Raw genomic sequence first — 132,037 nt, forward strand, 5'->3', positions numbered from 1 at the left:
GCAGTGAGTTGAGATGGCACCATTGCACTCTAGCCTGGGCAGCAGAGAGACTGTGTCTCTCAAAAAAAAAAAAAAAAAAAAAGAGACAGACAGACATATATGTCTTTGCCAATGCTACGTCCTAAAATGATGGCATCACATTAACTGGCTTTCTTGCATTACTAAAAGGATGAACTTTTAAAATAATTTTGTTATTTAAAAACCTTGTTTATTTTTATTTGTTGAGATGGAGTCCTGCTCTGTTCCCCAGGCTGGAGTGCAGTGGTGCGATCTTGGCTCACCACAACCTCCACCTCCCAGGTTGAAGCAATTTTCCTGCCTCAGCCTCCCAAGTAGCTGGGACTACAGGCACGCACCACCATGCCCAGCTAGTTTTTGTATTTTTAGTAGAGGCAGGGTTTCACCATGTTGGCCAGGCTGGTCTTGAACTCCCGACGTCGTAATCCGCCTGCCTCAGCCTACCGAAGTGCTGGGATTATAGATGTGAGCCACCGTACCCAGCCAGAAACAACTTGGTTTTTTATTTTTCTTTTGAGACGGAGTCTGGCTCTGTTGCCCAGACTGGAGTGCAATAGTGCGATCTCGGCTCACCGCAACCTCCGCCTCCCGGGTTCAAGCGATTCTCTCCTGCCTGAGCCTCCTGAGGAGCTTGGGACTACAGGCACACGCCACCACGCCCAGCTAATTTTTGTATTCTTAGTAGAGACGGGGTTTCACCATTTAGGCCAGGATGGTTTTGATCTCTTGACCTTGTGATCCCCCCGCCTCAGCCTCCCAAAGTGCTGGGATTACAGGCGTGAGCCCCTACACCCGGCCGAAACAACTTTTTAAGATAGAATCTATGTTGTTCAGGCTGGATTCAAGTTCCTGGGCTCAAGTGATCCTCCTACCTCAGCCTCCCAAGCAGCTGGGATAGGCATGTACCACTTCGTCCAGCTTCCGGCTTTTTCCATGGTTGTAAACTGCCTATTCATGTTCTTGGTGGTAAATGTTTCCCAAGGTTGTTTGTCTTGAATTTGTGAGATTGTCTGATTTACAGAAGTTTTTGTTTGAGAGTCTTGCTCTGTCACCCAGGCAGTACAGTGGCACAATCTTGGCTCAGTGCATCCTCCACCTCTGGAGCTCAAGGGATCCTCCCACCTCATCCTCCCGAGTAGTTGGGACCACAGGTGGCACCATCATGCCCAGTTAATTTTTTTCTTTTTCTTTATGTTACAGCAATGAGTCTGGGTACTTTTTGCATTTTTAAAATTTTTTTTGTAGAGATGGGTTTTGCCATGTTGCCCAGGTTGGTGACTTACAGAAGTTTCTTTTTTTTCCTTTTCTTTTTTTTTTTTTTTTTTGAGACGGAGTCTCGCTGTCGCCCAGGCTGGAGGGCAGTGGCCGGATCTCAGCTCACTGCAAGCTCTGCCTCCTCGGTTTACACCATTCTCCTGCCTCAGCCTCCCGAGCAGCTGGGACTACAGGTACCCACCACCACACCCAGCTAATTTTTTGTATTTTTAGTAGAGACGGGGTTTCACCATGTTAGCCAGGATGATCTCGATCTCCTGACCTTGTGATCTGCCCGCCTCGGCCTCCCAAAGTGCCGGGATTACTGGCATGAGCCACCGCGCCCGGCCTACAGAAGTTTTAAAAAGTCCTTACTGTCCTGCAAAGATAGGGACTCTTTTTTACCTAACAATACCATGAACACACCCACCAAAACTGACAATGCTTTCTGACATCTAATAGTCTCTGCTCAATTTTCCCCAAGTCTCTTCTTGCAATTGTGTCCCCACATCAGGATCTGGACAGAGGCCGCGCTGTGCCCTGGGATGCCCACTGCCTCTATTTCCTCTTCTGCGCTTGGTGCCACCCAGGCGTCCAGGAGCCAGTGTGTTTTGCTGACAATGTCCTGTGTTCTGGATTTGCTGGGCTGAACCCTCCAGGTGTCCTGTGAACCCTCTCCCATCCTCTGCACTTCTTAGGCAGGATAAGCCCAGTTCGAGTTTCAGAGGTGGTGCTGGGGGCCTCCTGCTGCTTCACGTCATTGGACTTGTCTTCTGGTCCTACCTGTAGTGAGGTATGGTTGGTTCTGGGAAGCTGGGCTGGTCCACCCATTATCAGTGGCCTCCTCAACTGTCATCTTCAATTTTCACTGTTTCTCACATGCATCATTTTATTGGACACTTCAAAGTGGCGATTTTCTAATTTTGGGTTTTTTTTTTTTTTTTTTTTTTTTTTTTTTGAGAGAGTCTTGCTCTTTTGCCCAGGCTGGAGTGCAGTGGCGCACTCTCGGCTCACTGCAACCTCCACCTCCTGAGTTCAAGTGATTCTCATGCCTCGGCCTCCCAAAGTGCTGGAGTTACAGGCGTGAGCCACCGTGCCTGGCCTGATTTTCTAATTATTTCTGTATTTCTTAGCTGGAATTATTTCTTTTTTTTTTTTTTTTAAAGGACCCCGTCATCAATTGTTGCCCCAAAATTATAGAGTTCATACAGAAAAGACAAATTAAATGCCCGATTCTTTCCTTTTATTTGCCAATTTTTATGAGTCAGTGCCTTACAACTTCCAAAGGTAAACATGAGGCTTCTTTCCTTAAGCATCATCATGAACTCTTAGATGTTGATTTATTCAACACAAACTAAAAAAGGAATGTTAAGTCTTAAGATATCATTAATACTAACTTGCACTACTTGTTTATGAAGGATTTATATACTAAATAGAATATATGCTCACATTTTTATATGTAGATATTAATTTACAAGTAATTAACATGCTAAAACATTTTATAATTCGCTTCAATAACGTGTATAGATAACACAAAAATTAACTCTGGCCTACCTTAGGCTACATGATCACAGACAAGCTGATGTAATTAAAATGAGAAGATTTATTTCTTGGTACTTTCATGGCTTTATTTTTACATTAAAGTCTTTTATGATGTATTATTTATTGCTATCTTCCACCAAATGCTTGGCCAGTCAATCCCAGGGTGATCTTAATAATAACTAATACATGTAAACCATAAACATTTATGAAAATTATATATCCTCATATAAATTTCATAATAACATATGTAAGTTACAAAAGAAAGAAAAAGTCAACGAGGATATGGGGGAAGCCAAAAGGAATACAGACTAACAAATGCACCTCACTATGTACAAATTATGCAAATCACATAATTTGTAGGAGGAGGTGGAAAGAAAGAAAAGAACTCATCTAGGCAACTTTTGAAACCAGTACTTAGATGCTACAGGTCAAACACAAAAACAACAGTACACGATTAAGGAAGTAAGGTGCCTACATAGTGACTGCGCCTCCCGGGGGCACAGGTTGAACAGTTCACCTACAGCACTGACATGGCCTAAGCGAATGTCCTGTCAATCTGAGAGCCAGGTTTCTCCCTGTCACAGGAAGAAACTACACATAAGGAAGGGGGCAGGTGAGACAGGAACAGCAGGAACTAGACAGCTACAGAAACCAACAGGGCGGGTAAATGCACAAGCACGTGTCATAGATCCACTTCCCAGCTCTGTCCCAGGAGGGCCCAGAAGCAACAAGCACAGCCAGTGCCCAGGTCTTGGTTGCTAAATCCCAGTCTCCAGTGAGGGAGGGCTCCCTGGAGAAGCAGCTGGGTGCAGAGCTGGGACAAGGAAAACTGAAGACATCCCAAAATAAACAAGTGCTTAAATAAGGATAGGGCACAGGAGACAATCTCCAGGAGCTCCCAATGGCCAAAGCGTGGAAACAGTATCAGATTATGACTCACAGAATCCAACAAACAGCCCTTGCGTTCATACTGACATATAAAGAAAGAAATCGTAGGTCAGGCGCAGTGGCTCATGCCTTTTGGGAGGCCAAGGCGGGCGGATCACTTGAGCTCGAAAATTTGAGACCAGCCTGAGCAACATGGGGAAACCCCATCTCTACAAAAAATACAAAAAGTCAGCTGGGCATGGTGGTGAGCACCTGTGGTTCTGGTTACTCAGGAGGCTGAGATGGGAGATCACGTGAGTCCGGGAGGTCGAGGCTGCAGTGAGCCGTGATCGAGCCACTGCACTGCAGCCTGAGCCGCAGAACAAGACCCTGTCTCAAAAAAAAAAAAAAAAAGGGAAAAAAGCTGAAGGGACTGCTCTTTCTTAGAGATGAATTCCAATTAATAAACGTCAAAGGAATGAGGAAAATGCAAAAATCACCTTTGAAAACTAAGTTAATAATTACTGCATTGCAAGACCCACCAGTGGATGCTGAAATTAATTAGTGGGTAGGCCGGGCACGGTGGCTCACGCCTGTAATCCTAGCACCTTGGGAGGCTGAGGCAGGTGGACTGCCTGAGCTCAGGAGTTGGAGACCAGCCTGGGCAACACGGTGAAACCCCGTCTCTACTAAAAATAAAAAAAATTACCTGGGCATGGTGGCGCGTGCCTGTAATCCCAGCTACTTGGGAGGCTGAGATGGGGGAATTGCTTGAACCTGGGAGGCGGAGGTTGCAGTGAGCTGAGATGGCGCCATTGCACTACAGCCTCGGCAAGAGTGAGACTCCATCTCAAAAAAAAAAAAAAAAAGTGGGTAAAACTTGGAAGTGAAACAGACATTCACTTAGTCTGGAAGTATCTCCCCAAGGTATTTATGGATGACAAAGGGAAAACAGTAACTATGTAGGGGAAAAGCCCCGGCAGCCGCTGCCACCACCTGAACTAACAGGACCAGGAGTTGGACAGACTGACATTGCATATCTCCACTATGCATTGAGAAGATGACATCCCAGCTGTGGTATTCATGCCAAAAAATAAAATAAACCAGCAGGGCGTGGTGGCTCAGGCCTGTAATCCCAGCACTTTTGGGAGGCCAAGGCGGATGGATTATGAGGTCAGGAGTTCAAGACCAGCCTGGCCAGCATGGTGAAACCTTGTCTCTACTAAAAATACAAAAATTAGCCGGGCGTGGTGGTGGGTGCCTATAATCCCAGCTACTCAGGAGGCTGAGGAAGGAGAATCTCTTGAACCTGGGAGGCAGAGATTGCAGTGAGCTGAGATTACACCACCGCACTCCAGCTTAGGAGACAGAGAAAGACTCCGTCTCAAAAAAAAACAAAAAACAAAAAACAAAACCTTGTCCAGTCATAAGGTCAGAGTCCCCAGTGTGAGGGACATTCTACAAAATAGCTGAGAGTACCCTTTAAAAGTGTCAAGGTCATAAAAGACAAAAGCTTCTATAAATCTGAATATAAAAATAACACTTCAGAAAATTCATAAATAGAGAAATAGGCTGACATTAATAGGCTATGTTCGGTGTGGTGGCTCAGGCCTGTAATTCCAACACTTTGGGAGACCAAGGCAGGAGGATCCCTGGAGCGCAAGAGTTCGAGACCAACCTGGGCAACATAGTGAGACCCCATCTATACAAAGTTTTAAAAATCAGCCAGGCGCGGTGGTGGGTGTCTATAGTCCCAGCTACTAAGGAGGCTGAGGTGGGAGATCCCTTGATCCCGGGAGTTCCAGGATGCAGTGACCTGTGTTTGCGCCACTGCACTGTAGCCTGGACATCAGAGGGAGACCTTGTCTCAAAACACAATTTTTCAAAAATTTAGTTTTTTTAAAAAAGATATTGAGATGCTACAATGTCCATTTCAGGAAGAATATCATAGCACTTTTGAGACAAGTTTTTCTTTTTTTTTTTTGAGACACAGTCTCGCTGTCACCCAGGCTGGAGTGCAGTGGTGCAATCTTGGCTCACTGCAAGCTCTGCCTCCTGGGTTCACGCCATTTTCCTGCCTCAGCCTCCCCAGTAGCTGTGACTACAGGTGCCCGCCACCACGCCTGGCTAATTTTTTGTATTTATAGTAGAGACGGGGTTTCACCATGTTAGCCAGGATGGTCTCGATCTCCTGACTTTGTGATCTGCCTGCCTCAGCCTCTCAATGTGCCGGGATTACAGGCATGAGCCACTGCGCCCAGCCTGAGACAAGTTTTTCTACAAAATGTAATGACATTAAGGTAATATGAAGAGACATGATCCTCATCTTTATGTAACTGGAGTTCAGGTATTCATTACGCTCAACAATATCAACCTTTTATGATGCTATTTTGTTGAATGTGATAAATGCCACTGATAATAGGACATTTAATTCCATTTAGAATATCTGTATTTCCAAGTAAAGTCCTAAATCTGCCAGGGTGGAGATTTATCCATGGTAAAGTCTATTCAATCCAGATATAAAAAAGATAGAGATTGAGGGCCAGGCGCGGTGGCTCACACCTGTAATCCCAGCACTTTGGGAGGCCGAGGTGGGCGGATCACAAGGTCAGGAGATCAAGACCAGCTTGGCCATGGTGAGACCCTGTCTCTACTAAAAATACAAAAATTAGCTGGGCATGGCGGCACGTGCCTGTAATCCCAGTCACTTGGGAGGCTGAGGCAGGAGAATTGCTTGAACGGGGACCCGGGAGGCAGAGGCTGTTGTGAGCTGAGATTGCACCACTGCACTCCAGCCTGGGCTACAGAGCGAGACTCTGTCTCAAAAAAAAAAAAAAAAAAGAGAGAGATTAAAGACATTTAAGAAAAAGATTACAAAGAAGAAACTGCAAAGCAAAATCACAACAAGATATTACTTCACACCCAGTAGGATGACTAAACTAAAAAAGGTAAGTGTTGGTGAGAATGTGGAGAAACTGGAACCCTCATACATTGCTGGTAGAAATATAAAATGCTGCAGCTGCTTTGGAAAAGTCTGGCAGTTCCTCAAAAAATTAAACAGTTACCTCATGACCCGGCAATTCTACTCGAGAATTGAAAAGATGTTAATATAAAATGTACACAAAAATGTTCACAGCAGCATTATTCTTATAAAGCCACGGAGTGGAGACAACCCAAATGTCCATGAACAGATGGACAAAAAAAAAAATATGCGGTATATCCATGTCAGTAGTCGGCCATAAAAAGGAACAGTCTTAGACATGGTACAACACAGATGCACCTTAAAAATGCTGGCTGGGGACAGGCGCAGTGGCTCACACCTGTAATCCCAGCACTTTGGGAGGCTGAGGCGGGCAGATCACGAGGTCAGGAGATAGAGACCATCCTGGCTAACAAGGTGGAACCCCATCTCTACTAAAAATACAAAAAACTAGCTGGGCATGGTGGCTGCTGCCTGTAGTCCCAGCTACTCAGGAGGCTGAGGCAGGAGATTGGCATGAATCCAGGAGGTGGAGCTTGCAGTGAGCCGAGATCGCGCCACTGCACTCCATCCTGGGCAACAGAGCAAGACTCCGCTTCAAAAAAAAAAAAGTAAGAAAGAAAAAGAAAAAAAAATAACCGGGCAAGGTGGCAGGTACCTGTAATCCCAGCTACTTGGGAGACTGAGGCAGGAGAATTGCTTGAACCCAGGAGGCGGAGGTTGCAGTGAGCCGAGATTACGCCATGGCACTCCAGCCCAAGTGACAAGAGTGAAACTCCATCTCAAAAAAAAAAAAAAGAAAAGAAAAAAACTTGCTGGGCGTGGTGGCATGTGCCTGTGGTCCCAGCTACTTGGGAGGCTGAGGTGGGAAGATTGCTTGAGCCCAGGAGTTTGCATTTACAGTAAGCTATGATTGAGCTACCACACTCCAGCCTACAGAGGGAGACCCTGTCTCTTGAAAAAAGAAACCTGGTCGGGCGCGGTGGCTCACGCCTGTAATCCCAGCACTTTGGGAGGCCGAGGGGGGCGGATCACAAGGTCAGGAGGTCGAGACCATCCTGGTGACCACGGTGAAACCCCGTCTCTACTAAAAATACAAAAAATTAAGCCGGGCGTGGTGGCGGGCACCTGTAGTCCCAGCTACTCGGGAGGCTGAGGCAGGAGAATGGCGTGAACCTGGGAGGCGGAGCTTGCAGTGAGTGGAGATTGCGCCACTGCACTCCAGCCTGTGTGACAGAGGAAGACTCCGTCTCAAAAAAACAAAAACAAAAAAAACCATAGGCTGGGCGCAGTGGCTCACGCCTGTAATCCCAGCACTTTGGGAGGCCCAGCTGGGCGGATCATGAGGTCAGGAGCTCGAGACCATCCTGGCTAACCCAGTGAAACCCCATCTCTACTAAAAATACGAAAAACTAGCTGGGCATGGTGGCGGGTGCCTGTAGTCCCAGCTACTCAGGAGGCTGAGGCAGGAGAATCGATTCAACCCGGGAGGCGGAGGTTGCAGTGAGGTGAAATCATGCCACCACACACGTCTGGGAAACAGGAACGAAACTCCATCTCAAAAGAAAAAAACAAAAAACAAAAAAACAACCTCTAAAATGAAAGACTGTATCCCTAGATTGCTGAGAGGTAAATGAAATGTATGTAGAACATCCAGCAGAGGTGCAGCCTCAGACACTGGCTGACCATTTGTGCAACCTGAGAGAGGCGTGCTCTTGCAGCTTGAGTTCCAACCATGCCCCACACTCCACTCCCATTAGGCTACACTGCAACCTATCACTTGTATGTTTCCTATATTAGACCATCAGTTCACTGCATGTTAAGAACCAAAAGTTACCATTTACATGACAACTCTGTTGCCAGGTACAGACATAGCCATCTCACGAGATCTAAAAGGATGTCTGAGAGCAACATTGTAGCCCTTTAACCCACCTGAGGCTGAACAGGATTCAATCAGCTGCCCAGTGTAGACTGCTCCTTAGATCTCCATGCACACCAGCCAGAAGCCAGAGCACTGTGGGAGCGTGTGCACACTCACACCCGAGACCCTCTCCAGGGACCTCAGGCTGAAGACGGAGCTGGGCAGACCATGAGCCACCCTGGAAGAGCTCCAAGTCCCACAGGAATGCTGCCTGTCCTGCCCGGGGCTGGCCAGTTCCTACTCTCAGCCCATGCCGGCCAGGGAAAGGGACCGGGAAGAACAGGGCTTCCCTTTTCTCCCCACCCTGAGTGTAATTTCGCTTGGCGACACTTAAGTCATGTGTCCAACCTGGGCCAATCCCTGTGCTTTCTTTTTTTGCCCCGAGACGGAATTGTGCTCTTTTTCACCCAGGCTGGAGTGCGATGGCGCAATCTCGGCTCACTGCAACCTCCACCTCCTGGGTTCAAGCGATTCTCCTGCCTCAGCCTCCGGAGTAGCTGGGATTACAGGTGCATGGCACCATGGGACCACAGGACAGCCAGAGGCAGAGGGGGTTCCCCAAGTGCCCATGGGGCACAGGCTGCCGGTTCAGTTTGTCAGCCATAGCTCGCTGTCTGAGCAAAGCATCACTCAGTCACCATGTGGGGGGCAGCAGGGCACTGGGCAGTGTGGAGTGTCCGCCCTGCAAGGCCCTGTGCCCGGAGGACTGGCAGCACCCTTCAAGAGGGGACCAGACAGCCCAGCTGGCCAAGGCCTCATGTCTACTTGCTGTCTGTGCAGTCAGTGGAAGAGCCCCGCTCTTCTTTCTCTCACAAGCACCCTGATGGGACAATAAATTAAATAGTCCTCTGGCCTTGGAAGTAAAATAAGGTTTTGTGTTTTATGAATAAGGAAATGAAGATTGGGTATGATGAGGCTCGGCCCAGCTACCTGACCTGCTGCCCACCAGAAGCCCCGGTGGCTTCCAGACCCAGCCTCTACCCTAGTTATAAATGGCCAGCCCCACCTCCACCACAGGCACAGAATCAGGTCATTCTCCTTTGACCACTCGGCAGCACCTGCCTCAATGACCCCACCACTGGCCCCCCAGCAAATACCAGCTGTTGCTTCTATGACATCATTCTCTCTACTTCCTTTACCTCCAACCCTCCCAAGACCATGCCACATATGGACACTACTTCGACGTGTCCACGTGCTATCAGCTGACAAACTGGAGAGGTCCGGCTCTAGGCAACGCTCTCCTGCGGGCCAGCTGGTGCCTCTGCCCAGCCTGTCCAATGCTGACGCCCCTCAGCTGGCTCCTTCCTGGGGCCTTCTCTCCAATGACACCTACCCACCCAGTTCCCCAAGGCCTCATAATACTTCATTCCCATGCCCCTCACTCCCGAGAATGCCAGGAAGTCCCAAATCCTGGTCATTCCTCCCTCCAAATGCCTGTTACACCACTACTGCACAACCAAAGCAATGCTGTTTGTCAGTCCTGTCATTTGTCACACCCTGCAGGGGCTGACCACACCAGTCCATCAGGTGCCCTCTCCACTTCCTAAGCAGCAGGGAGCCAGTCCTAGCACAGCCCCAGAGAGCAGACCCCCTGCCTGGTATGGGCCTGCTCAGGCCTTGCTCCAACACCGAGGCCCAGGCCAAGGGCACCTGCTTGGGGATAACCTGACTCTCACTGCACTGATGACATTTTCTGTCACATTCACAGCGACTACAGCTGGGGACTTAGTAATCCTTTCTCCTGCTAGACTGGGCTTCTGGAAGGGCCAAGATTAGTCATCCTGTTCATCTGGGTTCCTAGACTGTGGCCCTGGCTGGCATGGGGCAAGCTGCTTAGATGGCAGCTGCTGATCTGTAGTGACATCTGTGACCGACAGCGAAAGAACCACCTTTAGTCACACTCCCTTGCCCATGACTCAGCCAGGCCCATCCCAGCGTGGAAGCAAGCTTAGCCTGGGATGTGTGCCCGCAGGAGCCGCTGGTGCAGGGAAAGGTTTCTGCAGACAGGCATGCATTCCTGTCTGTCTCTCCACTACCACTGCCCACTGCCCTGGTCTTCCTTACATCCCAGCTGTGGGACAGTGGGGTCAGGCAGAACTCTGGAGCTCCCTTGTCCCCCTTCCCATCTCATTCTCAAAGTGCTGTCACCAACCCAACATCAGGGGGCACAAGGCTCTCTCTCCACTCTCCAGCTTGGAGTGCAGTGGCGTGATAATGGCTCACAGCAGCCTCAACCTCCAGGGCTCAAGCGATCCTCCCACCTCAGCCTTTAGAATAGCTGAGACCACAGGAGCACGCCACCACACTCAGCTAACTTTTGTATTTTTAGTAGAGATAGGGTTTTGCCATGTTGCCTAGGCTGGTCTCGAACTTCTGGGCTCAAGAGATCCTTCTGCCCTGACCTCCCAAAGTGCTGGGATTACAGGTATCAGGCGTTGCCCTACTCCTTTTTGAGACGGAGTTCACTCTTGTTGTCCAGACTGGAGTGCAATGGCACAATCTCGGCTCACTGCAACCTCCACCTCCCTGGTTCAGGCGATTCTCCAGCCTCAGCCTCCCAAGTAGCTGGGATTACAGGCATGCACCACCACACCCAGCTAATTTTGTATTTTTAGTAGAGACGGCGTTTCGCCATGTTGGCCAGGCTGGTCTTGAACTCCTGACCTCAGGTGATCCGCCTGCCCCAGCTTCCCAAAGTGCTGGGATTACAGGCGTGAGCCACCGCGCCCAGCCGCCCCACTCTTAAATGGACGGATTGTCACAGCTTCCACCAGCCACTTCATCAAATATACAACTAAGAGAGGATCCTCATGCCTTGCTCCGTGGCAAGGTTAAAAACAACAACAACAAAAAAACAAACAGAAAAAGGAATTACACTACAAAGTCAAAACTGCTGAATCCACGTTTCTCTGAAAACCAGAGTACAAGAAGGAAAGGAACAGCCCAGAGATGTTCTGGCTGTGGGAAGCCTGTGGACGGCACACAGGGCAGCCATCCCACCCCAACCTCCCCTCACCTGGAGGCACAGGCACAAGGGTCAACAGGTGGCTCCCGGGCAAAGGTGTCCTCCCACCTGGTGAGTTAGAGAGGAAGGTGTTAGGTGTGAGGCAGGAAAGAAGATAAGAAAGGAGGCAGGCAGCTTTGGCCCTCCAGGAGCGGGGACCCCCCCGCCACCCCCACAACCCATGCCAGCTTCAGGTGTCCAACACCAGATGGGGCTGCTCCCTCCATCCCCAACTCAGGTTCTCCCACCCCCTCCCAGCTGGACAGACACCAAAATCCTGGCCCAGGCCTGGACTCCAACAGTGGGACGAATCAAACAGTTCCAGTTCTACACACATTTCTATTTTATTATGGAAAAGGTGGAAACGCCACCTTCTCCACAACAGCAACCAGTAAAATTTATCCCAAAAATAACTCGGTACAAAACAGGTCTGTTTCAGAATTAAAAAAAAAAAAAAAGAAAAAAAAAAACCTTTACATGAGTTTTTAAATCCTATTTTAAAACATAAAAGAAACAAATCCATCATTGGCCGCACAGCCCCAGCCACCGCCCCCCAACCAGGGAGCAAGAGGAGACGCCTGGGTCCTGTTCCGCACACGGATTTGCTGGTCTGTTTAACTGGTGTCCATCTGAAACACAGAGGAGAAAGAGGCTCGCATTCACAGGAGGCCTGCTCCCCACTGTGGCTTTGACCAGGCCCCCAGCTGGCTCCCCCGGGACTCACTCTCGCATTATAGGCGTCCAGCTGGGCATCCAGCTCCTCTGCCGAAAGCTGCTGCTTTGAATTCCTGCCGGCACCTCTGCCTCTTCCACGGGCGCCTCCACGGGTGCCTCTCCGGGTGCCTCCACCACCACCAAAACCTCCAGCGCCACGGTTTCTAGTCATGCCACCTCTGTTTACGCTAGCAAGGAAAACGAAACTGTTCACATACCTGGAAGGACCCCAAAAGCGATGCAGCCACACCCTCGGCCAATACCCTTCCCCAGAGGCCCCGGAAGTCACCTCTGTGCAGGTCTCCGCTGTGTGTCAATCTGTGATGTGACAAGCTGAATGTTCATGGGGCGGCCTGCGGCAAAGAATACAAGAAGGCACGTTCTATTGAGAGGCTCTGAAACCAACCCAGCTGGCACCACACCCTGGTCTCCATGCAAACACTGGAAAGGGCCTCTGTGCGTCTCAAATGCCCCCGACAAGGGAAATGGCCTGGAGATACTGGTGGGAGAACGAAACGGCAAGGAAGCAACCCCACCAACACCTCCTCACTCCTTCTCAGTCCAGACTAGGTGGGCTGCTTGCTGAGGTATCGGGGTGCTCGTGGGTGGAGAGGTGTGGGTGACCTGACGAAGAAGAACCGGTACCTTTGTCTTTACGACTACAGCCCCGCACTCAGAGGTGTACTATGGCGGTTCTGAGAAGGCTTCACAGAAGTGAATCTTCCGGAAGGAGCTGAAGGAGGGGAGGGATGTAGCTTGCTGGATGGGGGTTCACAAGAGGTTGGTCCAGATGTGTGGGGCAGCATGAGAGGTGGCAGATGGAAGAGAGAGACAAAGGGGCAAATGCAAAGTGTCCTCAGCCACAGGGGTACCCCATATTCCTACCTGGACAGGTGCCAGCCCCAAACTCCACAAGCCCCACAGTCAGCGTGGGTCCACCCCCAGACTCACCATCCAGAGGGACGCCGTTGTACTGCTTCATGGCCTTCAGGGCATCTGCCTTCCGCTCAAAGTGCACGTCTGCTGTTCCTAAGCTGCGACCAGAGCGATCATAGTGTACAGCCGCCTTTTTCAGCGTTCCAAATTCAGCAAAGAGTTCCTGGGAGTTGCAGAGAGCAGTTGTCAGAAAAGCAACAAAACTGCGCTCCCTGGAAGCGTGAGTTGCTTTGGGGGTGGTTCTCTGGGAGGCAGGACAGTGGTTAACGGGAAATGAGGGAAGGGCGGGGCAGGAGGGACAGCAACTTCCAAGAGCACCTGGGTCTGAGGGCTCCTGCCATTGTGGGGACCTGACACGTGTACCACGATGCAGGTAGAGGCAGCTGCAAAGCCCACTAGCAACGGGCACAAAATTAAGCCACTATCCTCTTCAACAAAGGAAAATTTACAACACACCCAAGGGCTGTTCCAAGAAACGGTAAAGGCCAAGATCAAGAGCAAGGGAAGCAGTCCGATATCAGACCAGCTTGAAGGGCCTGTAGATTCGGGAGCCCTGACCCCAGCCCCTCCCCCAAAGGCAGATTCTGGCTCACCTTTCCCTCTCCTCCTACTCAAGCCTGCGGCAAAGTCTGAAGTCAAGCGCTGCCATGGAAACTGCCCTGACCTCAGGCAGGCTGGGAGTTGGAGAGGGAACCCAGAGTGTGGGGATACTCCGGCCGCAGGCACACAGCGGGAACTGGAGTTCACCAAAAGCGGTTTCCAGTGGATGCTAGAAACCACCTTAAAAAAAGTGTTGAGACACTGTGAGTGCTCACTGGCCCTACTCTGTCCTCCCAAGGCAAATGGCTGGGCTGTGGGCAACTGAACCCTGCCCAGCCATCTCCAAAACTGATTCCCAAAAAGTCATTTCTTAACCAGAAAACAAGTTGAAATGCCATTGGGATTCAATTTTTCTTTTTTTAAAAAAGAAAAGCTTCAACCAAAGATGGATTTGAGAGTCATGTCACTGACGGGACACGGCGGTGGGGAGTGATAAAACCACAGCGTATAAGGTCTTTATAAGACAGTACTCAAGGCAAACAGAGCCAGAAAAACAGACTCCCTGTGCTTCACAAGATACATAAAGAAGATTCTTTTTCTCACATTAACCCACTAAGACAGGCACAAAATTTAAAAAGCAACTGGGCTGGGTCTAACAGCCAAAAACCACTCACATTTGGTCAGTCTTTGTCCCTGTTAGAAACTGGAAGCCCTGGCAGGGGATTTTCACTCACAGAACCCATCTTCAGACTAACAGCAGCAGTTCCTCAGGCTCAGCTAGGCTCGCACCTGCCTGCGCTCTGACCCCAGCTTTACTACCACTAGGTCTGTCCTGCAGCCCTTCAGAGCTGGGAGGGCTCCCTTCGCTAAGGCGGGAAGGGGACTCAGGGCCACATCCCCAAAATCACGATCCGTCCTGTGCAGGGCGAACGGCTCACCGAGAAGCCCTCGTCTCTTACCTGAATATCGGCGTCTGAGACTCCAAAATCCAGATTGGACACCAGCAGTTTCCCACCTGTCTCCACGCCGGCACCACCCCCGAAGCCACTGTCGAAAAGATCGTGCTGCCACTTGTCGGGAAGTTGTTTTGGCTGAAGAAAAAAACCGCAACAAGAGCAGATCTGTGAGTCTCAGTCCAGGGCTTTCCTGACCCTCACAGCTACTCCGGACCCTTCCTCTTCCCGGCCTGAGAGGATCCGGCCGAGACGGGGCCGCCAGCGCTCCCTCCGGCGCTGCAGCTGCCCCAGCCCGAGGCCGCACGGTCCCACCGCGACCGCACAACTTCAGTTCCCTTAGACTAACTTCCCGCCGCCTGTGCCGCGCCCAGCGTCCCCTCCTCTCCTGCCACGAGGCCCCAGCGTTCGGAACAGACAAAGAGCTGGGAAGGGTCTCAGCCTCCGGGACCAGACCCCGAAAGAACGACCTCGCTCCCGCCCACCACCCCCTCCGCGCCCACACGCACCCTCCGGACCTCCGGGCGGCCGCTCCACCAGCCTTATCCACCCGCCGGCCCGGGTCCCCGCCGCGAGCGGCCCCGGCCCCAGCCCCGGCTGGCCCCCTCCCACTCTCCGGCGCGGCCGGCCTCCGCACTCACCCTGCTGTAGGGCGCCGGTCGGTTCCTGCCGCCTCCGCCGGCCGCGCCGCGGGCGATGGCCGGCCGGTTCCGGATGGGCCCGCCGCCTCGATTCACTCGCGCGGCGGCCTGCGCCCCACCGCCGCGGCCGCCCTGGGAGCCGGCCCGGCCGCGGCCCCGGCCCCCGCCCCGGCCGCCTCGCTGGCTCCGGTTCAGTTTAATGATGTCGTCCAGAGACATGTCCATTTTGTCGGCCATGGCGGGCGCGGAATCGGGCATCGGCTCGAGCCCGCGCGTCAGCACGCCGGCACGTCACTTCCGGCGCCGCGTGAGGCCTTCCGGTGCCACGGCCTCGGAGCGGCTGCTGATTGGCCGCCGGCGGACGGCTGCGCGCGCGGGACGGGGTGAGCCGGCGAGGCGCGTGCGCACTGGCGTGCGAGACTCGGCGGGCGCTGTTGAGGGAGTCGGGCCGCGACTGTGGTCGTTTTTATACCTTCCCGCGCGGACGCCGGCGCTGCCAACGGAAGGGCGGGTAGGGCGGTGCGTGATTAGGTTGGCGAAGGTGCGAGGGCGCAGGGGGTGGGGCGGCGGCCGTTGGAGGCGGAGCCTACGCGCCCCTCCCTCCCCGCACGCTCCGCCCGATCGGCCAGGGCTGGGGGCGCTGGGGGCGCTACGGGCGCGGCGGGTGCCTGGGAGCTGCTGGGAGTCCTTGTTTCCGCTCCCGCCCAGGACTGTGCGCTCGGCTCGCGGTGGGGTCCGGCGGGCGCGGCTTCGGCGGGCGGCAGCCGCTGCAGACGAGCTGCGGGTTGGTTTTTTGGTCTCCACCTGCAGCCCCCCCAAGTCTGCACTGTCACATTTTGCCAGTCATATCCTTTACAAATTTTCTTGCGGGCCGGGCGCGGGCCTCACGCCTGTAATCCCAGCACTTTGGGAGGCCGAGGCAAGAGGTTCGCTTCAGCCCAGGAGTTTGAGACCAGCCGGGGCAACATCGTGAGACCCCCATCTCTAAAAAAAAAAAATGAGCTGGGCATGGTGGTGCACTTCTGTACTACCAGCTACTTGGGAGGCCGAGGTGGGAGGATTGCTTGAGCCCAGGAGGTCGAGGCTGCAGTGAGCCGTGGTGGCACCACTGCACTCCAGCCTGGGTGACAGAGCCAGACCCTGTCTCCAAAAAAAAATTATTTTTGCAACTTATTAATGAAAACCAGTGTGCCATTTCATTGATTTTTTTTTTTTTTTTTTTTGAGACAGTCTCATTCTGTCGCCCAGGCTGGAGTGCAGTGGGGCGATCTCGGCTCACTGCAACCTCTGCCTCCTGGGTTCAAGCGAGTCTCCAGCGGCAGCCTCCCGAGTAGCTGGGACTACAGGCACGTGCCACCATACCTGGCTAATGTTTGTATTTTTAATAGAGACAGGGTTTCGCCATGTTGGCCAGGGTGGTCTTGAACTCCTGACCTCAGATGATCCGCCCGCCTTGGCCTCCCAAAGTGCTGGGATTACAGGCGTGAGCCACCACACCCAGCCCATTTCATGGATTTTAAGTTGTTTTGAGATACTTGCTTTTGTTTTTGTTTTTTGAGTCAGGGTCTCCTTCTGTCACCCAGAGTGGAGTGCAGTGGTGTGATCTTGGCTCACTGCAGCCTCAAACTCCTGGGCTCGAGCTATCCTCCCACGTCAGCCTCTCAGGCAGCTGGTGCACGCCACCACAGCTGGCTTTTTTTTTTTTTTGAGACAGTCCCACTATGTTGCCCAGGCTGGAGTGCAGTGGTGCGATCTCGGCTCACTGCAATCGCTGCCTCCCAGGTCCAAGTGATTCCTGTGGCTCAGCTTCCCGAATAGAGCTGGGAGCTGGCGTGATCTCAGCTCGCTGCAACCTCCGCCTCCCAGGTTCAAGTGATTCTCCTGCCTCACCCTCCCGAGTAGCTGGGATTACAGGTGCCCACCACCACACCTGGCTAATTTTTTGTATTTTTAGTAGAGACAGGGTTTCAGTATGTTGGCCAGGCTGGTCTTGAACTCCTGACCTTGTGATCTGCCCGCCTCAGCCTCCCAAAGTGCTGGGATTACAGGCGTGAGCCACTGCGCCTGGCCTCTAATTTTTGTTTTTTTGGTAGAGATGGGGTTTCACCATGTTGGCCAGGTTGGTCTCGAACTCCTGACCTCAAGTGATCCACCCTCCTCGGCCTCCCGAAGTGCTGGGATTACAAGCATGAGCCACCACCTGCGGCTAATGTTTTTGTATTTTTTGTAGAGACGGAGTTTCGTCATGTTGGCCAGGCCCATTTGAGATCTTTGAAGATATCCTCAACGTGAGGTAAAACCAAACTCCTGACTGTCCTGTGCTCCCAAATGTGATCTCCTTGTCCGTAAGGAGCTGAGTCCCTTCCCTTGGAGAGAAGAGTGTGCCCTTTCTCTAGATGGCTAAAGAAACCTCACAGATCATTCTTTTTTTTCCTTTTTGGTAGAGACTCAGTCTCACTGTGTTACACAGGCTGGTCTCAAACTCCTGAGCTCAGGCGATCCTCCCGCCTTGGCCTCCCAGAGTGCTGGGATTACAGGTGTGAGCCACAAAGCGGATTGCTGCTGGGGCTTGCTGTTCTCCAGTAGCTCCCCTGTAGCCCTGACCCTCTGGGCCCAGAGCCCTTTACTTGTTATTTGTTTTAATAGAAACGGGGCTCATAGCAGGGCACAGTGGTTCACGCCTGTAATCCCAGCACTTTGGGAGGCCGCGGTGGCAGATCGCTTGAGGCCAGGAGTTCAAGACCAGCCTGGCCTACATGGTGAAACCTCGACTACTAAAAATACAAAAATTAGTCGGGTGTGGAGTTGCGTGCCTATAGCCTCAGCTACTCAGGAGGCTGAAGCACAAGAAATGAGCTGAGATCATGCCACTGCACTCCAGCCTGGGTGACAGAGTGAGACTCTGTCTCAAAAAAAAAAAAATTAATAAAAATAAAAGTAAAATAAAATAGAAACAGGGCTCACGATGTTTCCCAGGCTGGGTTCGGACTCCTGGGCTGGTATGATCTTCCTGCCTTGGCCCCCTGAGTAGCTGGGACTACACCGTGGCAGGCTTATACCTATTTTGGTGCCTAAATGTTCTAGCTCTGCAGACTCAATTTAGCCAGTCGTCCTGTTCCCCTCCACCGCAGGCTTTGCTGCCATGAAGGTGAAGATTAAGTGCTGGAACGGCGTGGCCACTTGGCTCTGGGTGGCCAACGATGAGAACTGTGGCATCTGCAGGATGGCATTTAACGGCTGCTGCCCTGACTGTGAGTGTCCCCTCCATGCTGTCTGAGCGGCTCCGACTGTGAGTGTCCCCTCTGTGCTGTCTGCTGCCTGCTGGACTAGCCTCAGTAGCTCCTGTTAAATACCTGCACGAAATACCCAGTTTCATTTTCTTTTTTTTTTTTTTTTTTTTGAGACCGAGTTTCGATCTTGTTTCCCAGGCTGGAGTGCAATGGCACGATCTCGGCTTGCCGCAACCTCTGCCTCCCGGGTTCAAACGGTTCTCCTGCCTCAGCCTTCCAAGCAGCTGGGATTACAGGCATGTGCCACCATGCTGGGCTAATTTTTTTATTTTTAGTAGAGACGGGGTTTTGCTTTGTTGGCTAGGCTGGCCTTGAACTCCTGACCTCAGGTGACCTGCCCACTTCAGCCTTCCAAAGTGCTGGGATTACAGGTGTGAGCCACTTTGCCTGGCCCACATTTTCATTTTCTTTTCTTTCTTTTCTTTTCTTTTCTTTTTTTTTTTTCTGAGATGGAGTTTCACTCTTGTTGCCCAGGCTGGAGTGCAATGGCGCGATCTCGGCTCACTGCAACGTCCGCCTCCTGGGCTCAAGCGATTCTCCTGCCTCAGCCTTCCGAGTACCTGGGATCACAGGCATGTGCCACTACACCCGGCTAATTTTGTATTTTTTAGTAGAGACAGGCTTTCTCCATGTTAGGCTGGTCTCGAACTGTCAACCTCAGGTGATCCACCCGCCTCAGCCTCCCAAAGGGATGGGATTACAGGCGCGAACCACTGTGCCCCCACCCAACATTTTCATTTTCATCTCATGAAGAAAAGTTGATAGAAAAAAAGCCAGGTGGTTGGTACCCATGTTTATATAAAGATCCTGTCACAGACTCCATAGGATGAAACTCAGCTGTGAAATACGTGGGATTAAAAAGAGATTAGAGTCTGGGCGGGAGGATCACAAGGTCAAGAGATGGAGGCCGGCATGGTGGCCCACGCCTGTTATTCCAGCACTGTGGGAGGCCGAGGCGGGCGGATCACAAGGTCAAGAGATGGAGGCCGGCACGGTGGCTCACACCTGTCATCCTAGCACTGTGGGAGGCCAAGGTAGGCAGATCACAGGGTCAAGAGATCAAGGCAGGGTATGGTGGCCCACACTTGTCATCCCAGCACTGTGGGAGGCTGAAGTGGATGGATCTCAAGGTCAGGAGATTGAGACCATCCTGGCCAACGTAGTGAAACGCCATCTCTACTAAAAATACAAAAATTAGCTGGGTGTGTGGTGTGTGCCTGTAATCCCAGCTACTGGGGAGGCTGAGGCAGGAGAATCTCTTGAGCCTGGGAGACGGGGGTTGCAGTGAGCCAAGAGCAAGACTCCATCTCAAAAAACAAACAAACAAAAGATTAGTTTAAACTTTTTATTTGAAAATTCTCAAAATTGAATGGCATAGGCCAGGCGCAGTGGCTCACACCTGTAATCCCACCACTTTGGGAGGCCAAGGCAGGCGGATTGCTTCAGGCCAGGTGTTCGAGACCAGCCTGGCCAACATGGCAAAACCCCGACTCTACTAAAAATCAAAAAAAATTAGCCGGGCATGGTGGCAGGTGCCTGTAATCCCAGCACTTTGGGAGGCCGAGGCGGACAGATCACCTAAGGTCAGGAGTTTGAGACCAGCCTGGCCAACATGGTAAAATCCTGTCTCTACTAAAAATACAAAAAAGTAGCCGGGCATGGTGGTGCATGCCTGTAATCCCAGCTACTCAGGAGGCTGAGGCAAAAGAATCGCTTGAACCTGGGAGGCAGATGTTGTGGTGAGCCAAGATCGCACCATTGCACTCCAGCCTGGGCAACAAGAGTGAAACTCCATCTCAAAAAAAAAGAAAAAAAGTGGAAATGTTTGATTATGTTTAGGTTGAAAGCAGAGTTTTCCATCAGCGAAATGGTTTTTCATGAGACCAAAATGAGCGTAAAGCAGAAGCAAGGGTCAAGGTTTTGCCCAGGGAGGACAAGAAGAACTCCCCAGAGGACAGTGGGGAATGGAGAGGACAGTGGGGAATGGGGAGGACCGAGAAGCTACTCACTACCCCAAGTAACCAGGCGTATTTTTGTAGGGCCAGGTGCATGCCCATATTGATTGACAGGGTCTCACTGTGTTGCCCAAGCTGGACGTGAACTCCTGGGCTCCAGCCATCCTACTGTCTCAGCCTCCCAAGTAGCATACCACCACACTCATCTGCCTCCTTTGCTTTTTTTTTTTTTTTTTTTTTTTTTTTTTTTGAGATAGAGTCTTGCCCTGTTGCTCAGGCTGGAGTGCAGTGGCACTATCTCAGCTCACCGCAACCCCCACCCTTCTGAGTTCAAAGGATTCTCCGGCCTCAGCCTCCCAAGTAGCTGGGATTACAGGCATGCACCACCACAGCCAGCTAATTTGTTGTATTTTTATTTTTATTTATTTATTTATTTTCGAGACAGAGTCTGACTCTGTCACCAGGGCTGGAGTGCAGTGGCACGATCTTGGCTCACTGCAACCTCCGCCTCCCTAGTTCAAGTGATTCTCCTGCCTCAGCTTTCCGAATAGCTGGGACTACAGGCACTCGCCACCATGCCCAGCTAATTCTTGTAGTTTTAACAGAAATGGGGTTTCACCATGTTGGCCAGGATGGTCTCGATCTCTTGACCTCGTGATCTGCCCACCTCAGCCTCCCAAAGTGCTGGGATTACAGGCATGAGCCACTGCGCCCAGCCCTTGTTGTATTTTTAGCAGAGACAGGGTTTCACCATGTTGGCCAGGCTGGTCTTAAAACTCCTGACCTCAGGTGATCCGTCCACCTCGGCCTCCCAAAGTACCGGGATTACAGGTGTGACCCACTGCACCCGCCCCTGTCTTTGCTTCTTAAGGTGAAATTGAGATGACTGAATCTTAGTACAATTTTTTTTTTTTTTGAGACAGGGTCTTGCTGTCACCCAGGCGGCAGTGCAGTGGCAAAATCATAGCTCACTGTAGCCTTCAATTCCTCAGCTCAAGTGATCCTCCCACCTCCACCTCTCAAGTAGCTGGGACCACAGGCATGCTCCACAATGCCTGGCTAATTTTTTATTTTTTTATTTTTTGTAGAGACAGGGTTTTGCTATGTTGCCAAAGCTAGTCTTGAACTCCTGGGCTCAAGGGATCTGCCTGCCTTGGCATACCAAAGTGCCGGGATTACAGACGTGAGCCACCATGCCTGAACAAAACTACATAAATTTTTAATTTTTTTTGTGGAAATGGAGTCTCACTATGTTTCCCAGGCTGGTCTCAAACTCTTGGCTCTGTCCTGCCACAGCCTCCCAAAGTGCTGGGATTATAGGTGTGGTGCCTGGCCAGTACAAATACTTTTTATTCTAGGCTTAACTTTTACATTGGCCCTAGCTAAATAGAAATCTCATCACTCAGGAATTAATCCTCATTTAATCAAACGGGTAGGGTGTAATCTTAGGAAATTATTGATTGACTCTACCTGATTGGATTTGTAGTTAATAGCTAATTAGGTTAATAACTAAATTCACAAGGCACAGTTTTATTTGATCTCTTTTAAATTGCTCTTAAGGATGTAACAAAGAGTGCGTGGGATGCCCTGAGGGCAGGCATTCGACTTCTGGAGCAGCAGCTTAACTTCTGAAATTCCTCCGAACCATGTGTCCACACCTCGTCTGGCTGGATCCGTGGGCCAGATGTGGGTGGTGAATCCTGTGGATTAGAGGTGGTGCTAGGTAGCCCCCAAGTGACTGCAGTGGTGGGTCCACAGGCAGCCTGCAGAGCCCGGCCTGCAGCATGCCAGCTGGGCCTGTGATGGGGCATCCAGAGGGTGTTGCTCTGAACACTCAGCATGTCTCCGCTGACACAGTGTGCTCAGGCTTTGTTAACATGGGGCCTGTTGGCTGCAGAGACTCAGGAGTTGAGAGTCTAATTTTTGGACCTGCTGATGGTTAAGTCATAGTGAGTCAGTGTTAACGCGCAAAGCGTTTGACGAGTCCAATGTGCTTCCATGCTAAGCAGCACCAGGTTTCTTTTGCTAAAATTGAACTCCTGTGAAAAATTCAGAGTGACTAAGTTCATTCAACAAAGACTGTGGGAGCCCGAGGCTGGTAAACAATGAGTCCATCCCGCATCCCAGGGGACTCTGGTGGCAGTGCAGTTTTGCCGAGAGGAGTTTTAATTTAAAAAAATGCAATCAGGAGACCAGCAGGTCCTGGAATGAGTCACCCTCAGTGCATCTGCGGACTCATCAGACACCCCAGGCCGGCTTCGGGTGGGGAATGCACTAGAACGAAGTGGCACCTTTGACTAAACGAGGCCTCCCCCGAGTACTCAGAGTGGCCCAGACCCCTCTCCTCAGGGGGCTAGCAGGCTTCAGCTCTCATTTGAAAGGGCCGATATCAAGCAGAGTTGTGCTGAGGCCAGAAACCCCCACGGGCAGGTCCTCCCAGGGCTGGGAGTGGGCATGCCGTGGGGCCGGCGCCGCCAGGACAGGAGGGTGGCCACGAGCTCCAGCTCCACAATGCCAGGCCGACCCTGCCGTGGGGCTGGGGCTGGGACTTGCTGTGCTCTGCTGGCAGCAGCTGTTCCTCGGGGGTTTCCAGGCTCTTGGAGATCAGGGACACTCATTTCTCTTGATCATGGCTGATATAAGCATCCCTCTCTGTGTCAGGCCCTCTCCATGGAGAAAGCATTTCTAGGTGTTTGGGCTGGTGCCCGCAGCCTGTGCCTGTCCTGGGAGGCAGGGCCCATGCACAGGTGCCCATCAACACAGCGTCCCCAACACCTGGGCAGCACACCGGATCCCTGATGTCTAGGGAAGAGTCTTCTAGGTCCCCAGACCCCACCCCTCCTGCCCTTGATCAAGAGACCAGTTCACTACTCAGATGCACGTCTCCTTGGTGCCTTGACCATTCATGTGACCTTTTTGGCATCACAGATCAAGTGTCTGCAGATGGGCCCAGGGCCTGTAGGTCAGACATTGCTCTTTTTCCCCAGCCTCAAGCACAGGGGACACAAGGTGGGCTAGGCCAGAGCGCCACCTCCTCAGGCCCCTGGGCTCCCCACTGAGCATGATGAGCCTGGGTGAGGGGAGGCGCCTGCTGCGGTTGCCCCAGGTGGAGGCCGCATGTCCGGTGTGCCTTGGTCATTGCTGGTCTTCGCCTGGGGGCGGGCTGGTCAGGAGACCGATTGGGTAACACGCCTGATTTCGGCTTCTCTGCAACATGAGAGGCTGCAGTGCTGGAGCCACTGCCCAGGGTCCCTACCTGCACCCCTGCCTGGCTTGTCACATGCTCTGTGTCCAGCCTGGTCATGCCTGTCCTTTTCCCCACCTCCCCTCCGTAGGCAAGGTGCCCGGCGACGACTGCCCGCTGGTGTGGGGCCAGTGCTCCCACTGCTTCCACATGCATTGCATCCTCAAGTGGCTGCACGCGCAGCAGGTGCAGCAGCACTGCCCCATGTGCCGCCAGGAATGGAAGTTCAAGGAGTGAGGCCCGACCTGGCTCTTGCTGGAGGGGCATCCTGAGACCCCTTCCTCATGCTGGCGCCGATGGCTGCTGGGGACAGCGCCCCTGAGCTGCAACAAGGTGGAAACAAGGGCTGGAGCTGCGTTTGTTTTGCCATCACTATGTTGACACTTTTATCCAATAAGTGAAAACTCATTAAACTACTCAAATCTTGCTGGAGGCCTCTGGGTGCCTGTGTTCTCGGCATATTGATGTGGTCTCGGTGTGTTTTGATATGAAAACTCTCATGAATAAACATCTCCGTGAAACGCCAAGGCCCTCGTCAAACCCTGAGTCACGACTGGGAGGAGAAGGAGCAGGATCAGACGGTAGAGCCTGGGGCGTGCTCTTCAGGCATGCTCTTGCCTGCTGGATTGCCGGCGGCGGCCCTGGGACCCTCCCTCAGACTGGCTCTGAGGGACCCTGGCTGTGCAAAGCTGGCGGCCACTGCTTGTGGCGCCTCCAGACTGAAGGCCATCTCTGAGTGGGCGTCCATTGTTCTCACTGGGACTGTCTGCAGCGGGGCTGGGCTTCCCACAGTGTAGGGATCAGTGTCCTGACACTGGGAAGTGTGTCCACACGTCTGAGGCTTCCCTTCCTAGGGAAAGGTGGCCCTGGGAGGCTCCTTTGTGTGCCTCTGCTCCCCACAATCGTGGTGGGAAGGGGCCGCTGGGGGAGTGGCAGCCCCGGCGTCTCAGGCTGCTTCTGGACAGAGCACAGGCTGTGTCTCCAGTAACCTAGGGAGCCCTTGGCATTCATGGGGCCAGTGACCCGTGCCCAGTATCTCTTGACCCTTCCTCACAGCAACCTGAGGAGTAGACCAGGCCTCACCTGAAATCTGTGTCAGGGTTCTCTAGAGAGACAGGACTCTATATGAAGAGTATATATGAAGAGTTTATTGGGAGTATTGACTCACGTGATCACAAGGTGAAGTCCCACAATAAGCCATGTGCAAGGTGAGGAGCAAGGAAGCCAGTCTGAGTCCCAAAACAAAAGTAGAGAAGCCGACAGTGCAGCCTTCATCCTGTGGCCAAAGGCTGCAGAGCCCCTGGCAAGTCACTGGTGTAGGTCCGAGAGTCCAAAAGCTGAAGAACCTGGAGGCCGACGTGCGAGGGCAGGAAGCATCCAGCATGGGAGAAAGATGGAGGCCAGATTCAGCCAGTCTAGTCTTTCCACGTTCCTCTGCCTGCTTGTATCCTGGCTGTGCTGGCAGCGGATTAGGTGGTGCCCACCTGGATTGAGGGTGGGTCTGCGTCTCCCGGCCCACTGACTCAAATGGGAATCTCCTCTGGCAACACCCTCACAGACACACCCAGTGACAATACTTTGCATCCTTCAATCCAGTCAAGCTGACACTCAGCATTCACCATCACACCTGGGAAGCATGGAACCCAGAAACAAGTGCCAGGGCACCAGTGCCAGTGCCTGTCCTGGGAAGATACCCAAGAGAAGACATGACCAGGACCTTGGGGGAGCATGAAATGGTGAGGGCACAGTGAGCTTGAAGGCTGATGTCACCTGTCAGGAGAGCGGCTGGCAGTCCTGCCTGGTGCCCCCCAAGGGGCAGAGCTGGCAGAGAGGGGCCTCCAATCGAAGGCCAGGAGTCGTGGAGCTCCAGTGCCTTGGTGTGGCTGGCCTTGCCCCCCTCCCAGAGGACCCCGCCAGTAACAGCCCTGCTGGTGGAACCTTCCCCAGTGGGCATGAAAGAAATGAGGGCCCCACAAGCCACATGGACTCTGACGCCTGGAGCCAAGAATACCCCTTAGGGTGGTAGAAACCGCCCCCGGGGCACTGTGCAGTGTGGCTGGCTCTCCAGCATTAGGAGTACTGGGGACTGCCTGGGGGACGACTCCTAGGGCTGGGCGCCCGTGGGCCCTCCCCTGCTGCCACTGAGGCCCACGCAAGCCGGGCCTGAACGGCGCGAGCGGCATGGGTGGGGAGCTTGAGGGGGCGTTGGGCTCCCACCAAGCGCCAGATCCTTGCGCGCCTCCAGCGCTCGCCCGCGCGGCTGGTTCCTTTGGGATGCGGAGGTGCGACGGCTCCTCCGCGCGCGCCCGCCCGCTGCACCCCCAGCCCGCCCGCCGCCCCTCCCGGCCCTCCGCAGCCTCGGCCCGCCCTCGCCGCAGATATAAGGCGGCCCAGGCGGTGGCTGCTCCGAGCCCCGACGCCGCCGCCCACCAGTCAGCCGGCGTCCCCATGGCCCGGTCCGCGACACTGGCGGCCGCCGCCCTGGCGCTGTGCCTGCTGCTGGCGCCGCCTGGCCTCGCGTGGTACAAGCCGGCGGCGGGGCACAGCTCCTACTCAGTGGGCCGCGCCGCGGGGCTGCTGTCCGGCTTCCGCAGGTCCCCGTACGCGCGGCGCTCCCAGCCCTACAGAGGGGCGGAACCCCCGGGCGGGGCCGGCGCCTCCCCGGAGCTGCAACTGCACCCCAGGCTGCGGAGCCTCGTGAGTCCGGCGTGCCGGGGGTTGATGGGGGGCGGCGGCAGGACGTGGGTGGGGGGGCGGCGGCCCCTCAGCCTTTGCTTGCCTGCCCCCAGGCTGTGTGCGTCCAGGACGTCGCCCCAAACCTGCAGAGGTGCGAGCGGCTCCCCGACGGCCGCGGGACCTACCAGTGCAAGGCGGACGTCTTCCTGTCCCTGCGCGCAGCCGACTGCCTCGCCGCCTGAGCCCGGACCTCTCCTGGCACCGCTGGGGGCCCCCCGCCCCCACCGTCCCACTCGGTGACCCCAGGCCCCTCCGGCGCGGGATGGCGCCCCAGGTCTCCCCTACTCCGCTCACCCCGCAGTTAATGGCAAACGAATAAATAAATGAGGCGGCCTCGGAGTGAGGGGTGCTGGAGGACTGGCAGCCAGGCCACGAGGGGAACGGGACCTGGAAATCCCCAAGCCTGGGTATGAGAAGGCAGCCGAGTGTGCGGCGGCAGGGCAAGGTTGGCCTGGGCCGCCCAGAGGTCTTCAGACCCAGGGGCGAAGCTGGCCACGACCCAGCCCCGCGGTGAAGCCGCGCCTAGCCTTGGTGCTCCCTGGGGGAAGTGCAGGGCCACCACTGGCCCGGTTCCCAGTGTCCTCCCCCAGCCCTTCGCTTCCCAACTCGAGAGCCAAATCTGTGAGGGCGTGGGCTGGAGCCCCTGGCTGCCTTCCTCTTGCCCCCATCCCTTCTGGCCAGGCCAAGTCCGAGGGTGCAGGGGCAAGGAGGAGAGTTGGGGGCCTGAGCCCTGGCTCCAGAGGCCCAGAGCATGCCTCCCCAGAGCTGAAGGTGGGAGATGGGTAGGTTCTCCCTCCGCTGTTGGGTGTGACTCCGGAACTGGCTTGGGCTCTGGCCTCCAATGCTGCTAAGGGGCCAGGCCCACCTCCGGGCCCAGGCAGCAGCACTGCAGGGCCTTTCTACCCTCCCCAAGCCTGGGGCCCAGGCAGCCCCTGTCCAGCACCAATCTGTCTATGGGGAACTGGCTGGTCCCTCTGCTCAGGGGACCCCGCAGTCCAGGGTTCTGAGTGGGAGCATTGGCACCACCCCACTCCTGAAAGCGGGGGCCTGGCAGGATGAGGATGGCCTGTGCCCCCCACACCTTGGCCCCTGGCTCGGAGAGCAGGGTGAGAGGCTGCCTTCCTGGGCTGTGGAGAGCCTCGCGTGCACCTCGCCTCCAGCTCCTGTGCTGGGTCGTGAGGTCGACCTCACAACAGCAGAGGACAGGCCCATGGGGTGCCACATGGGCCAGGTGCTGTAGGGCAGAGGCCATTCTGGAGAGGAATGTGGGGCTGAAAAAAGTACTGATCATAAGCCTCATTTTGAATGCGGCGAGACCAGGCAATCTATGGCCTCCCTAGACACCTCCCGGAGGCTGCAGTAAGAACCTCTTCGGCCTCTGGGCTGCTCCAGGCGGGCCCTGACAGGGGTGTGGGAGACAGAGATCCCATGGCCCCTGGAGGGGCCAAGGGGCAAGGAGCCTCAGCTCTGGCTCTCTTCCTTATTCTAGCATCGCCTGCTACAGGGGGTGGCCCCAGGCTTTGGAGGGCTGGAGGCCTGGGTTTCACTCACTGCCAGGCTGCCCGCTGCACTCCCGGCTGCTGGGTGCATGGTGGGGGCAGGGCCAAGAGGGTCTCCTTGCTGAGTGGTTCCCTGGTCCTTCCCAGCAGGGCTGGGAGCCCCACACAGCGCTGCCACCAGGCTTTATTCGGTTGTACCAAAGAGATTTACGTCAGCCATGTACAAACAGAACAGAGTCCATAAGGAGAGTGGCAAAGCTGCCGGGAAGGAAGGCAAGCGTGTTTTCCTGGAGCCAGGCGCTGGGTGGCAGGACACCGTGTTGGGGGGTGCCCAGTGGGAGGTGGTGTGGTCTACACCCAGAGAACTAAAGAGGTGACCGCAGTCACTGCTCCCTAAAGCCCTCTGCTCTGCACCTCCTGCCACAGCTGGGTGGGCAGTCAGTGTGGTCTCTGTCCAGGTGGTGGGGGCATCCGGGGAGCAGGTGGGGGCGCACGCAGGAGCGGTGCGTTTCAGGCTGCAGGTGCCATCTGCCCGTCTCACTTCCGGCCTCTCCACTGTGCTGGACACCCTCTCTGAGCAGCTTTGCTGGAAAGAGCGGAGAGCCTGCTGCAAACCAGGCACCTTGTAGGCAGGCAAGGAGGCAGAGTCCTCAGCAGCCCTTCCAGAGCCAGGCCAGTTAGAGAGGGCGGCCCTGCAGAGTCCTATGTCCAAACGCAGAAGGCGCAGAAGCAGAGCAGGGGGAGGGCCGGCCGGGGCCTCTGCCGAGTTAGAAGTCGCCATCGCGCTCCCCCAGGGGCTGTGCCGCCTGCTGCCTGGCAGCCTCCAGGAAGGCCAGCTCCTTGGCTTCCTTCTTCTGGTTTCGCGCCTCATACTCCAACCTGGGAGGGCAGGGTAAGTCTAGCGGAGAGCGCCCATGAGGCGGCTCCGAGGGGGAGGGCAGGGTGAGTCTAGCGGAGAGCGCCCATGGGGCGGCTCCGAGGGGGAGGGCAGGGTGAGTCTAGCGGAGAGCGCCCATGGGGCGCCTCCGAGGGGGAGGGCAGGGTGAGTCTAGCGGAGAGCGCCCATGGGGCGGCTCCGAGGTGCCCCCACCCAGCTGCACCTGTTGGTGATGATCCGCTGGACGATGAGGTCTGTGGTGAGGTTGCTGCCACTGTCAATCTGACGGAAGATGCCCCTTCTCTTGGGCTCCTGGGGGTCCAGAGAGGAGGAGCGGGATGAAGGTCCCTGCTGACCTCCCCAAGACCCATCTGATGCCCTGCCCCAGAGGGAGACCAGCGCCCAGGGTCCCGTGGGAGTGGTGCAGTCGGAGCAGCTGCGGCCACCATGCCCGTTTCCCAGGCAGGCACAGTGAGACATTAAATGGCTGGGAGTGCCAATGGCAACCCCTGTGCCCAGCAAGGGCCAGCATGACCCACCTGGTATGGGTCGGAGCCATCCCTGTCAGGGATAATTTCTGTCTTGCCGTGACACACCAGGTCCACCTGGAGAAGGAGTGGGGTCAGGAGCCCTCCCCGGGGAGGCAGCGGCCGTCGCCACCCACAGCCCAGCACAGGCCCCGGGGGTTGGGAGAGCTGACCCTGCCCTTTCCTCAGCCCAGGTACCTCCTGGGCCCCGCCTAGGAGCCCACAGCCAGCCTGCATTCCCAGCCCATGCAGGAACAGAGGTGAACAGAGGGAACGAGGTGAGCCCATGCAGAGCCTCACCTTGAAGTGACTTAGGAGCTCTGCTGTGACCGCGTACGGGGCTCCAATCACCACTTCTGACACGTACTGTGGGGACAGTGGGGGCAGAAAGACTTGCTCGGTCCCTGCTACTGGTAAGCCAGGGCCACAGGGTGGTGAGAGACGGCTCAGACATGGGGCGGGGCTGCCAGTGAGTAGCAGGGATGGGCTGGGCAGGCTGGGGACCCCTGGGGCTCCTCCATGAGACAAGAAGGAACAGCATCTGGAGACCTGACCACCCCTCCTCATGCCTCAACAAACAGGTATGGGCAGGTGCCACAGAACTCGGGGTGCTGGGTGCAGCTCTGCCAGTGACCCAAGCCCCCCTGCCCTGGCTCAGGGAGGCCCTTAGTAGGGGGGATGTTGTGGGAATGTCTCCCCATCCTTGGGCTGGCTCCTGGCCCCCACTCACCCGGCAGGCCAGCACGCTCAGGGTCCGCTCATGCAGATTCATGATGGGGTAGTTCTTCCCCTTGTAGTGATTGACCTCCTGTGGCCAGAGTGAGGCTAGCTCAGCCCGGAGACTTTTTGGGGGGACAGGGTGTGCCCCTCCCGGCTGTCCCTCATGGGAAGAAGTTGGGGAGGTTGCTCGCCCTTGTGGGGATGCCCCAGACAGGACAGCCCTGGACCCCAGAAGCCTACGATCACCCCCCAGGGTCTCCTCTGACTTCACCTGGGGCCCCTTCCCAGAGACCACCTGCACCTAACACCAACCCTTAGGGCCCCTCGAGGGCCCATCAGCTGCCCAGGGGCCCAGGGAGCAAGAAGGCAGTGACCTGGTCAAAGTGTAAGCCTGCGATGATGTAGGGCCTCTCTGCCAGCCTGTGCACCTTCTCCAGGAAGTCCACATGCCCGATGTCTGTGCCCAGGTTAAGAAGCAGTCGGGATGGGGATGACAGGGAGCAGCTCCCTGACAGCTCATGCCCAAGGGCCTCCCCGCCATCCTCCCTGCTGACAGCTGCTCCCCTGCAAACCAGCCAGCCCAGTCTGGGGGCCCCAAGGAGTCAAGTGAGGCCCCCAGGTCCCACCCCATGTGGCACATGTCGGGGAGCAGCAGAGGTCCAGAGGATACGGAACAGGTCGAAGGCACCAGCCACATAGATGACTGTCTCCCCTGGCTGGGGCTCCTTCCCAGAAGCAAACTGGATGATCTTCTGAGATGTCTGCAGGAACTGGGATACCCCGGTCCAGGGGTTCCGCCCACCAGGGCACTGCAAGCCAAGAGAGGGAGCAGGTTGGCGGGGGAGGCCTCCCAGGTGCTGCCCTCACCAGGTCACCAAACCCTCAGCTGTCACCTGCCAGCAATCCCATTTCCAGCCAGTCACCTCGGGCAGGGGACACACTGCCAGGCCAGGTGGCAGGTGGGACTGTGGCGCCACCCCACAACCACAGCAGGCACGGCAGCAGACACCACTTCAGCCCAGCCAGCAACCACCAGGAGGAGGCAAGGAGCCCTGCGGCAGGTGCACACAGCCCTTGGGAGGGACCTGGCACCCTGAGACCACTGTCTGGTCACCTGGGAGCAGCCTTCTGAGGAAAGTATGTCCCCGGCGGGTATCGGGTGAGGGGGCTACAATGGGAGAGAGGGCCAGGCCACTTGGTTAGAGGCCACCTGTCCACAGGCAAATCCTTGCTCCTCCTCCAAGCAGTGGCTGCCGTGACCGGCCAGCCGGTGCCACCACCCGCCTGCCCTCCCTCCCAGCATCCACCAGTCAGCCAAACCTGGCAGTCAGTGCCTGGTCAGTGCCAGGGACAGAGGGAGGAGGGTGAGGCTCTGGGCTGGCCTTTCCCCAAGGGATGGCCGGGACAGGTGGCCGGGGGAGCCCCCTGCAGCTGCGTGCTCAGCTCTCCCTGCACAGCCGCACTCACCTTGCCAAAACTGTCTGCATACTCCCGGTACTCAGAGGACATCTCCTGCACAGAAGGTCAGAGCAGGGCTGAGGGGCCTGCCCTCCAGGCGTGGCCACCCCAGGACCGGCTGGGGATGGGGAGCAGTGGGCAGGAGGACCCTGAGAGGGCAGGGAGGTGCCCCTCCTTTCCCCTGGAGACCTCGACCCAGGGGCCTCGGGGATTCCGCCGCCGACTCACCTGGCTGCTGTGATGGGCTTTGGTTACCAGCAGCATGCGGCCCACGAGGTCTGTGGTGGACACCCCTTGCGTGCGCTTGCATTCTCTGGGGGACACAGTGGGAGTGGGGTCTCATCCTGGGACACTCGCAAGGCTCTGCCTCCTGCTACCACCACTAGGGACACTAGCAGCCCTGCTGTGGCAGAACCCACGGCTGCCCCAAAGACTGAGGGTCCCCTCCCTGTGCAAGGCCATAACAGAAAACCTGGGTTGGGAACGTGGGGAAGGCCTCCACGCTTTTATTGACTGAAGGGAGTGGCAGGAGCACGGAAAAGGACCCTCGCTGGGGCCCAGGTGTGCAATGCCAGGGAGAGGATGGGCACTGGGGTAGCAGCTCTGCTTCCTGCCTCCCTCACACCCACGTCCTGCCCGCTGAGCATCTGCAGCCGAGTGAATTCTCAGCTGCAGCATCTCGTGCGGGAGCCACTGGCCTCATGTCCCTGACGTCTGGTAATTCAGATACAGTGCCAGCTCCCCAGCAGTGCCAGCCACGTCCCCCGAGCTCAACAGCTGCCACCTCACAAAGCTGTGCCTTTGGAGCCCTGGGGCCATGGGTCTGCAGCACCAAATGGCAAGGGCCTCCAGGCCACCCCACAATGGCACCTCCATCCCTCGAGTTCCCAGTCCTGGGCGTGAGGAACATGGCCCAGGGCCTGGACGCTCCCCTCACGGGCTCCCGGTAAATAGCAAAGCACGAGCCAGGAGGGAGCCCCGTGTCCAGCTCCCTGGATGGCCGGGCCCGCGGTGGAGACTCACCTGTACCTCCCAGCCTGCTTTACTTCCTCATAGGTGTCCCGGCCATCTACAGTCAGGGTGATGTCATCTAAGCAGTGACACACAAGGACAAAGATCCTTAACCCAAAGCCACCAGAACCTTCAGAGCCCAGGACCCTCTCGGCCCCTGGCCTGCCCTAGTGTCCACGTGCCCATTTCTAGGTGGGGGCCCGGAAATGTCTCAGATCCTCGAAGGGCGGAGGCCCCCTGTTCCCGGATGTCCCACCAGCAGATCTGATCCTGAGCCACCTGATGTCCCCAGGCCCCCAGGTCCCAGCCCCGCCACTCACTGCCGTGAACACAGAAGTCACAGTTGTATTTGTCCAGGGTCTCTAGTGTAGTGACGTAGGGAGCCGCTGGCACCACCTCGTCCACCCATTTGATGGCCTGCACCATCTTGTATCTCTCCTCCTGAGTGAACACCGGGGGCCCCTTGTGCTTGGCGATCTCCTCTAGGAAAAGGACAACGGGGAGACTGGGGACCCCAGCCCACCCGGCCCCTCGAGTAGGAGGCCCCTTCCCAGCACCCAGCTGTAGCCACACAAGAGGGCCGGTGGGGGCAGGCTGTCTCTCTACCCTGGCCCTTAGCCCACTAGTGCTGGCCAACTGGGTGGCTCTCTTCCCTGCGAGGGTCTCAGGCAAAGGCAGAGATTCCTTCTGACGAGCAGGTGCTCAGCCCCTGAAGGCTTGGGAGCCTCGCTGGCAGTGGTGGGGAGCAGGTGCCCCTTCTCTTTAGCTGGGACAGGAAATGCAAGATGGGAAAGGCATTAGGCCATCCTCAGCTGGGGCTGGGCTGGGTGAGCCTACAGTGCCCTCCCCTACAGCTGTGCCCTGGCAAGGTGGCCCCAGGCCTGCAGGCTTTCAGTCAACAGTCGCAACCCACAGGAGGGCTGGGGGGCCGCGGGTGGGCGAGGCCATCTGTGCTTACCATCGGTGTGCACGCCTACGATGAGGTAGTCACCCATGGCCCGTGCCTGGCGCAGCTGGTTGGAGTGGCCGTAATGCACCATGTCATAGCTGTGGAGACAGAGAGAGTGGGTGGTCCCTGTGCCAAGGGTGGGGACCAGGTGTCCCTGTGGGTTAGGGGCAGAGCTTTGCTCCTCTGAGGACTCCTTAGGAAGCGCTCTGAGAAGCTGCTGCTGGGAGCCCTGGGACTGGGATTCGGAGGATGTAGGTGCTCAGCTCTCCACCCCACTGGCTCCTGGGCCTGACGGTGGGACCCCTGTGCCAGATCTAGAAAGGGTGGCAGGGGCAGAGATGTCAAGGCCTGGCTGGGGCTAGAGGACTGGTGGGTGCAGGACAGACTGGAGCCCACTGAAAGCTGCAGGGCCACGTGTCCTATCCCCTCACCAAATATCAACTGCCCTGGGCAGTCACTTTAAAATAAGCCAATGTTAACTCTTGGGGTAGGGTTGGATCCTAGACTACCTTGAGACAAGCAAACAGTCCCTGGGGCTAACCCAAAACAAATCCAACCACAAAATAAAACCCTGGGAATCACTGGCCCTGAAAATCCTGTTTCTCCTCCCTTATGGCCTCGAGCTCAGCAGGCTTAACGCTAAGGGTGAACAGCCACTGCCTTGCCACCTGGTTCGAGAGTTTTCATTCACAAATCTGGGTCTGCTAACACGTGAACTCTCAAGCCCAAAGCTACACAGCCCTGCCACCAACTGGGCCTCGCTGCCCTGGCTTCTTCGCCACTTCCTTACAGCAGCTGCCCATCCCCTCAAGTGGACAAAGCTGTCCCTGCCTCTCCAGGGAGAGGTGTGACCCTGGCAGCCCACACAGTGCACAGAGTTGCTCCACTGCACACCACTGCTTCCTCCCAGCACCCCTGCCACAGTGCACAGAGCCCGGCAGACATGCTGGGTAAAATCTGGCGGGCCCATGTACCCACTGGACAGGCTGGAGGGGAGGAGGGGGCAGAGGCTGGGCCAGGGGAGCACAGTCTGGAATGGGGCTGGGGCCTGGTCAGGGCAAGGTCAAAGTCCACTGACACAAAGCCACATTCCTTTTCCCAGAGGTGACTCGGACACAGAGGACAAGGCCCTGCTTGCTCTCCTGGGAAGGGCTAATCAGATAGAGGCGCTTGCTTCCTGGATTCCATCCGGCAGGCACGTGAAAGGGTCAGAGGTAGCAAATTATCAGTAACGGTCATCTTCCTTTCACTTGTTGACAACCCGAAACTTTTCTTAAAACAATGCCCTCTGACTGGCCAGGGAAGACCGATCGCATTCTAGCCCGGCGGAGGAGGACCCGGGAGCCCGCGGGCTTCACTGCGGGTCCCGGACAGGCAGGTCGCACCCGATGCCCACCTACAGGGACGCTCACCCGGAGGCCAGGGGAACCCCTGGACCGGAGCCGGGCAAGCTGGTTGCTGGTGGTTACGGAGAAGCAGGGAGGCCGTGGCTCCAGATCTCAGTGCGGTGGCTGCACCGGAGAGGTCGGCGTGACCGGGCGGGGCCTCCGCCAGAGGTAGAGGGGGTCGCCCACGGCAGGGCGCGGAGCCTCTGCAGCCCGACCCTCCCGGCGGGCGAGCCCCGCAGCCTGCCAGCCCCGGCCCATGCCGGACGAGGACGCCACCCAGAACGCGGGCCCGGTCCCCGGGCAACGGCTGGCGCGGCGCCCCGGAAGGAAGCCGGCCCCGGAGCCCCCGCGGCCCGCCCCGGCCCCGCGCTCACCAGCCATCGCACCACACCCTCACGGCGCGCCTGCCCCCCGGGCCCGGCTGCTCTGCGCCGCCTGCAGCCCCGCGCCCGTTCCGGATCATGGCCCCGCAGCGGCGGCGCGGACAGCCCGGCAGCTCCCGGCGACTCCGAGCGCCGCCGCCCGCCCCGCCAGGCGCACGCTCAGCGGCCGTCACGCGGGCCTCACCCGCTGCGCACGGCCAATGGCGTGCGCCGCTCGGCCCGAGCCCCGCCCCCGCCCCGCCTCCCGCCCGAGCCCCACCCCCCGAAGGCCGCGCCCCACCGCACCTCCGCGCACGGCCAATGGCGTGAGCCCCTGACAGAGTCCCGCCCCCTCCAAACGCACAGCCAATGGCGTGTGCCGCGCTGCCCGAGCCCCGCCCCCCGACCCACACCTGGCCTCTCCGCACCTCCCACACCTGGCGCTGGGCTGGCGGGGCAGTGCGGCGAGGGGACCGTCCCACCGCCGCCACCTCCGGGAACCTCCACGGGGCGCTGTCCCAACCATGGGAGTTTTTTTTCTTATTTTTTGGCACAATAATCTACAGTTGTCCCCTGTCCAACCAAGGGAGTTTTAAGCCAGGACCGAGCTGCCAGGCGGCAGACCTGAGCCCGGGGAGCCCGCGCCGACCACTCGGGGACACCGGAAGCCAGTGCAGAAACGTTTAATAGAAATAAAAAGGTCTGCATAGAGCCGAGGCTCGGAGCCACCCCTCTGCCGCACATCCAGTACAGAGAGGATTCTATAAAGTTCACACTTTTTCGTTAAGTAGTAGTAGAAATACGGTGAGGCCCTGAGACTGGCCTGGTGAGCGAGGAAAGGCCGCTGGGCGCTTCCACTCTGCAGGCCGGGGCTGAAATAACCCGAGTTCCGTTCTCACAGAAAGGTGCGGCTGCCACCTCTTGACACAGAGGCCGGATGGGCAGGTGTCCTCGATGGCCAGGCCGTATCAGGGTACAACCGCAGCAGTGCAAGGGGCTTTTCTCAAGGACAAATGGCTAAAAATGTCACGGTGAAAATGTCATCCCCAAAGAGTTCTCCCTAGACCCGTGGGGGCAACCCAGCCTTCACCGTGACACTGGCCATCTGCAAAGTGCCAACTGTTCTTCATCGAGCACCTGGTTACGTCACTTTCTTCCTTTTTGTGCGTTTTGTGCAGCCCCTGCCAAACCAGCCCCCTAGGATGGGGGCTGAGCTAAGCGGTGCACCCCGGTCCCCAGGCGGGGCCTCCTCTCTGCTTCTGCACAGCGACTTCCGACTGTGGCTGCCTTCTTCACCAGCACGCAGGGGAGTCGCCAGTGAGAAAATGGGATCCTGCCACCTGCCAAAAAGGGAAAGCGGCATCAGGCGGGCCTGGGAGCCTCTCGCAGTCACACCCGCCCCAGCTCGGGAAAGCTGTCTGCGGTCCCTGCCTTCCCATCCCCTTCCCTCCCGTGTCAACTGCGGCGGGGCTCTGGTTGGCGGCAGCTTCATTGTTACCAAGCTGCAGAACGGATGCGGGAGAGGTCACCTCTTAGGTGGTGACTCAAAGGTCAGCACCCACACTAGCTTGGTCTCCTCAAAACTCCGTGTCCTTGTCCACCACTGAGCGGCGTGCACACACAGGGTGGGGCAGCAGTGGCCCCAGGGCTGCCTCCGTCTCCAGGGATGAGTCACTAGCAACTCTGGGCCCCACCTTCCACTTGTACCGCCGGGGCAGGTGGACCAGACCCTCTCCCCCTTCCCAGCTGACTAGGGAGGCGTGGCCTACAGACGACCCCGTGAAGAAAGCATGTGTCTGACGGAGATGCAGAACCACAGATCATAACTTAAGATACAGATACGCACTGATAAGGAAAATGAGCTAAGTTAATGTAAAAAAAAAAAAATACAGTACACGATAGCCCACATCACAGAACACCACACACATAACATACAAGAAGTGCCAGGCCCAGAAGGTGAAGGGATCCTTAATTTCTTGAACCCTTTGATTAAAAGAAGTTATTGATTTCCCCTATAAGACCCTGAAAATTCACAGAGAAAGAGAGTGTAAACTTTTTACTCAATACATACACCAAGTCTAAATTATCACAAATTCTGTATTAAGGCACAGTTTGTTTAAGCTTTCCCAAAGTACGCCAACTCCCAAAACCAAGCACACAGATTCTGTCTGACCAGAGCTGCCGAGTGCTCGTCCCCTCCAGATGCTTCCCACCAGGCATCTCGGAGAGCTCCACGGGGAGGCCTGGAGCAGGAGCACGCGGGCAGAATCCCTCTCCCCGCGGGGATTATGTGTGCCACATCAGCCAGGGCAGGAGTGGCACACGCAGGGTCTCCGCCAACCACCGAGGTCAGGCCCTCTGGAGACCACCACGCTTCAGTCATGCCTCAGACACCACTGCAAACACCTCAGAGCTTCCTCCACACTCAGCTCACGAGAGAAGACAGACAAGGCCCAGCACACAGAGGTGCGGGGAAGCAGGCTGCTGCAGCGGCTCACTCACCTGCTATAGGCGGGGATCTCCAAGCCCAGCTCGGCCATGAGGAGCCGCATGACGTCATCACACTTCCCATGTAGCTTCAGGGCAGCCCAGTCATCCTTCGGGGTCCACTGAGGACAGGGAAAGCTGAGTGAGAGTAACAGCAGCCCAACCCTTCCCGGTGGCCTGTCAGCCTCGGCCCCTACGGGCTCAGTCGGTGCTCCCTGAGCACCCACGGGGGCCCTATCAGACCGCTCTGGTGCATGGGTGTGGGGTGTCTCTGGCTGTGCATTCTAAGACCCAGATCTAAGGACGTGGCTCTCAGCACCCGAGTTACCTGCAGGTTCACGATGTAAAGCTTCGGCCGCCGGCTAGGGGGCTTGGTCATGCACCAGAGGCGTGGGTACTTCTTTAGAACCTGTGGAAGCAGACAGACAGACACCGCACACACACAAGGGACAAGTCTGTAGAGTGCTGGGCCGCAGAGCTGGACACCCTCGGGCGGGTGGGGGCTCGGTTCACTCATTGTGTCATCGGCACGTACCTTCAGGCTGGACCCTAGACACAAGATGGTGTCTGCTCTGCTGGCAGCCTCGGTCGCCGCTTCCCAGTTCAGAGGCTGCCCCAACGTCCCCCTCTCCCCAAAGTGCACAATAGTGTCCCGCAGCTGGGTCCCACACTTGTGGCAGGTCCGGCCTGTCTGGTGTCTGTGGAGGGCGGTGCGCTCCGTCACATCGAACACCCGCACGTACTCCCTGTTGGGAACGCAGGAGGTACAGACCTAGAGGCAAGAGGGCACAGTGAGTGGGACCCGCCTGCCCATGGAGACCCCGGGTCCCTGCAGGACTGCTCACTTCAATGTACATGTTCCCGTGGAGCTCGGAGATGGCCGTGCGTGGCAGCCCACTCCTCAGGTGGAGCCCGTCACAGTTCTGAGACACCACATGCTGCACCTGGAAGGCAGAACGGGTGGCAAGGGGAGGGACGGCTGCCAGTGGTGGTGGGGAGGTCAGTACCCGGCCACAGCGAGGCTGTTCTGAGCCCCGCCGATGGCTCCCAAAACCAGGGGCAGCTCCGACCCCCCAGAGAGCCTTAGAAAGTAAAACACACAACAGGTCCAACCACCAGGAGTCAAGAGGGCCTGTGGTGGGGAGGGGCTGTCCTTCCTCCAGCCCTGATGCACCTGGAGTGGCTGGGAGGGCAAGAGGTTGCACCGTCCCGGCAAGGTTGGGAAGTGGCTCGGGGTTTGGCAAGGGCCACTCTGCCCCAGATCCATGCTCTCTTGGGTCATGACATTTCAGGTCCCTGGGGACCTAGGCAGATCAACCGCTACACCCCATTGGTTGAGGGTGTTCAGCAGAAGGTCCCCAGAGATGTCCTATAAGCCTCCCCTGTGACTAGGATGGCTTCTGAGGTCCACAGAAAAATGCAAGGGAATCACAAAGGGGAAAGGCCACCAGCAGCTCTGAGGCTGAGGCTGGCTGCGGATGGGATGGTTCAGAGGGGGAGCTCCCCTTCTGTCCTAGAGAGTCAAGCACAGGAGGATCAAACCCGGGGCCTAACCCGCTTGGTGGGTGCTCATCATGGGAGTCAACTGGCAGACAGAGGGAGGGTGCAGTTAGTTGCCCACTGGGCACCAAGGTGCTCTGCCTGGTCCCTGGCAAGTGAACCAGCCACCCAGGGCTCTTACCAGCTTCTGCTCATGCAGACGGGTGATGCTCATGTGGGTGAGGGTTGGCTCGGCCTCGCTCAGGTCGGCAGCACTGCCAGGCAGAAAGGAAGGCAAGGTGAGGAGAGCTGGAGCTCAGGCCTGTGCTGCCGCTGCCCAGCCTATGTGGGAGGCCGTGCCTGGCCCGCTTACCTAACGCTTCTCCCTTTCTGAAGCAGTGTCCACACTCCATTAGGGCCCCGGTAGTCTGGGATAGACGCTGCCTGCATGTCGAGAAAAAAGGTAAGCCAAGTCAAAAGGCACCACTGTAGGTACTGGCAGAATTCCCAGAAACGGAAAGCCATTGTCACTCCTGCCGCATTCCGGGCTGGCCTGCATGTTGGCCTCTATTCATTCCACAGGCTGACCTGCCTGAGCCCATATGGAGTGTACCCCAATTCGGCTCCTCCCTTCTACCTGGACTTCCGTTTCCTGCCTGGCCTGGCTCATCCTTCCAGGCTGCACGCAGCCCTGCCTGCCTCCGGAAGCCTCTCTGGCACCGAGCACAAAGCTGGGCTCTGTGGCACATGTGTCCTCCACACTGCAGGGGAAGACTAGTCATGTTCCTAAGTGCCCCCAGGGCCGAGCCCACAGCTCACACATTTAGCAAATGGTGAATCCCTAGGTGGGTCCAGGTGACTGTCCATTCTCATGTCCCAGTGCTGACTATTCCCGCTCCACCTTAACAAAGGCAGAACAACTTCTCCAGATGAGATGAGCATCTAACTTCCCAGGTTTTCAATCCTGTGAAACAAACTGAGGCCCACAGAGGGCACACAAGATATGCCAGGATCAAGGTGTCTTGTGTTCCCTTTTGGGGACTCCCGACTCCTGCTTAAACTCAGAAAAATGCACCACCCCCCGGGCAGTAGTTCCGACAGTCATATTCAAGACGGGAACCTCAAACACTCCGATGAAATCCACTAGCTGCATGTGCTTTTAGTTGCCATTGGAAGTTCCATAACAGGTCACGTGACTGTTACATAATTACATGACTGGACTTTTTTTTTTTTTTTTTTTTTTTTTTGAGAGACGGAGTTTAGCTCTTTCACCCAGGCTGGAGTGCAGTGGCATGATCTCGGCTCACTGCAACCTCCGCCTTCCAGTTTCAAGTGATTCTCCTGCCTCAGCCTCTCGAGTAGCTGGGATTGCAGGTGCCCGCCACCATGCCCGACTAATTTTTGTATTTTTAGTAGAGACAGGGTTTCACCGTGTTGGCCAGGCTGTTCTTGAACTACTGACCTCATGATCCGCCCACCTCGGCCTCCCAAAGTGCTAGGATTATAGGCATGAGCCACCGCGCCCAGCATGACTGGACTTTTACATGTGACTTGTGGAGGGAGGAGACTAAACCCCAGGGCTCCGGGTATTTGAGTCAGTAGTGAACTCCCTTTTTGCATTCTTGCTGCTGAGCCTCTGCTGTTCTTTGCTTGGAGTGCCTCATTCCAACCTTCTGTAAATCTCACCCATCCTTCAAGGCCCAATCAAGGCCACCTCCCACAAAAAGCCAACGCAGGTGGGTTTCCCAACTCCAAGAGCGCAGAGTGTGTGTCTGCGTTTGCTCTAGCGACCCAGCACAGCCAGCTTTACAGTATGGTTATTTGTTCACATGCCTGATCCTTGTCACCTAAAAGCTTCCTGAGAACAGAAATCACCTGGGTTCAGATCTGCTAGGCCGACGCGTGCCCAACACCCCACACACACCCATCAGATTAGATGGACGAGGTGCCAGCTACACTTTCAAAGCTAGTGATGTCCCACAGCCCAGGATAACTTGTCAGTGAAACTTCTCAAAACACAATGCAATTCTCTCCTTCACCTGGTGTATTCTGGCTCTTACTGTGTCACTTTCTACTTATCTTCCCTCGACATGGACAGAACAGAGTGGAAAATCAGGACAACTTTGGGCTTAGCTCTGTCCACATAACCTGGGGGTGCCTGCGAGCAGTCGGCTACTACACCCCATTCGTATCTCTACTCCTTGTTTTTTTTAACTGGCTGTAACACAGAGGCCAAGCGTTTAAAAAGCGTTTACCTTAGGTAAGTTTTGGTCATTTCGTTTCTTTAAGAGAAAAAACCTTAGAGCTGCTTTAAACGCGAGTTTTTCGCGATTACTGGAGCTCATACTCCGTCCTGGGGTACGCCTCCGCCTCCCTCCCTACCGTGCTGATTCCCGCGCCTGTGTAGACGACCAAGTATTTGGCGTTCCGGACGGCGCTGGCCAGCTCCTGGACCTTCCCCCGCAGCTCCTCCGGGTCGTCGCACACCTGCCAAGACGCCAGGGTGGTCACCGCCCCGGGCCGCCCCACCCGGGACCGCCCGTCGCCCCAGCTGCTCCCGAAACCGGGGGCGCCCGCGCGCCGCGCGCGGAACTCGCCTCCTCCTGCCGCCGCTTCAGGCCCTCGCGCCGCCGGCTCCGGCCCTGCAGCTCCGTTACCAGGTCCGCGCTCTCGGCCAGCAGCCGGCCCTCCTCGGCGCTGCGCTCCGCCGCCGCCTTCCTCAGGATGCGCGACACCTGCGGGCAGGCGGACGGTGAGCGGCGGCGCGGGCCGGGCATGGCCGGGCCGGGGAGCGGCGGCGGCGTACCTGGCGGAGGCGCTCCCTCTGCTGCTCCTCCCGCAACCTCCGGACCCGCTCCGCCGCTTTGCGCTCGGACCGGCTCAGACCCCCGGCTGCCATCGCTCCCCTGGAGACCTGCTCTTCCGCTTCCGCCTCACACGGCAGGCCGCGCTCAGGGCGCATGCGCAGGAGGGGCCCCGCCCCCACCCACCCCTTCCGGCTCCGCCCGCCGCGTCGCCCCAAAGAAGCACCTGCCAGTCTCTTTAAAAGGTTTATTGATCATATACAAAATAAAGAAAACCTTATATATCACAAACATACACTATGTACAGCAATAAATACCCGGGGGGCCAGGCCCAGTGCTGCCCCTCCTGGACAATAATTTAGCAATAAATACTGCGCAGGGCAGGGGTAGGGCACCAAGGCCACTGCCCTGCAAGAGGTCAGGCCCCTGCCCGCCCTACACGAAGTGTGAGCGCTCGGGCCTCACCCCGCATCCAAACCCCAGCCCCTCCTCACTTAGATCTTTAATAACCTCCATCCCACCCCAGCAGATCCCGGGGTCTTCTCCCACACACACAACCTCCCCTGGCTAGACCTAGGCAGGGCAGGCAGGGACTGATCAACTCTGCTTGGACCCACCTCTCAGCGCCAGGAGAGCAACAGGGCTGGACACGCGGGCAGCCCTTGTCCTGTTGCCAGGAGAAGGCTTTCTGTGCCCACTCCCGTTTGGTTAAAGGCTTCAGGGACTAGCAGATTGAGGGGGTGGGAAGAAGGGCAGGGCTGGGACACGAGGTTGCTGGAGGGGCCAAAGCCCAACTGGGGTCACCAAGAACAGGGAGGTCTCACAGTTTATCGGGGACACACTCTAGCTCAGACTCAAGGGACACCCATGGTATCAAAGCTGCTGCTCCAGGGGCAGGGTGGAAATGTGTGGGACTGGCCCAGCAGGTATGGTACACACCCAGGACACAGGCCAGAGGCAGGACAGGCATTAGTCTCTCAGACACGCCCTGCCTCTGTGTGGCACTGATTATGTACTCCACTCTCCCGACCTGCTCCAAGGCCAGACAGCCAACAGGAAGGCAAAAATACACCAGAAAGAATTATTCAGTGGCTTCTGGGGGAAAAATCGTTAATGTGTTGGTTCCTTTCACCAAACCACAGCCTAAAAAAGTAACTCACAAGATCCCAGAGCGGAAACGGTGCAGCAGGCTGCAGCTCAGACTTTCCAGATGTGGATGGGTGCTTTGGCCAAGTGGCCACTCCAGAGGGAGGGAGCAGGGACAACATGGGACCTGACCATCGTCCCAAAGCAGGCTGCAGCCGCTCAGGGCCGTGGGCCGGGCCCTGACCACCAGTCAGAAGTGTGCACACATATCTGAAACATGCACCAAGAGCTGAGCCAGCAACACCAGTGCCACCCCGAGCAGCAGCCAGGGGCCTCACTCTCCTGGTGAGAGCTGACCTGTCCCTGCTGGGTATTCCTCTGAAATCTGAGTGTCCATGTTAGGATAAAAGAGGAGTTGGGGCAAAGTTAAGGTGGAAGGGAAGACATATATCATGGTTTACTTGGCGGACAAGTTTGAGAGACCTGGCCTTGGCCAAAGCCCTCGATTCGCTGTGTCAGAAAAACTGAGGTGAGAAGAGACCACCACCCTCTCCACCACCCTCTCAGTAGGAAAGCGGGATCAACAGAGATCAGAAGGACAGCACACTCACACCTGCACATGAACACACCATCTATGTCAGGAAATCCAGGGGAAGGGGAAGAGGGGTGGAGTGGCTCCGCAGGGCTGACCTGACAGGGGACAGGAACACTCCCCTAGACCCAGGGAAGTCGCCCCAAATCCAAAGCTCTTGAAAGGAGGTATGGCCTCGAAACTCCAGAAGCCTCTTCTGCCAACGCACCGAGGACCTGCACCTCCCATTCAGCACGCGTCGACCCTTACACCCTCCTCTTCCACACTCCCTTCGCCTCCAGGTCTGCAGCCTGGCAGAGGTGCTCAAAATGGATGGCCACCCACAGCCAGGACAAAAGTGGGGGCCGCACAAGGACAAGGAGGGCCTGTTTCTCCCCACTCCAAGGCAGATCATGACGTTTTCTTTATGGATACTTATGATATGATTCCAACTAACGCCTGGATTCTACTTAGACAAGATCAGACTGAGGGGAGGGGGATGAAGTCACTAAATGACAAGAGTCAACAGCCAATATTTCCATTTTCAGGCTGACGCAGGTAGACATAGGACTTGTCTCTGAACACCTCGAGCAAAGAAAAGCTCATTAACATGACAAGTGTTGACGGTGCCTCCCTGTTCCCATCCTGTGGGCACACCAGGCCAAACTCTTGGATAAAAATCCCACCACCCATAGGGTTAAGCCCTGTTGGGCCACAGTTTTTCATCTTACCCACATCTGTGTGCTTTACAGAAGTCTGGGCCCCACAGAAAAGAAACCAGCAACCCGGTGAAAGGCCAGGGCTCACATGGCCAGACACAGGGCTGTAGCCTCTTGGAGGTGGGTAGGGGCACCCCCTCCCCATCATATGCCTACAAGGAGCCTCCTGAGCCCAGCCAGGAAGGGCAGCAGCCTCTGGCGAGGAACTGAGAGCAGGAGGCAGGCTGCGCCCCCATAGGGAGGCACCTCCAGCAGAAGCCAAGCAGCTGATCCCTGGAAGACACAGATCCCAAAGGGAGGCAGAAGGCAGGCCCGAAGCCAAGAGCTGCCAGCGTGGACCAGCGGAGAAGAGGGACAAGACCTGGCCCTGGAGACTGTAGTCCTTGTCTGCACTGGTGGAGACCCCCAAGGCTCTCAGAGTGAGGCAGGGACAAGGAAGAAAGGGCGGCGCCCGGTGGGCCCCCACCCACTCTGCCTGGAAGCACCACCCACAGCATGGAAACACCTCAGGGATCAAGCAGGCGGCGAGACCTGCAGCCCACGGCGCGGGCAGCCTATAGGAACAAAGCTGAGGCCAGAGGAAGACGGCCAGGGAACGCTTGGCCATAGCCCTGTGGCCACCCACAGTGACTCCTTCATCCCTGTAATGCCACCACCCAAGGCCAGAGGTGGTGGGTGTGGAAGCAGCGTGGGGCGCCCCAAGGGACCCCAGTTTCACCTACCCCGCCACTAGATCAGCCCAAGCCCTAGACACAGATGTAGCCAAGGCTCAGTGGAGGGGGGCATGACAGAACCCCATGTCTCACCTCCTACGGCCCAGGAGCTGGTGGTGGGCACAGATTCCTTGAGCTCTGACGCAGCAGGCGCCACCTGGCACCCCAGCCCAGGTCCAGCAAGCCAGCAGAAGCAAAAGCACAACTAAACCCAAAAAACGAACACGGGAAAACAGACACAAGAAGTGACACCCACAGGTCAAAGGTCACCAGAAGCACCAGCACTTTACCGCTGCACAAAACCTCACCAGGCACGGACGACACCACGGCACCGGCAAGAGACGGAAGCAGGAAGGGCAGAGGAGTAAGTCACTTTCGGTACAATTGCAAAAGATATCAAAGAGGACGGCCTTCTGGTCGGCTCACGGCTTGGCTTTTTTTTTTTTTTTGTCTTTTTTTTAAACTAAGTTTTATAAATAATGTCTGATAACTCTGTGTATATAAAAACTAAACTCCAACAGCCACAAAGAGGTGTCCGTAAGTTTACAAGAAAGGGATTTTTTTTGTTTTTTTTTCTTTTTTTTTTAACTAGCAAAGTTTCTATTATACTTTCTTCCCTTTTCCATTCATATGGTCAAATGGTCTTCTTGCTTGTTTTTTTTCTAAAAGACAGTTTTATAAATACTCTGCAGCTCTTTTTTTCTTTAACTTTTAAACATATAATTAATTTAATAACTTTGTAAAAGGAACTTCTCTCTTTTAAATAAAGGGCTATATAACCACACAAATAGGTCATGTAAACAGTGACACGGGACCCATCGCAGGGCACACTGGACCCACCCTCACGTTAAGCGCACAACCAGCGATTTGGTCTTGTTCAGTGCAACGGGTCAGGCCTGAGCGCACAGCCCCTGGGCCCAGCTGCACGCCCCCAGCACCACTGCGCCCAGGCTGGTGGTCCACCCATCAGGGCCTTCAAGCCCGCCCTACTCTCAGAGCAGAGCCCATCTCTTCGTGCTGGGCTAAGCTGAGCTGCTCCCCTGGGGCTAAAGAGAGTGAATCCTTCCCAGCCCGCGAGCCTGTGGCCACTCGGGAGTGGAGGGAACACTGGGACCCTCACTGCTCGGGGACACGCGAGGCCCAGCGTGCCTGCTCCTTCTCTCTCCCGCAACTCTCTCTAGTCCGTTCCCACAGCACCAACTCTGGACTCCAAGCCTGCATGGCCCTGGTACAAAAGGGGTTGGGGCGACCCCACGTCACCGCCGAACTGACCAATCCCAACATACAAAACACACGACGACAATGACGAGATCAAAGGGGCTCAGCCCGGCGCCCCTGGGGTACAGGTTGTGCTTTGCAGGGAAGAGAGAAGGGCGGGGAAGAGAGGGAGGAAAGAGAAGAGAAGGAAACAGAGGGACAGGGCAGCCGAATTCGCCATGTGCCTAGTGGCCCCGCAAAGACCCGCCTGGCCAGACGCGCGTCCCTACGATCGGGCATCCGTCTTGGACTTTACTATTGTGATGACGCTGGTGGCGGCCACCTTGCCTGGGACGAGGGGCCCCAGGCCGGCGGCAAGGGGGCCCCGGGCTGGCGCCACGGGGCTGCGGGCCACCGTCCGGGCGAAGGTCTGCAGCGCCTCGTACTTGGAGCGCAGCGCGTCGAGCTCCAGCTTCATGCTGGCGTTCTCCGAGGCCAGCTTCTCCACCTCCTGCTGCAGCTCCGCCTTCTGCTTCTCCAGCTCCTCCTTCTGCGTCACCCGCTTCACGCGGCAGCTGGCAGCGTAGCCGCGGTTCTTGAGCGTGCGCCGGCGCTGCTTCAGCTGGACTATCTCCTCCTTGGACAGGCCCCGCAGGTGCTGGTTCAGCTCCCGCACCGACATGGTCACCAGCTCCTCATCCGTCAGGCTGGTGCCATTCTCACCCGGCTCCCGCTTCACCTGGGGCACAGTGCAGGTGGTCACAGGCCAAGCGGGCACACCCACTGTGCCCCCCAACCCCAGCCCGCAGGCTCCTGTCCCTGCCCACTCACCTTCAAGGCCTTGTTTCCTTTATTGGGGGTCGTCATAACCCGGGGGCACAGCGAGCAGGCGCTCTCTGCAAGACACGGAGCAGGTCAGTACCCTGGAGACCACCCTCGCCGCACCCCCACCCCCCCCGGCCCAGTTCACAAGAGCCCTTGCCGCACAGCCCGCCCCAGCCTGCTGTCCAGGTGCCCAGCCCCCAATACCTGATAGGAGGCAGCCCTTGGCCTCTCCCAGGCTGGGCTGAGCTGCTTCCTGTCCACCCTGCCCCTAGAGAACCAGGTGGGAGGTCAGGAAGGTCTGACGGGAGAAGGGGAACTGAAGGCTGTTAGGAAGGCAGGCGCAAGACAAGGGGCGGGGGAGAGATTAGAAGGAATAAGACGCGGGAGAGGCAAGCCTAGAAGGAAGCCGGGAGCTTTAAAAATAACCCCGGCACTGCCCAGAGCGCGGCTGTTCCTGGCGAGTCACGCTGACTCAGCACATTGCCTCTGCCTCCCCGCCGCGCCCGCACTCCCTGGCCCGCCAGCCAACAGCGCCCCACGAGAGCCGCAGCCCCCAGCCTGGCCAATAGCAGGTGAGGGCCCCCAGTGACCCTGTGTGTGCATCTTCCAGGGTCCTACCTTCTACAGCCACCTCCCCTGAGCCGGCCTCGGACAAAGCCCCCGGCTCCCTGGGTGCACAGGGGCCCCACAGGGGACCTGGCCAGAGAGGAGGCTACAGGGAACCCCGAGTCTCCCAGCCTCCTAACTTTGAAAAGCTGGGGGTGGGCCGTCCATCTAGCTCTGGTCTGTTGGCAGGACTGACCAGGGAGTTCCCCCACCTTCCAGGTGGCAGGCCATCAGCTGGGAGGAGCCTGGCCCGAGGCCCCTCTAGCCCTCCCAGTCGGCCTCCTCCACTGATGGAGTAACCATCCTGTGGCTTTGGGTTGCAGGAAACAGCCCCTGCCCCACCCCATCCAGGGTATTTCACAAGGGCTCCCACAGTGAGCCACCCCGGGCCTGCCCAACGTGAAGGCTGGCGGAGTCAGCCCCTCCGAGCTGCAGCCTGCTCTCTGGTCCCTGCCCCGGGTGAGTGCCCACAGGGCCAGGGAGCAAAAACAAAAGTGCTGGGGTGGCCGGACTTAACAACCAACTCTCACCCACTCGGGGTCCCTCCAGCACTCTGCTCTCACTTTCTTGCTAAGGACGTTTCTGGGATTCCCAGCTCAGCCCAGCTCCCACCAGACCCTTGGGCATGGACCCCCGCCTCATGCTCCATCCTCCACTTTCCAGGTTTGATGCAGACAGATGGGAGGCTCCTCCAGAGGAGCTAGGATCACTTCAGGAAATTATGGGCTGGGGGGCTTCTTACTCTCATCAGGGGAGCTGAAGTGTGGTCAGGCGGATGCACACATCCTCACCAGGCTCAAGACTCCACCTCACCCAGCCTTGGACCAGGAGGTGAGGCTGCAAGCACAGAGCAGGGAGGGGAGGCCAGAGACCCCTCCCCACAGCCAAGCCAGCTCAGAGGCAAGGTCCCGAGGCTCCAGCCACTGGATTCTTCCAGATAAAGGATGGGGAAGACCTGAGCTGGAGGTCAGAAGGCCCACAGGAGCCCTTTCCTACACGTCCGGCACAACACTGCCCCAGGAGACAGGCCCTCAGCCAAGCATGGGGGGCCCCCCAGCCTTGAGTGCAAGTCAGGGTGCAGAGACACTGCCCTGGCACCAGCTTCTCCCACCCCCATCGCCCCCACCCCTGCTGCTAAGCACAATGACAGTGGTGACTTCCTGAAGAGATCACACGGAAAAGTGCCTCCTCAACAGATTTTGCCCTCCGCAGAAGGCCTGAACTCAGCACAAGTGCAAGCCATCGCCTCCTATCAAAGGTGCGCCGGGGGGTGGGGGAGGGGCAGCCCTGAGCACAGCCAGTGCGTTCCAGGCTCCTGGCCTGGCCTCTGGACCTGGGCTGAGAGGGACCATGCAGGGATCCCAGGAGCTGGACTGAGGAGAAGCTGCCCCCGCCCTCCTCCAGCCCTCAAGGCTGGCCAGAGCTGGGGCCTGTCATGCACCCTCTGCTCCCACAGAGGCTAATAAGCCCACCTCACGCAGGAGGCACAGATGGTCACGGCTCCGCAACCTGCGAGGGTACCTAGGCCACCCATTCACACTGAGAGCCAGGAAAGGGAGGGAGATTTGGGAGCTCCGTCTCCTTTGGCTAAAGTAGAAACTCCCGTGCCTGAACACAGACAGCCCCACCTGGCTGCAAAGCCCAGCGGCCGAAACTCCCCGGCAGTCATGGCCTCTGCTCCATAAGCTCTCAGCTCCTGAAAGTCACTCTTTGAACAGAACCTAAAACTTAGTTTCCACTGATGCATAAGTGACTGAGAAGATGTACATAAATGGGCCGGGTGCGGTGGCTCATGCCTGTAATCCCAGCACTTTGGGAGGCCGAGGTGGGTGGATCACGAGGTCAGGAGATCAAGACCATCCTGGCTAACACGGTGAAACCCCGTCTCTACTAAAAGTACAAAAAATTAGCCGGGCGTCGTGGTGGGCGCCTGTAGTCCCAGCTACTCGGGAGGCTGAGGCAGGAGAACGGCGTGAACCCGGGAGGCAGAGCTTGCAGTGAGCTGAGATCGCGCCACTGCACTCCAGCCTGGGCAAAAGAGCGAGACTCCGTCTCAAAAAAAAAAAAAAAAGATGTACATAAATGTCCCTCCAGGACCCCGAAATTTTCCCAGGGCATCAAACTCCAGGCCAACGGTCAGCTAAAGCATTGAAACATCTGGAATCTATAAGCCCCGGGGCTCACTGAGAGTGGACCTGTGTTCTGTGTGTATGTGTGGGGGGTGCTCACTGAGAATGGACGTGTGTGTTTGTGTGTGTGTGTGTGTGGCGGGGGGCAGGGGGCATCCCTGAGGGCAAACCACAAAGTGGCCTAACCCAGCCATGAAATGAACTCCTGGGCAAAGGAAGTCTACCTTCGTGAATCTCCACATACCCAGGGAAAGGTGGCTCTGGCCACATCACTCCCAAGCTGCCACTTTCTAAGCGTCCTGGGCTGCCAGGCCAGACACCCAACAGGGCCACTCCCTTTGCTAACTTCACACAACGCTGAGACCCCACTTCAGGTAGCGACAACTTTAGGGTGGCTGGGTGCTGCGTTCTGCCACCCTGTGCCATCCACACCAGCCCATCTGCTGCACCCCAAGGCTAGGCACCCTGAAGCTCCCACCACCTACAGTCTCAACCCAGACTCCAGGGCCAACTGGGGAGAGAGGCTGGGCTGCTTCCTCCCCTTTGCCGTTTCCTGGTAGAGCTGCCCCTGCTTCCTCCCTGCCCAGCCCACTGTCACCCAGGGCTTGGTACACACACCCCTCTTTCTCCCAGGGCCTCGATCTCTGGCCAGGGGCTGTCCAACCAGGCCAGTCCCAGGGAAAGCCGACTTCCCCTTTGGCTAGCTCGGCCCACCGAAGCTCCTCCCCTCCCTCACTCAGGGAACTATTTCCCAGTTTGGGAAACTGCTCCAGACTTGGGACCAGGACCAGCTGCCGGAAAAGAGCCGCCTGGGAAGGGGTGGACCGCCTGGGGCTTCACCTTTGACCCCGGGAGAACACCTGCAGCGAGCCACCCCCACTTCCTCTTCAAGCACCCCTGCCTTCAACTGGATCGCTCGGCGCTCACTTAAACAGGCACCCCAAGGCGCCGGGCCTGGCCCCCTCCCACATCCCCACGGCTCCCTCCCACCTCCCGCTGGCGGCCTTTTAGTCCCCGAGGCCCCTCGCTCGAATCCCCTCCGGTATCAGCTTGAGCACCGAGTGACCTCACGCTGATGACTCAGCAAATCTCCCTCCGGGCTCTGGCACGCGACTGACGGAACCCGAGCCCGAGCCAGGGGCAGGGTCTTCCCCGCAGCACCCCCATCGCCGCCCCTCCTCCCGGGCTCGCCGCGGACCCCCGCGCCGGGGAGAGCTGACGCGGCCACCGGATGAATCAGCAGCTGCGGGCCGGGCCGCCGGGCCCTGGCGCGGACCCCCGGACGCCTCGCTCGACCCCACCCTTTCCTCCCGCCGTCCAGTGCCCCTCCCTCCAGGACGCCCGGGTCTCCGAGTCCGCTCTGCACTTGCCCGGCTCCGCGGGTCCGCCGCCGCCCGCGGCCCACCTCCAGTACCCGGGCGCCAGGGGCAGGAGGAGCTGGCTCCTGACCGCTGGGGAAATCGAGGCACGGGCCGCCAGCAGGGTGCGCGGCAGACCCGAAACCAGCGGCCCCCGCCGCCGGGCCCCCAACCGCCCGCCTAGCTCCGGGAGGAGCCCTGCCCGCGCGCCCCCTCGGCCCCCGCCGCCCCCGCCGCGCCGCCCCCACCGCCCGGGCCCGCCGCCGCAGCCGCACTCACCACACTGCGGGCCCGGCGGGCCGAGGCCGGGGCGGGGCGGGGCCGCGCGCGCTCCGAGGCCGCGCGGGGCAGGGACCGGCGCGAGGGGTCCGGGCCCGGGGCTCGGAGGACTCGCCGCCTGCGCGGGCCGGGCCGAGCGCACTGGGAAGGCCGGGCCGGACCAGGCTCGGGATCCGCCGCCGCCGCCGCCGCTCCACAGACGTCACATGATGTTTGGTCACGTGGGCTCCATTCATGAAGCGGCGACGCGGCCGGCCGGCGCTTAAAGGGGAAGGCGCGGCGGCGGGAGGGCAAACTGCGCATGCGCAACCCGCGCGCCGTCGTCCCTGGCAACACTGGCTGCTCTAGCGCCTGGCGGGGTCTCACGGGCGGGCCTGGGCGCACGCCCAAAGCGCCAGGTCTCCACCCCCAGCCCCAGGCGTCCTGCAGCCGGAGCCTGCCTCGCCTGGCTCCTGCGCCCGCCGTCCAGGGCCCCTGTCCAAGCTCGCGGACGCCGGCGGCGTTTTCCAGCTCGAGTGCTCAGCCTAGGGCAGGCTCTGCGTGCGCCCCCTCGAGTGCTGGCCTGGGCCCTGCCAGGCAGAGGCGCTCTTGCGTCAGGACGGCGCCGCCAGGGCCCCGCGATTCCAACTCGGGGGTCCCGGAGCGGCGCGGGGCGGGGACGGCCTGGCAGCTCCCAGCAGCGAGGGGCGATCCCCCCCCGCGCAGCAGACCCCGAGCTGCCCAGGCCCTTCCTGCGCCACGTGTACCCAGAGCTCCGCCCGGGGGAGACTTCGCTGCTTGTTGGAGATGCCCAGCGGTAGGGGGCGAGGACTCGGGAGGAAGGTAAATGGGGGATCCCGTGTCTGGATTTTCTCCTCCACCCTCTTCCCTTCGCAGCTGTGAATCCTGGGAGGGGAAGGGTGGCCGCCCCGCCAGCAGGTGAGCGGGGAGGAAGGGGCGGGGACGGGCTGTGGGGTCCTCCTGGGCTCCGTCCATGAACAGGCCGGCCCCGAAGTCCCGAAGCCGTGAGGTGTAAGGCTCAGAAGCGTCCCTCCGCCTGTCCCTGCCAGACCCCAGGAACTCCTCCGAGCCCCACAGCACGTTGTCGCCGTGTGCGCTGTGGGGCTGCGTGTGGTTCTTACGGTGGTGTCCTTAGTCGTCGGGGACCTGCTCCCACTGCTCTGGGCACAGCCCGAGTCTCACAGGCTCTAGGGGCATGATATGGTCCTGGCGTGGCTTCCGAGGCCTCAACCTTAGTGTACAAAACAGCACACGGGGCCCTGAGGCCGGGAGTGCAGCTCCGTCTCCTGCCTCTCCTCCCTGCTCGCGTCCTCATCCTACCACACCACACTGGGCTGGCGCGGGGAGGGCGCCCTGAGCCGCTGGGCATCCTGCTCCGCGGGAGGGTGAAGTCGTGCATTGCTGGGCGGTGAGGGCTAGGTCCACACAGCGGGGACCTGGCGGGCCCCCGAGTCTCCTCAGGACCCGCCCTCCGTGCCACACAGCGGGAGCTGGAGCCACGGTGCCGTCAGGAGCCAGGGTGATTGGCCCTGGGGCTGGCAGCCCCCACCCCACGGGCAGACGCTCACCAGGCTGTCCCCACTCACTCCCACACCCCAACTCCTCCTCACAGGGTCGAGCCCGCTCTCATTTGCACCTCCGCGCGAATTTGGAACGGATTTATGAATCGTCCTCACTGCGGTGCTGTCTTCTCCTGGGAAGGAGCCTCAGTCCTCCCCTCCCTGGGCACTGTCATAGAGATGGGCAGGACGGGCTGGGGAGGACACTCAGGGAGCTGCCCAGGCTCGTTTGCTGCCCCTCACCCCAGAATCTTCTTGGGGTGGGTGGGGTCCCAGGCACCTGCAGAGTAGCAGATGGTGGCTTGTAGAAAGGGTGTCGAGGGAGGGGAGGTGCCGCGTGGAAACAGCCCAAGCCAAACCCCTAGGACCTGTCTCCCTGTCCTCCTAGAGAGCTGAAGGTGTTCCGTGGTCAGTGAGGGCTGGCACTGGCTCTGCACGAAGATCTCCTCACCTCCCCAGCGGCTCCTGGCCAGCTCCCCACGGAGAGCCCAGGACACTTGTCCCTGGACACAGTGGTGCAGCCATGCTTGGGCCAAACCATGAGGCCACCAGAACCGCGAAAGGCTACTCTACTGAGAGGGATACTGCGAGAGAGGCCCACGGGTTTCCAAGCATCCCTCTCACTCCGCACACTCATCTCCACGACCGGCTTTAAGTGCGGCCTTGAGGCCTGGCTCCCTGTTTGGACTTCTCTGCACCTCCAGGAGCTCCCTTCCCGTCACAGCTGGATGCCTCCTCCCGCAGGCACCTCCCCGGCATCCTCCCGCCCCAGGCTGCACCTTCTGTGGGACTGGCCCCCGCAGGCACCTCCCCAGCATCCTCCCGCCCCAGGCTGCACCTTCTGTGGGACTGAGCCCCGAAGGCACCTCCCCGGCATCCTCCCGCCCCAGGCTGCAGCTTCTGTGGGACTGACCCCCGCAGGCACCTCCCCGGCATCCTCCCGCCCCAGGCTGCAGCTTCTGTGGGACTGACCTTAAGACCCCATCGGTTCCTCCTGAGAGCAGCAGATCTCAGCCAGATGCTGCCGGGAGGGAGGTGCTAGCGTCCACACCCAGACAGGGGTCCAGTCCAGCCCTGCTCTCCCTGGTCTCCAGGCAGGGCCCTCCCAGGGTGGACATTGCCCATCTCTGCCTGGCCAGGGGCTGCTGACCCACTGGTTCCAGAGTCTGAGCCTGTCCTGCACAAGTACCATGGACAGGGGTCAGCCGGGCACTGAAGAGACGTGGCAGAATTGGGCAGGGCAAGGGCCCCAGCTGGCAAGCTGGAGTCAGGGCAATTCCAACCAAGAAACTGCGGCAGGCTGGGTGCAGTGTCTCAAGCCTATAATCCCAGCACTTTGGGAGGCAGTGGGAGAATCGCTTGAGCCCGGGAGTTTGAGACCAGCATTGGTAACATAGAGACACCCTATCGCTACAAGAAAAAAAAAAAAAAAAAGCTGGGCATGGTGGTGCACACCTGTTGTCCCAGCTACTCAGGAGGCTGACGTGGGAGGATTGCTTGTGCCCAGGGGTTGCAGGCTGCAGTGAGCTGTGATCATACCACTGCACTCCAGCCTGGGCGACAGAGAACCTCTCTAAAAAAAAAAGGAAAATGAAAAATAAATGGGGGCAGAAGCTCCTCCAGGGCCCACCTGGCCTGCTGGGGACTCACTCCAAACCGCTTCATTTTTGGAGGGGGCTTTCCAGGACTGAGAGGTGTCAGAGCTGCTGGTGACAGGAGCAGGGAAAGCACCATCTGGCCGGCCCCCAGGGGCCCCATGTAGGGTTCCTCTGCCTGACAGCGTTTTGACACTTCTTGGCAGGATCCTTGGGTCCTTGGCCCCCAGCACCATCTCCCTCCTTGACCTGCTGAGGCCCACATAAAACATGTTGCTACTTGGCGTGGGCCCGTCCTCACGCTCTGTGGCTTCCTGGGTGTCCACCTCCCCACAGCCTGCCTCACGTACCTCCCCAGACTTCTCACGCACGTCAGGAGCCTCCTGTGGACTCTGGCTCTACCTGCCTCTGGCCTCTGCTTAATCAGGAACCCACAGTGGGAAAGCTCCTAGGGCCCGCCTGCTGAAGCAAACGCCTCCTTGCAAAGCCCGTCTGCAGCCCCCCACACACCTCCTCACCTCCCCGTGCTTCCTCTGGGGCCCAAGACCTGTCTGCCTCACTTGAAACCCGCGTCGCCTGCTGGCTTCCCTTGTGTCCCCGGACCAGAAGCACCTTTGGCAGCCCCGCGCCCCTCATCTTGCTCTGCGTCAGCACCTGAGAGTGGGCGCTAGCAGGGAAACTGGCTTTGAGGGGAATGGTCGGGGCAGCTTTGGTCCTGGGACAGGCATGTGGCCTGTGGGACAATCTCTTCTGGGGGCACCTCTGCCCAGGTGGGAGGAGTTGCCAGGGTCTCCCAGCACTGCCAGGCACTTTGCTGGGGCAGGGGGTTATTCTATTGCTCACAGCCCTGACACAAGGGCATTCCCCACCCGCCCTGATGCCCACATCCACCCATACAGGAGGGGGCCTTCAGGGGAGCCTGCAGGGACTCCCGGCCCAGCACCGTCCATCTGTGTCCCCCGCTTAGCTCCTGCACTGCCAGATCCCAGCCAGACAGCAGGGACTCACCCCACCTACCGTCCCCTTTGTGCCTGGGTGCGGTGGGTACTCAGTTTATGGGGAGTGGCCAGGACTCTTGCCAGGGGGAGAGTGGCGGTGGAGGATGTACCCATGCCATCTACCCTGCTGCAGCGTTTCCTCCCTGTTCCCCTGCATGTCTTCCCTCCCTCGGGGGAAACGCAGGATTCTGTTCCCCAAGCGCCCTCTACACGCCCCACATATACCAAGCATGGTTCTGCAGTGAGCCTATGGGGTGTCTGGAAATGAGTTCCCGGGATAAGTTCCAGAAAGTTGCTCAGCTCTCCTAACCCCTGCACACCCTGGAGCCCCCTGCACACCCTGACTCCTGGCACACCTTGGACCCCCCTGCACACCCTGACACCCTGCTGCTACCCAGCCCAGCTCCCCTCACACAGTGTGCACTGCCTCTGGAGGGAAGGGGGCCTCCTCTTGCTGTCTCCATACTCAGTAACTATGTGTTGGTTGAAGGAACCAGAGCACCCCTGGCCCTTGTAACCCAACCCTCAGCAGCTCCTCCAATCCTGTGGGCCTCCTGGAATGGCTGATTGTATGTGTCCACTTGACTGGGCTACAGGGTGCCTGAGTGTTTGGTCAAACATTATTCTGTTTCTGGCAGGGGTGGGGAGGGGTTGCATGAGACTAACATTTGAATCTGTAGACTTTTGCATTAGATTACATTGACATTTTAATCAGTAAGGCAGATGCCCTCCAAGATGTGGGCGGGCCTTGTCTAATCAGTTGAAGGCCTCCACTATTCCACCCACAGTAACCACCCTCCCACACAGGCAGGGCCTCCCTCCTCATGTGGCAGACAGAAGTCAGGACACTGGGGGCTGGAAACCAACTTATAAAACTGAAAGGGCCAGGACAGAACTGATAGCACCCTCCCAGGGAGGTCAGGAGCAGGAGGTGGTGGGCACAGGAAGTTCACCAGCAGCCCAAGGAGCCCTTTCCCCAGATGTCCATGGGATCTGTGTGCTTGGCAGCCAAGAGGGGCTGTGGCCCTTCACGCTGGACTTGGGATGCCTGGACCCTCTGGCCCTTCTCACACGGGAAGGAGAGGTTTCTCCCTGAATGGAGGGCAGGGAGGGGCCGGGAGGGGGCGCGGGATCCCACCTCTGCTGAGCCTTCACAGAGGGGGTCCTTGACCTTCGCTCTCAGGAAGGAGCCCATGCCAGCTGATACTGGAGTAGGAGTGGGTGAAGACCCTCCGGGCTCCCGAGCTCTAGAGGAAGGTGGTCCTGACATGATTTGGGAGCAGAGAAGAAAGGAGGCTGAGGTTGGGGAATCCACCCCTGTTCTGGGCTGGGAAGCACTTGCAGACCACAGAGATTTCCAGTGGGAAGTGATGTGGCCCCTGCCTGGCTATGTCCCCGGCTGGCCCCTGCGCTGATCAGAGCCACAGAAAGTGGGCCACTTTGGGGACCCCCTAGTCCCCCTAGTGACGAGAGAAGAGAAGATGGTGGCAGGATGGTGGTCAGGCAGGACGTGTCAATCCTTGCCCGCTGGGGCCAGGCTGCGGGGGAGCAGCTTGGTGTGGCCAGAAGGTGACAGAGCGGTCCCTGCAGGGGAGTCCAGCTTCACCTTGTCCAGGATGGTCTTCTTGATGGCGGCTGGTGACACCTGCTCCTGGTCAGCCATGGACTGCAGCTCCCTAGAGAGGCAGGGAGAGGTTGGCTTTGGAGCACAAGCGTGCACCCAGGAAGAGGGAGTGAAGCCCACAGCTCCCAGTGCCACTCAGCCCTGGGCGATGCTGTCACCCTCACCTCAGCACCTTTATTCCCCTCTGCCAGCGACACGCCCCCACACAGCTGCTGGGCATCTTCTCACCTCATTCGAATCAGCTCAGCATCACCAAATCTCCCCGCAGTGCCCCCCAGACCTGAGTTCTCGTGGCCCCACCACGGGATGTGGGTTTACACCTGTCTCCCCCGCAGGCTGGAGGTGAGGCCAGGCCCCTCGGGTTCCCCTCACTGTTACAGGGTGGCACTCGCAGAGTCTGAGGGTGTCTGGACTGGAGAGTGGGCAGTGTGGCAAGAAAGACGTCCTCACCCACCCTGCAGACCTGAACTGGGGACAGCGGCTCCCAGCCTGGCTCTGCCTTTGACCAGCTGTGGGATCCCAGGCAAACAGCAAACTCTGTCTTTCTCTTGCTCTTTGCTTCTTTCACCTTCCGTGGAATTTTCCTTGTGCCTGGATGTTGCTGTCCTACTGGTCTAACTTTATCCCACAGCGAGGGTGGGAGGAAGGTGGGCCCCACAGAAGTTTCCTAATGTGCCTGGCCACCCCACTGGTGTGGCCCCTGGCTCGAATGACACTCCTAGCTATGACAACGGTGGACCTATGTGGGGAGCACAGGGCACAGCATCCGGGTCCCTCTATGGATGTTCCCTCCTCGCGGGAAACGGAAGGTGGGGAGGGGCACTGCCCACAGTAACCCAGGGAACCTCAGGGCCCCCCGTGTCCTGCGCAACACTGGGCTGGAGCTCAATACGTATCTGCTGAGTGCGTGAATGAGCAGATGTGTGTGAGAGAGGCCTCTGCCATGCAAGGACTGGAGACCAGGGAAGCGGGCAGGGCGGGGGCCCACCGTGTGCGGATGCAGGAGGCCTCCACGGCGTTGATGAGCAGGGAGCGGAAGCCCCCACTCTCCAGCACGTGCAAGGCATGGATGGTGGCCCCACCAGGAGAGCTGACGTTGTCCTTGAGCTGGCCTGGGTGCTGTTCTGAGTGCAGCAGCATCTTGGCAGCCCCCTGCAGCCAGAAGAAAGGCTGACGGCTGTGGGCACGCACCTGCCTCTGCGGGGCACTGCCCCAGCCACTGTAGCACACACTGACACCCCACTTGGCTCCTCCCAGTGAAGCCCCAGGGCCCCGCAAAGAGTGGCCCCACCAGAGGGTCAGGAAACACACTGACCAGGAGGGCCTGGGCCCCGAGGCGGACTGCCAGGCGCCTTGGAAGTCCCATCTTCACGCCCCCATCAGCCAGGGCATCCAGGGCTGTGAATGCCTGTGGGGAGAAGGCACCCTGAGCCTCTCTCCTGGGCTTCTCCTCCTTCCCTTCTGGGCAAGCTCCAGTTCCCACAGCCTTGGAGCCCTCCACCCTGGCCCTCCAAGGGGGAGCAGGGACAGATGTGCCCGGTGGTCCCGGGAAGTGCCCGCCGCCGCCGGCTTCCCCCGCAGTCCTTACGTAGGCGGGGCCGCTGCCACTGAGCCCCGTGACGGCATCAATCAGGTCCTCTTCCACCTCCGTGCAGAAGCCCACGCTGCTCAGCAGCTGCTCCATGAGCCTCCCGTCCTCCACCTGGGCGTGCGTGCCTGTGGCATACACGGTGGCCCCCTCCCGCACCACGACTGGAGTGTTGGTCATGCAGCGGATGACCCTGGGGGCTGGCCGAAACGCTGACAGCTTCTGGAAGAGAAACCAGTGTGTCCGTCTGGCCGTGGACGCAGTGCCTAGATGCACTCACCCCACCAAGCAGTGCCCGAGCTCTCCCAGTGGGCCAGGACGCTGCAAGCCTTTTGCAGATGAAAGCTGAAGTACTGAGGGCCCGGGCTCTAGACAGCCCCTCTCCACACCCCACTGGGCCTGCGGTGCTACCTTCTCAATGGAGCTGATGGTGACGCCGGCCGCGCAGGACACCACAATGTGTCTGTCCTCAATGTCGGCGCCTATTTCATCCAGGATGAAGGGGATGATGTGTGGCTTCACAGCCAGGAAGAGCACATCACTGTGCTGCACCGTCTCCTTGTTGTGGGGTGTCAACTTCACCCCCATCTTCTGCAGGGGCAACAGGTGGGCTCAGCCTGGTCCCGTGGCTGTCTGTACCCCCACCAAGCCAAGAGCCCCACAGGTAGAATGGCACAGAGAATGCTGGAGTTGGGGGTGGGCAGGGCTGGGGGCTCAGGGCTCTGACCACCCCCTTGATGACCCTTCCCACCCAGAAATGGAGGAAGGACTGTGTGTGGAATATGTCCCTGCTGCAGACAGAAAAGGACCCTCCATCCATCCATGCCACCAATCTGCCCCCAGCCTGGGACTGCCGTCCTCCAGACCGGGCTCTCCACGTGGGAGTGCTGGTCTCAAGCAGCCCCCAGGTGTGTTCCTTGGCTGCCAGGCTGTGGCCCCACCTGCCAGGCCCCCAGAGGACCCCTCGAAACTTTAACCCTGTGCAGGGAACTCCATTCCAGAACAACACCCTCCTATCAGCTGTACACACGCCCACCACCCAGGTCCCAAGAGCAATCAGCAGGGCGAGGAGGTGGGGTCCATGAGACCCCAGCCCAGGGCCCCTGCCCTCACTGGGGTGGGGGCTACAGCACACACTCCTGCCTCTCACGCCCAGCCCCACAGGGACTCAGTCTCCTTTCTCCCTTTCATCTGCACCTACCCTGAGAGCAGAAACCGTGGCCAGGTCCATGTCTGGGGAGCTAGCCATTATCTTGTGGGCAGCCAAGACGCCTGAGGGGAGAAACAGCTCCTCTTCAGTTCTTTTTTTTTTTTTTTTTTTGAGACGGAGTCTCGCTGTGTTGCCCAGGCTGGAGTGCAGTGGCGCAATCTCGGCTCACTGCAAGCTCCACCTCCCGGGTTCATGCCATTCTCCTGCCTCAGCCTCCCGAGTAGCTGGGACTACAGGCACCTGCCACCACACCCGGCTAATTTTTGGTATTTTTAGTAGAGACGGGGTTTCACTGTGTTAGACAGGATGGTCTCGATCTCCTGACCTCGTGATCCGCCCTCCTCGGCCTCCCAAAGTGCTGGGATTACAGGCGTGAGCCACCGCGCCCGGACGGAAACAGTTCCTCTTCATGGCTAGCTTTGGCTTCCCTCCCTCCCCATTCCCAGGAAGAAGAGTGAGACAGCACAGGTAAAGCCCCAAACACACAGAAGTTGCCAGTTCCCCCAGGACTCAGGCCTTGTGACCCAGCACCCACCTTCAGCCCCCAGCCCTGCAGAAGTGGAAAGAGGTCAGTCTCTCCCACTGGGCCTCACCGTCCCCCACCTGGGGGCCTACCTGCTGCTGTGAAGCCCTTGGCCAGGGCAAAAGCCAGCTGGCCAGCGCCGATGAAGCCCACGCTCATGCTGTCCGGAGACCCCTGGCCCAAAGCCCCCACAGATGGCACCGGCTCTGCGGGACGAGACCGGCAGGATCGAGAGCAAGTTAGGGGGGCAGTGCCAGCCTGGCCGCTCCTCCCGCAGCCGGGTGCCCACCTCCCCTGGTCCCAGCTGGTCTAACTTTCCACTTTGCTGTCCGGCCCGTTAACTGCTTCGGGGCCCCCAGTCAGAGCGGCGGTGCCTGGCCTGCTGCCTAGGGTCCCGCACCCACTGGAGGGGTGGAGGTTCCGCAGAAGAAATGACTGGGAAGGGGGAAAAGTACGGGGAGAGGGAGGGCCCGGCGCCTAGGGGTCCCCCGTCTGGGTTCCCACCCCGCCCAGAACTGGGCTACCGTCGCGCCCCACCCGGCGACCGCCGCCCACCATTCCCGGAGCCCGACCCCAACCCAGCTACCGTGCGCGGGTCGTACCCACCCCTCAGCGCTGCGGCCGCCACGCGGCACCCGCACCCAGGCCCCGCCCCCGTCGCGCCAGCGAATCCGGGCGCGGCCGCCAGTCGCTGGCCAATCAGAGCGCGCGGCGGCGCCAGAGCGGTTGCATCATTCTGCGCGCCCCTCCCACGCCGACCGCCGGCCCCCCCTTCTCTCGCGCCCCGGGATCCCCCGGCCCCCGGATAGACACCTTCTCCGGCACGCGGCCCCCTGACCCGCGCTCCTCCTGGTCGCGCTTCCCGGGACCTACACGTGGGGTCCGAGGACGCGGGCGGAGGGGGCGGCCCGATTGGGGCCTGTGAGGGGCCCTCCACGCAGGGCTTTGTCTTGGGCCCCCCGGACACGGACGCGTCCAGCTGGCGTCCCTGGGCGCGCGGCCGGCTCTCTCTGGGAATCAGTCCCTTCTACTGTCATCGAGTTTGGAGAAGCCCGGCTGTACAGCGTTTTCTTTCCTTTTTTTTTTTTCCCTTGGGGGCAGAGTTGAAAATAATTTGCCAAGTGGAAGCATTTTAAATATATCACTATTTCGGCCGGGCGCGGTGGCTCACGCCTGTCATCCCAGCACTTTGGGAGGCCGAGGCGGGCGGATCACCTGAGGTCAGGAGTTCGAGACCAGCCTGACCAACATGGTGAAACCCCCGTCTCTACTAAAAATACAAAAAATTAGCCGGGCGTGGTGACAGGTGCCTGTAATTCCAGCTACTCGAGAAGCTGAGGCAGGAGAATCACTTGAACCCTGGAGGTGGAGGTTGCAGTGAGCCGGGATTGCGCCACTGCACTCCAGCCTGGGCAACAAGAGCGAGACTCCATCTGAAAAAAAAAGACAGAGAGAGAAAGAAAGGAAGAAAAGAAGAAAGGAAAAGAAAAGAAAGAGGCATGACAGTGCGGCCACAGGTGTTCCTTTAACTGGGCACACAGCGGTGCTCCACTAAGCAAACGAAGGAAGCCCACCCCATCATGCCCCCACTCCCACGCAGCCCGGAGCATCCTCCAATACCCAAACCTCTCGCCTGCCTGGGTTTTAGGGGGAGTGAAGCTCCAGTCACTTCCCCCTGAGGACATGCTCAGAGTTCATCTGATTCGGGCCTGCATCTGGGGCTCTGGATAGTCAGGGTCCCTGTCGGTGGCCAAGATTAAGGGCGAAGTCAGAAGGGATCACTGGCAGCTCATTCCCCTGGCAAGGGGTGAGAGGAGCTGCCTTATTTTTTCTGTGCTGTATCTTAGATGATGACAGGCTATTCTAGCACATCATTTCAGAAGGCCTGGGATGCTTCTGCCACAGCAGCAAGGCCACGCGTTCTGGCTATCTGTCTACCTGGTCCCCCCACCGTGAACACGTAATGACCACCACCAACACTGGGAGGTTGCTCTGTGGTGGCCATGGGAAGAGCTTGTCCAGATGGACAGCTCAAACCTGGGGCACGGAGGCTAGCATCGCCTAGGCGCCTTGAGAGCCAAGCTCCCCAGGCTGTTACAAAATCACTTTCCCCCAAGTGATAACAGCAAGTAACACTTTTACCTAACAACCCAAAAACCCAAAATGGACAGCCCTCTGGGCCAGGGATACACTGTCAACAGGACTGACTCTGAAGGAAGTCTCCCAGCCCTGGGTCCCCTCCCCTTCCTTTCTGTCCCTCAGGACCTTTGCGAAGGTGGCAGAGGACCACCGGACAGGGAGGAAATTGGGAAGTTGGTGACAAATAACTCGTTTCAGAATTCTGGCCACGTGAAAAAAAGGAGAGAAGGAGGCTGGGTCCTCTCCAAGACTGGTGCCCAGGTCTCCCCTGAGTCAGGAAGCAGGTGATCCCTATGCCCCCTCTGTATCGCCCTCAGCCAGCGGCAGGCCCTGAACAGCTGACTGCCCTCATCTGGGATCTGCCATTGACCCCAAAACACCCACCCCCTCTGAGTAAAGGATGTCGGCCGGACCCTGTTTGTTGGCTAACGTGAGCGAGACCCCTCCTCAGCGGCCAGTGAGGCCCCTTCCTCACATTCTTCATGGCAGCAGCACAGGCCTGGCTGTGGGGACCGCCGTCTAAAAGGAGCAACAGTGCGTCTGTCCGTCGCTGTGTCCAGGGCCTCTCAAGACCCCCAGATGGGCGTGGGGGAGGAGGTGGGTGCTGCGGGCCTCTGGGAGGGACGGGCATGAGCCACAGGCCTGTCGGAGCCAGGCTGGCCTGTCACCCCTGTGAGGCAGAAGACGCTGCCTGCCCCTTCCCCAGGAGGCTGCTCAGACCCTCGGGAGCCCAGCCTACCCTGACTGTGATCCCAGGCCACTTCCTTCCTCAGCCTTCCCCCAGAGCACGCTAGGAGGGGTCGCCAGGAGGGGCAGGTGCCCACAGTCCCCTCAGAAGAGACTGCTGGTCCAGAGGCAGGGTACGTATAAATGTCAGCATTTATTTCCTGCTCAAGGACGTCAATGGGGCCCAGTCAATGGGCTGAGGGGCTGTTGTGCCACTGCCCACCTGGCTTGGACTCAGGGGTGGCCAGTGGGTCAGCTCCTGGCTGGACCAGGCTGGGCTTCTGTGCAGGCGAAGCTGGCTGGAGCCTGGAGGATGATGGCCCCGGCGTCAGGAGGGTTTCGGCAACTGGACCCTTGAGCAGAGGCAAGCAGTACCCAGACTCTGTGTCCAGCGGCCGCCCTCAGCCGGGCTCCCTCCCAGTGCCACAGATGCCCACAGTGCACAGATGCCCGCCCGGCACTGCTGAAGCTGCTTCGTCACAGCCAATGGTGAGTGTCCAGGTGGGGCTCCGTGGCTATGGCGGAACCAGGTCCTCCCCGTCCACTGTGCACTCGGTGCCGCCGGGCTCTGCAGGCTCTTCCAGGCCACCCGCGCCACCTCCAGCCTGCGGAGACTCCGGAGGAAGCCTGCTTCCAAACACTGTGGCTACCAGCCCAGAGGCTTCCCGGACGTGGGTGGGAGAGGCTGGTCCAGATTTCTGGCTCCTTCTCTGTGAGCTGGCACAGCTCCTCAGGCAGGGCTCTCTTCCCAGGGTTCTGGGAGCTGCCTCTCTGAACCAGGAGTGATTCCGGCTCCCCACGCCCCTCCCTCCCCTTGCCTGGCCCAGCTACTCTCCTGGGTTCGTCTCCTCTGGAAGTCATTCCTCTTTCAGCTTGCCTTACCCAGCCTGAGTGTGGTCTCCAGACACTAATGGAGGTACTGGGTGCCTCACAAATGCTTCTAGCCTCCATGTCCCCAGCTGCAAAATGGGTCACAACAGCAGCTGCTTTAAAGTTTTCCCTTATGATGTTCCAGTGACCAGCACTGAGCCCCAGGAGCGCTGGGAAATGGTGAGAGAGAGTGAGTTGGGGATTGGCCTAGGTGAGGCTCTCCCCTGCGTCTGCTCAGGGCCTCTGCCCTACTGTCCTGCCCCTGTCCCTCTGAGCCCAGTCTGGAAGTCGGGGAGCGACCTCTCCCGTTGTACTTCATCTCCCCTGAGCCCGCGGCTTCCCTCCTGCTTGCTACGTGACACTTTGGTTCACCTGAGTTTCCCTCGCAGAGCCTGGAGCTGGTGGCCAGAGAGCAGAGGTGGGTGGGCTGCCACTGTGGGCTACAGGCTGGGCACGAAGCGAATCCTCTGGGAGTAGGCGAGGTCAACGACGTACAGGAGCAGGTTGACGTAGGTGAAGATGGCCACCACCAGCTGGCTGTCCCAGGGACAGCTGCCCCGAGCACAGTTGGGGGGCCGTTTGGGTTCACCGTACTTGGGATCGAAACAGAAGACTGGCCAGATCACGGCAGCGCTGAGGTACAGGAGCACAGCCAGGAAGGTGTACACCACCACCAGCCGGTCGAAGGGGCAGCCCAGGCCCCCTGTGTGGCCCATCACACTCAGGGCCACCACGGCCACTGTGGCCAGGAAGCACAGGCTGTAGACGGCCACACACCACTGGGTGGCCACGTAGCGCCCATAGCGGCTGTCATGGACCAGCGCCCCGAAGATGATGCAGGCCACGAAGGCCTGGACGATCTTGAGGAGCCCCGACACCGTGGCCATATAGCTGCTCACCTGGCCGGGCCGGGCCCGCGTCAGGGCCACCTCCACAGCGTAGGCCAGGAAGAGGAGCCCGGCGAAGACACTGGCTGCCAGGCGGAAGTCCCTGGCAGCACAGCCGGCAGGCTCAGGGGGACACTCCCGCCGGGCGAAGTACAGCGGATACAGGACCGCAGCCGTCGCGCACAGCAGGGTGGCCAGCATGGCGAAGGCGGCAGTGAAGTTGCCCCAGGAGAGCCGCAGGCAGCCGTGGAGCCGTGTGAACTCACAGGCCACCACCAGCGCAGAGACGGCGAAGCAGAAGCCCCAGGCGGCCATGCAGAAGGTGCCCTGGACGCCCGCAAAGCCACCCCGGTGGGCCACCAGGCTGAAGGTAGTGCAGCCAAAGGCCAGCTGCAGCACGCGGGCTGTGCCCACGGGGGACGTCACGGCGCCCAGGTGCAGGTACGCACCCCCAGGGGGCTCCATGGTGCTGCCCATCTGGCCAGCCACGTTTCCAGCTCACACAGTCCCCCAAGGCCCTGGGGTCCCTGCTGGGCCAAGGCCCCTCAGTCCTCTGCGGTAGTGGCAGGTGCCTGCAGCCTGCAGAGGCAGTGACGACGGTGACATTGCAGCAGGGCAGCCTCTCTGCTGCCTATGTGAGGCGGCCCCCCCCCCAGCGCTATAAATAGACAGCCGTGATCAGAGCCCCGGAATAGCAGCCTGCGTGCCTGTCCCCATCTTAGAGAGACATCTGACCCCTGGTCCCCTGTGGAGCCCCTGCCGGGACCATTAACCCATTGGCTGCTGGCACCACCCCCACCTCCGCCTCCCGCGCACCTGCATCTGTCAATCCGGTCAGTTGGTTTCACGCTTGTGGGGGAGGGGGAGGGAGAAGGAGGGGAGCAAAGAGCATGAGGGTCCCCACGGGGTAACCCCAGCTCCAGCAGCCTCCAGGGCCAGCTGTGCGGGGGAGGGGTGTAGGAGGCAGGAGGCGGCAGCCCGGGCTCCTGGGGCTCGCGGGGGTCGGGGGTGGTTTCCCCAACATTTATCTCACCCCTTCCGGATGGCCGCGTGGTTCAGAGCCTGCATGGGCTTCAGGATCCTGCTGTCATTGCCTGGGTTCACAGGGCTCTGCTGCGGCCAGAGGAGCAGAGCATGGAGACCGTGGCCTCTGCTCCCCGAGCCCCACTCCCCACCCTCATTCTGTCTCGTCCCTAACCTGCCTGGGGCGGAGACATTTGACTGTTAGTTACTGTTACTGTCTGCAGGGGCCATTCTGGGGCTTTTCACTTGTCCTTCACATTAAACACCTAGAAAAACACTCAACTCTTCCCTTTTTTTTTGAGATGGAGCCTCGCTCTGTCACCCAGGCTGGAGTGCAATGGCGCGATCTCGGCTCCCAGGTTCAAGCAATTATCCTGCCTCAGCCTCCCAAGTAGCTGAGATTACAGGCGTGAGCCACCATGCCTGGCTAATTTTTTTGTATTTTTAATAGAGACTGGGTTTCACCATGTTGGCCAGGCTGGTCTTGATCTCTTGACCTCATGATCCGCCTGCCTCGGCCTCCCAAAGTGCTGGGATTATAGGCATGAGCCACTAGGTCCGGCCCCTCTTTTTTTTCGAGATAGGGTCTAGCTCTGTCGCTCAGGTTGGAATGCAGTGGTGAGATCACAGCTCACTGCAGCCTCGACCTCCCAGGCTCAAGTGATCCTCCTGCCTCAGCCTTTTTATTTATTTACTTATTTATTTATATAACCACTTGCACTCACTTCCAACTCTTCCATTTTTAAGCTAAAATATGAAATGTTTTTAAAAAGGAAAAAAATGATATCTTTTTTTTTTTTTGAGACGGAGTCTTGCTCTGTTGCTCAGGCTGGAGTACAGTGGCGTGATCTCTGCTCACTGCAAGCTCCGCCTCCCAGGTTCACGCCATTCTCCTGCTTCAACCTCCCGAGTACCTGGGACTACAGGCACCTGCCACCACGCCCGGCTAATTTTTGGGATTTTTAGTAGAAACGGGGTTTTACCATGTTAGCCAGGATGGTCTCGATATCCTGACCTCGTGATCCACCTGCCTCGGCCTCCCAAAGTGCTGGGATTACAGGCATGAGCCACTGCGCCCGGCCGGAAAAAAATGATTTCTTACTAATTTTTTTTCTTTTCTTTTTTTTTTTTTTGAGACAGAGTCTCTCTCTGTTGCCCAGGTTGGAGTGCAATGGCGCAATCTTGGCTCACTGCAAGCTCTGCCTCCCGGGTTCACGCCATTCTCCTGCCTCAGCCTCTTGAGTAGCTGGGACTACAGGTGCCCGCCACCACGCCTGGCTAATTTTTTGTATTTTTAGTAGACACGGGGTTTCATCATGTTAGCCAGGATGGTCTCGATCTCCTGACCTCGTGATCCGCCCGCCTCAGCCTCCCAAAGTGCTGGGATTACAGGCGTTAGCCACCGCGCCCAGCTTTGTTACTAAAAAGAGAAAGAAAAATTGCCTGTAATTCCATCACCTGGATTCAACCACTTTGAACATCTTCCGGTATATCCTTGTAGGTATTTCCTGGACTTTTTAGTTAGAAAAACTTAAATCCAGCCGGGCGCGGTGGCTCACACCTGCAATCCGAGCACTTTGGGAGGGGCTGAGGTGGATGGATCACGAGGTCAGGAGATACAGACCATCCTGGCTAACATGGTGAAACCCCATCTCTACTAAAAATACAAAAAAATTAGCCAGGCGTGGTGGCACGTGCCTGTAGTCCCAGCTACTCAGGAGGCTGAGGCAGAAGAATCGCTTGAACTCAGGAGGCAGAGGTTGCAGTGAGCCAAAATCACGCCATTGCACTCCAGCCTGGGTGACAGAGCTAGATTCCGTCTCAAAAAAAAAAAAAAAAAAAAAAAAAGGGCTGGGCGCAGTGGCTCACACTTGTAATCCCAACACTTTGGGAGGCCGAGGAAGGCGGATCACAAGGTCAGGAGAGATTGAGACCGTCCTGGCTAACACAGTGAAACCCCGTCTCTACTAAAAATACAAAAACAAAATTAGCTGGGCATGGTGGCACGCACCTGTAGGGCAGCTCCCAGCTCCTCGGGAGGCTGAGGTGGGAGAATGGCGTGAACCTGGGAGGCGGAGCTTGCAGTGAGCTGAGATCGCGACAGAGCGAGACTCCTTCTCAAAAAGAAAAAAAAAAAAGAAAAAGAAAAAGAAAAAGAAATGCCTACTGAATCTCTGCCCTGGGTTTCTGAGACAGAACTTCTAAGACCCTTTCAGACAGAGGCAGGAGGAGTCTTTTATTGTGGTATTTGGTCTTTGACCCTGGTTCCTGACATAGAGCTCCTAAAACCTTTATAATCTCCTAACCTATAGGATCATCTGACATGGGGCTCCCAATCCCCTTGAATTTCCTGGGTGACAGGAGCGTCTTTTGTTCTAATGAGGCGACTCCTGGTGGGCTCCTGGACAGCCTTGGGGTGGGGGGTTGGTGGCAGCTACTATGTGATCAGAAGGGCAGAGCTTCTAGCCCCACTTGCAGCCTCCAGGAGGGACAGGGGCTGAAGGCTGAGCTGATCACCAGTGACCAATGATGTAATCAGTCATGCCTACGTAATGAAGTCTCCATAAAACCCAAAAGGACAGGGTTGGGAGGTTTCCAGGTGGTGGAATGCTTGGAGGGTCCTGGAGGCTCCCTGGAGAGGCCTCCAGATGAACAGCATTGCCTCTATCTGCTGTTCATCTGGGTCCTTTGTCACACATGGGGAAACATAAATAAAGTGTTGGCGGAGCTCGGTGGCTGACGCCTGTCATCCCAGCGCTTTGGGAGGCTGAGGCAGGCAGATCACTTGAGCTCAGGAGTTCCAGACCAGCCTGGCCAACATAGTGAGACCCCATCTCTACAAAAAATACAAAAATTGGCTGGGCGCAGTAGGTCACGCCTGTCATCCCAGCACTTTGGGAGGCCGAGGCAGGTAGATCATTTAAGGTCAGGGGTTTGAGACCAGCCTGGCCAACATGGTAAAACTCTGTCTATATTTAAATAAAAAAAACAATTGGCTGGGTGCAGTGGCTCACACCTGTAATCCCAGCACTTTGGGAGGCCAAGGTGGGCGGATCACGAGGTCAGGAGATCGAGACCATCCTGGCTAACACGGTGAAACCCCATCTCTACTAAAAATACAAAAAATTATCCAGGCGTGGTGGCGGGCGCCTGTAGTCCCAGCTACTCAGGAGGCTGAGGCAGGAGAATGGCATGAACCCGGGAGGCAGAGCTTGTAGTGAGCCAAGATAGTGCCACTGCACTCCAGCCTGGGCAACAGAGCAAGACTCTGTCTCAAAAAAAAAAAAAAAAATTGGCTAAGTGTAGTGGCACATGCCTGTAATCTCAGTTACTGGGGAGGCTGAGGTAGGAGAATTACTTGAACCCAGGAGACCGAGGTTGCCGTGAGCTGAGATTGCACCACTGCACTCCAGCCTGGGCAACAGAGTGAGACTCCATCTCAAAAAAAAAAAAAAATGAGTTGGGCGTGGTGGTGCACATCCGTAATCCCAGCTACTTGGGAGGTTGAAGTAGGAGGACTGCTTAATCCCAGGAGGTTGAGGGTGCAGTGAACTGTGATTATGCCGTCACACTCCAGCCCGGGCAACACAATGAAACCCCACCTCCAAAAGTAAATCAATAAATAAAAATGAGGAAAGTGCTTCCCTGAGTTCTGTGAGCCACTCCAGCAAAGTCACAAAACTGGAGGAGGGGCCATGGGAACCTCGGTTGGCCAGAGGGCGGGTGACACCTGCTACATTTGGTCATCTGTCCTCAGGTTCCACACCCAAGTATTCAACAAACCTCAGACTGAAAATACAAAAAATACTGGCCCGGCGCGGTGGGTCACGCCTGTAATCCCAGCACGTTGAGAGGCTGAGGCAGGCAGATCACCTGAGGTCAGGAGTTTGAGACCAGCCAGGCCAACATGGTGAAACCCCATTTCTACTAAAAATACAAAAATTAGCCGGGCGTGGTGGTGGGTGCCTGTAGTCCCAGCTACTTGGGAGGCTGAGGCAGGAGAATCGCTTGAACCCGGAAGGCAGAGGTTGCAGTCAGCCGAGATCGTGCCACTGTACTGTAGCCTGGCGACAGAGCAAGACTCAGTCTCAAAAAGAAAAGAATAAAAGGCAGGGCGCGGTGGCTCATGCCTGTAATCCCAGCACTTTGGGAGGCCAAGGCGGGTGGATCACAAGGTCAGGAGATCGAGACCATCCTGGCCAACGTGGTGAAACCCTGTCTCTACTAAAAATACAAAAAATTAGCCAGGTGTGGCGGTGGGCGCCTGTAGTCCCAGCTACTCAGGAGGCTGAGGCAGGAGAATGGGGTGAACCCGGGAGGCGGAGCTTGCAGTGAGCCGAGATCGCGCCACTGCACTCCAGCCTGGGCGACAGAGCGAGACTCCGTCTCAAAAAAAAAAAAAAGAAAATACAAAAAATAAATAAATAAAACAGTAAATAAGGCCAGGCGCAGTGGCTCATGCCTGTACATCCAGCACTGTTGGGAGGCCGAGGTGGGTGGACCACCTGAAGTCAGGAGTTTGAGACCAGCCTGACCAACCAACATGGTGAAATCCCATCTCTACTAAAAATAACAGAAATTAGCCAGGCCTGGTGGTATGTGACTGTAATCCCAGCTACTCCAGAGGCTGAGGCAGGAGACTTGCTTGAACCTGGGAGGCGGAGATTGCAGTGAGCCAAGATCATGCCACTATACTTCAGCCTGGGTGACAGAGGGAGACTCCATCTCAAAATAATAGTAATAATAATAATAATACAAATAATACAAATTTAAAAAGCAATACTATGTAACAACTGTTTACATAGAATTTACATACTAGGTGTTATAAGTAATCAAGAGGTGATTTAAGTCCAGAGGAGGGGGTGCAGAGGTTATATGCAAATAACATGCCATTTTGTATCAGGAACTCTGGCCTTGTGGATTCTGGTGTTTTGGAGGTACTGGATCCCATCCCCCAAGGATACAAAGGGACAGCTGTACTTAGGACTGGCATCTGAAGTGGAGGACACTCTTGTGGGACTGAGACCTTAGCCTGCAGGATCGGGTACTGTCTCCAGGGAGAAAGCGTCACAATGGAACGGGGTTGGAGGATGCCTAGTAGGTGTCCGCAGAGACTGGATGGAGCAGGGTTGGAGGACGCCTAGTAGGTGTCCACTGGAGACTTGCTTGGTGTTTGGGGAAAATCCCCACACACATTTTGGTGACCAGAGATGAAGTATTCCGTGTTGGATGTTGACTGTTGAGTGTGTGAGAGCAGGGAAAACACTGTTTTTTTTTCCTGTCTCAGACACCAGCCCAGCCCTGGAGTCAGCCGTGTCTCCCAGGAACCTGGTTCCTTGTGTTGGGGGAATGGCATCAGAGACCAAGACATGGGGGCCAGGCACGCTTGTTGCTGCTGTGGTATACATTCACAAACGTTAACAAATATTTTTATTTTTACTTATTTATTTATTGAAGATGGGGTCTCGCTCTGTTGCCCAGGCTGGAGTGCAGTGGCATGATCTCAGCTCACTGCAATCTCCGCCTCCTGGGTTCAAGAGATTCTCTTGCCTCAGCCTCCTGGGTAGCTGGAATTACAGGCACGCAGCACCATGCCCAGCTAATTTTTCTATTTTTAGTAGAGACAGAGTTTCACCATGTTGGTCAGGCTGGTTTCAATCTCCTGACCTCGTGATTCACCTGCCTCGGCCTCCCAAAGTGCTGGGATTACAGGCGTGAGCCACCACGCCCGGCTGGCTTTCTTTTTTTAAGTACAGAGTTTAAATTTGTAATGTTGTCACACAGTGGAAGTTCCCTGCTTCCAGTCCCTGAATAGCAAAGGCTATGCCTCGGCCATCGCTGCTGGAAGAGACACGGCTCAGTGTTGGGTGAATGTCCTGACTGTTTTCGCCCCAGAGAATGAAAGGCGCCAACCGTCCTGGGAAAGGTGAGAAGTCAGCGTGGACAAGCTGGGGTGACCATCACTGCGGAGCTACAAGCCAGCGTCCTCTTCGTGTCCTAGGGCTCGTTTTGTCCCTGGTCCTGTAGGACAGCGTGGCAGCGATTGACCGATTGACCATTAGGTGAGCTGCGCCTCACAGGTGTGAGACACCGCACCTGGTCCTTTTTTTTTTTTTTTTTTGAGACAGGGTCTTGTTGTCACTCAGGCTGGAGTGCACTGGCGCGATCACTGCTCCCTGCAGCTGTGACTTCCCAGGCTTAAGTGATCCTCACACCTCGGCCTCCTGAGTAGCTGGGACCAGAGGTGTACATCACCACACCCAGCTAATGCTTTAATTTTTTTTTTAGAGACGGGGTCTCCCTTTGTTGCCCAGGCTGGTCTCAAACTCCTGGGCCAAAGCGATCATCTCACGCTGGCCTCCCAAAGTGCTGGGGAGACAGGCTAGAGCTTCATGTTTTTGCCCCAGGAATCCCACATCTGGGGTTTAGTCCACAGACATACTTGCCCTTATGCAACGTGATGACCACACGACAAGGCTATGCACATGCACCCTTTGCACCTGCGTGTGCCACAGAGCCCTCCGCAGGCCCTGGACTGTCACACCTGCGGCAGCTCGCTGCGCGCCCGGAAATACAGTGTCAAGAGGAGGAGACACCAGTGTGTAGTGTGTAGCCATCTGTGTAAAAGAAAAAAATGCATGTATGTCAACGTGTGCACCTGTTTACCGGAATTTTCACGAAATGATCTCTGGGAATATCCACAAGGTAACACTGTTTGCCCTTGGAAGCAGAGCCAGGGAACCTGGGCTGTGGGGGAAACGGGCATTCGCCCTCATATCTTCTGCATCTTTTGAATTTTGAACCATGTGCAGGAATGACCTAGTAGAAATAAATAAAATGCAAATGTTTAAGGAATTGTCAGCTGGGTAGGAAGTGTTCTGGATTGATAAGAGTTTTGAAACTAGGGGCTGGGCGTGGTGGCTCACATCTGTAATTCCAGCACTTTGGGAGGCCGAGGCGGGTGGATCACCTGAGGTCAGGAGTTTGAGACCAGCCTGGCCAACATGGCGAAAACCCATCCCTACTAAAAATACAAAAATTAGCTGGGCGTGGTGGCACATGCCTGTGATTCCAGCTAGTCAGGAGGCTGAGGCAGGAGAATCGGTTGAGCCCAGGAGGCAGAGGTTGCAGTAAGCCGAGATTGCGCCACTGCACTTCAGCCTGGGAGACACAGCGAGACTCCGTCTCAAAAAAAATTTTTATTTTATTTTATTTTATTTTATTTTTTGAGACGGAGTCTCGCTCTGTTGCCCAGGCTGGAGTGTAGTGGTGCAATGCAATCTCGGCTCACTGCAACCTCTGCCTCCCGGGTTCAAGCGATTCTCCTGCCTCAGCCTCCCGGGGTAGCTAGGATTACAGGTGCACGCCACCACACCCAGCTAATGTTTTATGTTTTTGGTAGAGACAGAGTTTCACCATGTTGGCCAGGCTGATCTCAAACCCCTGACCTCGTGATCTGCCTGCCTTGGCCTCCCAAAGTGCTAGGATTACAGGTGTAAGCCACCACGCCTGGCAAGAGTTTTGAAACTAGAGAGAAACGGGGGTCGCACGGCACTCTGAGCGCGACAGATGCCGAGTCGCTCACTTGGAAATGGCTCATTCTGTGTTATGCGAATTTCTTCCCAATAAAAAAATAAAATGAAAAGGGGCCAAGTGCAGTGGCTCACGCCTGTGATCTCAACACACTGGGAAGCTGAGCAGGGAGGATTGCTGGAGCCCAGGAGTTCAAGACCAGTCTGGGCAACAAAGGGAGATTCCATCTCTACAAAAAATTAAAACAGTAGCCGGGTGTGGTGGCGCATGCCTGTAATCCCAACTATTCAGGAGGCCAAAGTGGGGAAATTGCTTGAGCCCAGGAGTTCAAGGCTGCAGTGAGCTGTGATTGTGCCACTGCACTCCAGTCTGGGCAACACGACGAGATCCTGTCTCTAAATAAATGAGTAAGTAAAAAGAAACGCAGCTGGTGCCATCCGCCCTGGGAAGTGGGTATCTGCAGAAGGGCTGAAGGGAAGCAGGGCCCCTCCAGAAGATCCTGCTCTGAGTCTGTGCATCCAAGAAGGGGTCAGAGTTGGAGAGTCCCCATGGCTCCTCCCTTTGTCTCCCTGCTGCCCTGGGGCTGGGGAGGGGAAGTGGGGGAGGGAGAGGAGGGGAGAGAGGGAGGGAGAGGAGGGAGGGGAGGGAGAGGAGGAGGGGAGGTGTGAAGCAAATAAACACGCCGGCAGGGTGAGATTCTTTTTTGTCTTTTTAAAATCATTTTTAAAAAGTTACAAAACAATATCATTCATCATATATTCTTTTCCTTTTTTTAAAAATTAAAGTAATAAAAAAGTCACTTTATAAAATAATATAAAAGGGCTTGATGGGTGGGGCCGGGGGGGGGCTGTCTGAGCTGGTGGACTGAGGAATCCAGTGCTTCTCTTCTGGCTACCCCCTCGTCGTCGGGAAGGACCCCCAGGCCACAGCTGGGGATGACAGCAGGTCCCTTGTCTCTGGCTGGGCTGTGGGAGAGGGGCAGGGAAAGCCGGGGCAGGAGGGCAGTGGGCAGACCCAGACAGGGGGACGGCTGGGGCCCTGTCCCGAAGAGACGGGAGGGCCTGCTGGTGGGGGGTGAGGTGGCACTGGGGCAGCGGGTGTCTGGGCCCCTCAGTGCCCGCTCCTCCTCCAGAGTCTGCCTAGCTTCCGTTGCTCAGCATCCCCAGCAGCTCACTGGGCTCCAGTCCCTGCGGCTGGGCCACCGTCTGCATGTCGAAGCCCATGTGCATGAGGAACTGGGCCACGTTCATCTCTTGCCCCGTGAACTGGTCTCGGACGGTGGGGCATGAGGGGTTGCAGTGGGGCCAGGGGCAGCTGTCCACCAGGTGGACGGGGCAGCCCTTGAGGGGGGTCTTGCTGGCCTTGTGGCTGTCATGGAGGCTCCTGTCCCAGCAGTGCAGTGCTCGGGGCAGCGACGTCCCCTTCACCTGGACATCCGTCCAGTGGCTGCAGAGGAAAACCGGGGGGGGGGGGGTCACATGTGGGGAGTGGCATCAACACTGAGGCAGCTGTTTTTTTTTTTGTGAGACCAGCCATGGCAGGATCTCGGTTCACTGCAGCCTCCGCCTCCCAGGTTCAAGCGATTTTCCTGCCTCAGCCTCCCGAGTAGCTGGGGTTACAGGCGTGTGCCACCGCAACTGGCTAATTATTGTATTTTCAGTAGAGATGGGGTTTCACTATGTTGGCCAAGCTGGTCTCGAACTGACGTCAGGTGATCTGCCCCCATCGGCCTCCCAAAGTGCTGAGATAACAGGCGTGAGCCATCGTATCTAGCCTGGGTTTTTTTTGTTTTGTTTTGTTTTGTTTTTTGAGACAAGGTCTCCCTCTGCCTCTCAGGCTAGAATGCAGTGGTGTGATCACTGCTCACTGCAGCCTCAACCTCCTGAGTTCAAGTGATCCTCCCACCTCAGCCTCCTGAGTAGCTGGGATTACAGGTATGAGCCACTGCTCAGCCTGAGTCTTTTTTTTTTTTTCGAGATGGAGTTTCACTCTTGTTGCCCCCAGGATGGAGTGCAATGTTGCAATCTCGGCTCACCGTAACCTCCATCTCCCGGGTTCAAGCGATTCTCCTGCCTCAGCCTCCCAAGTAGCTGGATTACAGGCCCCCGCCACCATGCCCAGCTAATTGTATTTTTACTAGAGACAGGGTTTCACTATATTGGCCAGGCTGGTGTCGAACTCCTGACCTCAGGTGATCCACCTGCCTCAACCACCCAAAGTGCTGGGATTACAGGCGTGAGCCACCGCACCCAGCCGAGGGCTGAGTCTTAATTCTTGCCATACAGCTGTTGGTACAAGTGGCTCTGGCACCCCTATAAGGAAATCCCACCCCTAGAAGCGCCAAGAAGAGGCCCGTGGGAGGCCAAGTGCGGTTGGGGAGCCTGTGGACTTTTGAAGTTGATGTCATGTACGCAAGCTGCCCGGAGCAGGGACACTGACCTCCGGATGATGATCTCATGGGAGAGGCAGGCGGGGGCAAAGCTGGCCCTGTTGGAGAGGAGACAGTGGCTCGTGAGCTCCCTACCCCCTCAGCCCCTTTTCCACCCCCACTCCCCTAGAGCTGTCCCCCGCCTGGCCATCACCCCTTCCTGTTGCTATGGCTGCCAGCTGCTCCTCTGGCCCGGGCCTCCCCCTAGTTGGCCAGCTCCCGGCTGACCCTTATCCCTTTGTGCCTCAGATCCCTGCTCAGAGTCCACCTCTTCCAGGCAGGCCCTCCCAGGTGATGGCAGGAGGCTGCCCTAGACAGGCAAATATTCTGCTACTATCTAGAACTCTATTTTCATTTTATTTTGAGTCGGGGTCTGGCTCTATCGCCCCAGCTGGAGTGTAGTGGTACAATCGAAGGTTGCTTGCCTCCCACAGGCAAGGTTAGCTCACTGTAACCTTGAACTCCTGGGCTCAAGGGATCCTCCTGCCTCAGCCTCCTGAGTAGCTGGGATTACAGGTGATGCCACCATGCCTGGATAATTTTTGTATGTGCAGTAGAGACACGGTTTTACCATGTTGCCCCAGCTGGTCTTGGACTCCTGGCCTCCAGCAATCCTGCTGCCTCGGCCTCCCAAAGGGGTGGGATTATAGGCGTGAGCCAGTGTGCCAGGCCCAAGACCGATCTCGATCTCGATCTCTCTCTCTCTCTCTCTCTCTCTCTCTCTCTCTCTCTCTCTCTCTATATATATATATATATATGTATTTTTTGAGACAGAGTCTTACTCCGTCACCCAGGCTGGAGTGCAGTGGCACAATCTCAGCTCACTGCAACCTCCACCTCCCAGTTCAAGTGATTCTCCTGCCTCAGCCTCTTGAGTAGCTGGGATTACAGGCCCCTGCCACTACACCGGACTAATTTTTTGCATATTTTGTGGAGATAGGGTTTTGCCATGTCGGCCAGGCTGGTCTCGCACTCCTGACCTCAGGTGATCCACCTGCATGGGCCTCCCAAAGTGCTGGGATTATAGGTGTGAGTCACTGCGCCCGGCCTACAAGAGCTCTATTTTTTTTTGTTCTGGTTTTTCTTCTTTTGTTTTCTCAGGACCTCTATTTTTAAATAAGGAGGGAGCTACCCGGCGTGGGGCTCCCGGGGCCCACACACTCACGGCACGTCCTTGAGCGTGTGGCGCAGCTCGCGGCCGAGGTTCTGGATGTACAGCCGCAGGCCCTCCTGCACCGGCTGCCCCGTCAGGTGCACGTTGTCCACCGTCAGCTGTGCCTCGTCAAACAGCCACTGCACCACGAACACAGGGCCTGCGGGCGGCGGGGCTCAGTTCGGCCTCCCCTGACCCCCGCTGCTGCCCCCACCCCAGGCTCACAGCTCAGCACCCCCAGGCCCCTGCAGTGTCCCCCACCCCAGGCTCAGAGCTCAGCACCCCCAGGCCCCTGCAGTGTCCCCCACCCCAGGCTCAGAGTTCAGCACCCCCAGGCCCCTGCAGTGTCCCCCACCCCAGGCTCAGAGCTCAGCACCCCCAGGCCCCTGCAGTGTCCCCCACCCCAGGCTCAGAGCTCAGCACCCCCCAGACCCCTGCAGTGCCCCCCATCCCAGGCTCAGAGCTCAGCACCCCCAGGTCCCCGCTGCTGCCCCCGACCCCAGGCAGAGCTCAGCACCCTCCCAGGCCCCCTGCAGTGCTGCTGAGGCTCACAGGCCAGCTAGCCTTGGCCCAACTCTCCCCAGGGGTGTCAGTCATAAGCCCCCACAGAATGTGGCTTCCTTCTTTCAAACCAGCCTTTTTATAATCCACAGCTTCATAACTAAATCAATAACTAAATCAACAACTAAATCAATAAACTGCCTTTCCTTGAAGACGGGCTCTGTTTAACCCCTCCATGACCTTGGCCTGGTTCTCAGCGACTCCACTTTCACCGAAATATGGTGATGATGCCCTTGCATATAACCTCACCATTCCTCAGAGCGTGGGGCTGGGGAGGAACTAGCCCAGGACCCTGCAGCAGGGAGGGGCAGCATGGGGATGAGCTCCAAAGCACACTAGCCACCGGTATAGGCAGGGTGACCACCTGTCCCACTTTGCCTGGGACTAGGGGGTGTCAGTGCTGAGGGCAGGCAAGTCCCAGGCATGCCGCAGCGACTAAGCCCCCTGGCACACAGCCGGCCTCCTCCCTGGCACACAGCCGGCCTCCTCCCTGGACCAGGGCCGTGGTCTCCAAGCCCAGCCCAGAAGACTGGAGTCCACGCTGGATTTTCAGAAGCAAGGAAGCGTGGCCACCCCTGCTGCCCTGTGTGCTCCGCTCTGCCGCCCACTCACAGCGCAGGGTCGGGTAGACCTTGTAGCCAAAGAAGCAGTTCCACTCCTCGCCCTCCTGGAACTGGCGTCGGCAGCGCTCCGGGACCACCCCATTCCAGTACCTGGAGCCACAGCCACAGGTTAGGCTGCCGTGGGCCTCGTCCCCCGGGGCTCCCCACCCACAGATGCCACTCCACCCAGGCCCTTCTGGGGCAAAGCTGCAGCACGAGGACGGGCCCTCCCCGCTGGGGCACCTGATGCCACGGCGGATGGCCTCCGTGGGCGCGCACGTGATGGTGTCGACGCAGTCTGTGTGGCGATACTGCTTGTTGTCCAGGAACCAGCCGGAGTCAGCCAGGCCTCGCACCTGGATGGCCGGGTAGCCCAGCTCCTCCAGCTGCTCAGCCACACGGTCCACATTCAGCAGCACCCCGGTGCCCCCCGCGCTGCAAGGAGGGCCAGACGTGAGGCCAGGTGGCTGGGGAGAGGCACTCACCTCCCCCGAGCCTGCTCAGCGTCAGCCCGTGCCCCGAGGGGGGCAGGAGTCCTGATGCGTTCTGAACTGCGGATGCATTCTGCATTCTCTGTTCACGTGCAAGACCCATGGCCGTCCCCTCCAGAGCAGGCCAGGGCTCAGGCTGGCAGGCCACATTTCCCTGACACAGCCAGGCTCTCCCCTTCCTCCTCCCCTTCCTCTCTCTGTCTCTTTACCTCAGTTTCCTTATCTGAAAATGAAGATAAACTATGTGGCCTCAGGCCCCATCATCTATTCCCCATTTGTCTCCTGGTCTCCTGTATGCCTGCTGGGATACAGGAACCCACAGGGGTGATCCTCATTTACCGGGCCCTGGAGATGGAGCATTAGTCCATGGCCAACCCCTAACCAACGACTTAGGTCCCTGCAGCCCAAACCTTCCCCTATATCCAACAACCATGGCGTCCAGAAGCATCCTCTGGACAGCGTCTGGTTACCCAGCACTCTGAAGCCAGGCCTCAGAGACGTCCCCAATGATGCGGGTTCTCCCAGCTCCAGCCTCTCACCCTCCTAGCCACCTGCCAAGATCTGCACAGGCTCCACTCCATCCTTGCCTCCCATACAGCCCCACCCCACACCCTTTCCATGCGCCCTGCACACCGTCCTCGCCCTCACCTCCAGCCCTGCCCCGCCCTGCCCACCTGCTCCCGGCCAGCAGCAGCACCTTGGCCCCGCTCAGCCCTCTGCCCAGAAGCTCCCGCACCACCTCCTGGATGATGAGGGCGCCCATGAAGGCGTACTCGTCTGCAAGAGGGAGGGGGTGGCCTCAGGTAGGGGCCTGGACAGAGAGAACCACCTCCTACCCCAGAATGGCTGGCAGAGGAGTTCTTGCCCCACTGGGGGACTAGGAGGAATCTTCTGAGAAGGGGTCAGGGGCTGGGGTGGACTGGAGGAAGGCGGGTGCACCAGGCCATGCTGGGGCCTCCTCCCCAGGGAATATTCAGAAATAAGGACCTCCTACAGTTGTGGACAAGCAGGCAGTGGGAGCATGGGGCAGACACCCTGGGACATACTGTCAAGGGCTTTGAAAGCACGACAAGGCTGAGAGTCAGCTTTTCCCCAGAACCCCCCCGTCCGGCCTCCTCCGTGCCCTGCCGTCCCGCCTCATCCCTGCCCTGCCGTCCCGCCTCCTCCCTGCCCTGCCGTCCGGCCCCGTCCCTGCCCTGCCGTGCCCTGGGAAGGCCGAGACTCACTCTTCTCAGACTTGGATGAAGCCCCGCTCCAAACATCACTGGAGCAGTAGGGAATGAAGCTGCAACACAGAACAGAGTGAGCCTCTCACAGCGCCTGCCGCCCGGCAGCCTCCAGAAAGGACCCCCAGGACAGGACCCTCAGAAAAGACCATCCCAGGACAGGATTCCCCTGCAAGGACCATCCCAGGATAGAACCTCCCCTCAAGAAAGACCTCCAGCATAATACCCCTCAGGAAGGACCAACCCAGGACAGAACCCTTCCCAGGAAAGACCAACTCAGGACAGGACCCCCCAGGAAAGAAGGACCATCCCAGGACAGGATCCCCCTGGAAGGACCATCCCAGGAGAGGACCCTGCCAGGAAGGACCATCTCAGGATAGACCCCTCCCCACCACGAAAGAAACACCTCCAGAACCCCTCTAGGACAGGACCTCCCCAAAAGAACCATCCAGAACAGGACCCCCAGGAAAAACCATTTCAGAATATGACTTCCCAAGGAAGGACCCCCCTGGGAAGAACCACCCTCCAGGCAGGACTCCCAGGCAAGACCCTGTGCCCCCTTACACCATGTTTGCGTTCCACCAGTAGGGGTTCTCCTCCGGCTGTGAGGACAGGATCCCTGTGCCTGGGGACACAGAGGCGGTGGGTCTTTCTAGTGGGAGGAGGCTGTGTAGGGTCGGGTCTGGGAACCCTGGTGAGGAGTTGGGGCTCCTACTTGGCCCCAGGAAAGGAGGTGTGCTGGTGTTGCTAGCCCGAACCAAGGTTGCCGGGAAAGTGGAGGACAGTTGGGTTTAGTTACCCCCGGGAAGCCACCATGGCCACGGTGCCCGCCTAGGCTGGACACCAGGTCTGACCTTGACTTCAACCCCTTGCCCTGCTTTGACCCTGGGGAGGGCCAGAGCCGCTGGGTAAGCGCCTGAATGGTAATGTGGAATGGGCCCCAAAAGGCAAGAGTGAAGGGCGCCCCTTGCTCTTAGGAAACCCGGGCGCCGGGCTGGGCATGATGTGCGGGGTGGGGGCCTGGCTGGGGCTCCAGGACGCGGGCGCGGCTTCCTCCCGGGCCTCACGTCGAGACGCCTTCCCCAGGGCCCGCCGCTGACCTGTGCGAGTGCGCGGCCAGTCTCGGGAGCTCATGAGGCGCCGCATGGTGTCGTATCTGGAGTCGCAGTTCTCGCGGTTGAAGCAGTACCAGCCGCCTGCGGACACGACCACCGCTCAGGCCCGCGCGCACAGACCCCGAGCCTCCCCCCGCCTCAGCCCTGGACGCACCTTCCAGGAAGAGGAGCCACCGCCGGCTGCCCCTGGACTCCTTCAGGTAGTAGCTGCGGGGAGGACGCACCGCGGGGGGTCGGCCAGGGCTGCCGACCCGCCGCGCCCCGCGCGCCCAGCTCTGGCGGAGGGAACGCGCCACCTGTTCCGGCCGCGCGCGACGGTCGCACGGGGGCGCCCTCGGCCAGGCCCACGCGGAGCTCAGGGACGGCGGCGGTCCCGGGAGGTGGCGCTCGCGGGGCGGGGAACGTGCCGCGCGGGGCTGTGGTCCGTGGAAAATCCCCACGTTCCGCCCGGCGCGGGTCCCGCTGTCACCTCGGCGCGGGCGGCGGTCCTCCCGGGGCGCGCGGCGGCGCTTGAAGCGTGAAACGCGTCCGCACTGAAGGAGCGCGCTTGGCGGGGGAACGGGACGCTGCGGGGAGCGCGGGAGGCGCGGGCGGCACCGACCCGGCGGGGGAGCCTTCCTGCCGAGCCCCGACCCCACGCCCAGGTCTCCCGCTGTCCCCGGCTGTCCTCGGCCTGTTGAGCGCGTGGGCGGCCCCGCCGCTCCCCGACCCCCGACCTCACGTCTTTTATCTACTTCGGGGCTGCAAGGAGGTGGGCAGCAGGCCTCTCCCCGCCCCCCGGTGTCGCCGGTTCCCGCTGGAGCCAGGCGCGCTCTCGGGCTGCCATCTCCCCGCCCCGGGACCGAAGGACGCCAGCAGAGCGGCTGGGCCCAGAGGCCGAAGGGTCAGTGCCCGAGCTGGCCGGGGACCAGCCCTTCCAGCGCCGCTCCGCTCCCCACGCGGAGAGTCACCGAACCGGGCCCTCCTCGGGGCCAGGACCGCGGGGCGCCCGACGGAAGCCCTTTCTCCCCGGGGAGAGAACGGCCGCGGCCCGCAGGGAAGGTCCAGCCGGAGACCGGGCGCGTCGGGCGGGGCGGGGAGGTGCAGGGCGCGGGCCTTACCCGGCGGGGCTGCCGTCGTTGCAGGTCACCGAGGTGTTGAGCAGGAGGTGCAGGCGCAGGTCCTCGTTGAGCTGCTGCGCGGAGCAGGGGTACAGGGACTGCGCCAGGCTCTTGACTTGCGCCATAAAGCTGTCCATGTTACCCTCCACGGCCGTGAAGTCCAGCGGGAAGCTCTCCACGGGCTGTCCGGCCGCCGGCGCCGCCTCGGTCCGCGGGGGAGGAGGCGGCTGCTGACCCCGGCGCCGCCAGGTCTTCCTGCCCTCGCTGCCCCCGGCGCAGTGCAGCAGGCTCAGCAGCAGCAGCACGCGCACCCCTCGGCCCATGGCCGCGTCCACCTGCGGGGAGCGGGCGGCCTTGAGGCGGCGGCGGCGGGGGATGCCGGGCCGGGGGTGTCGGGGGCACTGGCCGCTCCTGCTCCCTCGCCCCCGCTCCCGCCCGCCGGGCCTGGCGGAGAAGGCGCGCGCGGCTGGGCGTCGAGGCGCTCGGGGCCGGGTGCCGTCGGCCTCCGCAGCTGGGGCTCCGTGCCCGGCCGTCCGAGGGCAGCGCAGGGTCTGGGTGCGCTGGCTGCGGCCCGCGCCAATGAGCGGCGGGGGCCGAGGCTGGGCTTATTTGCGGGGGCCGCGGCGGCCCGGGTGCCCGCGCGTTAGATGTGCCGCCGCCGCCGCCCGGGCTCGGCGGAGGGGGGAGGGGGCCGCGCTCGCTCTTTTCTTGGCGGAGGCATCGCCTTTTCTTCCCAAACCGCAAGCCTGACGGAGGGGCCTGGACTACCCCGCCGCGGCCGCCGGAGGCGCTCCCGGCCCGGCTCCGTGGGGGGGCAGCGCGGCCGGGCGGCCCCGGCGGCTCCATTCACCGCGGCCAGCCCGGCGCCGCCGCCCCCGCCCCCGGGGCAGCTGGAAGGGGCGGCGGCGACGGGGACGGGCGAGGCTTTTCCGCGCCGGCCGGGGGGGTGGGCGGGGAACTCCGCCCGCGGCGCAGCTGGCCGCGCCCGACGGGCTGGGGGCGCTGGGCAGGCGCGCTCACCTGGAGCCGCCAGTGTCCCTCCCATCCCCCAGTGCCCAGGCCCAGAGCAGGCCGTGGGGGACTCGGACCCCGGCCCGCATCTCCCCACCTCGCGCAGCCCTGGGGCCCCGCTCTCACCGCGGCCAGCGCGGGCGGCCCAGTGGCCCCGTCCTCTCAGCGCCCCTGGCCCTGCGCCGTCCCGCTGGTGCGCCCGGCTCGGCTGCGCTCCCCCTCTGGCGCTGGCGCGGAGCCGCCAGGGACTTTTATCCAGCAGGGCCCCCCGGGATCAAAGCGGCGGCGGACACAGGGCTTCCAGCCGAGGGCCCGGCAGCAGCGGCGCCGGGGCCTCCTGGAGAAGCGGACAGGTGGGGCGCGAGGTCCTGGCTCCCTCGGAGACCTGCGGGAGGGACCGCGCGCCCCAGCAAGGCGCCGCGGGGGAGTCGCCCAGTTCCGGGGCGCTCCTGCTGGCGCTGGGGTCAGAGAAGCAGCTACGACTTAAGGAGATCACGGGACCAGAGGTGAGGTCCTGGATCCCGCCCGCCCCAGCCTGGCTGCTGGCCCCATGCCGAGGACCCCCAAGAACCTGCCCCAGCCGCCACTGGGGGAGGAGGCCAAGGGTCCAGTGGCTGCCCGCTAGGCCTCTGCTTGCGGCCCTTCATGCCACGAAGGGCACCTACCCCATGCTTCACCTTGGAGAGCACCCCTGTCCACTCCCGAGGCTCTGGGCAGTGGGGTTAGAACAAGGTTCCTGTGGGAAATCAGTGCTGGAGCAGGGTGGACAGGAGGGGCTCAGGAGGTTTCCTGCTGGGGTGAGCGGGGGTGGGATGGACAAAAGAAAGGAAAGGACATACGCAGGGCCAGCGAGGCCGGGCAGACTTTCTCCTTCACCCTCCGGTCTGAAGCCTGCTGGGCGTCATGACACGCATTTTAAAGATAGGAAACAGGTCTTACGTTTCAGGACAACCAGGTCTCACGTTTCAGGACAACGATCTAGACGCAAGCAGAGCTTCCAGAGCCCCTCCTAATTCAGCACAGTGGGGAGCCTACGGCACCACGTGGGGCAGGAGAGCAGAGGCACAGGGCGGTGCCTGCAGCCAGGATGCCCCCTGAGCCGCCGGCCGGGGCCCTGTGGACGTCCTCCTTGCCAGCCCCCGGCTGAGTGAGGAGCGTAGGGAGAAAGTCCCAGCGCCGCCTGCACCCGCAGACAGCCGCGTTACCTGGGCTCTTGTGAAACAGAGAGACCAAACGCTGAGAGCTGTTGCCCCGCGCATTCGATGGGTGTAAGGCACCCTAGTGTAAACCACAAGGCCTAAGATCAGGCTGGGGTGCCCTGGAGGTCAGCCTAACCTGGGGACATTCTCAGAGGGAGGCAGGCTGTTACAAACTCAGGTCCCTCTCCCCACAGGGCAGGTTGCAGCATTTCCCTGACGAGGGGAACTGAGGTTCAGGGACACTAACAGAAGAGCTGAGGCTCGCCCTTAGCTCTCTGCTCACTCAGAAATCCCCCCTGCTGTCCCTCCGCCGTCGGGTCAGTTTAAAAGCCAAGTGTGGGGCTGGCCAAGGGCAGTAGCTTCAGACGCAGGTCCCATCCTGAGGCGTTCTCCTACCCACACCCCGGCGGGGAAGGCTGACCCAGGGCAGATTTCAGCGTCCGGCAGGAACCTGTCCGGAGGAGGCCTCTCCCGCCGGGCACCTGTTATTCCAAGTCCGGAGCGTGATGGCATCTTCCAGCTGGCTGCACAGGGTTGATCTTCACACCGCCCTGGCTCTGAGCCATCTCCTGGTGCAGTATGGAGATCCCAGGGAAGGCCTGTGACCTTTCCTTATGCCTGTGCTTCCTCTCATTTATTTATTTATTTATCTTTTTGAGACAGAGTCTTGCTCTGTCACCCAGGCTAGAGAGCATGACGTGATCTCGGCTCACTGCAACCTCTGCCTTTCGGGTTCCAGCAATTCTCCTGCCTCAGTTTCCCGAGTAGCTGGGACTACAGGCGTGTCCCATCACGCCTGCCTAACTTTTTTGTATTTTTAGTAGAGACGGGGTTTCACAGTGTTAGCCAGGATGGTCTCGGTCTCCTGACCTCATGATCCGCCCACCTTGGCCTCCCGAAGTGCTGCGATTACAGGTGTGAGCCACGGTGCCCCGCCGCTTCCTCTCCTTTAAAGCGGGGTGATAACAGTGCCTCCGTCAGAGGGCTGTTGTGGGATTATAAGAGCCCACTTGTGAAAGTGCGCGGTAGGGGTGGCAGTCATGATCACCGATGAAAATTCCAGGATGGGAGAACACCATGCGCATTACAGTTTCTGACGTCTCCTGTAATGCGATGGAGCCTGCATGTTGAACCGAAATGAGTTCACATTTTGGTTTATTCAACACTGGTAGCAGACGCCAGAAAAGGCTCAAACCCAAGACTTCCCCAGAACCTCTCTGCCCTTCCTCCACCTCCCCCCATTCCCCTCTCCTCCGAAGCCCCTTGCCGTGACCGGATGACTGACAAGGCTGCAGCCCTACGGCCGGGGACGGGGCTCCCGAGGCTCAGCAGCTGCTCACACCCATGTCCTCCTCTTGACTCACACCGACTGGCTCTGTCCTCACACTTCCCCAGCCCCTGGGGCAGCTTTATCCTCTGCACCTGGGACTCCCCACCTGGAGTTTTGAGCACCCAGAGCCTGGCAGCAGCTCCCGTGGCGGGTCCTATGGGCCAGCAGGTGCTGGGCCTTTGCTTCCAGGCCACCTGCATCAAGTCGGGGACCAACCTGGCCCTGACAGGTATAAGAAAGGGGGACCCAGGTCCACCAGTAATGGGTCAGATGCTACCTCATGCCCACTAAGATGACCACGATCAAAACACAGAAACTAACAAGCGTGGGTGCAGCCGCGGTGACACAGAAGCCCCAGAGCATCGCTGTGGGGATGGACAGTGCGGTGGCCACGTCCCTCACCATGGAAAACGGTTTGGTGGCTCCTCAGTATGTTACACAAAACACGTGACCCAGCAGGCCCACTCCCAGGGATACACCCAGAGAATTGAAGACAAGTGTTCAAACAAAAACTGGCTCATGAATGTTCACAGCAGGACTAGTCAAAAGGCGGAAAACAGCCCCAAAGTCCATCAGCAGATGAGTGGGTAAACACAGTGGAACACAGCCATACAACGGAATATATTCTAGCCGTAAAACAAACGAAGTTCTGACATACGCTGCACTGTGGGTGAATCTTGAGAATATCAGCCAAGTGACATGAACTGGACGCTGAAGGGCACATGCGGTATGAGTCCATTCATTACGAGTGTCCAGAAGAGGCAACTTCATAGAGATAGAAAGTCCGCTGGTGGTTTCCAGGAGATGGGGAGAAACAGGGAGTGATTACTAATGGGTACAGGATTTCTTTTTTTCTTTTTTTTTTTGTAAGACAGAATCTTGCTCTGTCACCCAGGCTGGAATGCAGTGATGTGATCTCGGCTCGCTGCAACTTCTGACTCTGAGGCTCCAACAATTCTCCTACATAGCTGGGATTACAGGCGTGCACCACCACGCCCAGCTAATTTTTGTATTTTTAGTAGAGATGGGGTTTCACCATGTTGATCAGCTGGTCTCTGACCTCAGGTGATCCACCCACCTCGGCCTCCCAAAGTGCTGGGATTATAGGCGTGAGCCACTGTGCCCAGCTGGTACGGGGTTTCTTTTTGGGGTGATTAAAATGTTCTAAAATGGATTGTGGTAATGGTTGCACAATTTTCTGAATGTACTCTGTCATGTGATTAGATTTTTTTTTTTTTTTTTTTGAGATGGAGTTTTACTCTTGTTGGCCAGACTGGAGTGCAATGGCTCGATCTCAGCTCACTGCAGCCTCTCCCTCACGGGTTCAAGTGATTCTCCTGCCTCAGACTCCTGAGTAACTGGAATTACAGACATGCACCACCACGCTCAGCTAATTTTTTTTTTTTTTCTTGTATTAAGTAGAGACGGGGTTTCACCATGTTAGGCTGATCTCGAACTCCTGACCTCAGGTGACCCACCTGCCTTGGCCTCCCAAAGTGCTGGGATTACAGGCATGAGCCACGGCACCCACCCTGATATTTTAAAGTAGTTAGTTCTGACTGGGCACGGTGGCTCACGCCTGTAATCCCAGCACTTTGGGAGGTCCTGGAAGAAGGATTGCTTGAGCCCAGGGGTTCGAGACCAGCCTGGGCAGCACAGCAAGATCCCGCTTCCATCTAAAAGAATCAGCGGGTAAGACCAACAACGATCAGGCTGGGCACAGGGCACCAGGCGGCGGGGATGAGGCCTGAGGCCCCGTGAGTGGAGTGGCCAGCTTGGGGTGGAGTGGGCCGGCTCCTCTCTAGAAACCTTCCTGGCAGGTAGGGTGTTTCAGAACCCTCCTTTTGCATATTAGACAGATATCCACTTTGTCTGCACCAGAGAGGATGGGTTGGGACAGCCAAGTACCGGCCGCTGCGGGGCCTGCAGTTGCGTCTCGGGTTCCTCGTCTGTAAAACGGGATGAGAACAGCACCTGCCTCACAGGGTCCTCGTGAGCATCAAAGGTGCAGGATGTTTGGGGGCTCCGCTCGGCGTCTCCGGCGATGACCATGTGATAAGTGACAGTTATGCTGCCCAGGCGCCGTGGGGGTGCAGGCGATCCCCCAGGAACCAAGGTTGACTGTGAGGGCAGACATGGGGGCCTGGCGACGAGAGCACCACAGTGCCCATCCCAGGCTGCATGGTTGCGTGTGGTGTCCCTCACAGGGTGTTCCCTTCTCTGCTTCCCTGGCCCTGCCCCATCCCCACTGTCCTGTTCAGGGAGGACCATACAGGGTTCCCCAGGCTCCCATTCAGGTGGCGCCGGGGCTTCTGACTGAGCCTAGACTCTGTGTGCCCCGCGGCAGGAAAGCTGGGGAAACGAAGGCCCAGAGGGGACTCTGTGCTTCAGGAGAGGCACCCCGAGACAGGACGGGGTGAGGGTTCTGTTCACCGCCTTCCCCTGGGGAGGGAGCTGGGGATGCACAGGTGGTTCTGAGTCAACCCGCCGGGGTCACGACTGTGCTGGGGGGCCGGAGCCCAACCCCTGGGAAAAAGGGGTCAAGACAGCACATTTCAGGAAGCAAGGGCCCAGGCTGGCGGGCAGGCGCAGGCGGAGAGGGAGGAGGGTGTGATGGAGGGCAGCTGGCGGTACAGGGGGTCCCCTCGAGACCCCGCGTGGGGCCCTGGAACTTGGTGATATGAGCGTCCAGCACACAGCATGTCAGGCAGCCCCGGACCCGGCTTCCTTGTCCAGACTGGAGGCGGCTCCCTGCCGCACATCCCGGGCCCCTCCCCCCAGGGCCTTGAGCGCCAGGGCCGCTCTGGGCTCCAGCTGCTGCCAGCCGTCTGGGGCCCAGCTGTTGTGTGCTGGCCTCAGCCGCCCCGCCCCGCCTGGCCACCTGGGCTGCCCTGCGCCCCAGCTGCTGGCCTCTGAGGCCCAAGTGAGCAGGGAAGTGAGGCGGGCCACCCGCTTCCCCATGTGGCTGTTGGGGGAGGCCGCCCACTTCCCCCTTGGCTGGCTCTTGGGGGAGGCCCTGCTCTCCAACCGGCTCAGAGTGGGGGAGGTGCCGAGGCCAGGCGGTGCCGTCGCAGAGCATGGCCCCTTTTTGGTTTCCCCCAACCTCCTTTTCTGGTCACCCCATCCATCAGAAGGACCCTTCTTGGCCTCATATCCTGGGACCTTGATGAGCCAAGTCCCTTGTCAGGAGCTGCTGTGGCTCTCGCCCAGGTCCTTGGAGGGGCGAGGGGGGCCCCTGGGCGGGGCGGCTGCTCCTGGGCTTGGTGTTGGCGCTGCCCTCTCCCTGGCCCCAGTACCTGGGAGTGAGTGGCCTCTGGATTCCCTGGTGGAAAGGATCGGCCTTGCCCTAGGATGTCCTTCACCCAGGTGAGAGCTCCTAGAGCCCAGCGGGGAGGCCGAGGCTGTCATTTTTGGACCCAGGTATTTGGCAGGATCTGCCCCTCTTGGCACCCCTGCAGCTGAGCTCCGCCCCATCCCGCCTCCTCCCTACGGCTTCACCCGGCTGGTGCCAACATGCAGCCTACTGGGCTAACCATGGAGTGGCAGGGCCACCAGGGAAAGGCCACCCTCCAAAGCTGGGGGAGGAAGGCCATGGGGATGGGGGAGTCCCAGCTCATCAGTGGAGATGCCGCCTCTTGGGACATCACGCAGACAGTGTGTGGCTCCTTCCTGGACAGGTGAGGGAGGCTGGAGGTCAGGCTCCCGGGTGCCAAGGGGAGGGGCAGAGAGGCTGGTCCTTTGCCCTCCCAGCTGCCAGGCTCCACCGCCCTCACGAGCTGCAGGCCGCGGCCCCCACCCGTCCAGCCTGCTGGTCCCCACGCTCCTGCTCCTGCCGCAACAGCGGCAGCAGGCCAGGGAGGCCATGTGACCTTCGCTCGCCCTCCCTCCCTCCCTGTAATCCCCACGTGGCCTCTGGGGAGGCAGAAACAAACCCTCAGATCTTGCCACTGGGAACCTTTCAGCGCCAGCGACATCAAAGAGGGGCGGCGGCGGCGGGGGCGGCAGGCGGATGCTTCTCTTAAAGGGCCACGCCACTTTTAATTCAAAGCAGATCCTGGGAGCAGCTGTCTAGCTGCTGTCTGGGAGGGAAGGTGGCAGCCGAGCCCTCTCCAGACCCGGCTGCAGTTGCTCCTTAGAACTAGTTCAACCGGGCTGGGTGCGGTGGCTCACTCCTGTAATCCCAGCACTTTGGGAGGCCAAAGCAGGGAGAACACGTGAGGTCGGAAGTTCGAGACCAGCCTGGCCAACATGGTGAAACCCTGTCTGCTAAAAACACAAAAATCATTACAGAAAGAAAACTCATGGGATGAAAAAAAAAAAAAAAAAAATCAGCCAGGCATGGTGGTGGAGCGTGCCTGTAATCCCAGCTACTTGGGATGTTGAGGCACGAGAATTCCTTTAACCCAGGAGACGGAGGTTAGAGTGAGCTGAGATCACGCCACTGCACTCCAGCCTGGGTGACAGAGTGAGACTCTGCCTCAAAAAAAAAAAAAAAAAAAAAAAAAACTAGTTAAACCGGAGAGGGGTGGGGACGGAGAAGAAGAACCAGCACTATAGCACTATGCCGCCCTTAGAACTGAGGCTGACAAGGTCCCAAGTGGCCAGACGGCAGCAATGTAGAAACTAGATTCGTTTAATGAAATAAATAGTGTGAGCCCTCTCGCACATTTATGTATGAGCTGCGATTCTTTTATGATTATTGTTTTTAGAGACAAGGTCTCACTCTGTGTTGCCAGGCTGGACTGCAGTGGTGCGATCACGGCTCACTGTAGCCCTGAACTCCCGGGCTCAAGTGATCCTCCTGCCTCAGACTCCTGAGTACCTTGGACTACAGGCCTGCACCAGCACACTCGGTTACTTTTTAATTTTTTTTGTAGAGATGGGGTCTCACTATGTTGCCCAGGCTGGTCTTGACCTCTTGGGCTCATGTGATCCTCCCGCTTAGCCACCCTAGATGCTGCGATTACAGCCGCGTGTCACCCTGCCTGGCCCTGAGGTGGGATTGTGAACCTGCCCAGGTGTCTGTCCTGCCTAGAGGCCACTGACTGAGGCTGGAAGTGAGGCAGCTCCATGAGCCACAGGAAGGTTCCCTGACCACCTCCCATTCATTTGCCTGAGCCCTGTCCGAGGCACGGGGACATGGGGCCGGGAAGGCAGGTGCGCCTTTGCAGGGCTTGTCTTCTGGAGGAAGCAGATACTGAAAAGTAGCTGTTCAAGGAGCTCCCTGACAGGGTGACAGGGGAAGGGAAGATAGGAAAGCCAGGCAGAAGACAGCCCCTGTGCTGGGCATTCAGTGGGCCTGGCAAGGGCCTGGGCCAGCCCTGGGATTGACTTTGTGCAGCCTTCGGGGAGGAACCCAAACTCATCTTCTGGCCCGGCTCAGGCTTCCTGCAGCCCACCGGGGACTCACTGCCTGCAATGACCTCTTGGCCTTCCTGTGCCAAGTCAGGGTCCACTCACCTGCCTGGCGGGTGCTACAGATGAGGATCTGAGGCCCGGGCAGGCGAGGCTCTATGTTGGAGGCCAGCACAGACCAGGTCAAAGTTCAGTTCGGTGCGGGTAGGGGGCTGGACCTGGTGCCTGGACCATTCCACGCCCGGACACTGTGACCTCCCACGCAGTGTCCAGCAGTGAGCACTTTGTGCTTTTGACTTAGTGCATGGTGGAGAAGAGTGGAGTCATAGGTGGCCGCAGAGTGGGGTCATGCGTAAATCTTTGAAAACGTGGGTGGGCTGCAGTGATAACAGCAAAAGAGACTGTGATATCCTGTGGTCACCTGTTGTATAAGGAGGAAGGTAGGTTAAGAATCTACATCTGGCTGGGCGCAGTGGCTCACGCCGGTAATTCCAGCACTTTGGGAGGCTGAGGTCGGCGGATCACTTGAACCCGGGAGGTGGAGGTTGTGGTGAGCCGCGATCACGCCACTGCACTCCAGCCTGGGCAGCAGAGTGAGACTCAGTCAAAAAAAAAAAAATATATATATATATATACACATATATATATTTGATTCCAAAGTATAAAGACATGGCCTGACCTGTTTCTTCTCCCACTCATCCTCATAGAAAACCATTTTCTTTTTTTTCTCTTTTTAGAGATGGAGTCTCGCTCTGTTGCCCAGCCTGGAGTGCAGTGTTGTGATCACAGCTCACTGCAGCCTCAAACTCCGGCCTCAGCCTCCTGAGTAGCTTGGACCACAGGCACCCGCCACCACGCTTGGCTAATTTTTTTTTTTTTTTTTTGAGACAGAGTCTCCCTCAGTTGCCCAGGCTGGATTGCAGCGGCTCGATCTCTGCTCACTGCAGGCTCCGCCTCCTGGGTTCACATCATTCTCCTGCGTCAGCCTCCTGAGTAGCTTGGACTACAGGCACACGCCACCACGCCTGGCTAATTTTTTCTTTTTTTTTTTTGAGACAGAGTCTCACTCAGTTGCCCAGGCTGGATTGCAGTGGCTCGATCTCTGCTCACTGCAGGCTCCGCCTCCTGGGTTCACACCATTCTCCTGCGTCAGCCTCCTGAGTAGCTGGGACTACAGGCACCCGCCACCACACCCAGCTAATTTTTTTGTATTTTTTTTTTTAGTAGAGACGGGCTTTCACCGTGTTAGCCAGGATGGTTGCAATCTCCTGACCTTGTGATCCACCCGCCTCAGCCTCCCAAAGTGCTGGGATTACAGGCATGAGCCACTGCGCCCGGCCAATTTTTTTTTTTTTTTTTTTGAGACAGAGTCTCGCTCTGTTGCCCAGGCTGGAGTGCAGTGGTGCTATCTTGGCTCACTGCAACCTCTGCCTCCTGGGTTCAAGCAATTCTCCTGTGTCAGCCTCCTCAGTAACTGGGATTACAGGTGTGCACCACCACGCCGGGCCAATTTTTGTATTTTTAGTATACGGGGTTTCACCATGTTGGTCCGGATGGTCTCAGACTCCTGACCTTGTGATCCGCCCATCTTGGCCTCCCAAAGTGCGGGATTACAGGTGTGAACCGCTGTGCCCGGCCAAGAAAACCATTTTCGTTAACTTCTAGGGTAGCCTGCTTGTTTTTCTTTTTGCAAAGATGAGCAAATTCCTGTGTCAGGTGCCAGGTGGGCACATATGTAGATTCTTTTTTTTTTTTTTTCTGAGACGGAGTCTTGCTCTGTCGCCCAGGCTGGAGTGCCAGTGCAGTGGCGCCATCTCGGCTCACTGCAACCTCCACCTCACGGGTTCAAGAGGTTCTCCTGCCTCAGCCTCCAGAGTAGCTGAGATGACAGGCACACACCACCACGCCCGGCTAATTTTTGTATTTTTAGTAGAGGTGGTGTTTCATCATGTTGGCCAGGCTGGTCTTGAACTCCTGAACTCAGGTGATCCACCCATTTTGGCCTTCCAAAGCGCTGGGATTACAGGCGTGAGTCACTGCACCCCACCTGAATCAAATAAACCTTTTGAACAATGAAAATATAGCACTATAAAAAAGGATGAAGAAAAAAATCCCAAATTTAGTAAAAAACAAAATAAATAAATGTAACCTAACCGTGCATCAAATTGTTAAATGGACCTAACCTACCTATAATGGTTAATTGTATGTGTCAACTTGACCAGGCTAAGGGATACCCAGAGAGTTGGTAAAACCTCATGGCTGGGTATGTCTGCAAGGATGTTTCTGGAAGAAATTAGCATTTGGATCAGTGGCCCAAGAAGATCCACCCTCACCACAGCGGGCAGGAATCATCCAATCAGTTGAGGGCCCAAATAGAACAAAAATGTGGAAGAAGGACACATTCTCTCTTCTTGAGCTGGGACGTCCATCCTCCTGCCCTTGGACATTGGAGAAGGGCAACCTGCTTCTCAAGCTTTTGGACTCCAGGACTTACACCAGCCGCCCATCCTACACTTCTGGGGCTTCAGGATGGGAGTTACACCTCTCGCTCCCCTGGTTCTCAGACCTGCAGACTTGGATTGAATTAAATTATATTGTAATTATATTATAAACCAATGTATTGAGTTATACACTGGTTTTGGGTATTGAGTTATACACTGGTTTGAGTATTCAGTTATACACTGGTTTATAATTCACTGGTTTTCCTGTCTCAAGCTTGCAGACAACCGACCATGGGACTTCTTTCTCAGCCTCTATAATCATTTGAGCCAATTCCCATAATACATTTCCTCTTTTTTTTTTCGAGATGGAGTCTCACTCTGTCACTCAGGCTGGAGTACAGTGGTGTGATCTCGGCTCACTGCAACCTCCACCTCCCGGGTTCAAGTGATTCTCCTGCCTCAGCCTCCCGAGTAGCTGCGACTATAGGTGTGCAGCACCACACCCGGCTATTTTTTGTGTTTTCAGTAGAGATGAGGTTTCCCCATGTTGGCCAGGCTGGTCTCTTGTATATATCTGTGCATATCCTATTGGTTCTGTTTCTCTGGAGGACCCTGTAATACACTAACCTAACCTAACACAGAAAAGCAAATTAATTCAAATAACTTTTGAACACAATACTCTATGTTTCTTTAATGGGACATACTCTAAAGGACAAAAATAGCTACAAAGACATCTTGAAATTTCCGCAGTAGATCTGTTGTTAATAGCAAGATTGCCGCAGTACCTCTGAAACTATTTGGAGGGCATTTTAGAACAAAGCAAATGAATAAATATACTGATTTACTGACAATTAGGGTTCTCACTGCGGACAAAGGAGGTATTAGGTTGAACCATGTAGGTTTTGTCATTTTTTTGTAGATCAAAAATGATCGGCTGGGCACAGTGGCTCATGCCTATCTATAATCCCAGTACTTTGAGAGGCTGAGGTGGGAGGATCACCTGAGGTCTGGAGTTCAAGACCAGCCTGGCCACCACAGCGAAACCCCATCACTACTAGAAATACAAAGATTAGCTGCTCATGGTGGCAAGCACCTGTAATCCAAGCTATTCAGGAGGCTGAGGAAGGAGAATCGCTTGAACCTGGGAGATGGGGGTTGCATTGAGCCGAGATCGTGCCACTGTATTCCAGCCTGGGCAATAGAGCGAGACTCTGTCTCAAAAAAAAAAAAAGCCTGGGCGCGGTGGCTCACGCCTGTAATCCCAGCACTTTGGGAGGCTGAAGCAGGCGGATCACAAGGTCAGGAGATTGAGACCATTCTGGCTAACATGGTGAAACCCTGTCTCTACTAAAAATACAAAAAATTAGCCGGGTGTGGTGGCTGGCGCCTGTAGTCCCAGCTACTCGGGAGGCCGAGGCAGGAGAATGGCGTGAACCTGGGAGGTGGAGCTTGCAGTGAGCCGAGATTGCGCCACTGCACTCCAGCCTGGGCGACAGAGTGAGACTCCGTCTCAAAAAAAAAAAAAAAAAGAAGATAAAAAAAGGTTAACTAGGGCAATTTAATAGAATTCAACCAAATACAAATATGGAATGAGGGAAGAAGGGGGAGAAGGCTGAGGTGTGGCTTAGAAGTATTCAGATGAATTCATCACACTAATTGTGTCCCCTGAGAGGGCCCAGAAAGCAGTGACATCCCAGTAGCCATGAGCACACTCAGCACCCAGAACTTGGTCTCTAAATCCCATTTCCTTGTAAAAGGGATTGGGGTTTCTCTGAAAAATGGCTGACTTCAGGGCTTGGGCAGAGAGGAGATGCCCAAAGAATAATGGAAATGCCAAAAGGATGCAGGAAAGATGTCCACACTTGGACAATTAACTGTGGATTAACTCAGAGTATGATACCAACATTAGATTTCCCAATTTTGTATGAAATTATGGTGGCTATATAAGAGACTGGCCTTATTTTATTTATTTATTTTTTTGAGACTGAGTCTCGCTCTGTCGCCAAGGCTGGAGTGCAATGGCGTGATCTTGGCTCACTGTAACCTCCACCTCCCACAATCAAGCAATTCTCCCACCTCAGCCTCCCAAGTAGCTGGAATTATAGGCACCTGCCATCACGCCCAGCTACTTTTTGTATTTTTTGTAGAGATAGGGTTTCACCATGTTGGCCAGGCTGGTTTTGAACTCCTGACCTCAGGTGATCCACCCGCCTTGGTCTCCCAAAATGCTGGGATTACAGGCGTGAGCCACTGCACCTGGCTGAGACTGGCCTTATTCTTAGGAAAGAGAAAAACTGAAGTATTTAGTGGCGAAGGTGCACAATGTCTTTACTGCAGCCTCGACCTCCTGGGCTCAAGTGATCCTCCTGCCTCAATCTCTCAAATCGCTGGGACTACAGGGACATGCCACCATGCCTAGCTAACCTTTGTATTTTTTGTAGAGCTGGGGTCTCACTATGTTGCCTAGGGTGGTCTCAAACTCCTAGGCTCAAATGATCCTCCTACTTTGGCCTCCCAAAGTGCTGGGATTATAGGTGTAAGCCACTGTGCCTGGCCAGAAAAAGTTTTTACATGTATATGGAGAGAGAGAGAGAGAATATGATAAAACAAATGGGGTGACATGTAAACACTGATTTATCTGGCTAAAAGATATACAGGAGGCTGGGCGTGGTGGCTCACACCTGTAATCCCAGCACTTTGGGAGGCTGAGGCGGGTGGATCACGAGGTCAGGAGATTGAGACCATCCTGGCTAACATGGTGAAACCCCGTGTCTACTAAAAATACAAAAAATTAGCCAGGCGTGGTGGCAGGTGCCTGTAGTCCCAGCTACTCGGGAGGCTCAGGCAGGAGAATGATGTGACCCCAGGAGGCGGAGCTTGCAGTAAGCCAAGATTGCACCACTGCACTCCAGCCTGGGCGACAGAGCGAGACTCCGTCTCAAAAAACAAACAAAACAAAACAACAATTAGCTGGGTGTGGTGCTGCACACCTGTAGTCCCAGCTACTCGGGAGGCTGAGGCAGGAGAATCGCTTGAACCCGGGAGGCAGAGGTTGCAGTGAGCTGAGATTTCGCCACTGCACTCCAGCCTGGCGACAGAGGGAGACTCCATCTCCAAAAAAAAAAAAAAAAAAAGATATACAGCAGGAATTCTTGCTTTTGCAAACTTTTCTTCTCTTTCTTCCATCCTCCTCCCTCTTCTTCTTTCTTCTCCTTCTCCTTTTTTGAGACGGTATCGTACTACGTTGCTCGGGCTGGGGTGCAGTAGTTATTCATAGGCATGAATAGTGGTTCACTAAGGCTGGAACTTAAGTAATTCTCCTGCCTCGGCCACCGGAGTAGCTAAGACTACAGGTGTGAGCCACCTTGCTCGGCTAAGTTTGAAATAATATCAGGATAAAAGGTCATCCCTCCTATCGAAAAAAGCATAGGAGCCAGCTTAAAGGAGGACTCACTGGCCAAATTCAGACCAATTTGAGCATCAAAAAGAATGCTGACTGAATGAAAACAATACATTAATTCATATTAATAAATATATATATTTCGAGATGGAGTTTCACTCTTGTCGCCCAGGCTGGAGTGCAATGGTGCGATCTTGGCTCGTTGCAACCTCCATCTCCCAGGTTCAAGTGATTCTCCTACCTCAGTGTCCTGAATAGCTGGGATTACAGGCACGCACCGCCATGCCCGGCTAATTTTTGTACTTATTTTTAAAGTAGAGACAGGATTTCACCATGTTGGCCAAGATGGTCTCGATCTCTTGACCTTGTGATCTGCCCAACTGAGCCTCCCAAAGTGCTGGGATTACAGGCGTGAGCCACTGCGCCTGGCCATATTTAATTTTTTTTTTTTTTTTTTTTTTTTTGAGACTGAGTCTTGCTCCGTCTCCCAGGCTGGAGTACAGTGGCGTGATCTCAGCTCACTGCAAGCTCTGCCTCCCGGGTTCACGCCATTCTCCTGCCTCAGCCTCCCAAATATTTAATAACTTTCTAAAGAAGGGGAAGCTTGACCGAAAGTGACTATAAATGCAGAAGAAACAATAAACTTGGGAAGCCATGATTTTGCAGCTTTACGGTGTAACACTGAATCTACTCATTAACTGATGCTAAAACTGTTGGGCAAATGGTTATTGGGAAAACTTGATGCTTGTGGTCTCAGAGAATGACCTCACGCATGCCTTAATTACTCTACAAGGAGCAAGGGACCTTGACCATGGAGGAATTTAGCAGACCCAAAGTTGACCAAGTGGTTCAACTTCACGTCCTCACTCATGGCCACGCTGATGTCCTGCACCTCCTGCTGACTTGTCACCTCCCTTCATCATTGCCCCAAACGTTTAACCAAGGATCCAGACTGTGGGACAGTCTAAGGAAAATAGGAACAGACTCTTCAAAAACGCCACTAAAGAATTAAAACCCACCAGGTGATGTGTGGCTCAGTAAGGCTCTGAGGTTGCACAGAGCATGGGACTGGCTGGCTGGATGGGAGGGCTGTGGCTAGCCTGGGGCCTTCCCCAGGTTTCTCCAATGTACATAGATGTCCGTGTTTGTCAGCATACAGGTGTGTGTGGGTGACATGGATATGTCATCGACAGGAAGGCACAACAGCACCCATGCAGAGATGTCCTTAGACTCAGCAATGACTGCCGGGTGCGGTGGCTCACGTGTGTAATCCCAGCCCTGTGGGAGGATTGACTGATAACTGCACCAGTTCCCCCTTCCACAGGCTACTGTGCAGCTGAGCCCTGGCCAGGAGTCCGCAGAGACAGGCAGGCACATGGAGAGAGGAGTGCCAAGGCCCGGCTGAGCCATGGAGGTGGGGGGCGGGGCGGAACACGTGCAAGTGCTGTCCATGAGTGGCCCAGGTGCTGGGAGCTAAGCACATTCGACGGCTGCGAGTCAGGAGGGCAGCTCCTTCTGGAAGCCTGGAGCTGGTGAGGCCAGGTGCTTTCCCTGCTGCGGTGGCTGGCGATGGGAGTGTTTCCTGAGGCTTCCACCAAGCCCCTCCTCAGCATGGGTTGGTGCGGGAAGTCCTTGAGTGCCTGTGGGTCGGCAGGAGCTCCGGTGAGACTCAAGTTCGCTCACCCCACGGTTCTGAAACCGGTCTCCCGCCTTTCCTACCCTCAGGTTTAGGGACCGTCGCAGCAGCCCTAGGGCTGCCAGATTCTGCACTCCCATTTTAGGATGAAAGAAATCAGGTCTAGACTGAGGGCCACGAGCCCCAACACCCAGGGAGGATCCGTACAGGGGCGGGGGGACTGCCCCAAACCATAAGGTCAGGAGGTGGACGCTGACCTCAGGGAAAGGTGGGCAGGGAAGAGGCTCAGCTGCTGGAGTGGAGGAAGCAGGGAGGGTCGGGGGAGAGCAGGGCACCGAGCTGGGGACGTGTCAGGGACGAAGCGAGGGTGGGCGAGCGCGGACCGCTGGGACCCCGGGGCTCAGTGCCGCTCACCGGGGGTGACCGCGCGCCCAGCCCCGGCCCAGCCTGGCCCCGGCGAGCCCATCCAAGCCGCGCTTCCCGGAGGCAGAGGACGACCGCGCTTTCCGGGTCTGGCGCGGGCTTTGGCGGCCCAAGGGCGGGGCCGGGGCGCCGTGGGTGGGGGAAAGGGCGGGGCCTGGCAGGACCCGGAAGTGCGCTGCGGCCCCGCCCCCTGGCCGCGTGGCTGCGCGTCCTGGCTGTTGCCGATAAAGTTGTTTGACGCCGGCCCGGCGGCGGGTCACGTGAGCGGAAAATGGCGGCCCCGGCAGGCGGCGGAGGCTCCGCGGTGTCGGTGCTGGCCCCGAACGGCCGGCGCCACACGGTGAAGGTGACGCCGAGCACCGTGCTGCTTCAGGTGCGGCCGCCGGCCCGGGGCGGACGGGTAGGCTGGCGGGGGGCGCTGCGCCGAGGCCCCGCCCACTGCGGTCGGCGTCCCGGTGTTCGGGGGCGGGGCCTCGGCGGCCAATGAGCGGCCTCCTGAGCGGCGGCCCCGCCCCCTGCTCGCGGTCACCTGCGCTTCCGCTGGGGTCCCGGGGGTCCCGAGTGGGGGCGGGGCGGTGGCGAGCCTTCCCAGGGGTGAGGTAGAACGGCACCGCGTGTCACCCGCATCGAGTACTCGGCGCCCGGCCGAGCCCAGCTCGCGAGGGCGCCGGGAAGAGGGAAGAGTGGAGCCCTAGACCCGCGTTCCCATTCCGGGGCGTCCCCCGGAGCGGGAGCCCGGGTTGCGCGGTGGCAGATGTCCCGGCCGTGGGGCCTGGAAGCGATTTTTGCCGAGTCACTCACTGCACTTTTACTTGGGCACCTTGTGACCGCGAATCAATTAAATGTAAAAGTATTGGCTGGGCGCGGTGGCTCACGCCTGTAAATCCCAGCACTGTGGGAGGCCGAGGCGGGTGGATCACGAGGTCAAGAGATCAAGACCATCCTGGCTAAAACGGTGAAACCCCGTCTGTACTAAAAAAAATACAAAAAAATTTAGCCGGGCGTGGTGGCGGGCGCCTGTAGTCCCAGCTACTCGGGAGGCTGAGGCAGGAGAATGGCGTGAACCTGGGAGGCGGAGCTTGCAGTGAGCCGAGATCGCGCCACTGCACTCCAGCCTGGGAGACAGAAGGAGACTCCGTCTCAAAAAAAAAAAAAAAAAAAAAAAGTATTTATTGAGCCTCTGCTGCGTGGGGGACCGTGAGGATCCGAAGGTGCACACGACTCGGAGTTTGCGGGAGCAGCCCACGGCGTGGGGTCGCCAGGCCTGGGCAGGTGGAGGGCGCAGCCAGGAGGCTGTTGGTGCCAGGCGTGCAGAGTGCGGAAGTGGGGCGCTCCCGCAGAGGCTGCGTGGGACCCCTTGGTGCAAGGCCACGGCTTTGGCTTATGGAGAAGAGGGGCGGAGGCGGTGCAGGCAGTGGGAGCAGGTGCACAGAACCGTGCCAGAGCCAGGGGGTAGCTTGTGCTGGGCAAGTTTAAGGCAGGTTGCAGAACTACAGGGTTTGAAGGAGAGCCCAGGGTGTGTGCCAGGAAGATGCCCGTGTTTCCGTACTGCAGGGGAACTCTGAGTGGAACTTTCCTACAAAACTGAGGGGATGGTGAGGAAGGGAGGGAGAGTGGACAGGATTTGCAGGTGAGAGCCTGCACTTGTTGCGGGGACCGTCCATAGTGTGGTCTTGTGCTTGGCTTTGCCTGGGCAGAGCCACCTGGCTCACCAGGAAGCTGAGTGCCCTTGGCTGACCTGGCCCACTGCGCCTGCCAGCCCTGCACACTCAGCAGTTCACCATCCTTTCATCTCACCCCCAGGTTCTGGAGGACACGTGCCGGCGGCAGGACTTCAACCCCTGTGAATATGATCTGAAGTGAGTTTGCTCCAGCTCAGCAGCAGGGTCTGAGTATATCTGTGCCCCTGCCCCCTGAACATACTGGCTCTCACTTGGAAAAGCCCCCAGGTGGTTTTAAACAGTCATATATTCCCTCCCAAGTCTGGAGACCCAAGGCCTTGGCAGGGCCACACTCTCTCCAAATGCCCTAAGGGAGAATCCCTCCTGCCTCTTCCAGCTTCTCATGGCTCCAAGCGTTCTGTGGCTTGTGGCCGCATTGCTCTCTGCCTCCGATTTCTTGTGGCCTTTCCCTGTTTTCTCTGTGTCTCAGGAAGACCCTTGTCATTGGATTTAGGGTCCACTTGGATAATCTAGAACGATTTATCATTACATCTTCAAAGACCAGGATCCCTAGTAAGATGTTCAGAGGTCCTGGGGGTGAGGACATTGACCTATCTTTTTTGGGGGGGCCACCATTCAACCCCCTGTAGGTTTTATTGCATTGAGTTGCATAAGTTCCCAGTGGGGCTCTGAGGGGAAAGAGCTGGCCATGGAGAAATAGGATGCCTTGAAAACTGCGGGTGGATCCCTGCAGTCTCACAGCCCCTGGAATTACACGTACGCTTCTGTGTGGGGATATTGTTCCCAAGAGAGGGCTTCTGCCAGACTCTCGAGGAGTCTGAGACAGCAGAAGGGTCAGAGCCCTCATATGGGTAGGATGTGCGTGTCTATCCCACATGCGAAGCTTTTCACTTTAAAGACCTGTTTTCTGGTGGTTTTTTTTTTTTGAGACAGGGTTTCACTCTTGTCGCCCAGGCTGGAGTGCAGTGGCACGGTCTTGGCTCACTGCAACCTCCACCTCCTAGGTTCAAGTGATTCTCCTCCCTCAGCCTCCCGAGTAGCTGAGATTAGAGGTGCTTGCCAACACACCCAGCTAATTTTTGTATTTTTAGTAGAGACGGGGTTTCACCACGTTGGCCAGGACGGTCTAGAACTCCTGACCTTGTGATCTGCCTGCCTCGGCCTCCCAAAGTACTGGGATTACAGACATGAGCCACCATGCCTGCCCTTGAAGACCTGTTTTTACAGTACTGTTGTCCTAACACTGGGGGCAGAGGGCAGGAGCTTGCCCTCCTGGCATTGCCCACCCTGCCTTACGAGGCTCTCCTGGGAGGAGTTTCTTAGGGGTGATACCTGCCAAGTCATTCCAGTCTTCTACCTTGTGTCTGGACTGTGTGAGAATCCCAGGACCTGTGCTCTGAGTGCCAGGTGGTCTTGGGCTTTCTGCCCCAGACCTTCATACCATCCTTCTCCAGTCTCTCTTGTCAACTGAAGAATGAGGTTCATATGTTTGGAAAGGAGGGCTTTATTTCTCATAACCGGTTGCAGCTTGCAGGGTGGCCATTCTAACAGGCTGGGAAGTGTAGCCTCCAGCCAGAAGCTGGAAACAGACACTTCAAGAGAGGGAAGAATAAGACAGGGATTCACACCGAATGGGGTGGCTGATACAGACGTACTTAATACGCTGTAGGAGGATCATGAGTATTCATGAAAGGAGAACTGTGCACACAGCTGAGCTTCCTGCCTCTTCACGGGTCCTATGTGCAAAAAATGGCAGTGCCAGCATGACCTGAGGGTGGAATTTTTGGCCTCTGAAGTCAGAGGTGAAGCAGGCTGGGTGAAGTGCCTCATGCCTGTAATCCTAGCACTTTGGGTGCCCGAGGCGGAGGATTGCCTGAGCCCAGGAATTCCAGATCAGCCTGGGGAACATAGTGAGACCCTGTCTCTACAAAAAAAGTAAATAAGTAAATAAATAAATAAATGGCAAATCAGAGGACATGAAGACTGTGCCACGAAAACCCTGACTGTGCCAGAACCACTCCATGGTTGGTGGTTTCTTATCAGGAAATACCTGTGGGTTGTTTTGAAGAAACCGCAAGAGAGAAGGGCCTGGTGGGAGGTTGGCTGATGTCAGATACCAGCCCAGGGGTCTTTGGAAAGGGCTGCTTTCTGTTTATCCCTTAGGGAAGAGAGCCTGCAGGTGTGTCTGATCTCCCACCCAGCCATGGCCAGGAACTCAGCTTTCAAGGTTTCTGGGGTCCCCTGGGCCAAGAGGAGGCTGGTTCAGTTGGTTGGGGGGGGCTTAGGGTTTCATTTTTATTTCTTTTTTATTTTATTATTTTTTGAGGTGGAGTCTCGCTCTGTCACACAGGCTGTAGTACAGTGGCGCTATCTCGGCTCACTGCAACCTCTGTCTCCCAGGTTCAAGTGATTCTTCTGCCTCAGCCTCCCGAGTAGCTGGGATTACAGGCATGCGCCATCATGCCCAGCTAATTTTTGTATTTTTAGTAGGGACAGGGTTTCACCATGTTGGTCAGGCTGGTCTTCAAGTCCTGACCTCAGGTGATCTGCCCGCCTTGGTCTTCCAAAGTGTTGGGATTACAGGCATGAGTCACTGTGCCTGGCCATTTTTCTGAAACAGAGTCTTGCTCTGTCACCTAGGCTGGAGGGCAGTGGCATGATCTCAGCTCACCGCAACCTCTGCCTCCCGGGTTCAAGCGATTATCGTGCCTCAGCATCTTGAGTAGCTGGAATTACAGGCACGTGCCACGCCTGGCTAATTTTTGTATTTTTAGTAGTGATGGGGTTTCACCATGTTGACCAGGCTGGTCTCAAACTCCTGACCTCAAGTGATCCGCCCGTCTTGGCCTCCCAAAGTGCTGGGATGATAGGCGTGAGCCACTGCACCTGGCCTCATTTTTCTTTCTTTTTTTTGAGACGGAGTCTTGCTCTGTCGCCCAGGCTGGAGTGCAATGGCACGATCTTGGCACACTGCAACCTCCGCCTCCCGGGTTGAAGCACTCCTCCCACTTCAGCCTCCCGAGTAGCTGGGACTACAGGCCTGCGCCACCACGCCTGGCTAATTTTTGTATTTTTAGTAGAGACGGAGTTTCACCACATTGGCCAGACTGCTCTCAAACTCCTGACCTCAAGTGATCTGCCCGTCTGGGCCTCCCAAATTGCTGGGATTACAGGCATGAGCCACCACGCCCAGCGCATTGTTACTTCTGACTGTTCGCCTGCCCGTGGTCTGTGTGGTGGTGTCTGGTGGGAACCAGTGAGTGCGATTTTGAGGCAGGTCCTGCAACACCATAGCCATGTTTTCAGGTGCCCTTTTCCTCTGCTAATGGTACCACTTGCTTACAAAGTGCAGCCGGTGCAGAGGAATGCAGCCCCAGGCGTGAACAGTGCCCTCTGCTCCAAGGTTCCCAGCCCGCCTGCCCTCAGGATCCCCCCGATCTGCTATCCTGTCTTGACGTAGACATTTCATGTGGCAATTTCCAGAGTCACTTTTCTGGCCAGTGTTGATATAGCAAAGTTTGTTCTCTCTTAATTCTTCCAGATGCCCCTGGGCTGTCTGAACTCTCTTCACTAGTTGTCTCCAACAGCAGCTTGCATTTCCAAAGTGAGGCCAACCACTTTGAGTATATTCAGATTTTTGTTTTCTTTTCTTTCTTTTTCTTTCTTGTTTTCTCTTTCTTTCTTTCTTTCTTCTTCTCTCTTTCTCTTCCTTTCTCTTTTATTTTCTTTCTTTTCCTTTTCTTTTTTCTTTCACAGAGTTTTGCTCTTGTTGCCCAGGCTGGAGTTCAGTGGCATGATCTCAGCTCACTGCAGCCTCTGCCTCCCGGGTTCAAGCGATTCTCCTGCCTCAGCCTCCCGAGTAGCTGGGACTACAGGCCTGAGCCACCATGCCCAGCTTATTTTTTTGTATTTTTAGTAGAGATGGGATGTTTTTGTATTTTCAGTAGAGACGGGGTTTCACCATGTTGGTCAGGCTTGTCTCAAACTCCTGAACCTCAGGTGATCCACCCGCCTCGGCCTCCCAAAGTGCTGGGATTACAGGCGTGAGCCACCGCGCCCGGGCAGTCAGGTTTTCTGTGGTGGCTCCAGCCGTGACGGCCGGGGTCTGTGACACTCCAGCTTCCACGAGTGCAGCAGTGTTCACGCCCCAGTCGTTCTCTCTCTGTGTTTTCCGAGCGTCTGCACTGGGGCTGTCAGCACCCCAGACTCTGAAGGAGCAGCCCCCTCGGCGTGCCCCGAGGCCCACGTCTCCCTTTTCCCTGCTCCCTTCTGCTTGCAGGAGGCCCCATGTGATCGGGGACCCGCCTTGTGCCTCTGCAGGTCATGACGTCCCGCTGTTGGGGAGCTGCCACAGGACGTGGATGGCGGGGCGTGGATGGCGGGACATGGATGGCGGGGCGTGGATGGCGGGGCGTGGATGGCGGGGCGTGGATGGCGGGGCGTGGATGGCAGGGCACGTCAGGCTCTGCAGGGCAGCAAGTGTGCTCTGGTCTGTCTTGCAGGTTTCAGAGGAGCGTGCTCGACCTTTCTCTCCAGTGGAGATTTGCCAACCTGCCCAACAATGCCAAGCTGGAGATGGTGCCCGCTTCCCGGAGCCGTGAGGGGCCTGAGAACATGGTGGGCAGTGCTCTGGGGGAGGCTGACTGTTTGGGGCACAGAATCGTTCAGCTGGCCAGGGACGGGGGACGGGACAGTGGGGGGTGCTGGGGAAGGAGGGACATGAGTCTTAGCACCAGTTCTGCCTTCGCTGGGTTGGGCCCAAACAGCTTCCTGATTTTTGATAACTGGCAACTGAAAATGAGCATCTCATGTTTTTTTTTTTTTGAGCTGGAGTCTCGCTCTGTCACCCAGGCTGGAGTGCAGTAGTGCAGTCTCGGCTCACTTCAAGCTCCGCCTCCCGGGTTCACACCATTCTGCCTCAGCCTCCCGAGTAGCTAGGACTACAGGTGCCCGCCCCCACACCTGGCTAATTTGTGTATTTTAGTAGAGGCAGGGTTTCACCATGTTGGCCTGCTGGCCTGGAACTGCTGACCTCATGATCTACCCGCTTCGGCCTCCCAAAGTCCTCCCAAAGGATTGCAGGCGTGAGCCTCTGCGCCCCACCCACGTCATTCTTCATGTGGAAGTTTTTCTTTCTTTCTGGGGTCAGTTGTGCCTTCCCCGGCTCAGGGTGTCAGCAGCATTCACCCACCAGCCTGACTACCTGCTCATAGAATTGCCCAGAATGTTAGAGCCCAAAGCGCTGCATGGATGCCACAAGGGCAGCCTGTAATCCCAGCACTTTAGGAGGCCGAGGCGGGCAGATCACCTGAGGTCAGGAGTTTGGGACCAGCCGGCCAACATAATGAAACCCCATCTCTACTAAAAATACAAAAATTAGCCGTGGGTGGTGGCGGGTGCCTGTAGTCCCAGCTACTCAGCAGGCTGAGGCAGGAGAATGGCGTGAACCCGGGAGGCGGAACTTGCAGTGAGCCGAGATTGTGCCGCCACTGCACTCCAGCCTGGGCGACAGAGTGAGACTTTGTCTCAAAAAAAAAAAAAAAAAAAAAGAGCAGCAAACATTTACCATCTCATGTGGCTTCTGAGGGTCAGGAATCTGGGAGCAGCTTAGCTCAGCGTCTCTCCTGAGGCTGCAGTCAGGTTCGGTGGAGCTGCAATCTTTTGAAGCCCCCACTGGGACACGAGGACTGTCTCCAACACAGTTCACTCCTGTGGCGCCTGCATGTACCCGCACACGTACCTGCACACACCCGCACACCCCCACACACACCCGCACACACCCGCACACACCCCCTACACCAACATGCACACACCTCCTACACCAACCTGCACACACCCCCACACCCGCACACACCTGCACACACCCCACACACCTGCACACACCCACACACACCTGCGTGCACACACCCCACACACACCTGCACACACCCCCTACACCAACATGCGCACACCTCCCCAGTCGCACACCTGTGCACACACCTGTACACGCACACACCTACACATCTGCGCACATACCCGCACACACCTGCACGCAAACATGCACACACACGCCCACATCTGCACGCACATGCGCACACCTGCACACACCCACGCACCAACATGCACACATCCGCACACATACCTGCACACACCCGCACACAAACATGCACATACACGCACACCTGCACATACCTGCACACTCACATGCACACACGCATGCTGGTGCAGCCCTGCCAGGGAGCCTCCAAGGCCCTCACTCCAGAGTGAATAGGAGGGCAGCCTTCTCCGTGGGGGTCAGCCTCTCCCTGGAGGCCAGGGCGGGGCAGTCACCCTCTCTGTGTCTGGAGAATCAGTCTGGGATTTAGATGGAATGGTTGCTTTTCTTCCTAAGGAAGTTTCTCATGTCTTGTACCCTCCAGGTTCGCATCGCTTTGCAGCTGGATGATGGCTCGAGGTTGCAGGACTCTTTCTGTTCAGGCCAGACCCTCTGGGAGCTTCTCAGCCATTTTCCACAGACCAGGTGAGCATCAGTGGGCTGGGGGCTCTTCCCTACCCTGTTTGCTGGGGAAGCTGCTGTGGTTACTGGGTCTGGTTCAGAGCTGGACACCCAAGCTCTGTGCTGGCTTGTGGTGCCTCTTGGCACTTTGCAGTCCTTTATAGAGGAGGGGTGTGTGGGCTGCCGGTTCATGAGCAGCGGCCTCGGGGATGGCTGGTCACAGCTCATCGTTCTGAGCTTCCTGGGCCCAGCGGCCCAGCCTTGCCCACCTAGAAGAGCAGGAATGTACTTCTGTCCTTGTGGGGGCCTGGTGAGCACTAAGGGGAGACGTTCGGTGCTGGGGGCAGGGCTCCCCATGCTTGATTCCCCTGGATGGGATCATAAGGTCTCTTTTTTTTAAGAGGCAGGGTCTCACTATGTTGGTTACCTAGGCTGCTCTTGAACCCATGGGCTCAAGCAGTTCTCCCACCTCAGCCTCCCAAAGCGTTGAGATTACAGGCGTGAGCTCCTGTGCCCCACCAGAAAATCTTCCTAATAGTAATTGGATGGCTGGGCACAGTGGCTGGGCAAAGTGGCTTGCACTTTGGAAGGCCGAGGCTGGCGAATCGCTTGAGCTCATGAGTTCAAGACTAGCCTCGGCAACATAGTGAAACCCCTTCTCTACAAAAAATAGAAATGTTAGGCCAGGCATAGTGCATGGTGGTGCGTGCCTGTGGTCCCAGCTATGCCGGAGGCTGAGGTGGGAGGATCACTTGAGCCGTGGAGGCAGTTGCAGTGAGCCGAGATCGCACCGCTGCACTCCAGCCTGGGCAACAGAATGAGACTCTGTCTCAAAAAAATAAATAAATAAAAATAAGTAATTGATGTGTATCAGTTTCTGTCGGTTAATGGTTTAAACGTTGTTCCTGAATGTGTAAAAATTGGTGCTTTGTCAGTTTGGGTGTTTTCATCGTTGGCTGGAAGTCTCTGTCCACAGTAAAAGGCTCAGCAGAATGGAAGGGACTTGGGGCTGGGGTTTGCTGTGAGCCAGGGGGTTCTTGCCCTCCCCGGGCCTCGGTTTCCTCACCTGTGCCCCGGCTGGTGTGTGGATGGGGTGAGTTCATATCTTGAGGACCGAGCATAGGGCCTGTGGGAAGGTGACCTCGCGTCAGGCGCTGGGAAGGTGACCTTGCGTCGGGCGCTGGGAAGGTGACCTCGCGTCGGGCGCTGGGAAGGTGACCTCGCGTCGGGCCCTGGGAAGGTGACCTCGCGTCGGGCGCTGGGAAGGTGACCTCGCGTCGGGCCCTGGGAAGGTGACTGTGCGTTGGGCGCGCTTGGTGGCCCCAGGGCTGGGCCTGCTCCCGTCTGACAGTAGTGCCGCGCTGCATGGCACGGGTGTTGCGTTTGTGGGTTGAGGGCGCTGAGGTCTGCACGTCGGGTCTCAGCGGTCATGGGGATGGAAGCCACCCCAGTGGTTGTCGGGGTGAATGGAGGCCCCTGGAGATGGCAGCGGGTTAAGCACGAGCACGGAATTCTCCCTCCCAAAACGGAACTCAGACAACAGTGACGGAGCCTAAGAGCAAAGCCAGAGCCACGGGCAGGGGTGAGCGGGACCCGAGCCAGGAGGTGACAGAGCCTAAGAGCAAAGCGAAGCCATGGGCAGGGGTGAGCGGGACCCGAGGCAGGAGTGGCGCCGGGAAGGGAGGCAGGCAGCCCCAGGCGCTGTGTGGGCACTGGGTGAGGAGCAGGGATCCCGGTGCCCTGGCTCTGTGCTGCTTCCTGAGACGAGAGTGGCAGAGGGCAAGAAGAAAACCAAACAGCGCGGGGAACAGAAGTCAGGAAAGATGAACGTCTGGAAGGAAATGCCCCTGGGCCGGGCGGTGCCCCCGGGCGTGAACAGAATCCAGTGCTCCCACAGGCACAGGTGCTTGGTGAGGGCCGTCCTCCCTGGCTGTGCTGTCAGTCATCAGATGGGGATGGAGGTAAGGAAATGGCCCAGAGTGGCCCGGGGCTGCCACTGGGGAGGGGCCGAGGGTGTCTGGAGAGGTGGGGCCGGCATTGTGGTAGCATAAGCCTCTTCAACAGACTTTGTAAACCTCGTGTGAAACTTAGTTTAAGAAACAACAGGCTTGGCCAGGCTTGGTGGTTCTGGAGGTGGCTTTGGAGCTGGCTTTGGTGGTGGCTTTGGAGGTGGCTTTGGTGGTGGCTGTGGGGGTGGCTGTGGGGGTGGGTTTGGGCGCTTTGGAGGAGGTTGCAGTGAGCCGAGATCGCACCATTGCACTCCAGCCTGGGTGACAAGAGCAAAACTCCATCTCAAAAAAACAAAAAAAAAAACAAAAGAAACAACAAGGCCGGGCACGGTGGCTCACACCTGTAATCGCAGCACTTTGGGAGGCTGAGGTGGGTGGATCACGAGGTCAGGAGTTCGAGACCAGCCTGGCCAATATGGTGAAACTCCATCTCTACTAAAAATACAAAAACTAGCCGGGCGTGGTGGTGGGTTCCTGTAGTCCCAGCTACTCAGGAGGCTGAGGCAGAAGAATTGCTTGAACCCAGGAGGTGGAGGTTGCAGTGAGCCAAGATTGCGCTCAGCCTGGGCAACAGAGCGAGACTCTGTCTCAAAAAAAAAAAAAAAAAAAAAAAAAAAGAAACAACAGAAGTGGCTGGGCGTGATGGCTCACGCCTGTAATTCCAACCCTTTGGGAGGCTGAGGTGGGTGGATCACCTGAGGTCAGGAGTTCGAGACCAGCCTGGCCAACATGGTGAAAACCCATCTCTACTAAAAATACAAAAATTAGCTGGGCACAATGGCTCATGCTTGTAGTCCCAGCTACTCAGGAGGCAGGAGAATCACTTGAACCCGGGAGGCGGAGGTTGTGGTGAGCTGAGATTGCGCCACTGCACTCCAGCCTGGGTGACAAAGCAGGACTCCGTCTCAAAAAAAAAAAAAAAAAACGAGCAAGTGGGGCAGCTCTTTCGAGACACCAGGGACAGCAGGAGGCGGTGGGGCCGTTGGTGGTGAAGCCCGGAGCCCCCAGCCTGCGGCCCTGGTCTGTGTGGCAGTGTGGGTCTGTCTGCGGGTGTGTCTGCACGTACACCTCATTTGATGAACACTCACACCTGTGGTGGAGAGTGATTTGTGGCTGACTCTGGTTGCTGGTGAATATGCTGTGGACATCTTCCTGAAGGGTCCGGCACCTGTCACTCCTCACAGCCATGCTCTTCCGTCGTGTGGGTGTCATGTGGGTGTTGCGGGGCATCTGGCTGTGTCTCAGGGCATCCCGGGCAGGGCTGCAGCAGAGTGTGCAGCTGGAGGCCTTTGCACCTGGTCACCCACCCCAGCTTCTCCTGTGGGCTAAATTCCAGAGGTGGAATTTAAGATAGTGCTTCTTCACATTTCATCTCCAGGCCGGGCATGGCGGCTCTCACCTGTAATCCCAGCACTTTGGGAGGCTGAGGCAGACGGATCACCTGAGGTCAGGAGTTTGAGACCAGCCTGGCCAACATGGTGAAACCCCGTCTCTACTAAAAATACAAAAAGTAGCTGGGTGTGGTGGTGAGGGCCTGTAATCCCAGCTACTTGGGATGCTGAGGCAGGAGAATCACTTGAACCCAGGAGGTGGAGGTTGCAGTGAGCCGACATCACACCACTGCATTCCAGCCTGGGCGACAGAGCAAGACTCTGTCTCAGAAATAAATAAATATTAAATAAATAAATTTCTAAAAGCTCAGACCCAAGCTTTGTCCCAGAAGCTGGAGTTTGCTAACCATGGAGCAGGATATGGACGAGGTTTCATGGTGGGTGGCGTTGCCAGCCCCACGGTGAGGGTGGAGTGCCTGGTGGGCTCTCTGCTGGGAGCTGGTCCCCAGCAGGTCTGCATGAGGGAGGGAGGCTCTCGTGCCTAGTGTCCCTGCACTGGCCCAGGAGGCTTGGGGAGGCCTTGGGAAGTGCAGGTGTCCGCAGAGTGGGACGGGCGGGAAGCTGATGTTTCTCCCTTCATGTGTTTCGGAGGAGGTCTGAGTCCAGGGACAGTGTAAGCGCTGTGCTTGGAAGGGGCGTTCTGAGGCTGGGGGCTGCAGGCCTGTAGCCTGCCCAGGAGTTGCCCTGGGACAGAGCCTGCTTTGTGTATTTGGGGACCCCTGGGTGATTTCCTTGGATGGACACTGCCACGTGTTTGAAACGTCGCAGCTCCACTGCGAGGGTGTCACTGTAGCACGCAGCCCTGGCCCGACCAGCGTCTCAAGCAGCAGGGGCCTCAGGGATACCAGTGAGCCACACATGTCGGCCATGGAGGTGACTCACATTTTCTTTTCTTTCACCCAGGCTGGAGTGCAGTGGTGCGATCTTGGCTCACTGCAACCTCCGCCTCCCGGGTTCAAGCAATTCTCCTGCCTCAGCCACCTGAGTAGCTGGGATTACTGGCGCACGCCATCACGCCTGGCTAATTTTTGTATTTTTTTTAGTAGAGACAGGGTTTCACCATGTTGGCCAGGCTGGTCAGGTGATCAGCCCGCCTCGGCCTCCCAAAGTGCTGAGATTACAGGCGTGAGCCACCACACCTGGCCAATCACTCACTTTTTCTTGTAACCTCATTAAAGAAGAAATAAAAACAGGTGTCATTAATTTTAGTAATACGTGTAGTTAACTCAGTATACCCAAAATACGACTTCCTGGACACGTAGTCAGTAGAAAAGTGAGCCGTCTCATGCTCTTGTTGTGCAGAGTCCTTGAGACCTGCGTGTATGGTGCACTTGGAGCATCTCGGTCTGGGCCGGGTCCTCGTGGACTGGGCGCTCTCTGCTCTGCTTCTCAGGCTCTGCTGCAGGGAGGGCGCCAGGAGACAGAGGCTGCACGCTGCTGGCTTCGAGCTTTCCCATTTTCCCTATAGTCTGAAGGTTCTGCCCAGCAGAGGGGTGTGAACAGCCACTCCGAGCTCTGGGGGACACTGCTCTCTGCCTGCCTGGTGGGCCTGTGTCTGAGTTTGGGATCTTCCACGCCGAGCTCTGGGGGACACTGCTCGCTGCCTGCCTGATGGGCCTGTGTCTGAGTTTGAGATCTTTATGACGGGGAGTGTGCCTTCCGTGATAGGAGACGCATGAGATGGAAACGAGGATTTCATGGCCTACGGGCCCTGGGGGTACACGGCCCTCCTGGAGCCACCCGGAGGAGGAAAGGGAGTACCTTTCTGACCAGCATCTTTGCTGGGGTACAGATTGTTATGCTAACGGGTTTCCTATGAGGAGTTTCTCCCCATGGGTTTAGAGCCAGCAGGCACTAGCCCCAGGAGGTCATACTGTGACTTGGGGGACACTGCGGCACGTCTGGGCAGTCCACGAGGGCAGGCGGGCGAGTCCCGTAGTTTGAATCCCACGTCCCGTAGGGACCTAGTTGCTAAGTGGTGAAAGGCAGGGGTGTGGATGGACCACGCTGAGCTGCTGGGAGCAGGAAGAGAACCGGGGACTGTTGCGGGTGACCAAGACCTGCCCTGGAACGATGCCAAGGGTGAGCCGTGGGAACTCACACAGCAGCTGAGCCGCTTTCCATCTGAAAACCGTGAGGGAGCAGGGTGGGCTTTCTGTAAATGTCAGATTCATGAGCTCAGCCATGGAGGGGATTTGTCCTCTCTCAGAGGCGCCCCTGGGCTGTGCTGGCGTGGGCACCCCAGGTGGGAGTGGCCCCCAGTGTGCCCAGCCCCTGGCTGGATCTCTTCCCAGGCCCCCAGCCCTCTGCTCCCAGCCTTGACTCAGTGCTTGGGGGCTGGCTGAGTGCATCTCAGCCGGTTCCTCCTTCTGTAGGTAAAGCCGTGGCTCCGGGAAAGCCGGGTGATTTCTGCAGCCCTCTGGGTGTGCTGGGGTGTAGGGATGGGCTGCTGGTGAGGACAGGGCTCTGCCAGGTGGAGCACTGGCCCGTGGCCACACTCAGGGTGGGTCTGTGCATGCTGCTGGGCCAGCTCAGAGCTCTGCGGCCCGTCCCTGTCCATCCCTGCCCGTCCCTGTTCATCCCTGTCCATCCCTGCCCGTCCCTGTTCATCCCTGTCCGTCCCTGCCCGTCCCTGTTCATCCCTGTCCGTCCTTGTCCATTCCTGTCCATCCCTGTCCATCCTTGTCCATCCCTGTCTGGACCTGGCTGGGTTGAGAAGGCCGGAGCCTGCCCCAGGCTCTCCCAGGCTCTGTCCAGCCGCTCGGTGGCTGGGCTGTCATGCGGTGGGTGGTGCCCTCTGCGGGCCTCCCTGAGCCCAGTGGCTCCTGGCCTGCAGCCACAGCTTCTGTTCCCGGCAGGGCGCATGCTGCTGACTGGGCTCTCGTCAGCACCTGTGTTTGCGCCCAGCTTTGTCATACCCAGACAGGACATGAACACAGAGAGCTCTAGACTCACTGCCTTGTCCCCAGCACACAGCCGCGCCTTGCCGGAGTGGGGCCCCAGCGGGGCGGGGTTTGTGGTGCATAAAGAATATGCCCTCGAAGCCAGCAGCAGAGGCGTGTCTGCCCTCCTGGCCGTCCCGCTGGCTTCTGGCCCTGGCCGGGTGGGGAGCTCTGCTGGCTGGAGAGTGCGTGAGAGTGTGCCAGTACCCTGCTGCGAGCAGGCACCCGCGGAAGCGCCCCAAAGCACTTCTTGCATTTCTGGCTTCGGAGCATGGTGTCTGGTGGCTTGGCCTGGCCTGGGGTCCCCGGGAGGCCCTGGGTCTTGCCCCTGCAGACACTGGGACTTGCAGAGGTCTGCGTGGGGGAGGGGGAGTAGGGGCTGTGTCTCCTCGGGCGCTGGAATTTCCCCCGGGCCCTGGCGTCCTGCACACTGGGCCGGCGTAGAAGGTCTGGAACCGATTGCTAGCCGCCCCTCCCTGAGATCCCGCATGAGGGAGGGAATCTGATCCCTCTGGAGGAGCCGCACATCAAAGCCGGGCTGGCGTTTGATGTCACGCTGCTGTGCTCTGTCCCTGTTTGTGATTTGAGGTCCCCAAGCTGGCGGTCAGTGCCGGGGAAGGACTGCAAGTCGGGACTCTGGCCACCCCTCGGCCCAGGCCTCCCCAGCCGTAGAGAAGCGGCCTCATGACCATCTCCGGACCCCTGGCCATCTGTGTCATGCTGGGGAGCGGGGACCCTGGGCCCTTCCTGTCCCTCTTCCTGGCCCCGGGGGCTGTGCTTCCTTGAGGCCTCTCTCTGCCTCTGTCCAGGTTCTGCTCCGGCGCATTTTGAGGCCTTGTGTTTTCCTGAGCCCTGCGTCTCGGGGCCTCTGGGCCGAGTCTCCAGCCATTTGGAGGGAAGGCAAATCTAAGGCCCTTTGTTGGCTGCTCTGCGGGACGGGAGCTCAGCGAGTGTGTCCCAGCCTGTGCGCAGAGGACACCCGCCGTGTGTGTGGTGCGCACGTGCTCCACAGGCTAGAGGCCCTTGGGGAAGGGGCTCCCCTGTAGGCAGTGGACCCAGGGAGACCACGGGGCTAAGTCCGCGACCCTGTGGGGCCTCTGCAGCCAGACCAGGCTGTCAGAGTCGGGGCCTGAGTGGGAAAGGGATGCCCCTCCCCCAGGATTGAGGACGTGAAAAATAAAGGCCACGAAACAAAAGAAAACACATCAAACCCACACACGTGGCCGAGTCCCCAGGTGGCGGGGCTGGGCCTATCCTGGGTGTGGCACCTTGGGCTTTTCTGCTTGGTCTGTTCTTATTTCAGGGAGGCAAGTCCTGCCCTTTTTTTTGTTTTGTTTTGTTTTGTTTGTGTTTGAGACGGAGTCTCGCTCTGTCTCCCAGGCTGGAGTGCAGTGGCGTGATCTCAGCTCACTGCAAGCTCCACCTCCCGGGTTCACGCCATTCTCCTGCCTCAGCCTCCCCTAGTAGCTGGGACCACAGGTGCCCGCCACCACACCCGGCTAATTTTTTGTATTTTTAGTAGAGACGGGGTTTCACCGTGTTAGCCAGGATGGTCTCGATCTCCTGACCTCGTGATCCGCCCATCTCGGCCTCCCAAAGTGCTGGGATTACAGGCGTGAGCCACCGCGCCCGGCTGAGTCCTGCTCTTTCAAGTAGGTCAGCAGATCCCAGGGTCGGGGCACGGTGAGTGCACAGTGGACCCCTGCGGCCCTGTAAGCACACAGGTGGGTTCAGGCGGAGGCGGAGAGTTCCTGTCCCAGCATCCCACTCTGTGCATGGATGTGCACGCGTGTCTCGACCTGGACACTGCAGCACCCTGCCCTCTGACCCTCCCAGTACCCCCCATCCCAGGGGGTTGCTGCAAGCAGTTTCCAGCCCAGCTCTTACCTAATCTTTATCCCCTGTGTTCTGGTCACCAGCTCAGCCTGTGTCTTCCTGTCCCACCTGAGCCCTTGCAAGGCACACTGGCCATAGGGCTTGGCAGGGCACCTGCATGACCTGAGGCCGGCCCTGGCCTCCCCTTTGCCTGGGCTCTGGCCATCTGCCCCCTCTTCTCGGATTCCCCTCCCTGGAGAGGGACTGATCAGGGGCATCTGCAAGGAAGGCCTGAGAAGGGCTTTTGTTTTTCTCAGTGGGGAGGATTTCACGGTGGGGAGTTGGAAACGCACAGGCAAGCCCGCCTCATGCAGCAGGTGCCACCAGCAGTTCACATGCTCTGGGGCTGGATGTGACGGCATGTGCCCGTCTCCCGGGCTGCCATGCACATCAGGCATGTGTGGGAGGCGTGCTGCATATACCTGCCCACCCATGCACGGGTCCAGCTGTGCCTCCTGCGGGGCGAGGCTCAGAAAGACACTGGTGGCAGAGTCCGACATGGACTTATAAGCACGGCCTCCCCGGCCACAGGCAAGCGGGCGTGAGCGGAGTGCAGCGCCCCTCCCTCCGTGCTTCGGTGACAAGCGGGCGTGAGCGGAGTGCAGCGCCCCTCCCTCCATGCTTCGGTGACATCAGGCGTCGGCTTTGGAGGAGGACATCAGGCGGCGGAGACAGGGGCGCCTCCTCTTAGTGGGCGGCTTAAGATGAAAGCCCAGACGTTGGTGCCCTCACTCTCAGGCTCCTGAGTGCAGGTGTCCATGAGCCGCATTCCGGAGCCAGCGCTGCTCGCCCCTCCTGTGTGGTCCCTGGGCCCTGCCGGCAGCTCCACGTCCTGCCAGCGGCCCCGAGACTGGAGGTGGGGGGAGCCCCCGGGCCACGCACCACAGGCCAGGGTCCTTGGGAGCGCCCCCGGCTGTCAGGTGCCTCCTTCCGGTGGTTGTGGGGCGCAGTGGGGCTGAGGTCTGTGGCCTGGGCCTGGGACGCTGTCCTGGGTGGGTGCTGGGTGAGGGCCCCACACCTTTGCCTTCCGAGTCTCCTGCCCCAGGGCCTCCGTGGCACTGGTTGAGGTGCCCCGGGGTACCTGATGGTTTCTTTCCTCTCCTCCCAGGGAGTGCCTGCAGCACCCCGGCGGGGCCACCCCAGTCTGCGTGTACACGAGAGATGAGGTAGGCGGCCTGCTCTTGCTCACCCAGTCCCCGCTCACTTTCAGCCCACTTTCCAACTGGAAAATCTGCTCTCCCGCAGCCGTCTCCAGGGCAGTGGCGGGAGACTCGGGCTCTTGAAAGCACGACGTGTTTCATGGAAAAAGAGGGAGTGGCCGGCCCTCGGAGCCCGGGCTGCCCCGAAACCTCCCTCGGCGCCCTGTTTGTTTTTTCAGCTTCTCTCAAAGCCCAAGAGTCACAAAAGTGGTTTCATTTAATAAATATTTGCTTTGCTCGGTGTTTTGATCATTTTCAAAACCGAGCGTGGCGTGGCGCAAGCAAAGCCCGCCGTGGCGGGACCCTCCTAGCGCTCGTCCCTGGCCTCACAGGGGCCTTTTGTTTCCACCCTGGCTGAGTGCCGTTTGCTGGGGTGGGGGGGCACTGGCCCGGAGGGGCCCTGGGGGGCCAGGACATTCCCCGCATTTATCCCCATTTGGAAGCTCCCTGGCTGGGGCTGTGACGGGGAGATTCAGGTCTATGTCCTCCCTTGAGGGGATGAGCCACGGGGCTCAGGACCCAGGCCCAGCACTGTCCTGAGGCTGTGGCCCTCAGGGACCCTTACACCCTTTGGCTTTTGTGCTGGGCCATTGACTGTGCCCTCGCTAGAGGCAGCTTCTCCACCCGTTCCTCACGGGTCAGAGTTAGCGTATGGGACGTGGCCAGCCAGGCCCGATCCCTGCCCACCCCGAGCTGAACACCAGGAATGGCCACCCCCGTGGGTGACAGCACGTTCCTGCCTCTCTCGCTCCGGGCAGTGGGTCCTGGCACCAGGGCTTCCTCCTTGCAGCCCAGCTCTGCCAGCCCAGGCCTCAGTGAGCTTGGGTCCCAGCTGCGGAGACCAGGCTGGGGGAGACACGGTCAGGCATGGGCAGCAGGTCCTGCCCCGGCTGAAGACCAGACTCAAGCTGGGCCTCGTGGAGGGTGTGGACCGGCAGGGGCCAGATGTGGGGGGTGGATAGGATGGAGGCCAGAGAGGGCATGTGGCCTGTGGTCCTGGTGGTGCCGGTGCCCGGAGGGCTTCCCTGGGCTCTGGGGTCCCGGTGCAAGGCGCACCTGTCCTGGCTGCTCCTCCTGCAGGTGACGGGTGAAGCTGCCCTGCGGGGCACGACGCTGCAGTTGCTGGGCCTGACTGGGGGCAGCGCCACCATCAGGTAAGGGCAGTGCCGCTGGGGCCGAGGAGTCTATTTAGCTAAAAAAAAGTGGTCTCAAAGGAAAGGAGAAAGGACACGTGGCAAGTGGGGAGTAGGTGTACCCAGGCCCTCGTCATGGAGAGCGCCTGGTGGCCTCTGCCTGCCTGTGGGCGTGGGGGCTGGGCTGCCCCGACCTCATCTCTGTGTCCCCCAGAGGGGCGGTGGATCTTGGGAGGGCGCATGGGGCAGGAGAGGGTGAACCGGGGGCAGGAGAGGGTGAGCCGGGGGCGGGAGAGGGTGAGCCTGGGCCGGGAGAGGGTGAGCCGGGGGCGGGAGAGGGTGAGTGGGGGGCGGGAGAGGGTGAGCCGGGGGTGGGAGAGAGTGAGCCGGGGGCAGGCACCACAAGGTGCTTCCCTTGTCTTCTGGCCCCACTCAGGTTTGTCATGAAGCGCTACGACCCCGTGGGCAAGACCCCAGGAAGCCTGGGCTCGTCAGCGTCGGCTGGCCAGGCAGCGGCCAGCGCTCCACTTCCCTTGGAATCTGGGGAGCTCAGCCGCGGCGACTTGAGCCGTCGGGAGGACGCGGACACCTCAGGGCCCTGCTGCGAGCACACTCAGGAGAAGCAGAGCACAAGGGCACCCGTACCTGCCCCCTTCGTTCCTTTCTCGGGTGGGGGACAGAGACTGGGGGGCCCTCCTGGGCCCACGAGGCCTCTGACATCATCTTCAGCTAAGTTGCCGAAGTCCCTCTCCAGCCCTGGAGGCCCCTCCAAGCCAAAGAAGTCCAAGTCGGGCCAGGATCCCCAGCAGGAGCAGGAGCAGGAGCAGGAGCGGGATCCCCAGCAGGAGCAGGAGCGGGTAAAAGGGGCTCTGGGCCTTGGGACTTGGGGGTGTCCTTTCTCCTGACGTGTAGCCCTGCGTGGCTTTAGCTGGTCAGCCTGGTGGCGTGGCCGTGATGCGGGCAGAGGAACCCAAACGCGGGGCTCCGGACAGGAGCCTTCTGACTTCGCCCAGGAAGGAATTTAGGGGTAAGCAGGTGGTAGAGAAAGTAGATTTACTGAGACGGTGGCTGTGTCTGCTCCGGGATGAGGCCGTGTCCGTTCTGGGATGAGGCCGTGTGGGCTCCGGGATGAGGCCGTGTTGGCTCCATGACAAGGCGGCAACTGTGTCAGCTCCGTGTGGGCTCCGGGATGAGGCCTTGTTGGCTCCATGACAAGGCGGCAACTGTGTCAGCTCCGTGTTGGCTCCGTGATGTGTGGCACAGAGCAGGGCCGCCCTGGGGTGGTGCGTGGAGGGCAGCAGCTCAGGGCATGGCCGTGGTCACATTTACATCCACTCAACTACATGCACGTTAAGGGGTGGGGCATTCAGAAATCTCTAGAAAAGGGGCGGTAACTTCCGGGTTATGGCCAGGGAAGGGGGAGCTGGTGAACGCATCAGCCAGTCTTCAATCTGGTCTGGAATCAAGCCCCACCTCCTACCTGAGCAGGGTCACTGGGCTTGTTCTTAGCTTCTCAGGCAAATGATTTTTTTTTTCTAGGTTTTTTTTTTTTTTTTTTTTCTGAGACAGAGTCTCACTGTGTCCCTAGGCGGGCGTACAGTGGCGCGATCTCGGCTCACTGCAACCTCCGCCTCCCAAGTTCAAGTGATTACTCTTGCCTCAGCCTCCCGAGTAGCTGGGACTACAAGCGCGCACCACCAAGCCCAGCTAATTTTTTTGTATTTTTAGTAGAGACAGGGTTTTACCATGTTGTCCAGGATGGTCTCAATCTCTTGACCTCGTGATCCACCCACCTCGGCCTCCCAAAGTGCTGGATTACAGGTGTGAGCCACCGCGCCCAGCTCTTTTTTCTGGTTTTAAACCACCTTTACTGAGGCACCCACTTTTTTTTTTTTTTTTGAGATGGAGTTTTGCTTTTGTCGCCCAGGCTGGAGTGCGGTGGCGCACTTTCGGCTCACTGTAACCTCCACCTCCCGGGTTCAAGCGATTCTCCTGCCTCAGCCTCCCAAGTAGCTGGGACTACAGGCGTGTGCCACCACGCCCAGCTAATTTTTGTATTTTTAGTAGAGACGGGGTTTTACCATGTTGGCCAGGCTGGTCTCGAACTCCTGACCTCAGGTGATCCGCCCGCCTCGGCCTCCCAAAGTGCTGGGATTACAGGCTTGAGCCACCGCGCCCAGCCTAATTTATTTTTATTTTTATTTTTCATAAAGACGAGGTCTCTCTCTGTTGCCCAGGCTGGTCTCGAATTCCTGGGCTCAAGCGATCCTCTTATCTCAGCCACCCAAAATGCTGGGATTACAATTGTGAGCCACCTCACCAGGCCTGAAAGTTATGTTTTATAGTATTGTGGATAGTATCATGCTTCCTGTTACATCTTTGACTGGCTGACTCCTTGCTAGTTCTAGTGGCGTCTTGGTTTCTCTCGGGGCCTCTGCAGACCTTTCTCTTTGTCCTCTCATCGTTTTTCTTCCTGTGTTGCAGCGAATGGGCCTCTGGTGCTTTTGGATCGTGGCGATCTTAGCAGACATCCTTCCTTGTCTTGATCGTAACAGGAATTACTAGTCATTTCTCTGCCAAGGATGATGTGTGCTATAAAAAGCCTTTATCAAGCAGAGAAAGTTACTATTCCTAACTTTCTGACATTTAGAAAAATCTTAAGTGGGTGTTGAACCGTTTCAGTGTTTTCAGCATCAATGGAGATGACCGTATGCTTTATTTTATTGGCTTGTGCATGTGTGTTCATAAGTGAGACAGACTTTTTTTCCTTGCTCTGTCTTCATCCAGTTTGGGAATCGAATTTCACCTGGCTCACAAGGGAGCTGGGCAGTGGCCCCTCTTTTCTGGGTTCTGGAAGTTCTCCGAAGGTTATGGCCACTGCTCACTGCAGACTACACCCACCACTGGGGCACTGGGCCCTTGGCGGGGAGTGCATGCAGGCAGGCGGCCAGGTGCTGACCTCCGAGCATGCCTGTGTGTGGCTGTGGCCTGACCCTCTCCCTCACGCCTCCCCCCCACCGTGGGGACCTCGTGTCTGTGGGGTCCCTGGCCCTGTGGCTGACTTTTCCTTTGTCCCTGTCCTGACCCCGCATCAGAGCCCTGCACCTGGGCTGCTGAAACCTGACTTCCTCAGCTTCCTCACCTGCAGAACTAAGGTGTTCGTGGCATTTATGGATTTTGTGCCAAAAGAGGCAGACTGGGGGACTGTCATGCGGCTCTCGGTGACAGGGATGGGAGGAGGCTGTTTCCCAGCCCCTGTGTCCCCTGAGGGCCAGGCTGCCAGCTGCCAGCCACAGCCCAGGGGCCAGGTCAGAGCTTCTTGAGCTCCTGCTGACGTAGTGGGCCTGGAAGGCCCCCATGCCTCCATCTCCTGTGGACATTTAAAATATTTGTGTCTGGGCCTGGTATGGTGGCTCACACCTGTAATCCCAGCAGTTTGGGAGACCGAAGTGGGCAGATCACCTGAGGTCAGGAGTTTGAGACCAGCCTGGACAACATGGCAAAACCCTGTCTCTACCAAAAATACAAAAATTAGCTGGGTGTGGTGGCAGGTGCCTGTAATCCCAGCTACTCGGGAGACTGAGGCAGGAGAATGTCTTGAACCCGGGAGGCGGAGGTTGCAGTGAGCCGAGATCGTGCCACTGCACTCCAGCCTGGGTGACAGAGTGAAACTCCATCTCAAAAAAAAAAAAGAAAGAAAAGAAAACAAGAAGTGGCCAGGAGGGCTCTGTGCACATAGCCCCGGCCTCGGCTGTCCCCTGGGCACTCGTGCTACGTGTCCCGGACCTCAGGTGAGGTCAGGAGTTTGTTTCCTCCTCCTCTGGCCACTTCTGAGTGAAGCAACCTCATGCCTCCCTCTTGCCTCCCTGCCACACACCTGGGAGGGCAGAGGCTGGGCGTCTGCACCGTGTTGGATGTGGGGGCTCCCATCTAGCCCGGCGTCAGGGTCCAGCCCCTCTGTTTTCTGTCCCCCTGGCTGTCCTGGGACTGTTCCTGTTGAGTGGACAAGGGAGTGGGGAGTGAGGGTGTTGGGTCCATTCTAGGACTATGATGGTGTTGGCACCCCGTCCTCCCTCTGGGAACTCTGCCAAACTCTGCACTGTGACACCTGAGTCCCCATGAAGCGCTCGTGCCCCTCGACCCGTGTGCTCCGGGTGAGCAGGGGCTGACCCCCTCTAGGCCTGCTCTTGTGGGGGACCCCCTCAGTGTGAGAGACACAGCGGCTGTCATGTTCCCCCATTCTAGAGGCGTGGGCCTCAGCCCCTTCCCTCCGTGACCAGGGCGGGTCTTGTCTGCAGAGCGTGGGGCGTGGAGCATGGGGCTCGCAGCCCAGAGTAGTGCCCGCCCGTGCTCGCCCGTCGGGAGGCGCTGTTGGGGTGAGGTCTTGGCTGGCAGGAGGGGTCCAGGGGAGGGAGCGTGTGCCTGGCCTGCATGGCGTGCTGAGGGCCTTTGATCTGGGACTTGGGCAGCTGATTGATGGAGGGCGTCCTGCCCGCCCCGCGCCTCCCATCGCCGCCAGCCGCACACGCAGAGGGCCCGAGGCCACATGCTGCTGCTGGGTCCCTTTCAGTGATGGGGGGAGGGGAGAAGGGAACAAAACAGAACTTTTTTGGGGAACTTCAAAGGTACACTTTAGTAAGCAAAAAGAGTTTCCAAGTTTCCCATTAATGTTTTGCCTGTGTGTGGTTTTTGGATTTAAATAAAGAGTCAGAAGAAAGAGACAGGATAAAATACAGGCAGGTCCTCGGCCGAGACCCGGGGTGGTTCACAGACCCGGGCGGTTCCTGCCTTTGATGTCAGGCATTAATTATTAGAAGGTAGTTTTAGTGGCGATCAGAACCGGGCGCTGGGAGAGGCTGGGGCTGCCCGGCGCCCCCTGGCCCTGTCTTTGAAGTGCCTCCACTGGCCGGGAGGCCGCCCTGCAGCCCTGTGCTGGGCTGGGACGCCAGTCCCAGCAGACGCCCCCCACAACTCGGCCTCCCGGCAGCTGGCACGAGGGCCGCTCCTGATCAAAGGCTGGGTCTGCCCGCACGGGCTGGCGGCTGCTGCCCTGCCTGCCCCTCCCGCCTCGGGGGTGAACCTTGCTCCTGGAGCCGGGGCCTGGGGTTTCCTCAGCACCCCTGCTCACACCCGGCCCTCTGTGGCTGACAGCCGGTGTGGGACTCGTGGGGCGGGGAGGAGCCTGTCCCAGGGTTTTGGGGGTAAACCAGCGGGGAGGAGGCTGGGCCTGGAGCGGGTCATGCACTGGGCGTGGTGAATACACCCTGCCTGGAACCCCCGTGTGCCTGGCAGGGCAGGTGCTGTTGACCCTGGGCAGTAGGTATTGGGCCAGGGGCTCCTGCCCCTGGACCCTGACGCCGGGCTAGACAGGAGCCCCCACATCCAACACGGTGCAGACTCCCATCCCTGCGGCCAGCCCAGTCAGTGGCCAGGGTGGCCCAGGTCCCTGCTATGCCTCATGGGTGTCTGAGGACAACCCTGGGCTCTGAGGCTGTCCCTAGGGGCACAGCCTGTGGCCTTGATTGGAATGGCTACCAAGCATGGCTGGCAGATGGCTCAATGGCTCAGCGACTTTGCAGGTGGCTGGCTGAGTCCCGGCTGTTTAGAAGCCTGGTGACTGACAGGCGCTTGTGTTTCGGTGAGGAACCCCGGGGGGTAGGGGGTGGATGCTCGCCACTGGGGCTGTGGGGAGAACTGGGAGTGTGGGGCTCCGTACTGGGCGAGTTGGCTGCTGCAGGGCGCAGACCCCACTGGCCCCTTCTGGCCTGGACTCTCCTCCCTGTTGGGCCCAAGAGCCCCTGGTTGGGATTGTTCCAGGAACTCAGGTCAGGGGCCCCGTCAGCCCTTCCCGGGCTCCCCCAGGAGCAGCCTCCAGACTCTGCCCTGCGGATGAGCCCCCTCACCAAACTGCTTTTCCTGCCTGTCCAGGGGTGTTGGTGCGCTTTATCCACAGTGACACACGCCTGCCACACCGTAACGTGCCCAGCTCCAGACGGGCTCATGGTCAGCCCAGGCTGCAGCAGTCCTGAATCCTGTTCTTATTTTTCTTTTCTTTTTTGAGACGGAGTCTTGCTCTGTTGCCCAGGCTGGAGTGCAGTGGCGCAGTCTCAGCTCACTGCAAGCTCTGCCTCCTGGGTTCACGCCATTCTCCTGCCTCAGCCTCCCGAGTAGTTGGGACCACAGGCGCCCGCCACCACACCTGGCTAATTTTTTGTATTTTTAGTACAGACGGGGTTTCACCGTGTTAGCTACGATGGTCTCGATCTGCTGACCTCATGATCTACCCGCCTTGGCCTCCCAAAGTGCTGGGATTACAGCCACCGTGCCCAGCCTTCTTTTCTTTTCTTTTTCTTTTTCCTTTTTTTTTTTTGAGACACAGTCTCGCTCTCTTGCCCAGGCAGGAGTGCAGGGGCACAATTACGGCTCACAGCAGTCATGACCTTCCATCTCAGCCTCCCAAGTAGCTGGGACTGCAGGTGTGAGCCACTGCACCTGGCCTCTTTTCATCTTCTAAAGTATTTTTCTTTTTAAAATTAAAAAGTGATTTTTTTCTTATGAGTACCTCATGCTTTATATTTTCATCTTTTCATTTTCATTTTATTTTATTTTATTTATTTTTTTGAGACAGTCTCGCGCTGTCACCCAGGCTGGAGTACAATGGCACGATCTCGGCTCACTGCAACCTTCCCCTCCCAGTTCAAGTAATTTTTCTGCCTCAGCCTCCCGAGTAGCTGGGATTGATTACAGGTGTCTGCCGCCTGTAATTTCTGTGTTCTTTGTAGAGAAGGGGTTTTGCCATGTTGGTCAGGCTGGTCTCGCACTCCTGACCTCAGGTGATCCACTTGCATCGGCCTCCCAAAGTGCTGGGATTACAGGTGTGAGCCTCTGTGCCCAGCCTATTTTTATTTTTATTTTTATTTTTTGAAACAGAGTCTCACTCTGTTGCCCAGGCTGGAGTGCGGTGGCATGATCTCAGCTCACTGCAACCTCCACCTCCCGGGTTCAAGTGATTCTGCTGCCTCAGCCTCCTGAGTAGCTAAGAGGCGCCTGCCACCATGCCCGGCTAATTTTTGTATTTTTAGTAGAGATGGGGTTTTACCATGTTTGTCAGGCTGATCTCAAATTCCTGACCTCAGGTGATCTGCCTGCTTTGGCCTCCCAAATTGTTAGGATTACAGGCGTGAGCCACCGCGCCCGGCCTGTTTTCATCTTTTTAAAATAACTTTTTTTTTTTCGAGACAGGGTCTGTCTATGTTGCCTAGCCTGGAGTGTGGTGGTGCGATCTCTGCTCACTGCAACCTCCGCCTCCCGGGTTCAAGCGATTTTCGTGTCTCAGCCTCCTGAATAGCTGGGATTACAGGTGCCTGTTTAGTAGAGATGGAGTTTTCGTCATGTTGACAGGCTGCTCTTGAACTCCTGACCTTAGGTGGTCTGCCGGCCTTGGCCTCCGAAAGAGCTGGCACTACAGGTGTGAGCCACCATGCCCGGCCTAAAATAACTTTTCTTGGCTGGGTACAGTGGCTCGCACCTATAATCACAGCACTTCGGGAGGCCGAGCTGGGAGGATCTCTTGAGCCTAGGGGTTTTAGACCAGCCTGGGCAACATAACGAGACCCCATCTCTACAAAGGAAATTTAAAAATTAGTAGGGCGTGGTGGTGTGTGCCTGTAGCCCCAGCTGCTTGGGAGGCTGAGACGGGAGGATTGCCTGAGCCTGAGAGATCAAGACTGCAGTGAGCTGAGATTGCACTGCTGCACTCCAGCCTGGGCAACAGAGCGAGACGCTGTCTCAAAACAGAAACGTCTCTGCTTTGGGCCTTCCTTGTTGGCCTCTCCCCAGCCACGTGGCCACTCGCTGGCAGGCCCGGGCCATGAGCATCGGTGCAGACGCTGTGCTCAGCCTGGGGGCGGCGCCGTCTCCTCTGGGTGGGATTCGAGGCCTGATGCCTCTGCTTGGTGCAGGAGGGTTGTCGTGCTGAGGGTGTTCCCCGTGTAAAATTTGGGCATGGAGTTTGTGGTGTCTTCAGAGGCAGTCCCGCCTGCGTCCTTTGTGCACGCCTGTCCACGCCGGTCGCAGCGGTCTCCTCACAGAGCCCGCGCCCGCGCCCAGGCCCGCCTCTCGCCCTGGCACAGCCTCTCCTGCTGTGCACGTCCCAGGCCTTTGATGGCGTCCACGTGCTCCGCCGCCTGCCTCCGAGGGTGGCCGGGGCGCTGAGTAACTCGGGAGGTTTGGCCCGTGTCTGGCGTAGTGATTCACTGAAGCTCAGAGCCTCCAGGGGAAACTCCACACTCCCTCTCACCGGAGCCCTGGCGGGGCAGGCCGGGCCGAGACGGGGGGAGGGAGGGAGGCCGGGAGGGAAAAACACAAACCCTCAGAGACGCTGGAAACTCTGAGGTTGGGGCCACCTCCGAACGGGTTCACATTTTTCCTCTGTGTGTCATCACATCCTGGAAAATTACTGTCAAGAAAAGGAGACCTCTGGGCAGTGTCCCGGCCTGTGTGCATGCCCCTGGCGCCCTCACCCCGCAGCCCCCAGCCTCCCTCCCCTCGGTTTCCCAGCTCAGCGGCCCAGGGATGCCCCAGCACTGTCTGCTGTGAGGCTGCGCGCCTGCAGGGCTGTCCCCGGCATCCCTGACAGCGTCCCTGTCCTCGGTCCTGCCCGTCCTTTCTGGCCTTTCTCCGGCCCCCTTCCGGTTTCGGGGCATCTGGATAAATGGTTAGCATCATTGTGGTCCGGTCCTTGCGGCCCTCCTGGAGGCCGGGACCTGGGGGTCCAGCGGGGGCCTGGGTTTGCAGGAGACAGGAAGGGGCTAAAGGGGCAGAAGCATGCAGGGGCTTCACCTGCAGGAGGAGTCGGGTCTTTCACAGCTGCCCGGCCACCCTCGGAGTCTGAGAGGCCATCACACCTTTCCCTCATGGTGCCAGCTGGACCCTCCACGCTCCTTGCCTCCTTGTGTGTCATGTGGCAGCCATAGTCACCCCCACCCTGTGGCGCATTTTGAGCTTCTGGGGAGCTCAGCACACACAGCTCCTGTGAAAGTGCCAGTGCCAGCTGCTGGACCCTGCTGTGCCCCCGGCATCACCCCTGTCCTCTGAGACCTCTGACTCTGCCCAGCAAGAGGGGCAGGGTCGGGAAGAAGGGGGTGTGGGGCCTTTGGAAGCCGGGCCCAGGCAGTGAGGCGGAAACCAGGCCGGGCTCAGCATAGCGAGCTCCTCCTGGTGGAGGCACTGGTGTCCGGGGGCATCAGTGGCACAGAGAAGGTTCCGGGCTCCATCTCCTGAACCTGTCTGGAAGAGCCCAGCTGCTCCCATGGACCTGCGACCTGCTGCCCGGGGCCGGGGGTCTGGGCCTCTTTGCATCGGCTCAGGGGAGGCCATCCGTGGCTGGGCGAGGGTCAGCTGCCATTTGGATGCCCCGGCAGCCGTGGGGCTCTCGCCTCTGCCAGAGCAGGCAGCTTCCGAGGTGGCAAGGGCTTTGGGGAGCAGCGGGAGGCCTGGGGGTGCCGAGTGTTCCGGAAATATTGCTGGTTCTTCTGGGGCAGTCCTGGCCCGCTGGGCAGAGCAGAACATGGCCTCTGCTCAGTGGCAGGGTGGGGCGCCGGGGTGGCGGAAACATGAGGCCGCGTGAAGTGGGCATCAGTTGGGCCCTGGGGTTTGGGCTCGGAGGCCTGCGGGGCAGTGGTCCCCCGGCTCTTGCTGCCCTGCGGTTCAGTTCCTCCTGCTGCCGCGCCTGTGTGCCCCGTGGGTCGGCAGGTCTCGTGAGAGGCCTCATCTGAGACAGGAAGCCCCACGCAGGCTTCTGGAAGGCTCCTCCTGGCTCTCAGCCACCCCGTTGGCTGAGTGAGACTGACCCCAGCAGCTTCCTGAGGCGTGGCAAGGCCCCCAGGGACACCTGGCGGCCACACACCTGGGGGACCCCACCAAGGCTGAGACCCAGGTTGGGGCCCCCTGCACTGCTGAGGTTTGGGCCTCATTCCCCGCTGGCCCTCTGTCTGCTTGGGAGCTTTCCAGGTGGGGATGTTCGTAGGGACAGTGGTATGGCATCCAGTTGCCTCCTCCCTGAAACCTTCAACCCGAACCTCACTCAGCACAGAGAATTGGGGGCCAGACCACTGCGGACGGAGGCGTCCTGCTGACACAGCCCCTGTCGGGATGTGGGAAGGGGCGGAGGCACAGCTCCAGCCCCAGCGTGACCGTGTGTGTGGGAAAACCGTCCGGGTACTTGGGGACAGCAGGGACATTTCCAGTGTGGGTGTGTGAGAGCCACCTCCCCCATGCGGTGGGCCCTGGTGTGATGCTGGCAGCTGGGACAAGAGTCCTTCTCTCAGCAGATGCTGCTGTGCTCCTGGGGCACAGTCTGTGGTTTTCTTTTGTGTGCATGTCCATGCTTGGGTGTGCGTGCATGTCCATGCTTGGGTGTGTGTGCATGTCCATGCTTGGGTGTGTGTGCATGTCCATGCTTGGGTGTGTGTGCATGTCCTTGCGTGTGCGTGTCCTTGCGTGTGTGTGTCCTTGCGTGTGCACGTGTGCGCTTGGGGGCATGTGTGTGTCCTTGCGGGTGCACATGCGTGCTTGGGGGGTGTGTGCATGTCCTTGTGGGTGCACGTGTGTGCACGGGTGTGTGTGTGTGCGTCCTTGCATGTGCACGGGTGTGTGTGTGTGTGTGTCCTTGCGGGTGCATGTGCATGCTTGGGGGGGCGTGTGCGTGTCCTTGCGGGTGCACGTGCGTGTTTGGGGGTGTGTGTGTGTCCTTGCGGGTGCACGTGTGCTTGGGTGCATGCAGGTGTGTGTGTATATGCATGTCTGTGTGTGCACATGTGTGCATGCATGTTTGCCCCAGAGCGGAAGGAAAGTGAATGCAGCCGAATGATCACATCTGCATGAGGGGTGTTCACTGTTGTGTCTGCCCATCTTTCTGTGGGCTGAAATATTTCAAAATAAGAAATTGAGGGGAAAGAGAAAGGAGGGTGCTTGTCTCTCTCCTTGCCTTCTGCTCCTCCTCCCTGTGTTGGAGGCTCCAGGACGCCTCACCCCAGGTTGACGTCATTTTTGGCCTGCACACGCAGCCCCTTTCTTTTCTCCGGGCACCGGCGAGGAGGCTGGGGACGGGGGACGGGAATTCCCCCAGGGGCCAGGCCTTGACTGCCCTGCAGGGCCCTCGCTGTCGCTTTTTTCCCTCACAATGTCTCATCCCTCAACCTCTGTTTTCCATCCAAAGGCATCTCTGTGAATCCACCTGGCGCGGGAGCGGCGCTGATGCCACAAATGCGGGCCAGACTGCTGGGCAGAGCTCACCAGTCAACAGGGCTGGGTGTGGCTGAGGCAGCCCTGAGACCCCAGGCCCTGCCGCTGCGGCTCCCGCTTCCCGGCCCCTCTTCTCTGTGGGACGGAAAGTCTCTCCTGGGGAAGGCTCGGAGCTGAGCTGATGGGTGTTTGAAGTTTCTCCACACACAGGGTCCCCTGGCATCTCCCTCTGTCATTTGGTGGCCAAGTGACATTTCCCAGCAGCCCTACTGCAGATGCCGTATGTTCTCGGGGTGACTCAGGTGGCCTGGGCCCTTCTGGTAGCCGCTTATCCAGCCTGACCCCAGGCTCCAGCGAGGCTGCTCCGGATCGGGGCTGCTCTGCCCAGGTGAAGGGCGGGTGTGGGAGGTTTCCGTAGAGGCCGCTCTCCCCTGCTACCCCGGCCCCGTGTGGGACCCTGGGTCTGTCTGACAGACAGAGGCTTCCTGAGCCAGGCCCTTGGGATGACGGGTAGGAATCTAGGGTGGATCCACAGGAATTAGAGATTTTATCAGTTTTGTTTTCCAAATGAAGTCAACAGCCCCCTAGCAGCGTGATGCTGATGGTCCTGTCCCCTATGGCCCCCATCCTGGAGGCACCCTGGTGTGGGCTGTGGGCCTGGGGGTCCTTGGCACTGTCCAGTATGCGGACGTGCTAGCAGCCCACATTTCCCCCAGTGACCACCAGGCTGTGCCCTGGACATGGCCGTCTGAGCACGTCGTGTCCTGGGGCCCCGTCTGGTGGTCAGGCTCAGTGCGAGCCCATCAGGGGTACTCTGCCCGTCTGGGAAGACAGTGTGGCTTCTGGGGGCTCCTCCAGGGAGGCTCTGGACCAGGCTGCAGAGGATGCCAACCTGCCACAGGCTGGCCTGGCCGCTCATGGACATGGCGGCTCCTGGCCCAGGGTATCTCCCCTGGGAACCCAGGCGTGCTCGCGGCCCTCTGGAATGCAGGCGCTGGGGCTGTGGGGGGCCGCCTGGCGCCTGGCATCTTGTTATAAAAAGCTCTGGCGCAGGCTGCTCTCAGTGGCTGCAGGATGGTTGTGGCTTTGGAAGGGCAGCCCCCAGGGGCCTTGGTCAGCCACCTGTGGGCCCCACTGCCGAGCCGTGGTCAGCCCTCACTGGCTGCCCTGCCATGACGCTGCTGAGGCCAGTGCAGCTCCTGCCAGACTCCCGTGACAAGTCATAACAGAGCCACATGCCGGGTGGCTGCAGGGCCCTGTCGCCCACAGCAGTCGAGGTCTCAGGTGTGTCTGGAGGGCAGCCCTGGAGACACCTGGGACAGGCGTACCTCTGGCAGGCGCACCCTGGCTGTCACCCAGTGTGGGCATGGTGGGGTTGCTGGAATGCTGTGTAGGGCAGGAGGCAGCAGCCCGTGGCTGGGTGGGAGACTGCAGGGTAGACGGGATGGGACCAGGAGGGTTGTTCCCAGGGACTGCCAAGCCATCCCCAGGTGTCAAGAGTGTGAGGTAGGAGTGGGAGCCCAGAGCCGGCTCCAGGCCACCCCAACTCCCGACAGCTCTCGGCTGTTCTGTGTGAGGGGGGACGGGGCCGAGTGTGGGTCGGCGCAGTGCTGAGGTGTCTCACGTACCCCAGCACTGTGCTGAATGCATTGAAATCACTGCCCAGGGCTCCGCGAGCTGCACGGCCCGGCTTTGTCAATTTCATTGCTGTTGATGCCAATTAGGGGTGACGCTGTCCCTCCCGCATCCCAGGGTGGGCAGAGGGAGGGGCCGGCTTGTTCCCTGGGGGCAGGCGTGCATGGAGTCAGCCTGGCCATGGAGCTGTGGCCAAGAGGGCAGCGGGGGCAGCTGGACTGGGGTTTTTGCCGACGCTCTAATTTGGCGGCTGTCGCCACCCCTCCCCCCCCACGGAGACCCTGACGTGGCCTGAGCCAGACTCCAGGGGCCATGTGCCCTGCTGGGGAGCAGGGGCTCAGCATCAGGTCTGGTGCACTGACTGGGAGAGGGGGGTCTCCAGCCCTGGACAGGCCCTGAGTGGGGTGGGGTCCCCCAGCTGCTGTGCCCAGCCCTGCCCCCAGGACCTGGCCTTGGCCCTGCGCTGGCCGGGGCCAGGGAGGGAGTGGGCCCAGCTCCCAAGTCTGTGTGACCACCTCGGCTGGGGCACTGACAGCCCGGGGTGCGGAGGGCCCAGCCCATGACACCCGCCGTCAGCCGCGCCCTCTGCCTCCAGCCCGTGGACCGGGAGCCGGTGGTGTGCCACCCCGACCTGGAGGAGCGGCTGCAGGCCTGGCCAGCGGAGCTGCCTGATGAGTTCTTTGAGCTGACGGTGGACGACGTGAGAAGACGCTTGGCCCAGCTCAAGAGTGAGCGGTGGGTGCCCCCTCAGTGCCTCCCGGCATCTTCGCGCCAGGGTTTGCCCCATCGGGTGCTTGTGTTGCCCGCTGTCCCCAGTGCCAGCACTGGCTCCCGGCCCAGGTCCCTGACAGGCTGCCCTTAACAGGACCTCAGAGGGTTGGGGCCCAGGGAGGGGCGTCCAGACCTTCCTGCCTTGTGTGGGGAGAGCAGCCCACTCCCACCCTGGAGGGTGCAGGTGAGGAGCCCGGGGCCTGTTGCCAGGGCCCCCATTCTGACCAGAAGCCCTGTTCCTTCCCCTCCTCACCACAGGAAGCGCCTGGAAGAAGCCCCCTTGGTGACCAAGGCCT

The 132,037-nt window shown here is 58.1% G+C and overlaps 10 protein-coding genes and 2 long non-coding RNA genes across 64 annotated transcripts in view; 5 read left to right on the plus strand and 7 right to left on the minus strand.

Moving 5' to 3' along the window:
* Nucleotides 1-11,905: 11,905 nt before the first annotated feature.
* On the minus strand, nt 11,906-15,664 carry ALYREF (Aly/REF export factor). Its single transcript, XM_016930936.3, has 6 exons — nt 15,371-15,664; nt 14,736-14,867; nt 13,252-13,399; nt 12,590-12,653; nt 12,311-12,488; nt 11,906-12,215 (listed from the first exon to the last, which is right to left on the minus strand). The coding sequence occupies exons 1-6, from the start codon at nt 15,626-15,628 to the stop codon at nt 12,201-12,203; spliced, it is 795 nt and encodes a 264-aa protein (XP_016786425.1). The 5' UTR covers nt 15,629-15,664; the 3' UTR covers nt 11,906-12,200.
* Nucleotides 15,665-15,711: 47 nt separating this feature from the next.
* Nucleotides 15,712-24,286, plus strand: ANAPC11 (anaphase promoting complex subunit 11). Of its 8 annotated transcripts, none has more exons than XM_009433527.4 (4): nt 15,712-15,881; nt 17,601-17,663; nt 18,502-18,621; nt 23,951-24,286. In XM_009433527.4, exons 3-4 carry the CDS (start codon nt 18,513-18,515, stop codon nt 24,094-24,096), a joined length of 255 nt encoding a protein of 84 aa, XP_009431802.1. In that variant the 5' UTR covers nt 15,712-15,881; nt 17,601-17,663; nt 18,502-18,512; the 3' UTR covers nt 24,097-24,286. The 8 variants fall into 8 exon arrangements, with proteins under 8 accessions (XP_009431802.1, XP_001165618.1, XP_001165657.1 ...); XM_001165657.5 differs by having other exon boundaries at nt 15,744-15,911; XM_003315776.6 differs by having other exon boundaries at nt 15,744-15,889.
* A 1,657-nt stretch (nt 24,287-25,943) lies between these two features.
* On the plus strand, nt 25,944-26,934 carry NPB (neuropeptide B). The gene is made up of 2 exons (XM_016930943.4): nt 25,944-26,556; nt 26,649-26,934. The coding sequence occupies exons 1-2, from the start codon at nt 26,041-26,043 to the stop codon at nt 26,775-26,777; spliced, it is 645 nt and encodes a 214-aa protein (XP_016786432.2). The 5' UTR covers nt 25,944-26,040; the 3' UTR covers nt 26,778-26,934.
* A 1,343-nt stretch (nt 26,935-28,277) lies between these two features.
* PCYT2 (phosphate cytidylyltransferase 2, ethanolamine) lies at nt 28,278-35,596 on the minus strand. Of its 14 annotated transcripts, none has more exons than XR_010152723.1 (14): nt 35,399-35,575; nt 33,646-33,734; nt 33,008-33,169; nt 32,700-32,766; nt 31,905-31,989; nt 31,686-31,730; nt 31,142-31,386; nt 30,889-31,027; nt 30,593-30,675; nt 30,229-30,306; nt 29,799-29,864; nt 29,511-29,576; nt 29,195-29,283; nt 28,278-28,973 (listed from the first exon to the last, which is right to left on the minus strand). XR_010152723.1 is itself a non-coding variant. In XM_016930561.4 (14 exons), exons 1-14 carry the CDS (start codon nt 35,485-35,487, stop codon nt 28,862-28,864), a joined length of 1,224 nt encoding a protein of 407 aa, XP_016786050.1. In that variant the 5' UTR covers nt 35,488-35,575; the 3' UTR covers nt 28,278-28,861. The 14 variants fall into 14 exon arrangements, 12 of the variants coding, with proteins under 12 accessions (XP_016786050.1, XP_063654122.1, XP_016786052.1 ...); XM_016930561.4 differs by having other exon boundaries at nt 31,333-31,386; XM_063798052.1 differs by lacking the exon at nt 35,399-35,575 and adding an exon at nt 35,049-35,338 and having other exon boundaries at nt 31,333-31,386.
* Nucleotides 35,597-36,053: 457 nt separating this feature from the next.
* On the minus strand, nt 36,054-42,322 carry SIRT7 (sirtuin 7). 3 transcript variants are annotated; one of them, XR_675553.5, is made up of 11 exons: nt 42,159-42,322; nt 41,950-42,087; nt 41,735-41,839; nt 39,726-39,796; nt 39,555-39,627; nt 38,719-38,817; nt 38,409-38,645; nt 38,202-38,282; nt 37,889-37,995; nt 37,322-37,408; nt 36,054-36,726 (listed from the first exon to the last, which is right to left on the minus strand). XR_675553.5 is itself a non-coding variant. In XM_511750.8 (10 exons), the coding sequence occupies exons 1-10, from the start codon at nt 42,312-42,314 to the stop codon at nt 36,528-36,530; spliced, it is 1,266 nt and encodes a 421-aa protein (XP_511750.3). In that variant the 5' UTR covers nt 42,315-42,316; the 3' UTR covers nt 36,054-36,527. The 3 variants fall into 3 exon arrangements, 2 of the variants coding, with proteins under 2 accessions (XP_511750.3, XP_009431805.1); XM_511750.8 differs by lacking the exon at nt 37,322-37,408 and having other exon boundaries at nt 42,159-42,316; XM_009433530.5 differs by lacking the exons at nt 37,322-37,408; nt 38,719-38,817 and having other exon boundaries at nt 42,159-42,318.
* Nucleotides 42,323-42,389: 67 nt separating this feature from the next.
* On the minus strand, nt 42,390-51,847 carry MAFG (MAF bZIP transcription factor G). 4 transcript variants are annotated; one of them, XM_016930938.4, is made up of 3 exons: nt 51,640-51,847; nt 47,274-47,338; nt 42,390-47,181 (listed from the first exon to the last, which is right to left on the minus strand). In XM_016930938.4, the coding sequence occupies exons 2-3, from the start codon at nt 47,307-47,309 to the stop codon at nt 46,729-46,731; spliced, it is 489 nt and encodes a 162-aa protein (XP_016786427.1). In that variant the 5' UTR covers nt 47,310-47,338; nt 51,640-51,847; the 3' UTR covers nt 42,390-46,728. The 4 variants fall into 4 exon arrangements, with proteins under 4 accessions (XP_016786427.1, XP_016786426.1, XP_016786431.1 ...); XM_016930937.4 differs by lacking the exon at nt 51,640-51,847 and adding an exon at nt 47,472-48,066; XM_016930942.4 differs by lacking the exon at nt 51,640-51,847 and adding an exon at nt 51,069-51,282 and having other exon boundaries at nt 46,551-47,181.
* Nucleotides 47,757-49,946, plus strand: LOC134808914 (uncharacterized). Its single transcript, XR_010153167.1, has 2 exons — nt 47,757-47,839; nt 48,537-49,946. It is a non-coding gene; the product is annotated as an uncharacterized LOC134808914 (long non-coding RNA).
* An 80-nt stretch (nt 51,848-51,927) lies between the features above and the next one.
* Nucleotides 51,928-54,843, plus strand: LOC100613747 (uncharacterized). Its single transcript, XR_675554.5, has 2 exons — nt 51,928-52,461; nt 53,587-54,843. It is a non-coding gene; the product is annotated as an uncharacterized LOC100613747 (long non-coding RNA).
* A 1,637-nt stretch (nt 54,844-56,480) lies between these two features.
* On the minus strand, nt 56,481-61,454 carry PYCR1 (pyrroline-5-carboxylate reductase 1). 11 transcript variants are annotated; one of them, XM_016930933.4, is made up of 8 exons: nt 61,343-61,454; nt 60,829-60,942; nt 60,205-60,275; nt 59,415-59,594; nt 59,004-59,225; nt 58,731-58,823; nt 58,404-58,567; nt 56,481-57,467 (listed from the first exon to the last, which is right to left on the minus strand). In XM_016930933.4, exons 2-8 carry the CDS (start codon nt 60,893-60,895, stop codon nt 57,305-57,307), a joined length of 960 nt encoding a protein of 319 aa, XP_016786422.1. In that variant the 5' UTR covers nt 60,896-60,942; nt 61,343-61,454; the 3' UTR covers nt 56,481-57,304. The 11 variants fall into 11 exon arrangements, with proteins under 11 accessions (XP_016786422.1, XP_063655514.1, XP_016786421.1 ...); XM_063799444.1 differs by having other exon boundaries at nt 61,339-61,386; XM_016930932.4 differs by having other exon boundaries at nt 61,261-61,381.
* Nucleotides 61,455-63,736: 2,282 nt separating this feature from the next.
* MYADML2 (myeloid associated differentiation marker like 2) lies at nt 63,737-66,456 on the minus strand. The gene has a single exon (XM_009433533.5). It carries the CDS (start codon nt 65,833-65,835, stop codon nt 64,912-64,914), a length of 924 nt encoding a protein of 307 aa, XP_009431808.1. The 5' UTR covers nt 65,836-66,456; the 3' UTR covers nt 63,737-64,911.
* An 8,149-nt stretch (nt 66,457-74,605) lies between these two features.
* On the minus strand, nt 74,606-83,185 carry NOTUM (notum, palmitoleoyl-protein carboxylesterase). Its single transcript, XM_016930947.3, has 11 exons — nt 82,591-83,185; nt 81,645-81,697; nt 81,476-81,571; nt 80,940-81,000; nt 80,376-80,434; nt 79,824-79,926; nt 78,902-79,093; nt 78,669-78,769; nt 77,508-77,655; nt 76,354-76,401; nt 74,606-75,360 (listed from the first exon to the last, which is right to left on the minus strand). The coding sequence occupies exons 1-11, from the start codon at nt 82,911-82,913 to the stop codon at nt 75,054-75,056; spliced, it is 1,491 nt and encodes a 496-aa protein (XP_016786436.1). The 5' UTR covers nt 82,914-83,185; the 3' UTR covers nt 74,606-75,053.
* A 16,345-nt stretch (nt 83,186-99,530) lies between these two features.
* Nucleotides 99,531-132,037, plus strand: part of ASPSCR1 (ASPSCR1 tether for SLC2A4, UBX domain containing) — a 40,751-nt gene continuing 8,244 nt past the window's right edge. For 3 of the 18 annotated variants that reach the window (XR_010153395.1, XR_010153394.1, XM_016930950.4), the window contains exons 1-9: nt 99,582-99,785; nt 101,189-101,244; nt 105,570-105,684; nt 107,466-107,566; nt 116,868-116,925; nt 118,039-118,112; nt 118,528-118,948; nt 131,566-131,705; nt 132,000-132,037. The exon at nt 132,000-132,037 is cut by the window's right edge and continues 44 nt beyond it. Coding sequence is in view for 12 of the 18 variants with exons in the window: in XM_016930950.4 (XP_016786439.3) it covers nt 99,657-99,785; nt 101,189-101,244; nt 105,570-105,684; nt 107,466-107,566; nt 116,868-116,925; nt 118,039-118,112; nt 118,528-118,948; nt 131,566-131,705; nt 132,000-132,037 (1,132 nt within the window). In the remaining 6 variants the exon portion in view is untranslated. Of the gene's footprint in view, nt 99,786-99,889; nt 100,810-101,188; nt 101,245-103,230; nt 103,295-104,608; nt 104,672-105,569; nt 105,685-107,465; nt 107,567-116,867; nt 116,926-118,038; nt 118,113-118,527; nt 118,949-131,565; nt 131,706-131,999 lie in introns of those variants that run through there. The other 15 variants (XR_010153399.1, XM_024350747.3, XR_010153398.1 and 12 more) reach the window with 13 other exon arrangements.

The sequence above is a fragment of the Pan troglodytes genome, chromosome 19 (genome assembly GCF_028858775.2).
Source record: "Pan troglodytes isolate AG18354 chromosome 19, NHGRI_mPanTro3-v2.0_pri, whole genome shotgun sequence".
NCBI lineage: Eukaryota > Metazoa > Chordata > Mammalia > Primates > Hominidae > Pan > Pan troglodytes.

Excerpts from the sequence above, each read along its gene's own strand:
- NOTUM (XM_016930947.3), bottom strand. The coding sequence starts at position 82,913 with ATGGGCCGAGGGGTGCGCGTGCTGCTGCTGCTGAGCCTGCTGCACTGC. Across the intron at positions 81,698-82,590 it reads AACGACGGCAGCCCCGCCGG|CTACTACCTGAAGGAGTCCA; the intron begins GTAAGGCCCGCG and ends TCCTCCCCGCAG. Across the intron at positions 79,094-79,823 it reads CTGCTGCTGGCCGGGAGCAG|CGCGGGGGGCACCGGGGTGC; the intron begins GTGGGCAGGGCG and ends CCCTCCTTGCAG.
- ALYREF (XM_016930936.3), bottom strand. The coding sequence starts at position 15,628 with ATGCCCGATTCCGCGCCCGCCATGGCCGACAAAATGGACATGTCTCTG. Across the intron at positions 13,400-14,735 it reads TCTCAGACGCCGATATTCAG|GAACTCTTTGCTGAATTTGG; the intron begins GTAAGAGACGAG and ends TGCAACTCCCAG. Across the intron at positions 12,654-13,251 it reads CAACGGCGTCCCTCTGGATG|GCCGCCCCATGAACATTCAG; the intron begins GTGAGTCTGGGG and ends TCTTTGCCGCAG.
- ANAPC11 (XM_009433527.4), top strand. The coding sequence starts at position 18,513 with ATGAAGGTGAAGATTAAGTGCTGGAACGGCGTGGCCACTTGGCTCTGG. Across the intron at positions 18,622-23,950 it reads TAACGGCTGCTGCCCTGACT|GCAAGGTGCCCGGCGACGAC; the intron begins GTGAGTGTCCCC and ends TCCCCTCCGTAG.
- SIRT7 (XM_511750.8), bottom strand. The coding sequence starts at position 42,314 with ATGCGCCCTGAGCGCGGCCTGCCGTGTGAGGCGGAAGCGGAAGAGCAG. Across the intron at positions 41,840-41,949 it reads TGAAGCGGCGGCAGGAGGAG|GTGTGCGACGACCCGGAGGA; the intron begins GCGAGTTCCGCG and ends GCGTCTTGGCAG. Across the intron at positions 37,996-38,201 it reads TTTACATCGTGAACCTGCAG|TGGACCCCGAAGGATGACTG; the intron begins GTAACTCGGGTG and ends CCCTGTCCTCAG.
- NPB (XM_016930943.4), top strand. The coding sequence starts at position 26,041 with ATGGGTGGGGAGCTTGAGGGGGCGTTGGGCTCCCACCAAGCGCCAGAT. Across the intron at positions 26,557-26,648 it reads ACCCCAGGCTGCGGAGCCTC|GCTGTGTGCGTCCAGGACGT; the intron begins GTGAGTCCGGCG and ends GCCTGCCCCCAG.
- PYCR1 (XM_016930932.4), bottom strand. The coding sequence starts at position 61,294 with ATGGTGGGCGGCGGTCGCCGGGTGGGGCGCGACG. Across the intron at positions 60,276-60,828 it reads CAAGGGCTTCACAGCAGCAG|GCGTCTTGGCTGCCCACAAG; the intron begins GTAGGCCCCCAG and ends TTCTCCCCTCAG. Across the intron at positions 58,568-58,730 it reads TCGGGGCCCAGGCCCTCCTG|GGGGCTGCCAAGATGCTGCT; the intron begins GTCAGTGTGTTT and ends TTCTGGCTGCAG.
- PCYT2 (XM_016930561.4), bottom strand. The coding sequence starts at position 35,487 with ATGATCCGGAACGGGCGCGGGGCTGCAGGCGGCGCAGAGCAGCCGGGC. Across the intron at positions 33,170-33,645 it reads CGTAGGCGTGCACACCGATG|AGGAGATCGCCAAGCACAAG; the intron begins GTAAGCACAGAT and ends TCCTTTTCCTAG. Across the intron at positions 31,990-32,699 it reads AAGCAGGCTGGGAGGTACAG|AGAATGCAAGCGCACGCAAG; the intron begins GTGAGTCTCCAC and ends TGTGTCCCCCAG.
- MAFG (XM_016930938.4), bottom strand. The coding sequence starts at position 47,309 with ATGACGACCCCCAATAAAGGAAACAAGGCCTTGAAG. Across the intron at positions 47,182-47,273 it reads AAGGAAACAAGGCCTTGAAG|GTGAAGCGGGAGCCGGGTGA; the intron begins GTGAGTGGGCAG and ends ACTGTGCCCCAG.
- MYADML2 (XM_009433533.5), bottom strand. The coding sequence starts at position 65,835 with ATGGGCAGCACCATGGAGCCCCCTGGGGGTGCGTACCTGCACCTGGGC.